Source organism: Tachypleus tridentatus, chromosome 11 (genome assembly GCF_004210375.1).
Source record: "Tachypleus tridentatus isolate NWPU-2018 chromosome 11, ASM421037v1, whole genome shotgun sequence".
NCBI classification, from domain to species: Eukaryota; Metazoa; Arthropoda; class Merostomata; order Xiphosura; family Limulidae; genus Tachypleus; species Tachypleus tridentatus.
The window spans coordinates 25,443,123-25,587,301 of NC_134835.1; the positions used below are offsets into that span (position 1 = coordinate 25,443,123).

The window sequence follows — 144,179 nt, forward strand, 5'->3', positions numbered from 1 at the left end:
GAAGTTCAGATCACGTGACTACAGCTTAAGTGATGCGTCACGTTCAGGTCATCCTGTTGAGTTTAATGATGACTTGCTGCTGGCTACACTTGATGAAGATTGTACTGTAACAGTTGAAGAACTAGTACAGAAGCTTAATTCAACCCAATGAACAGTTCACTGTCATCTGCTACAGCTTGAAAAGGTGTCAAAACTTGGAAAATGGGTCCCCCATGATTTGACAGACGCCAACCTTAGAGCAAGAGTGGATATTTAAACGTAACTGACCCGTTTTGGACAGGTTAGTGACTGGAGATAAAATAAAGGATATTTTATAAAAATGTTAAGCACAGCAGACAATGGTTCAGTGCAGGTAAACTGGATAAAGTACGGCCCAAAATGGACCTCCATCCTAGGAAAGTCTTGTTAAGCGTTTGATGGGATATTGTTGGTGTGATCCACTTTGAGTTGCTGCCACTCAATGTAACGATTACATCACTTCTATTGTCAACAGTTAGAGCGTTTGGATGTTTGACTGACAGAAAACAGGCCTGCTTTGATCAATCGTAAAGGTGTTGTGTTACACCAGGATAAAGCACGGCCCCATACAGCAAAGATCACATCTGTAAAGACTGACCAGCTGGAGTGGGAAAAACTTCCACATCCTCCTTATTCTCCAGATCTGCTTCATCTGATTATCATCTATTCCAAAGTTTGCAGAACGATCTTGATAGAAAAAAGCTTGGAACACATGAAGATGTCAAAACTACCCTCTCTACATTCTTTTCCTCCAAACCCCAAGAATTTTATAGAAGTGACATTCAGAAGTTTGTGAATCATTGGCATGAAGTAATTAATAATAATGGAACATACATTATTGATTAAATAGCATTAAAAGTGTTCAAAATCCTTTCTCTTTTTCTGAACCTAAGATCGGACATTACTTAAGGGATGACCTGATACATAATAGTCTGTTATGATCTGTTATTTCTATTTCTACTATTAGTGATTCTGAATTAACATACTCCAAATAAAGCATTTTAAAGATAATTGTAAGGTTAGCACTTCTAATTAGTTTTCAATGACTGAAGTGTGACTACTATGCGAGTGTTTAAATATTGGTTTTTCTGATAATCAAACCAACAATAAGACGTTAGTTCCATGGTAACCCTAATACGTCAAGCAAAAGAACTGAGCAGAAATCAGTCTTGTAAATGTAGTGACATAAACGAAACACCAAAAGATTTCATTATCGTACTGTAAAAAAACAACAACTCTCAGTTCATGTTATAACACCTCGAAGTTCTTGACCTGAAGAACATTCTAAGTTTTAAAAAAGTACAAACTATGCAAGTCAGAAAAATATGTATACGTAACAAGATATTCAATGACTGGTTAGATTTGGTTTGTTTTTGAATTTCGCGCGAAGCTACACGAGGGCTATCTGCGCTAGCCGTCCCTAATTTAGAAGTGTAAGACTAGAAGGAAGATAGCTAGTCAGCACCACCTACCGCCAACTCTTGAGCTATTCTTTTACCAACGAATAGTGGTATTGACCTTTGGTATTTGCGCGAAATTCAAAACAAACAAACGATAAATCGAGGGTGACGCGACATGACACGCAATGGGTTTTTTTTTTAAATCTATATTAGAGTGGAAATATACTTGGTTTAGAATTTGTGGATGTTTTTAAAGATAAAAAAATGCTCTTGTACTGCTTCCTTATAGTGTAATTTCTGGTTCTTCCACCAGGTTTCTCCGAACAGAAACTCGTATAGAATCATGAAAATCAAAATAGAAGCCTGTAGTGAACGTCTGGTTTTAAATTCAACACCAATTTCCAAACATTTTCCAATAAGAAAATATAATGATTTAAAACCTAAAGGACAATTTACACTTGGTTTGTTTGTTTGTTTTGGAATATCACACAAAGCTACTCGAGGGCTATCTGCACTAGCCGTCCCTAATTTAGCAGTGTAAGACTAGAGGGAAGGTAAGCTAGTCAGCACCACCCACCGCCAACTTTTGGGCTACTCTTTTACCAACGAATTGTGGTATTGACTGTTACATTATAACGCCCCACGGCTGAAAGGGCGAGCATGTTTGGCGCGACTGGGATGCGAACCCGCGACCCTCAGATTACGAGTCGCACGCCTTAACACGCTTGGCCATGCCGGGCCTCCTCACCACAGGTATCGAAACCCGGTTTCTGGCGTTGTAAATCTGTAGACACATCACTGTGCTGCTAGGTAGTTTTAAGTCTTAAGTTTTAATTACTCATTTCAGTGAATATCCCACTTTAGTAAGGAGAGCTAAAAACTGTTGAATTGAAAGTTTATTATCAGGTATATTTCGCAGGAGAAAATAATTTTCACGAGCTTTTGGTGGTGTTGTTTTTTTCAGATATACACTGTAATGGAAGAAACTACGGAAATGTCCATTCGAGACACACACAGGTACGACAAAAATTTAGTTTTTACAAATGGTGAATTTATTTTATTTGTTTTTTTAATTTCGCGCAAAATTACACGAGAGCTATCTGTACTAGCCGTCCCTAATTTTGTAGTGTAAGACTAGAGACAAGGCAGCTGGTCATCACCGCCCACCGCCAACTTTTGGCTTATACTTTTACCAAAGGCGAGAATGTTTGATGTGACCGGGATTCGATTCCACGACCCTCAGATTACGAGTCAAGTGCCTTAAACACCTGACCATGTCGGGCTAATGGTGAATTTAATAGTGGCAGAAAACCTTAACAGAAATTACACAAAAGAAGGAAGTCAGCTGCTCAAGGGACAGTTATCTTTTCTCCTTGAGGAGCGTTATAATGTGTCAGTCACTATTTGTTGGTTAAAGAGTAGCCCAATTGTTGTTCGTGGGTGGTTTGACTAGCTATACTTTCACTGTTAAGTTAGGGATGCCTAGCGCAGATAGCTTTGCTTGTGTAGCTACGCGCGAAATTCAAACCAAACTAAATCTTTACTTTACAGATAACACCTTATTTCCATACAGTTCACCAGTTTATCGTTGTGGCATTTATTTTAAAATATCCCATATCACCATCTACGATTTAGCTAAGTTGTTTGGTTGCCTATGAACATAATCAATTTCCTCTATAGAATTAGTTAAGTGTTTCAAGTGGCACAAGTGATGAACATGGTGACCCATTCTCCCAGTTATACAGTCTTAGTCATACTAAGACGAGTAGAATAACAAGTCATGATTAACCTCCAACTAGCATATATTCAACCATGAGTTCAGAGTGCAAAGCCAATGAACCAGTGGCCTGCAAAATGCTCATATAAGAAATTGTAAGGGCCAGATCACAACTGTAAATGTTCCATTGGCCTCATTACTGTGAATATATTTTTCAACTTCATCATTTCGTTCTAAGGAACCTTATACTGACAGAATCTATGCTCTTGTTATTACCAATCAGATAGTCTTCAGTTATCTTTGGATTAGAGACATCGTTGATTAAGCAGCAACTCCAAATTCCCACTACCACAACCATACTTCGTTATTAAGTATTACAGGGTTCTTCTTTTCGTTACTATTTAAGCTCTTGCTTATTGTAACTTGACAACTTGAAATTGGATTCGACTGCAAATACCTACCGTCTCTTGCCTCGCTTTCTATACTTGCGTGGTCTAAAACCCACGTCCATTAAGACCGCTTCCTATAACTTGTCTTTTACTATATCCTTCATAACGAGATATGTGACAAGATCTTGACTGCATCGTTTTATATTTCGTAAGAAAACGTACACTTAAATACTAAAGATGACGTTTAGAAAGTTCCTATTTCAACCATGACCACGTGAATGTTTATCAGCTCTATATTTCACGTATCTTTTTTACAAACATAAATAAAATTGCGGCAAACAGAAAATAACAAAATATTTTCCTTCCTATAATTTATAATTAATTATTCAAACAAAATACCGATTATAAGGAAGGGATTATTTAAAAATTAATTATCTTTTTTTCTCCTTTAACCATTTATAAGTAAAAATTATATTGATTTTCAAGTATATTCCTGAGGGTGATGAAATCACATCCGAAACTCGTGGTTACAGTTTTTGTAGTTTTGAAACTAAGCAGCATCTGGTATTTTTAACGCTAATGTCACAATTAATCGCTCAAGTAACTGTTATATAATGTCAGGAAACTCACCTGTATACTTTCTCTAATGGACCGGTTGTTGCCAGTGGTCAGCGCGTTAGAACTACTATTCGCATGTGGTTCGCCTTTCATTGCCTCTAAATTGTACTCGTGACGCTTTGTCTCGTGCGTGTCCAGTAATAGCAAGAGCTAAAATCCTCCATACTCTTCAACCAGAGTGTTTTCCCTCTATCATAGCACTGCACGGCCAGGTGGGTTAAAGCGTTATACTCGTAATCTGATGGTCGCGGGTTCGAATCCTCGTCGCATCAAACATGCTCGCCCTTTCAGTTCTGGAGGCGTTACATTTGTGATGGTCAATCCAACTATTCGTTGGTAAAAGAGTAGCTCAAGAGATGGCGGTGGGTGGTGACGACTAGCTGCCTTCATTCTAGTCTTACACTGCTAAATTAGGGACGGATATAGCAGATGGCCCTCGCGTAACTCTGGGCGAACTTCAAAACAACTTAACCCTCTATCAAATCAGTTGAAAGTAAGGAACGTCGATGCGCAAATAGGTCTTTAGATAGCTCTTTAAATAGGTCTTTAGACAATTCTTTAAACAGGTCTTTAGATAGCTCCTTAAATATCTTTCCAAGAGGATCAATAAATAAACAAATACTTTATTTTCAGTAATTATGTTTTCTAATTTATTGTGAAATATTTAAAATTAATATATAAAGTATTTAGTTTAAAATAAAACAAATCCAGGTGATTTTAAATGTCTATGTGTTAGGTAGAATGACTTGTGACCTAATAACTTTTAGTAGCGAAATTCAGGAAATGTTTGAGGGCATTTCGTGGTATTCATACGAGAATCTGAATAGTATTGATACTTAGGTTTGGTATTTAACCTTCATGTAAATGTTGTTAATGTTGTTTAACCTTCACATAAATGTTGTTAATTTTGTTTAACCTTAACGTAAATGTTGTTAATTTTGTTTAACCTTTATGTAAATGTTGTTAATTTTCTTTAACCTCATGTAAATGTTGTTAATTTTGTTTAACCTCAATGTAAATGTTGTTAATGTTGTTTAACCTTCATGTAAATGTTGTTAATTTTTTTAACCTCAATGTAAATGTTGTTAATGTTGTTTAACCTTGATGTAAGTGTTGTTAATTTTCTTTAACCTCAATGTAAATATCGTTAATTTTGTTTAACCTCTATGTAAATGTTGTTAATGTTGTGAAGCTATTTTCTTGAAATATCATGTAAAACTATTGTCTTGTAGCATCATGTAAAACTATTGTCTTGTAACATCATGTAAAGCTAACTCAAGACAAGCAAAACACTACAATATAACAAATAAAATTCGATTGTATACGTTTACACAAAAATTTCAACCCGTATAGTGATTCATAATCAGGTTAAAAGTAAGTTGTTTTCACAGACTTATGGATATATGATATCTGTTAATTAGATGAGGGATACAATTAAAATTTCCAAATACATCCATGCATGAAACTTCTATAAGTTATGGCTTAAACACCAAAATATTGAGCTTTTTCTGGTTGTTGTTTTCTCTAGTTAGAAAGCCACACAATGAGCTTTCTGTGTCACGCCCACCACGGTTATCGAAGTCAATTTTAGCGTTTTAAGCCTGCAGACATAGCGCTGTAGAAATACTGTTCGATCTTTAATAATTGCGATCTACGTTTCAATATATTTTACACTGAATTAAAAAAATATTGCGTTAATGATTCTTGAGACCCACCCAACTGATGAGTTGTACCGAATCAAAAGTTGCGACTTATAGAAGACAAGAGATGTATTTGAAGAGCCGTAATGGATCCAGTAAGTAAAGTAAGAGGCACAAAAAAACTCCGTGAATGAAAAACAAAGAAAGAACACTTCGGTTACTCACGCTATGAAAACAGTGAGACAAAAATATATTCAGTTAATTATACTTCCATACACAACCATGTCTGCTTTTGAATGGTATTTAACAGCAGCTTAGATATTGAGATATTCTTGGTCCGGAGTTTTTTTAAACATATTTCTGTTTATAACCTTGTCATCAGTCTGTGTCCTATAGTTTACCGGATGAAAACGAATCTGTAGCGACAAGCCGCTGGTTAAGAAAAAAACATGCACACAAAACAAACAAGAAAACATTGAACACCGTATAGGAAAACAAATGTCGGTGAATGTTCCTGTTGACAGATGTCTTCTATAGAGATCAAGGTTCGATTATTTTTAAATTAAAAAACTGTCAGTAGAAGTCGACGACCAGATACAAACAAAAATAAGCGCCGTAGCTCGTGATGACGAGAAACCTACTTGAGGTAAAAACGTATTCTCAACACGGCTAGTTCGGCCTTCTTGGACCATCTTTACGTTAACCAAGTTTGTTTGTTTGTTTTTAAATTTCGCACAAAGCTACTCGAGGGCTATCTGCGCTAGCCGTCCCTAATTTAGCAGTGTAAGACTAGAGGGAAGGCAGCTAGTCATCACCACCCACCGCCAAATCTTGGGCTACTCTTTTTACCAGCGAATAGTGGGATTGACCGTCACATTATAACGCCCCCACGGCTGGGAGGGCGAGCATGTTTGGCGCTACTGGGATGGGAACCCGCGACCCTCAGATTACGAGTCGCACGTCTTAACACGCTTGGCCATGCCGGCCCAAGTTAACCAAAGAAAGCCGCAACGTTGTTCTGTACTTTATTTTAATTAAAGTTTTAATATCCGTACCAGTAATCTTGAGAATACGTTTATAAACGTGCGGTTTCAGTAAACCTTGTAATGCACACTGTGTGTTAAAAGGAATGTGTAGCAGTGGTTTTTTTTCTTTTCCGGGGGGCTAGTGATAGAGAGAATATGTGTTCAGTTCTGCTCTTCTTTTTTTCGCAACAGTACTGGTCCCCCGCTGGTACAGCAGTACGTCTACTTATTTACAACACTTAAATCAGGGGTTCGGTGGACTCAGCAGATAGCCCGATGTGGCTTTGCTATAAGAAAACATACATACACACCAAACACTAGTGAAGGTTGTTGAGGGTGAAATAACAGTGTAGAGGTCGGGTCCTCTCGCTCTCTCAACACGATCTACTACCACCACCAGAATATTCTTCATCCTGGTATCGAGAGTATCAAAATCCGGTTGTAAACAGTATAAACTCTCAGACTTTCTACTGAGTCACTGGGGCGACTACGCTGAGACTCCTTACGTAACAATAAGAGTATTGTATATTGTGTGAATGTTAAGACTTTTTACGTAACAATAAGAGTATTGTGTATTATGTGAATATTGAGACTCCTTACGTAACAATATGAGTATTGCGTATTGTGTGAATATTGAGACTCCTTACGTAACAATAAGAGTATTGTGTATTGTGTGAATATTGAGACTCCTTACGTAACAATAAGAGTTATTGTGTATTGTGTGAATATTGAGACTCGTTACGTAACAATAAGAGTATTGTGTATTGTGTGAATATTGAGAATCCTTACGTAACAATAAGAGTATTGTGTATTGTGTGAATATTGAGACTCCTTACGTAACAATAAGAGTATTGTGTATTGTGTGAATATTGAAACTTTTTACATAACAATAAGAGTATTGTGTATTGTGTGAATATTGAGACTTTTACATAACAATAAGAGTATTGTGTATTGTGTGAATGTTAAGACTTTTTACGTAACAATAAGAGTATTGTGTGAATATTGAGACTCCTTACGTAACAATAAGAGTATTGTGTATTGTGTGAATGTTAAGACTTTTTACGTAACAATAAGAGTTATTGTGTATTGTGTGAATATTGAGACTCGTTACGTAACAATAAGAGTATTGTGTATTGTGTGAATGTTTAGACTTTTTACGCAACAATAAGAGTATTGTGTATTGTGTGAATATTGAGACTCGTTACGTAACAATAAGAGTATTGTGTGAATATTGAGACTCCTTACGTAACAATAAGAGTATTGTGTGAATATTGAGACTTTTTACGTAACAATAAGAGTATTGTGTATTGTGTGAATATTGAGACTCCTTACGTAACAATAAGAGTATTGTGTATTGTGTGAATATTGAAACGTTTTACGTAACAATAAGAGTATTGTGTATTGTGTGAATATTGAGACTGACATAACAATAAGAGTATTGTGTACGTGTGAATGTTAAGACTATTACGTGAGTATTGTGTGAATATTGAGACTCCTTACGTAACAATAAGAGTATTGTGTATTGTGTGAATGTTAAGACTTTTTACGTAACAATAAGAGTATTGTGTATTGTGTGAATATTGAGACTCGTTACGTAACAATAAGAGTATTGTGTATTGTGTGAATATTGAGACTCGTAACAATTACGTAACAATAAGAGTATTGTGTATTGTGTGAATATTTTAACTTTTTACGTAACAATAAGAGTATTGTGTATTGTGTGAATATTGAGACTCTTTGTAACAATAAGAGTATTGTGTATTGTGTGAATGAATATTTTAACAATAAGAGTATTGTGTATTGTGTGAACTTTTACGTAACAATAAGAGTATTGTGTATTGTGTGAATATTGAGACTCCTTACGTAACAATAAGAGTATTGTGTATTGTGTGAATATTGAGACTTTTTACGTAACAATAAGAGTATTGTGTATTGTGTGAATATTGAGACTCCTTACGTAACAATAAGAGTATTGTGTATTGTGTGAATATTGAGACTCTTTACGTAACAATAAGAGTATTGTGTATTGTGTGAATGTTAAGACTTTTTACGTAACAATAAGAGTTATTGTGTATTGTGTGAATATTGAGACTTTTACGTAACAATAAGAGTATTGTGTATTGTGTGAATATTGAGACTTTTACGTAACAATAAGAGTATTGTGTATTGTGTGAATATTGAGACTCCTTACGTAACAATAAGAGTATTGTGTATTGTGTGAATATTGAGACTCGTTACGTAACAATAAGAGTATTGTGTATTGTGTGAATATTGAGACTCGTTACGTAACAATAAGAGTATTGTGTATTGTGTGAATATTGAGACTCCTTACGTAACAATAAGAGTATTGTGTATTGTGTGAATATTTTAACTTTTTACGTAACAATAAGAGTATTGTGTATTGTGTGAATATTTTAACTTTTTACGTAACAATAAGAGTATTGTGTATTGTGTGAATATTTTAACTTTTTACGTAACAATAAGAGTATTGTGTATTGTGTGAATATTTTAAAGCCCTCCAAAACTTTTCTGTGGTTTCTTGAAGGTCCGCATTCTCGCTTCGAATTTGGGAATTCTTGGTGAACAAAGGGGCTGGAACTTGTTTCTTTAGGAGAACAACTGTAACGCAGTTTCAACCCGAACGATATTAGTAACCATGTTTACCCTACAACATCTTAATTTCAAATAACAACTCTTCCAGTGTGATAATGATTTATATTTGTATGTCGAAAATTGGTTTGAAAAGCAAAACATGATGACGAGAAACCCACTTGAAGTAAAAAAAAAAAAATATCTCAGGAAGGCTGGTATGGGTATTAAAAATTTTACTAAAATATCTCAGGAAGGCTGGTATGGGGATTAAAAATTTTACTAATATATCTCAGGAAGGCTGGTATGGGGATTAAAAATTTTACTAACATATCTCAGGAAGGCTGGTATGGGTATTAAAAATTTTACTAACATATCTCAGGAAGGCTGGTATGGGGATTAAAAATTTTACTAACATATCTCAGGAAGGCTGGTATGGGGATTAAAAATTTTACTAACATATCTCAGGAAGGCTGGTATGGGTATTAAAAATTTTACTAACATATCTCAGGAAGGCTGGTATGGGGATTAAAAATTTTACTAATATACCTCAGGAAGGCTGGTATGGGTATTAAAAATTTTACTAATATATCTCAGGAAGGCTGGTATGGGTATTAAACTAACATATCTCAGGAAGGCTGGTATGGGTATTAAAAATTTTACTAATATATCTCAGGAAGGCTGGTATGGGTATTAAAAATTTTACTAACATATCTCAGGAAGGCTGGTATGGGTATTAAAAATTTTACTAAAATATCTCAGGAAGGCTGGTATGGGTATTAAAAATTTTACTAACATATCTCAGGAAGGCTGGTATGGGTATTAAAAATTTTACTAACATATCTCAGGAAGGCTGGTATGGGTATTAAAAATTTTACTAAAATATCTCAGGAAGGCTGGTATGGGTATTAAAAATTTTACTAAAATATCTCAGGAAGGCTGGTATGGGTATTAAAAATTTTACTAACATATCTCAGGAAGGCTGGTATGGGTATTAAAAATTTTACTAACATATCTCAGGAAGGCTGGTATGGGTATTAAAAATTTTACTAACATATCTCAGGAAGGCTGGTATGGGTATTAAAAATTTTACTAACATATCTCAGGAAGGCTGGTATGGGTATTAAAAATTTTACTAACATATCTCAGGAAGGCTGGTATGGGTATTAAAAATTTTACTAACATATCTCAGGAAGGCTGGTATGGGTATTAAAAATTTTACTAACATATCTCAGGAAGGCTGGTATGGGTATTAAAAATTTTACTAACATATCTCAGGAAGGCTGGTATGGGTATTAAAAATTTTACTAACATATCTCAGGAAGGCTGGTATGGGTATTAAAAATTTTACTAACATATCTCAGGAAGGCTGGTATGGGTATTAAAAATTTTACTAACATATCTCAGGAAGGCTGGTATGGGTATTAAAAATTTTACTAAAATATCTCAGGAAGGCTGGTATGGGTATTAAAATTTTACTAACATATCTCAGGAAGGCTGGTATGGGTATTAAAAATTTTACTAACATATCTCAGGAAGGCTGGTATGGGTATTAAAAATTTTACTAAAATATCTCAGGAAGGCTGGTATGGGTAATACAAATTTTACTAACATATCTCAGGAAGGCTGGTATGGGTATTAAAAATTTTACTAACATATCTCAGGAAGGCTGGTATGGGGATTAAAAATTTTACTAAAATATCTCAGGAAGGCTGGTATGGGAATTAAAAATTTTACTAACATATCTCAGGAAGGCTGGTATGGGTATTAAAAATTTTACTAAAATATCTCAGGAAGGCTGGTATGGGAATTAAAAATTTTACTAACATATCTCAGGAAGGCTGGTATGGGTATTAAAAATTTTACTAACATATCTCAGGAAGGCTGGTATGGGTATTAAAAATTTTACTAACATATCTCAGGAAGGCTGGTATGGGTATTAAAAATTTTACTAACATATCTCAGGAAGGCTGGTATGGGTATTAAAAATTTTACTAAAATATCTCAGGAAGGCTGGTATGGGGATTAAAAATTTTACTAAAATATCTCAGGAAGGCTGGTATGGGTATTAAAAATTTTACTAACATATCTCAGGAAGGCTGGTATGGGGATTAAAAATTTTACTAAAATATCTCAGGAAGGCTGGTATGGGGATTAAAAATTTTACTAACATATCTCAGGAAGGCTGGTATGGGTATTAAAAATTTTACTAAAATATCTCAGGAAGGCTGGTATGGGTATTAAAAATTTTACTAAAATATCTCAGGAAGGCTGGTATGGGGATTAAAAATTTTACTAACATATCTCAGGAAGGCTGGTATGGGTAATACAAATTTTACTAACATATCTCAGGAAGGCTGGTATGGGTATTAAAAATTTTACTAACATATCTCAGGAAGGCTGGTATGGGTATTAAAAATTTTACTAACATATCTCAGGAAGGCTGGTATGGGTAATAAAAATTTTACTAACATATCACAGGAAGGCTGGTATGGGGATTAAAAATTTTACTAAAATATCTCAGGAAGGCTGGTATGGGTATAAAAATTTTACTAAAATATCTCAGGAAGGCTGGTATGGGTATTAAAAATTTTACTAATAAAGCAGTGAGCAACCTTTGTTAGCCTGAAGATGACCTAAGAAGGTCGAAACGTTGTTCTCTGGTTTATCAGTAAAAGTATTAATACCCATACAAGCTGTCCTGAGATACATTTTCACAGTATTAAATTCAGTCATCCTCTTTGGCAACTAAAATAACAAAATCTCAACTAGATCGAGCATCTTGGGATGGATTTGAAGGGTACATTTTCTTTTGTAAACATCTGCAGACCACATTCATCCATGAAGGACCACAATCTAATAAGGCCCTTTCTGGCACTAAAAAGTAATTGAAGAGCAGACTCCAAGCTGGTATGATACCAAAACGTAATCCTGACAGAATGATCAATCATTGAATAATTGACAAATTCAATGATATTATCAAAAAAGGGAATATGTAATCATGAATATGCAACAAGCTAAGTAACAAACTGAGTAACAAACTAAGCAACAAACTAAGTAACAAACTGAGTAACAAACTAAGCAACAAACTAAGTAACAAACTAATCAGCAAACTGAGTAACAAACTAAGCAACAAACTGAGTAACAAACTAATCAGCAAACTGAGTAACAAACTAAGCAACAAACAAAGTAACAAACTGAGTAACAAATTAAATAACAAACTAAGCAGCAAACTGAGTAACAAACTAAGTAACAAACTGAGTAACAAACTGAGCAACAAACTAAGTAACAAACTGAGTAACAAACTAAGCAGCAAACTGAGTAACAAACTAAGCAGCAAACTGAGTAACAAACTAAGTAACAAACTTAGTAATAAACTGAGTAACAAACTATGTAACAAACTGAGTAACAAACTAAGTAACAAACTGAGCAACAAACTAAGTAACAAACTAAGCAACAAACTAAGCAACAAACTAAGTAACAAACTGAGCAACAAACGGAGTAACAAACTAAGTAACAAACTGAGCAACAAACTGAGTAACAAACTAAGTAACAAACTGAGTAACAAACTAAGTAACAAACTGAGTAACAAACTAAGTAATAAACTGAGTAACAAATTAAGCAGCAAACTAAGCAACAAACTAAGTAACAAACTGAGTAACAAACTAAGTAACAAACTAAGTAACAAACTGAGTAACAAACTAAGTAATAAACTGATTAACAAACTAAGCAGCAAACTAAGTAACAAACTGAGTAACAAACTAAGTAACAAACTGAGTAACAAACTAAGTAACAAACTGAGTAACAAACTATGTAACAAACTAAGTAACAAACTGAGTAACAAACTAAGTAACAAACTAAGCAACAAACTAAGCAACAAACTAAGTAACAAACTGAGCAACAAACGGAGTAACAAACTAAGTAACAAACTGAGCAACAAACTGAGTAACAAACTAAGTAACAAACTGAGTAACAAACTAAGTAACAAACTGAGTAACAAACTAAGTAATAAACTGAGTAACAAATTAAGCAGCAAACTAAGCAACAAACTAAGTAACAAACTGAGTAACAAACTAAGTAACAAACTAAGTAACAAACTGAGTAACAAACTAAGTAATAAACTGATTAACAAACTAAGCAGCAAACTAAGCAACAAACTAAGTAACAAACTGAGTAACAAACTAAGTAACAAACTGAGTAACAAACTAAGTAACAAACTAAGTAACAAACTGAGTAACAAACTGAGTAACAAACTAAGTAATAAACTGATTAACAAACTAAGCAGCAAACTAAGCAACAAACTAAGTAACAAACTGAGTAACAAACTAAGTAACAAACTGAGTAACAAACTAAGTAACAAACTAAGTAACAAACTGAGTAACAAACTAAGTAATAAACTGATTAACAAACTAAGCAGCAAACTAAGCAACAAACTAAGTAACAAACTGAGTAACAAACTAAGTAACAAACTGAGTAACAAACTATGTAACAAACTAAGTAACAAACTGAGTAACAAACTAAGTAATAAACTGAGTAACAAACTAAGCAACAAACTAAGCAACAAACTAAGTAACAAACTGAGTAACAAACTAAGTAACAAACTGAGTAACAAACTAAGTAACAAACTGAGTAACAAACTATGTAACAAACTAAGTAACAAACTGAGTAACAAACTAAGCAACAAACTGAGTAACGAACTAAGTAACAAACTGAGTAACAAACTATGTAACAAACTAAGTAACAAACTGAGTAACAAACTAAGTAACAAACTGAGTAACAAACTAAGTAACAAACTAAGTAACAAACTCAGTAACACGTCTATATGAATTTAGTTTATTTCTTATTTCGTACAAAATTGTTTGAAGACTATCTGCGCCAGTAGTACCTAATTTTGAAGTGATAATCCAGAAGAAAGTCAGCCAGTTGACATCACTGCTGAACATTCTTCAATGAGTATTTATAAACAAATACTGGTATTGAGCACCACATTATAGAGTTTCTACGGTTGATATGACGAAGATGCTGGGTGAGGTAACTGAAACACACGACCAAGAGATTTTACGTCGAGTGTCCTAATCATCAGACTATGTCAGACAAGGAATTCAGAAGAATTTAATAAATGAATAAGAATATGAAAAGATTTAAAATAGGAAGCAAAGGCAGATCTGAAAAATTCAGAAAATGCAATATGACGATATTTTACATTAATAAAGATTCGATATGCATTACATGACCAAAAGTATGTGGACATCCCTTCTAATTAATGGGTTCGGTTATTTCAGCCACATCCATTGTTAACAGGTGCATAAACTCAATCGTACAGCTATACAATTTCCATAAACAAACATTGGCAGTAGAATGGGTCGTACTGAAGAGCTTAGAGACTTTCAATGTGGCACTGTCATGGGATGCCACCTTTCCAACAAGTCAGTTTGTCAAATTTCTACCCTGCTAGAGCTGCTCTGATCAACTGTAAGTGCTGTTATTGTGAAGTGGAAACGTCTAGGAGCAACAACAGCTCAGCCATGAAGCGGTAGGCCACACAAGTTCACAGAACGGGACCATAGTGTTGAAGCGTGTAGCGTGTAAAAATCGTTTGTCCACAGTTGTAGCACTCACTACCGAATTCCAAACTGCCTCTGGAAGCAACGTCACCACAAGAACTGTTCGTCGAGAGTTTTATGAAATGGGTTTCCATGGCCGAGCAGCCACACACAAGCCTAAGATCACCATACACAATGCCAAGTGTCAGCTGGAGATGTGTAAAGCACACCGTCATTGCACTCAGGAGTAGTGGAAGCGCATTCTCTGGAGTGATGAATCATGCTTCACTATCTGGCAGTCTGACGAACGAATCTGGGTTTAGCGGATGCCAGGAGAACGCTACCTGTGTAAATGCATAGTGCCAACTGTAAAGTTTTGTGGAGGAGGAATAATGGTGTGGGGCTGATTTTTATGGTTTGGGCTCTGTAGTTACAGTGAAGGGAAATCTTAATGCTACAGCATACAGTGACATTCTAGAGAATTGTGTGCTTTTAACTTTGTGGCAACAGTTTGGGGAAGGCCATTTCTTGTTTCAGCATGACAACGCCCCCGTGCACAAAGCAAAGTCCATAAAGACATGGTTTGCCGAGGTTGGTGTGGAAGAACTTGACTGGCCTGCACAGAGTCCTGACCGCAACCCCATAGAACACCTTTGGGATGAATTGGAACGGCGACTGCAAGAACTTGACTGGCCTGCACAGAGTCTTCACCTCAGCCCCACAGAACACCTTTGAGATGAATTGGAACGGCGACTGCGAGCCAAGCCTCGCCTGACATCAGTACCCGACCTCACTTATGTCCTTGTGGGTGAATAGGATAGAATCCCCGCAGCTATGTTCCAAAATCTAGTGAACAGCCTTCCCAGAAGAGTGGAGGCTGTTATAATAGCAAACGGGAGGGAACAACTCCATATTAATCCCCTTGGTTTTGGAATGAGATGCTCAAAAAGCACATATGGGTGTCCACATGCTTTTGACCATGTAGTGTATTTTGGAAGATATAAACAGAGAGTTAAGTTAATTATCCGCGTATATATTTATGACTACTTGCATTATATATAAGTATATATATCATATAATAGACATAAATTTTGAAATATTTTGATTCCCTGAGAGTTATCAACTATAACATCTAGCAGCATCCTTTAAGTGTGCCTGGTGCTTAGTGTTCCCACAATGTGAGTCCGAAAATACATTTTAGGGTTCTGTTGCCACAATCGAGAGTGACAGCCAACTTTCACTTTTCGAAGAGTGCCTTCCCTGTGGTATATTAGATTAATCTTAGGGACGTCTAACACAGACAGCTTCTGCGTAGTTTTGTGCGAGAATCCTAAAACAAGTAAACCTTTTTGTATGTCTTTATCGACCTATAATTTCATACTGTGTTTGTGTGTTAAGATCCTCGTGTTAGTTAACTTAGTGTTAACTTTATGTTCATGTTAAGCCACGAGAATATTTATTTCTGCCCTTTTATGCTATCGAAATCCGTGTTTGAGTTCGAAACATATTTGCGTGCGTTTTTCTTATAGCAAAGCCACATCGGGTTATCTGCTGTGCCCACCTAGGAGAATATAATGCTGATTTTAGTGTTGTAAATCCGTAGACTTACCGCTATTCTAGTGGGGGACAATAAACAGTAAATGTAGCTAAAATATCAAATAAAAAACATTAAAACAAGATACAAAACACCAAACAAAAACACTATGTAATACAAATAACCCTATGTAACACAAATAATTCTATGTAACACAAATAACACTATGTAACACAAATAACACTATGTAACACAAATTTTGTTCCTGGATAGTATGTGTTATTTCTTAATTACTTATGCTGTAAAAGTACAGAAAATGACGTTTATTCCCTTCAAACTTTGCTTTTGTGACCTGGATAATGAAATTTAGAAATTAATCTATTTTCTGTGTAAAAACGGGCAAATTTGCACATTTTCATTTACATAAGGTCTGAATAAAACAACATATGAATCAAGATTTACATGTATTTATACTAAAGTTATACTAAAATGTTTAGAAGTGAGTAGTTTTTCGAGATTTGAGACTGTAATGTAAATCACTTTTACGTATCAGCGCCCAAATATAGTCTCCCATCATGTTTTCGTTATACGCTACTCACGTCACAAAAGTAAAGTTTGAAGAGAAAAATAGGTCTTTTTCAATTTACTTTAGTCATAAGTAATTGGGAAATAACACTTTCTGTCCAGGAACAAGAAAAAGTAAACATTTTGTTACATAGTGTGATCAAATAAACAAATATTAAACGGATTACATAATAATAATATAATATAAAATGAAATAAACGAAGAGTGAACATATATAATAGTAAACAGACAAAGCTCAGAAACTATTGATATTATTTCCGCTGTACCAGTGGGGAACTACGTCTGTAGAAAGTTATATAAACATTGTATATATATATAAACATTGTGTATATATATAAACATTGTATATATATATAAATCTATAATAAGTTTGTTTGAATTTCGCGCAAAGCTACACGAGGGCTATCTGCGCTAGCCGTCCCTAATTTAACAGTTTAAGACTAGAGGAAAGGCAGCTAGTCATCACCACCCACAAACCAGCTCTTGGGATACTGTTTTACCAACGTATAGTAGGATTAACCGTCACATTATAACGCCACCACGGCTGAAAGAGCAAGCATGATTGGCCTTAACACATCTGGCCATGCCGGGCCTCCATGAAATGTTAAATTCAAGTGTTTTTAAAGCAGTAATCAAATTAAAAATTATAAAATTTTCATTAATAACAGCTTATTTCCACGTGATTTAATTTTGATACATTGTGTTGTCATATCTTCAACTGTCTTCGATCACAAATACTTTATATTTTGAAAATCGAACACCTCAATAAAATGGCATCCATGTTACTTGTATTTTAAATTTTACTAAATAACGTTTACTCTTTCGTAAATGGTGATGCTTAAACCCACTTTTCTCTGAAGTAATTCCATACACGCACGTTTCTCACTACAAAAAGCACAATAACTAAATGAATGAGTTGAAAACTGTCGGACAACGTTTTACCGATGGAGACGTTATCTTCCAGATAAAAATGAAATGTATATTCGTTTGTTTGGGAACGACTTAACCAGCTGGATATACCTGGTCTGGGAAATGAGTATCGTCTTAAAAAAAAACATGTTCTTGTTGTAACGAACAGTCAGATTGTATATCCTTCTTTCAGCACCACCCACGACTATAAGAGTTCAAAAATAGCGTACTTAATGGATTCCCAGTACGAGAACACTATAGTGATGGAGCTCTCTGTTGCTACGTAATGGCTACCTAATCGCATATGAAAACAATAAAAATCAGAAACACCTGACATACAATGAGCACAACCTGATATAAGTATGTTGTTGATAGTTTCAAAGCATAGCTATCAGATGTGTCCGCCATGGGAAATTGAGCCAAATATTTTAGCATTGTAAGTTTAAATTTTAAACTTTCAAATATTTCATCGCGGGACATAACGGTATAAAATAGTGTATACGTACGAAAAAATATTACTATTAAAGTTCTATAGGACTGGGGAGGTATAGTGAATTTATATCTCTAAGTTCCAAATAATTTAACTGTAAAATATATTATATTTTTCCCGACATTTAAAACAATTTAAATTATGAAGAATCTCACATTAAACACGAGCCTTACTGGAAACACGTGCCGGTTCATTTCATACACTCACTTGAGCCTTATTGGTAACACGTGCCGGTTCATTTCATACACTCACTTGAGCCTTATTGGTAACACGTACTGGTTCATTTCATACACTCACTTGAGCCTTATTGGAAACACGTGCCGGTTCATTTCATACATTCACTTGAGCCGTACTGGAAACACGTGCCGGTTCATTTCATACACTCACTTGAGCCTTATTGGAAACACGTGCCGGTTCATTTCATACATTCACTTGAGCCTTATTGGAAACACGTGCCGGTTCATTTCATACACTCACTTGAGCCGTACTGGAAACACGTGCCGGTTCATTTCATACACTCACTTGAGCCTTACTGGAAACACGTGCCGGTTCATTTCATACACTCACTTGAGCCGTACTGGAAACACGTGCCGGTTCATTTCATACATTCACTTGAGCCATAGCTGGAAACACGTGCCGGTTCATTTCATACACTCACTTGAGCCGTACTGGAAACACGTGCCGGTTCATTTCATACACTCACTTGAGCCTTATTGGAAACACGTGCCGGTTCATTTCATACACTCACTTGAGCCGTACTGGAAACACGTGCCGGTTCATTTCATACATTCACTTGAGCCTTATTGGAAACACGTGCCGGTTCATTTCATACACTCACTTGAGCCTTATTGGAAACACGTGCCGGTTCATTTCATACATTCACTTGAGCCGTACTGGAAACACGTGCCGGTTCATTTCATACACTCACTTGAGCCTTATTGGAAACACGTGCCGGTTCATTTCATACACTCACTTGAGCCTTACTGGAAACACGTGCCGGTTCATTTCATACACTCACTTGAGCCTTATTGGAAACACGTGCCGGTTCATTTCATACACTCACTTGAGCCTTACTGGAAACACGTGCCGGTTCATTTCATACACTCACTTGAGCCTTACTGGAAACACGTGCCGGTTCATTTCATACACTCACTTGAGCCGTACTGGAAACACGTGCCGGTTCATTTCATACACTCACTTGAGCCGTACTGGAAACACGTGCCGGTTCATTTCATACACTCACTTGAGTCGTACTGGAAACACGTGCCGGTTCATTTCATACATTCACTTGAGCCGTACTGGAAACACGTGCCGGTTCATTTCATACATTCACTTGAGCCGTACTGGAAACACGTGCCGGTTCATTTCATACACTCACTTGAGCCGTACTGGAAACACGTGCCGGTTCATTTCATACATTCACTTGAGCCGTACTGGAAACACGTGCCGGTTCATTTCATACACTCCCTTGAGCCTTACTGGAAACACGTGCCGGTTCATTTCATACACTCATTTGAGCCGTACTGGAAACACGTGCCGGTTCATTTCATACACTCACTTGAGCCGTACTGGAAACACGTGCCGGTTCATTTCATACACTCCCTTGAGCCTTACTGGAAACACGTGCCGGTTCATTTCATACACTCACTTGAGCCGTACTGGAAACACGTGCCGGTTCATTTCATACACTCACTTGAGCCTTACTGGAAACACGTGCCGGTTCATTTCATACACTCACTTGAGCCGTACTGGAAACACGTGCCGGTTTATTTCATACACTCACTTGAGCCTTACTGGAAACACGTGCCGGTTCATTTCATACACTCACTTGAGCCTTATTGGAAACACGTGCCGGTTTATTTCATACACTCACTTGAGCCTTATTGGAAACACGTGCCGGTTCATTTCATACACTCACTTGAGCCTTATTGGAAACACGTGCCGGTTCATTTCATACACTCACTTGAGCCTTATTGGAAACACGTGCCGGTTTATTTCATACACTCACTTGAGCCTTATTGGAAACACGTGCCGGTTCATTTCATACACTCACTTGAGCCTTATTGGAAACACGTGCCGGTTCATTTCATACACTCACTTGAGCCGTACTGGAAACACGTGCCGGTTCATTTCATACATTCACTTGAGCCGTACTGGAAACACGTGCCGGTTCATTTCATACACTCACTTGAGCCATAGCTGGAAACACGTGCCGGTTCATTTCATACACTCACTTGAGCCGTACTGGAAACACGTGCCGGTTTATTTCATACACTCACTTGAGCCTTACTGGAAACACGTGCCGGTTCATTTCATACACTCACTTGAGCCTTATTGGAAACACGTGCCGGTTTATTTCATACACTCACTTGAGCCTTATTGGAAACACGTGCCGGTTCATTTCATACACTCACTTGAGCCTTATTGGAAACACGTGCCGGTTCATTTCATACACTCACTTGAGCCTTATTGGAAACACGTGCCGGTTTATTTCATACACTCACTTGAGCCTTATTGGAAACACGTGCCGGTTCATTTCATACACTCACTTGAGCCTTATTGGAAACACGTGCCGGTTCATTTCATACACTCACTTGAGCCATAGCTGGAAACACGTGCCGGTTCATTTCATACATTCCCTTGAGCCGTACTGGAAACACGTGCCGGTTTATTTCATACACTCACTTGAGCCGTACTGGAAACACGTGCCGGTTCATTTCATACATTCACTTGAGCCGTACTGGAAACACGTGCCGGTTCATTTCATACATTCACTTGAGCCGTACTGGAAACACGTGCCGGTTCATTTCATACACTCACTTGAGCCATAGCTGGAAACACGTGCCGGTTCATTTCATACACTCACTTGAGCCTTATTGGAAACACGTGCCGGTTCATTTCATACATTCACTTGAGCCGTACTGGAAACACGTGCCGGTTCATTTCATACATTCACTTGAGCCGTACTGGAAACACGTGCCGGTTCATTTCATACACTCACTTGAGCCATAGCTGGAAACACGTGCCGGTTCATTTCATACACTCACTTGAGCCGTACTGGAAACACGTGCCGGTTCATTTCATACACTCACTTGAGCCTTATTGGAAACACGTGCCGGTTCATTTCATACACTCCCTTGAGCCGTACTGGAAACACGTGCCGGTTCATTTCATACACTCACTTGAGCCGTACTGGAAACACGTGCCGGTTCATTTCATACACTCATTGAGCACTGGAAACACGTGCCGGTTCATTTCATACACTCCCTTGAGCCGTACTGGAAACGCATGCCGGTTCATTTCATACATTCTCCGTACTGGAAACACGTGCCGGTTCATTTCATACACTCACTTGAGCCATAGCTGGAAACACGTGCCGGTTCATTTCATACACTCCCTTGAGCCGTACTGGAAACGCGTGCCGGTTCATTTCATACACTCCCTTGAGCCGTACTGGAAACGCGTGCCGGTTCATTTCATACATTCACTTGAGCCGTACTGGAAACACGTGCCGGTTCATTTCATACACTCCGCTTGAGCCATAGCTGGAAACACGTGCCGGTTCATTTCCTACACTCCCTTGAGCCGTACTGGAAACACGTGCCGGTTTATTTCATACACTCACTTGAGCCGTACTGGAAACACGTGCCGGTTCATTTCATACACTCACTTGAGCCGTACTGGAAACACGTGCCGGTTCATTTCATACACTCACTTGAGCCATAGCTGGAAACACGTGCCGGTTCATTTCCTACACTCCCTTGAGCCGTACTGGAAACACGTGCCGGTTTATTTCATACACTCACTTGAGCCGTACTGGAAACACGTGCCGGTTCATTTCATACACTCACTTGAGCCTTATTGGAAACACGTGCCGGTTCATTTCATACACTCACTTGAGCCTTATTGGAAACACGTGCCGGTTCATTTCATACACTCCCTTGAGCCGTACTGGAAACACGTGCCGGTTCATTTCATACACTCACTTGAGCCTTACTGGAAACACGTGCCGGTTCATTTCATACACTCACTTGAGCCTTATTGGAAACACGTGCCGGTTCATTTCATACACTCACTTGAGCCGTACTGGAAACGCGTGCCGGTTCATTTCATACACTCCCTTGAGCCGTACTGGAAACACGTGCCGGTTTATTTCATACACTCACTTGAGCCGTACTGGAAACACGTGCCGGTTCATTTCATACATTCACTTGAGCCATAGCTGGAAACACGTGCCGGTTCATTTCATACATTCACTTGAGCCTTACTGGAAACACGTGCCGGTTCATTTCATACACTCACTTGAGCCGTACTGGAAACACGTGCCGGTTTATTTCATACACTCACTTGAGCCTTATTGGTAACACGTGCCGGTTCATTTCATACACTCACTTGAGCCTTATTGGAAACACGTGCCGGTTCATTTCATACACTCACTTGAGCCTTACTGGAAACACGTGCCGGTTTATTTCATACACTCACTTGAGCCTTATTGGTAACACGTGCCGGTTCATTTCATACACTCACTTGAGCCTTATTGGAAACACGTGCCGGTTTATTTCATACACTCACTTGAGCCTTATTGGAAATATAAATCGATGCTTACAAAACAATTACAATGATTCAAAATGTATAGTTAATGTATTGTTAATGTATAGTTAGTGTATAGTTAATATATTGTTAATGTATTAAATGTATAGTTAGTGTATTAAGTGTATAGTTAATATATATTTAATGGATAGTTAATGTATTAAATGTATAGTTAGTGTATTAAGTGTATGGTTATATTAAATGTATAATTAATATACTCTTCAAAACAAGAAACGCAAAAGGGATATTTTTTTATTCTAAAGAGATATATATGTAATTACGTTACAAGCTCAGAGTATGTGATGTTACACGTGTTAAAGCACTGATTGTCGGACCAAAGTGACAATAAAAGTTGTGCACTTTGAAAACGGAGGAAAACATCGGATTTTTCGCCAAAACGCATGCGTGTCCAATAAATTTGTTTGAGAGATCTGCATGTTCTGCAAGTGCAACATGTGCAAAATCCCTATAAAAGTGACGGGTTCTCGGTTTCCATAGCTCAGTGTTAAGCGACCGACACGCAATACAGTTACGCCAAGACTGACTGAAGCACAACGCAACAACGCCATTGGTCGCTTGGAAGCAGGCGAATCTCGATCAGATGTTGCCAGAGCTGTGAATGTCCACCCAAGCACCATCGCAAGGCTATGAAATCGTCACCAACAACATGAATCAACTCGTGACCGTCCACTATCTGGCAGACCTCGTGTGACCACGCCCGCACAAGATCGCTACATCCAGTTACGTCACCTTCGGGATAGAACCACCACTGCGACGTATACTGCCTCAATCATACCAGGGCTGCGTAGGAGTTCCGATCAGACCGTACGCAACCGTCTACGAGATGCAGGAATCCGACCTCGACGTCCAGTCAGAGGCGTCATCCTCACCCAGCAACATCGTCAAGCACGGCTGCAGTGGACTCGGGCACATTGGGTATGGCCTCATCGACGATGGAGGCATGTTTGGTTCAGCGATGAATCACGTTTTATGCTTCGTAGGCAGGATGGAAGGACCCGTGTTTACCGTCGCCGAGGTGAACGTTTTGCAGCAAACTGTGTGCAGGAAGTTGACAGATTTGGTGGTGGCAGCGTCATGATGTGGGCTGCCATCGCCTACAATGCCAGAACAGACCTTTTGCACATTCGAGGGAATCTTACGGCTCAACGATACGTCGACGAGGTTCTTAGGCCCTATGTGCAACCCATCATGGTGATCGTCAACGACGTTTTTCAACATGACAACGCCCGTCCTCACACAGCCCGACTCACCACTGTCTTCTTGAGACACTACAACATCAACGTTCTTCCCTGGCCCTCCAGATCACCAGATTTAAACCCCATCGAACATCTTTGGGACGAGTTGGACCGACGTCTGCGACGGCGACAACCTCAACTGCAGACTCTACCTTAGCTTGCAGCAGCTTTGCAGGCTGAGTGGACAGCCATTCCACAGGATGTGATTCATCATCTCATCACTTCCATGGGCAGGAGATGCCAAGCAGTTAGTGATGCTCACGGGGGGCATACTCGTTATTGACGTTGAGTGACGTTAAACTTCAACTAGTGAGCGTGGACTTCGCCTTTGTAGACTTTGTATGTTTAGCAGTGAATGTGCAAAGTTCCACACATGTCATACGGAACTACCCGGAATAAACTTGTTAACAATTTGTCTCATATTTTGCCTTTTGCGTTATTTTTTTTGAAGAGTATATATTAAATGTATAGTGAATGTATTAAGTGTATAATTAATATATGTTTAATGGATAATTAATGTATTAAATGTATAGTGAATGTATTAAGTGTATAATTAATATATGTTTAATGGATAATTAATGTATTAAATGTATAGTTGATATATCAAGTGTATAGTTGATATATTAAGTGTATAGTTAATATATGTTTAATGGATAGTTAATGTATTAAATGTATAGTTGATATATCAAGTGTATAGTTAATATATATTTAATGGATAGTTAATGTATTAAATGTATAGTTAGTGTATTAAGTGTATAGTTAATGTATAGTTCATGTGTACCTGATTGAGCAAACTGCTTTGTTATAACACATGTAATATGAAGTCTTTTTTTTTTTTTAATCAGAAATTGAGTTTAAACCTAAAATATTTAACTAAAACACACGCTGGTAGATTTGTTAATGTTTTGTTATTACTCTAAACTCAAAATATTTAACTAGAGCTACGTTAATAGGCTGGTTTGTGTTTTGTTATTACTATTGAAACAGAATTAAACCATACGTTAATATTGAAGTTAATATCTTCGTAATTATTGTGAGGAAAAACCAACGTTCAAACTAAACTAATGAGCTCATAAACTTTATTGTGTCACAGATTACAAAGTGCGAATTGTTACAAGATCATAGATATATAACACTAGATATATATAACACTGAATAGTCAAGGTTATTATATACGTACACGTTTCTAATTACTGTGAAACTAAGAAACATATACTACAATGATACACGAAAGATAATGATATATTACATGTTCATCCTGACTTGTTCGTCTACAAGAATTATTAACATCCTATTTATACATCGAAGTACCTTTTAACGAGTTTTGGTGTTTAGAACATAGACACCTACAATAAACATTATCCAACAAGAAACGGAGACTCAATACCACTTACAACAACATTCAAATTACATAAAATGTTTAAGAACCTGCTTATAAGGAATGAGCAAAATCTGTAAACCTAAGACCCTTAAATAGAGAACACACCCACGTTTCTTATACACTACTGGTTTTAGTTATAAAAGATACGAGCACTTTATCAGTTAAGTGAGTTATTCATTACCTTCTACAAAACAGGCAATGTAGTTAACACGTAATGGGTTCATTATGGATTTAATAACAAAATAAATATAAGACAGCGTCATCTAACATTGTACTTTTATCAAATTGCTGTTTCGTCAAAGGGTGACATGCTTTATATATAGCAGGCTGAGATGTTTAAGAAACACGTTGTGAAATTATTATCCTACCCCTAAATATACGAGGTTAAATGTTTTTAAACAACGAGATTCGATTATCCTTTGAAGAACAAAATCGAAATATTTATAAAACATTGTGTGATATTTTTATTATTATAATATCTTTTATAATTGTTATCGTATCCTTTAAAAACAAGGCTAACATTTTTATAAGACACTGAGTCATGCCCTCCATAAAAGCAGGTTAAGCTGTCTCTGAAACATTGTGTTATATAGACATTTAAAAACAATGTTGAGGTGCTTGTAAAACACTGTGTGATATTACTACACACACCGTGTTTCATATTGACAGTTTTTACATGTTTTCATCTACTGAAGCAAATACTAATGTCTGGAGATGCCAGTGAATATTAACACGAACCCGAGTCTTAACAGTGATTTACAGAGAGAATTACGCGGATATTCGACATCGACAAATGTACGTAACATACAGTGTGGTGAGTAATTTAATCAGACTTCGCGGAATGTCAATAATAAACCATTGAGTGGCTTAGAAAAGCTTTAAATTTCATTATCTTATAACAACAGAGAATTTCATCTTCTGTGTGACATTAAACAATGCTAAATCCTACAGATTTGTCAAACACCTAAATAACTCGGATCAAATACTAAAAACAAATAAGTATTAGAATAAGATCAAAAGCCACAATTTACAAACTCGGTTATTTTCTTATCTTTCACACATGTGCATTATTTATTGATTTATTATCTTATCTTTCACACATGTGCATTATTTATTGATTTATTATCTTATCTTTCACACATGTTCATTATTTATTGATTTATTTTATCTTTCACACATGTGCATTATTTATTGATTTATTATCTTATCTTTCACACATGTGCATTATTTATTGATTTATTATCTTATCTTTCACACATGTGCATTATTTATTTATTAATTATCTTACCTTTTACACATGTTCATTATTTATTGATTTATTTTATCTTTCACACATGTGCATTATTTAGTGACTTATTATCTTATATTTCACACATGTGCATTATTTATTGATTTATTATCTTATCTTTCACACATGCTCATTATTTATTGATTTATTATTTTATCTTTCCTATGTGTGGTTTATTTATTAATTTATTATCTTATCTTTTCTATGTGTGAATTATTTATTGATTTATTATCTTATCTTTCCTAGGTGTGGTTTATTTATTAATTTATTATCTTACCTTTTCTATATGTGGTTTATTTATTGATTTATTATCTTACCTTTTCTATATGTGGTTTATTTATTGATTTATTATCTTACCTTTCCTATGTGTGGTTTATTTATTGATTTATTATCTTACCTTTCCTATGTGTGATTTATTTATTGATTTATTATCTTATCTTTCGTATGTATGGTTTATTTATTGATTTATTATCTTATCTTTCCTATGTATGGTTTATTTATTGATTTATTATCTTATCTTTCCTATGTTTGGTTTATTTATTGATTTATTATCTCATCTTTCCTATATGTGGTTTATTTATTGAATTATTATCTTATCTTTTCTATGTGTGAATTATTTATTGATTTATTATCTTATCTTTTCTATGTATGGTTTATTTATCAATTTATTATCTTACCTTTCCTATATGTTGTTTATTTATTGATTTATTATCTTACCTTTCCTATATGTGGTTTATTTATTGATTTATTATCTTATCTTTTATATGTGTGAATTATTTATTGATTTATTATCTTATTTTTCCTATGTATGGTTTATTTATTAATTTATTATCTTACCTTTTCTATATGTGGTTTATTTATTGATTTATTATCTTACCTTTCCTATGTGTGGTTTATTTATTGATTTATTATCTTATCTTACCTATGTGTAGTTTATTTATTGATTTATTATCTTATCTTACCTATGTGTGGTTTATTTATTGATTTATCATCTTGTCTTTCCTATGTGTGGTTTATTTATTGATTTATTATCTTATCTTTCCTATATGTGGTTTATTTATTGATTTATTATCTTACCTTTCCTATGTGAGGTTTATTTATTGATTTATTATCTTATCTCACCTATGTGTGGTTTATTTATTGATTTATTATCTTGTCTTTCTTATGTGTGGTTTATTTATTGATTTATTATCTTATCTTTCCTATATGTAGTTTATTTATTGATTTATTATCTTATCTTACCCATGTGTGGTTTATTTATTGATTTATTATCTTATCTTACCTATGTGTGTTTTATTTATTGATTTATTATCTTATCTTTCCCATATGTGGATTATCTAGTTGTGTTTCATTGAGGTAACAAGATCCCGAATTTCATTTGAATATTTATTTTATTTCTCACACCTTGAGAGACATATATGATTTGCACATATTTTCTCTTACGTGTAAAGTTCTATTTCATATTGCAACTCACGTACTGTTTTAATGGGGCACATCGTGTGACGAATTTAACAGTAACAAGTTTAAGTTTCAATATAATAATAAAGTTGACGAAAGTAATTAAAATTTTTGACAACGAAAATGTTTTTTCCGTCAACAAGGAGTAGATGTATTTAAAATTTGTTTTAACTTTTTTCAAATTGTCGGTTATTTTAAATTGTGTAAGTTTTCTCATTAATAACAAAAGTGGAAATATTGCTTCTATACACGAAAAATAAACTTTAATTTGTTCTTAAACTAAAACAAACAATACGAATATTAAAATAATTCACAGTCCTCATTTCTGAGCAATAAGTATTTTAATTATTTCAATATAAAACTAATTGTAGCAAAAGTTAATCTTCTCTTGGTACCAGTTTGTCTTTATTGGATAATTTTGATGCTAGTGTTGAAACTTGTAGCAATAAGTATTTTAATTATTTCAATATAAAACTAATTGTAGCAAAAGTCAATCTTCTCTTGGTACCAGTTTGTCTTTATTGGATAATTTTGATGCTAGTGTTGAAACTTGTTAAGACAAAAATCTTCTTGGAAAACCATTGAAAGTGGCTCATAGAGTACAAAGTAACATTACGAGAGGAAGTCATCCTGAATGAATCGTTATTTTGGAAACTCTTCTGTGTTTCATATTTCTAGATATTGTCGTTAACTGATAGTTAATTTTAACATCTTAACTTGTTTCAGAATTTCAAGAAGAGCTGCGTAAGGGCTAACTGTACTATCAGTTCCTAATTTTAACTTATAGACTAGAGAGAATGAAGGCAGCTGGTCAACAGCACCCATCGCCAACTCTTGTGTTGCTCTAATCAATTAGTGGAATTTGACTGTCACTATTAGACCTATGATTCTTAAAGTGTTGAGGAAGTTTTTTGTGTGTGTTTATTGGCAGTGGGACGACAATCGTGGATTCTTGGGTCCACTGCTTTGTGGCTAGACCACTTGTGGACACATCAAACACTTAACGACTTGCAATCTTATTGGATGAACGAAAAACTAAACTGGCCGATTCAGATGGTGAACTAGCAGCTTGGAGCTGGGTTTTGTTCCAGTAGAATCAACGGTAACAGCCATTGCTCGCGGCGGGCATTGGTCACGTGGCTCAAACTGAGTGTTTCTAGTGCCACCGTTAATGGAGGCCATGCGGCGGGATCCAAAGCGAATCGAATTTCGTGGGCAGATTATTGCAAGGAAACAGGTCTTGAAGACATGTTTAAAGTTGATGGCGTAGCTTCCGTACACCAACGGATTGACGCAGGAATTGGAAACTGCGAATATAAATAGCGAAGACTGAATCTTGGAATCCACTTTGTTTGCCGACTCCCTATCTATCTGATGCCAAAGAACCATCACAACGTAGGGCGTCCAGCACGAGAAAAATGCAGAGACGATGGTTATGGCCATTCGGAGGGTACGCGTACGAGCTCTTTCTATACGTGACATATCGGACCTTCGCAGTCGAAGACGTCCACGGAACTGTTGCTCTTGGGATAAATCTCCTGGAAGAAATAAAACTGTTTCCATATGATATCATTAAAAAAACTATTTCCTGGTATGAAATCCAACATTGTGTTATTAAAGATACCTTCGGATCAAGATAACTTCACGCGTTACAAAGCAAGTGAAATACTTAGACAGCCTTCATGTATAGTTTCACTATAATAACACTAGGTGACGCAAGTACTTCGAGTTAGGATTTTTTTTCAAGAAAATGCAATAGCACGCCAGCTAAACAAAACCAATATTGAAAAAAAAAAACAGTTTCTAGTTTTGTTTGTTGGTTGGTTTTTCGATCGCTATCTTATATTTCTTCAAAAACTGTTTCGTATTTTGATGAAAAGATATTATGTTTACTCATAATGTGTGCACATACGTACCTTATTTGACATCTCTCAGTAGAAGGTTTATTAATCTCATATTAGTCTTGCAGCTATTAAATTATTCTGGAGATATTCCGTAAAGGTTCTACTAAATTCCCTAGATGGCGCATGTTTATCTTAAGGGTTTTTTGTTTTGTTTTGTTTTTTAATTCCGCGCGAAGCTACTCGAGGGCTATCTGCGTTAGCCGTCCCTAATTTAGCAGTGTAAGACTAGAGGGAAAGCAGTTAGTCATCACCATCCACCGCCAACTCTTGGGCTACTCTTTTACCAACGAATAGGGGGATTGACCGTCACATTATAACGTCGCCACGGCTGAAAGGGCGAATATGTTTGGTGCGACCGGCATTCGAACCCGCTACCGTCAGATTACGAGTCGAACGCCTTAACACGCTTGGCCATGCCGGGCCCATAAAAAATGCGACATTTTTTTCAGTACGCATGTGCGTGTTTTCTAATAGCAAAGCCACATAGGGCTATTTGCATCTGCTGAGTCCGCCGAGGGGAACCGAACCCCTGATTTGAGCGTTGTAAATCCTTAGACTTACAGCTGTACCAGCCTGGGACTTCTTAAGAGTTATACGATAACAAAAACACACCAAAAAACAATGATGCAGTTGAATATATACATTTGTTTAAAGCATATCCAACTAGATTCTTCATGTTTCTTAGTCGAGGAACGTTTCGTAGTGAAATAAGAAAGTGACAAGAGACAGTTGAATAAAAAATTTTAAAGAGAAAAAAAAATTGAAGTTAAAAACAGTTTGATAGAACTGAGACTTGGATAATTTAGTTCATGATCGAAGTAAACTTGAATTAGCAAACCTGTTTGTTTTAATGTATTATTTTCTTCTGCGAAGTATGATTTTATCCAAGTATTTCTATATCAATTTTCATCTCTTTAGAGTTACCCTGAGAAAGAGAGGTTTCGAAAGTGCCCATCCCTTAGAGTAAGTGTGCGTGTTTTTTTCTTATTGCAAAGCCACATAAGACTATATGCTGAGTCCACCTAGGGGAATCGATCTCCTGATTTAAGTGTTGTAAATCCGTGTAGACTTGCCGCTGTACCAGCGGGAGACAGTTTAGAGTGAACCGATGTTTGTATCCCGAATGAAAGGGGGTATTATTCTTTAGGTGGTTAAGGCACTCGACTCGTAATCCAAGGGTCGCGGGTTCAAATCCCCATCGCACTAAACATGCTCGCCCTTTCACCAGTGGGGGCGTTATAATGTAACGGTCAATCCCACTATTCGCTGATTAAAAGAGTAGCCCAAGAGTTGACGGTGAGTGGTGATGACTAGCTGCCTTACCTCTAGTCTTACACTGTGAAATTAGGGACGGCTAGCGCAGATAGCCCTCGTGTAGCTTTGTGTGAATTTCAAACAAACAAACAGTTTCCCAATGTGTTTTAATATTAATTTTCTCTGAAGAACTTGGTTCATTAATTATCCACGTCGTAAACGAAGCTGTAAAAGACAACATATAATTATATACAATAATAAAAACATATTACAATATGTTAAGACATTTCTAATAACTATACACTCAACTGGCCCATATTGTATGTGTGAATTTTTTATTCAAACATAAGTTGAAACTTAAAATCAAACACTAAGTTGATTTTACTAATTATTTAAGCAATGGAAGTATTTCGAATGACATCGCAAAGTACTTGTAAAATAAGTAAAAATGTATTAATCATAACATAAATAAAACATTCTCTGGAATTTGTACTTTTTTATCACGGTCTATAAAAACTGTTTTAAAGTTTCTGATACATATTCATACATGAATTCGTATTGTCATTAAATAAAAAGTTAGTAAAGAAGTTAGAAAAACAAAAAAATTAAAAACATATTACAGCAAATGGTCTTTTTGTCTCTTTATTTAACATGTATTACGGTTTATTAAAATGTATTACCCTTTATTTAGCATGTATTACGGTTTATTTAACATGTATTACCCTTTATTTAAAACTTATTATGGTTTATTAACATGTATTACCCTTTATTTAACATGTATTACGGTTTATTAACACGTATTACTCTTATTTAACATGTATTATGGTTTATCAACATGTATTAATCTTTATTTAACATGTATTACGGTTTATTTACATGTATTATCCTTTATTTAAAATGTATTACGGTTTATCAACATGTATTACACTTTATTTAACATGTATTACGATTTATTAACATGTATTACACTTTATTTAATATATACTACCAGTCAAATATTCTGGTTTACATTTTTCTTAGAGAGGTTTTTCCAAAAAAGGCTTTTTGAATTTGTTTGGTTTGTTTTGTTTTGAATTTCGCGCAAAGTTACAAGAAGGCTATCTGCGTTAACCGTCCCTAATTTATCAGTGTAAGACTAAATGGAAGGTTACTAGTCATCACCACCCACTGCCAACTGTTGGTCTATTCTTTACCAACAAATACTACTGGGATAGACCATCACATTATATCGCTGTCATGGCTGAAAGGCCAGCATGTTTGGTGTGGCGGGGATTCGAGTCTGCGACCCTCGGATTACGAGTCGAGTGCCTTAACCACCTGGCCATGAAAAGTAGATGGAAAGCAGCTAGTGATCTCCACCCACCGCCAACTCTTGGGCTATTCTTTTACCAACAAATAGTGGGATTGACCGTCACATTATAACGCTCTCGTGGCTGAAAGGACAAGCATATTTGATGCGACGGGGTTTTGAAGTAAGAACAGAAAATTGTCATGCATGACCAGGCGGTTAAGGCACTCGACTCGTAATCCGAGTGTCGCGGGTTCGAATCCCCGTCACACCAAACATACTCGCCCTTTCAGCCATGGGGGCATTATAATGTTACGGTCAATTCCACTATTCTTTGGTAATAGAGTAGCCCAAGAGTTGGCGCTGTGTGGTGATGACTAGCTGCCTATTCTCTAGTCTTACACTGCTAAATTAGGGACAGCTAGCGCAGATAGCCCTCATGTAGCTTTGCGCGAAATTCAAAACAAACCAATCTTTCCTCATTAATGTCCCCCCCCCTCCCTGGTACAGCGGTAAGTCTACGTATTTACATCAGGAGTTCGCTTCCCCTCAGTGGACTCAGCAGATAGTCCGATGTGGCTTTGCTATAAGAAAACACACACACTCCTTGGTATCGAATGAGTACACGTGCTTATCATAAAAGATTTTATTAAATAATCCACTAGGCTTTGTAGAAAATTACATTTAAGCCAAGATGGTAACCAACTCTGGTTAAAAAAACTCAATTATTTTGTATTTTTGTTTGTTCGACAATTATGAATCGTTTTATGAAAATATTATTGATACTAAATGAATGCTTGAACATCTCGTGCTGGTTATTACCTTCACTGTCTCGGGAACGTCGGGTGATCACCCACAGAATCTTGGAATAGCAATAAATGATAATAATCAGAGGAACTCCGTAGAGGACTAGAACACAGAAGACGTTGTAGATCTGATCTTGCCAAGGATCCGAGAGAAATTCAAAAGTCACGCACTGCGTATAGTCTGGGAAGTCTGGGTGACGTTGAACTTTGAACAACACACACTAGGGAACAGAGACTTATATATTTTAATCAGTGAGAAGTACATGAACACAGAAACACAGTTAATAGAGAAGGAACAGTCGAAATGTTATGAACATTAATGAAGTTTCTGTTTCTTGACTGAACAAGGTTTGTAGGAAGAGAAGACAAGTAAATTTTGTTGTTTTTAAGTTTAGAATAAACCTTGGCAAATAGTAACGAGGACTCGAGGTTTTTATAATATATTTGTTCCATAATCCTATAATTCTTGGAGATTTGGTTACTCGTAAGAGTGTCATATCTTAGTGAGCATAAGGCTAGACTACTGATCGAATTGTGCATATATTTTTTATTATTAAACACTATAATTATAGGTGATTAGAGCGATCGACTCGCAATCTAAGGGTCGCGGGTTCGAATCGCTGTCACACCAAATATGCTGACCTCTTCAGCCGTGGGGGCGTAATAATGTGACGATCAATCCCTCTATTCGTTGCTAAAAGAGTAGCCCAAGAGTTGATGGTAGGTAGTGATGATTAGCTGTTCTCCCTCTAGTCTTATACTGCAAAATTAGGGACGGCTAGCGCAGATAGCCCTCGTGTAGCTTTGTGCGAAATTAAAAAACAATGCGCTAGCTGTACACACCGCGAATATCGAAACCTAAATTTTAGCGATATACCTCTTAAAACATACGTTGGCTGAACCACCTGGAACTTTAAACAAAACAACCTGGCGACAATCGAAAACAAAAATACTTAGGTATAGAGTTTTACTGACAGAAACTTTAAGCGGTTTGGAATCCTGCTGCAGAACGTATAGTTCTCTCAGCCTTGGGAAAGTTGTAAAGTAACGAACCATCCGACTATTCGTTAATGTAGAGAGTCACAAGAGTTAGCAATGGGTGATGTTGACTTACTACCTTCAATCTACTAAATTAAGGACGGCTACGCAAATAGCTTGAGTGACATTCAAAATGGCCCGGCATGGCCAAGCGTGTTAAGGCGTGTAATCTGAGGGTCGCGGGTTCGCATTCCCGTCGCGCCAAACATACTCGTCCTTTCAGCCGTAAAGGCGTTATAAAGTGACGGTCAATCCTCCTATTCGTTGGTAAAAGAGTAGCCCAAGATTTGGCGGTGGGTGGTGATGACTAGCTGCCTTCCCTCTTGTCTTACACTACTAAATTAGGGACGACTAGCCCAGATAGCCTTCGAGTAGCTTTGTGCGAAATTCAAAAACCAAAAACAAACAACAGACATTCAAAAACAAATAGATGCGTTTTACAAATCAAAGAGCCACTAAGACAACAACAAAAAAAAAAACAATGTTTGTATATCTATCTTGCTTAATTTAATGGAGTTTATCTCGTTTCGAAAATACTTTAATTATTCGATTTAATAACTATTCTATTGCTACCACTAGTTTTCCAGATTAAAGGACGGTCGATAAGTCCTTTGTTTCTTTAGTCCTAAAAATAACTATCATTTACATGATTAACTGGGCTGCACGTGACTTGATAGCTATTGAACTAGTCTGCAAAGGTCCACGATTTACGTCATATCACTAAAAAGTCAGAAAGCTCTTGGGTAAAGGATGTCCTAGACAAGCAAATAAACATATAGAAAATTTTGTCTTTGATACGCTTTGCTTTCAGTTTTCATAATCAACTACAATGTTAAAAGAACATAATTATAAAAAGCATGTAATTCGAACAAAGTAAACATACATAGTTTGTTTTCTCTTGGACGTCACGCACTGAAAAGTTTCATGTTCTTACTGAATTATTAGACCTATAGTTTACAAATACAATTAAAACCAGCATGTAAAGGTTTCAGACATATTTTTCCTTAAAATAAAATACAGCTAATAATACCGCAAAGTCAACAATTGTAATGTGCTGTTCTCGGTTTCATCGTTCTACGATTATCGTGGATAGCCCTCTAGTAGCTTTGCGCGAAATTAAAAAAAAACAATCCAAAGTATATTGTGTGTATATTATTGGAGTAAAGGTTTTCTTGTAGCTGTTTAATGACATCAAATCAGAAAACACTATAAGTACTGTTTAATATAATAAATAGATATCACTTTGGTGTAAGACTTTGAAAAGAAAAAGAAATGATAATAATGAAATAATATTTAATCTTAAAATTAAAATTATCACTCTAATTATACATGAAAATTTGTAAATTAATATATATTATTTTAATTACAATTTTGTAATCCTTTTTTTCTCTTAATAAGCACCCAAATATGCTCGTCCTTTCAGCTGTGAGGGAGTTAAAATGCGACAATCAATCCCACTATTCGTTGGTAAAAGATTAGACCAATAGTTGGCGGTGGGTGGTTATGACTAGCTACCTTCCCTCTAGTCTTACACTGCTAACTCGGAGACAGCTAGCGCAGATAGCCCTAGGGTAGCTTTGCGCGAAATTCAAAACAAATCAAACTAATCTCTTAACAAAACCAATCTCTCTAATGATTCAGAAATTCCGAAGAGTTAAAATGTTACAAACCGAGTTTCGTTATCCGTGGTGCCCACAGAATAGATAGTCTATTTCGTAGCTTTGTGCTTACCAACGAACAAACAAACTAAATCAGAGTGTCTTTTGTGATCGAATTGTCTTAAAAGAAAACAATCTTGTGGCTTCTCCCTAAACGTTCTTAAAAACAAACATCTTACGATTAGGTTTGTCCTTGTGTTTGTTTGAGATTAAGTTCAAACTACACAATAGACTATCTGTGTTCTGCCCACCACGGGCACCGAGTTCGCAGAGATGGCGCTGTGCCACTAGGTGGGGGGCACTCATGATTATGATGGAGTCATAAAGGACAGGTGTAAACAGTTACTTTGTGTTTTGTTTTGTTTTTGCGTTTTTGAGACTTACGTAAAACAGAAAATGATATTGGTAAGAGCAATCCTCTATATGACTATACTTTTTCTAAGACAAAAAAAACAAAAGTCATTGTTCATTTTGTTTCTTTCAGAATTGGCCCGGCATGGCCAAGCGTGTTAAAGCGTGCGAGTCGTAATCTGAGGGTCGCGGGTTGGCATCCCTATCGCGCCAAACATGCTCGCCCTTTCAGTCGTGAGAGCGTTATAATGTTACAGTCAATCCCACTATTCGTTGGTAAAAGAGTAGCCCAAGAGTTGGCGGTGATGACTAGCTGCCTTCCCTCTAGTCTTACACTGCTAAATTAAGGACGGCTAGCACAGATAGCCCTCGAGTAGCTTTGTGCGAAATTCCAAAACAAACAAACAAAATTTCAGAATATTCGTGCAAGGTACATAAGGAGCTAATAGAGAGTTCAAATTTTTAACTGATAAACTTGAGGAAGAAGGCCTAAAATACCTACCGCCAACTTTTGGTCTACTTTTGTCCAACAGAATAATGGAAAATTGACAGTAACTGGTACAGTGTACCACTCCTTCAAAGAACGAAATGAATGTTCAGCAAACACGAACTCTCAGATTCTGAGACCGAGCACACTAACACTGCCTCGCTGGTTCTACCGATCTGATTCACGGTTAGTTTATTCGATAGCAAAAGGCTTTGATCTGACTCAATACTAAAACCCATTTGACTCAAATGTTCCACTATTAAAATAGGCATCACGAAGTAAGATGGTTTACAGTATGTCATTGAGAATGTTGGATTTTCTCAACTTCGTCTGTCCAAAATGTATGAAGTCTTTACATGGAGTAGAAGAAAGGACGAGTGTGTTTGATGCGACGGGCATTCGAACACGCGGCCCTCAGATTACGAGACGAACGCCTTAACCTCCTGGCCATGCCGGGCCCCATTAACTTTTCGAAGTACTAAAAGAAATATGACAGTCAATCACTCAGTAATATCTACACAAACTCGTTAAAATCATGCGATGTGGAACAGTGTTGAACTACAAGGGAATATCGACTAAATAATAACTTGTGAAACTGGTTTGTGTCATTTTGAGTTCATTTTTACATTCAATACCTGAACAAACTCGTTAAAATCATGCCACGTCGATGTGGAACAGTGTTGAACTACAAGGGAATATCGACTAAATATTAACTTGTGAAACTGGTTTGTGTTATTTTGAGTTCATTTTTACATTAAATACCTGCACAAACTCGTTAAAATCATGCCACGTTGATATGGAACAGTGTTGAAATACAAGGGAATATCGACTAAATATTAACTTGTGAAACTGGTTTGTGTTATTTTGAGTTCATTTTTACATTCGATACCTGCACAAACTCGTTAAAATCATCCCACGTCGATGTGTAACAGTGTTGAAATACAAGGGAATACCGACTAAATAATAACTTGTGAAACTGGTTTGTGTCATTTTGAGTTCATTTTTACATTCAATACCTGCACAAACTCGCTAAAATCATGCCATGTCGATGTGGAACAGTATTGAAATACAAGGGAATATCGACTAAATATTAACTTGTGAAACTGGTTTGTGTTATTTTGAGTTCATTTTTACATTCAATACCTGCACAAACTCGCTAAAATCATGCCATGTCGATGTGGAACAGTGTTGAACTACAAGGGAATATCGACTAAATATTAACTTGTGAAACTGGTTTGTGTTATTTTGAGTTCATTTTTACATTCGATACCTGCACAAACTCGTTAAAATCATCCCACGTCGATGTGAAACAGTGTTGAACTACAAGGGAATACCGACTAAATAATAACTTGTGAAACTGGTTTGTGTCATTTTGAGTTCATTTTTACATTCAATACCTGCACAAACTCGCTAAAATCATGCCATGTCGATGTGGAACAGTGTTGAAATACAAGGGAATATCGACTAAATATTAACTTGTGAAACTGGTTTGTGTTATTTTGAGTTCATTTTTACATTCGATACCTGCACAAACTCGTTAAAATCATGCCACGTCAATGTGGAACAGTGTTGAACTACAAAGGAATATCGACTAAATATTAACTTGTGAAACTGGTTTGTGTTATTTTGAGTTCATTTTTACATTCAATACCTGCACAAACTCGTTAAAGTCATGCCACGTCGATGTGAAACAGTGTTGAACTACAAGGGAATATCGACTAAATATTAACTTGTGAAACTGGTTTGTGTTATTTTGAGTTCATTTTTACATTCAATACCTGCCCAAACTCGTTAAAATCATGCCACGTCGATGTGAAACAGTGTTGAAATACAAGGGAATACCGACTAAATATTAACTTGTGAAACTGGTTTGTGTTATTTTGAGTTTCATTTTTACATTCGATTATTGCAAATAAACTTGTGTGATCATTTTGTAGGCCAATTGAAATAATATTTAAGAAACTACAGCAGGTACACAACCATTTAAAAAAACTTGTGTGATCATTCTGTAGGCCAATTGAAATAATATTTAAGAAACTACAGCAGGTACACAACCATTTAAAGAAACTTGTGTGATCATTCTGTAGGCCAATTGAAATAATATTTAAGAAACTACAGCAGGTACACAACAATTTAAAGAAACTTGTGTGATCATTCTGTAGGCCAATTGAAATAATATTTAAGAAACTACAGCAGGTACACAACCATTTAAAAAAACTTGTGTGATCATTCTGTAGGCCAATTGAAATAATATTTAAGAAACTACAGCAGGTACACAACCATTTAAAAAAACTTGTGTGATCATTCTGTAGGCCAATTGAAATAATATTTAAGAAACTACAGCAGGTACACAACCATTTAAAGAAACTTGTGTGATCATTCTGTAGGCCAATTGAAATAATATTTAAGAAACTACAGCAGGTACACAACCATTTAAAGAAACTTGTGTGATCATTTTGTAGGCCAATTGAAATAATATTTAAGAAACTACAGCAGGTACACAACCATTTAAAGAAACTTGTGTGATCATTCTGTAGGCCAATTGAAATAATATTTAAGAAACTACAGAAGGTACACAACCATTTAAAGAAACTTGTGTGATCATTCTGTAGGCCAATTGAAATAATATTTGAGAAACTACAGCAGGTACACAACCATTTAAAGAAACTTGTGTGATCATTCTGTAGGCCAATTGAAATAATATTTGAGAAACTACAGCAGGTACACAACCATTTAAAGAAACTTCTGTGATCATTTTGTAGGCCAATTGAAATAATATTTAAGAAACTACAGCAGGTACACAACCATTTAAAGAAACTTGTGTGATCATTCTGTAGGCCAATTGAAATAATATTTAAGAAACTACAGAAGGTACACAACCATTTAAAGAAACTTGTGTGATCATTCTGTAGGCCAATTGAAATAATATTTAAGAAACTACAGCAGGTACACAACCATTTAAAGAAACTTGTGTGATCATTCTGTAGGCCAATTGAAATAATATTTAAGAAACTACAGAAGGTACACAACCATTTAAAGAAACTTGTGTGATCATTCTGTAGGCCAATTGAAATAATATTTAAGAAACTACAGCAGGTACACAACCATTTAAAGAAACTTGTGTGATCATTCTGTAGGCCAATTGAAATAATATTTAAGAAACTACAGCAGGTACACAACCATTTAAAGAAACTTGTGTGATCATTTTGTAGGCCAATTGAAATAATATTTAAGAAACTACAGCAGGTACACAACCATTTAAAGAAACTTGTGTGATCATTCTGTAGGCCAATTGAAATAATATTTAAGAAACTACAGCAGGTACACAACCATTTAAAGAAACTTGTGTGATCATTCTGTAGGCCAATTGAAATAATATTTAAGAAACTACAGAAGGTACACAACCATTTAAAGAAACTTGTGTGATCATTCTGTAGGCCAATTGAAATAATATTTAAGAAACTACAGCAGGTACACAACCATTTAAAGAAACTTGTGTGATCATTCTGTAGGCCAATTTAAATAATATTTAAGAAACTACAGCAGGTACACAACCCTTTTTATGATAAAATGTGATTAAAATCATGAACACTTCAGCTACTTACAAAACCCAGAGTTAAAATAAGGATTTGAGACAATAATTGAACAGATCTCGTTGAATGTGTCCTACAAACATATAGTTTTATATACTGGTATTATCTGGTAAATTGACAACACTTCCAAAGGTACCACTTCTTTGTTCACCACCTGTACATATATATTACCTTCATTAATCTTTGACTGAGGGTTACCTGCTAAGGAAACAAAAAATAATACAAAAGACAATGCTGAATAATGTTTTCAGCCTTTCTTTTGTCATTAAATTCCTAACGACCTGATTAAAATCTAATCGCACCAAATGCTTTGTGGAAGGTAATAACTGATTCACTTCATTATTTAAGTGCTTGTGTCTTTAAATTGAAAACGAAAGTCTGTGAAAACTTTAAATAATTCTGAGGGACGTTTTTTTTATCTTTATTTCTATCTTCCCCTTATCGAGCAGACAGTTTCCAGTTGCTATAAAAAAACAAACAAACGAAGATATACTTTACTACAGGATCTTTTATATTGGCTTTTTTGGGCAGAAATCCTAAAACAAAATGTACATTGTCGAACAGTTTCCAATTACTGTCATGATACTTACGATAATCGACTAAAACAAGTCAGGGTGGTAGATACTAACATGCCCAAACACACTGGGTCATCCCTATAGTAACAGTTACGTTATTTTGACCAAACTTTGCAACAACTGAATGTTTCTACTGTTTGTTTAGAATCAAGACCAAAGCTACGCAACGGGGCTATCTGTGCTCTGTCCATCACGGGTATCGAAACCCGGTTTCTAGCGGTGTGAGTCCGCAGGCACACCGCTGTGCCGTTGGGGTGACATGTTTCTTTTAACTTCAAACTTATCACATTTATCTACTTTAGACATAAGTCTGTTTATTTATTTGTTTTAAGCGCAAAGCTATGCAATGGGCTATTTATTAGTGCTATGCCCGTCACTGGTATCGAAACTCGTTTTTGTCGTTATTAGTCTTCAGACTTACCATTGAGGAAAACAGGTAGGCTTTAGGCACAATAATGTATGAAAAGGTATTTCCAACACAAATAAATAAAATATTATATTTAGATAAACATTTAAATACACAGTCATTTCACTTCTTGCCTTCTATCAGTGTTTACTATGTCTTATCAAATGTAATTCTTATTTCTATAAAGGTTTTTTCTAAAATTCTGGAAAAATACAGAATGCATATTTATTTATTATTCAAAGTGTAAGCCATACATCTATTAAAATTATTGATAAACTTTGCTTTCAAGCTACTATCTTTCCAAAAATATGTGCAAGTGACATTAAAAAAATGTTTTTTTAACTTTAAGAATACAATGTCTATTTTATCTATGGTTCCAGACACTCGGCCCGGCATGGCCAAGCGCGTTTAGGCATGCGCTTCGTAATCTGACAGTCGCGGGTTCGCGCCCGAGGCGCGCCAAACATGTTCGCCCTCCCAGCCGTGTGGGCGTTATAATGTGACGGTCAATCCCACTATTCGTTGGTAAAAGAGTACCCCAAGAGTTGGCGGTGGGTGGTGATGACTAGCTGCCTTCCCTCTAGTCTTACGCTGCTAAATTAGGGACGGCTAGCACAGATAGCCCTCGAGTAGCTATGTGCGAAATTCCAAAAACCAAACCAATCCAGACACTCTGTATTAAACGTAAGATGAATAGACAAAATGGTTGGATGAATACACCATATTTGTACGTATTTTTAAAAATGTACTGATTTATTCGTTTTGTCAATTGTTTTTGCCTATATAATAAAGCAATTACATTGTTTGTAAAATACAGCAAGAAGGAGAGCAGATGTTTTTTAAATACGTTTCATGATTTTTGTTACTGATTTTAATCATGTCTTTGTTACAAGATTCATAAGACTACACTTCCGTTTCCGTATATACGATTTTTTTTCAAGATATTATTAATAAACTATTTAAAAACATGTGGTTTCTAGTTCTTAAAAGGTAAGTTTTGTTTCTCAAGTTTTCTTCCACTCTAAATATTTTATGAGAAAATACAAAAATATTTTTGTATCATCTCTTGCTATCATCCCGTCAACCAACAAAATTCCTTGCACAGAACAAATTAACAGGTATATACAGAGTTTCCATAACATAGTTAGGAAAACATAGACAAGAACAATGAAAGATAAATATTATTTAAAAAGATTTATTGTTCATAAAGGTTTTCTAGCGTCGAATTACTGTTGTTGTGTTTGGTTTAACGTAAAGCCTCCAACTGATTATCTGAGCTCTGTTCACAGCTCCGGAAGAGGTCAACTGATTATTTATGACTAACACGTGAATGAACTGAACTGTGTAGTGAACAGAGTTGTTACAAACTTAATTGGCTTATTTACTCGAAAAGCGAACATCACGTAATAATATAAGGAAATGAAAAAGGCGATATTTTGTAAAGAAATACCTCTCACCAGAGGGTGCTATGTTGCAAATTGCATAACAGAGGCTGTATAACAATAGCGTAAAAATATCAGAATCTATTTGCCATTAGAGAGTAGTTACTACTGTTCTCCTAAGTAATGGCATCAACCATGATATAAACACTGATTAATTTTTTATCAAGCTTTAGTACAACCACAACTCCCACTACATCAGTCATTTGTGTGACATCATATATACAACACATTTGCACACTCACAATGTGTACACACATTACTTTTGTATAAAACTAATGAACCTATGACGTTTAAATACGAAAACTTTCATAGTGTTTCTTGTATTTCAATCCATCTATACAGCTAATGTACGAAAGCTGTTGCATTCTCATGCAATTACAAAAGGAGTAACAAGCTGTAAAGAAAAAAAAAAGCATGCAAGTTATGGGTCCATACGAACATCTGGTTCTTCGGGTGCCCTATAAACAAACTTTACAATACATGTAATGTCTCTGATACTTCCAATCACGGAAACCACTAGTCGTTTTATGATAACCATAACTAAGCTGGATAAGTAAAGTCCAGTTGGCTTTATTGTATACAGAATAGAAAAATTAAACAAGGTAGGCATGGGCTAGATGTTGGACGCGCCCCCTTGTGAGGTCGTAAAAGGAAAGTTTTATTACACCATGTCCATTCCTACCATGTTTTCTCACTTTTTTGGTGCACCAATTCCTACACTTTCATTTTATAAATATTATGCAATTCGTTAAGAAGATATTTTCGTGTTTATAGGCACGTAACAACCATCAGAAAACAAACAACTCGCCAAGAGATCGTGATGCATAGTTAATTAACTGTCACGTATTTAGTTTATCAAAATAAATAATAAAACTGGCTAATGCTATGCCCTATTGGTATTTTTCAAGCTTCTAGAAATGATGATAAGAAACGTAGACATGTCGCTATTGTTTTTAGGAATGTGCAGTTCGAAGATAAGATAACAGATTACACGTTTATCATTAATACAAACGATGTGGAAAGTTATTTAAAATGTAGTTTTAGTTTACTTGATGGAAAAGATGGCATTTTTGTGTTATTTTTCAGATTAATGAGAGGATAATGGTAGCTAAATGTTATCAAACATACAACATCCAAACGTCTATGGGTGATTATACAAGAGAAAAAATTCTTATAATTCTTAGATAACTTTAGAGGACTTTTCATTCTGCAAAATAAATTGAATTCAAACATCTACACTGATTTATCCATCTTTCAGAAAAGTTTTTTTATCATGATGTTACTTTTTAGTTACCTCGCGTAAACGTTAACGTTGCTGCAAGATATAAATATAAGACTGAGACATTTATTCTTTATAAAAAAAAAGACAAGCATACTTCCATCATATTATATAGAGTTTTCTACCAGCTGCCTCCGTATGTATTTCATGAAATTTAAGAATGACACACAGGAGTATAGGATAACATATTGTACCTGGCAACAAGTTATGAGTAAGTTCTGAACTAAGCAAGCAAGTAAAATAAGTCAACTGAAATTAAACTCAGTAAATCGTGTTCCTAATTTATGATATCTGTGTACCTAGGATTATCTGACGTCATAAAACAAAAGTTTGTTGTTGTTTTTTGCAATGATTGGACAGACTCTCTTAGTGATATTTATACTGAGCAATGATTGGACAGACTCTCTTAGTGATATTTATACTGAGCAATGATTGGACAGACTCTCTTAGTGATATTTATACTAATGGAAATAATGCAATGACTGGACGTCTTCTCTGTGACTGGTAGCTTGTTCCTAAAATCATTCCTCTCCAGACCCCATTAGTGAAACCTGTTCTAGGTTGTCTTTATGCTCAATGCTTGTTTTTAAGAATGTGTAATTCAGAGGTATGGTAACAAATCACACAGCTATCACTAATAAAAACGATGTGGGAAAAAAGCTTTTCATTTATCCTAGAATTTGCGTTACTTGTAAGTTCATTGACCGATAAAATGTCAAAAGAAGTCCTAGAAGTTACATAATAAATAAATGCGTTGACTTACAAAATGTTCAAAGAGGTCTAGAGGTTGCGTAATTGGTAAATGCGTTGACTTATAAAATGTCTAAAGAGGTCTAGAGGTTGCGTCATTGGTAAATGCGTTGACTTACAAAATGTCTAAAGAGGTCTAGAGGTTGCGTCATTGGTAAATCGGTTGACTTACAAAATGTTCAAAGAGGTCTAGAGGTTGCGTAATTGGTAAATCCGTTGGTAGATGAGTTAGTGATGTTGACCAAAGGTCAGAGAACCAATGACGTCACGTGCGAAGTAGAATCGTTTCTTCTTGACTTGTCTTATAAAATCTTCTTGTACCGGTCCATTTACTGATAATTACTCCTGAAGAAGTACTGAAATCAATGAGCGGTCAATTGGTGATTCCTTTTGACTATTTTGTCCAGATGAACTCTGTCATATAAATGACCCGGCTTTCCGTGAATTTATTTAGTTGTTGTTTTGAAGTAAGCACAAAGCTACACAATGGGCTCTCTGTGCTCTGCCCACCACGAGTATCGAAACCCGCAGACATATCGCTGAGCCACTGGAGGGCAATTTATTTAGTATACTTAAAGTACAGATATGGAAACTCTAAAATCAATTACCTCTTTATAATGAACTCATGCGGCTTCCAATATTTTAACAGCTTTGACCAACGTTTACTTCTTATAACTTGTCTCGTGTCATTCTTCCTTTCAATACCAATAGTTTGTATTCACAAAATAGAAATATAAACGATTATAAAAAACGCAAAATATTATCAGATCATCGTGGTGTTTGAACAAGTATATTGTAATTATACTACATATAGTGGTAAAAACTGTTTCAAACCATAAGGTTCTCGATTTCACCAGTATTCTTATAGCGTGAAAGATACCTTTATTATTGCTATGTCCTGAGTGATATCTCTACTTTTAAAACATTATTATGCCTTGAACTATATCGCCATCTTTACAATATTGTTATAAACTAAACTCTAGATATTGTAGAAAATGTGACCATTTTTAAAAGAATCAAAATATCTTTTTTTTTCTTAATTTCGTGCAAAGCTAGACGAGGGCTATCTGCGCTAACCGTCCCTAATTTAGTAGTATAAGACTAGAGGGAAGGTAACTAGTCATCACCACCCACCACCAACGCTTGGGCTACTCTTTTACCAACGAATTGTGGGACTGACCGTCACGGCTGAAAGGGCATGTTTGGTGCGAAAGGGATTCGAACCCGCGACCCTCAGATTACGAGTCGAACGCCTTAACCCACCTGGCCATGCAGGACCGCAAGAATCACTTGAGTAACAACATGTGGAGACTTAAATTATGACCATAAGGGGCTTAAAGAATAGAATGGAAAATATAATACAAATTTAGCTTAAAGGTCAAGTTAATTTAACTGCAGACTTAATGAGAAATGTCTGGAACACATTTACCTATCAACTAGTGAGTTTTCATAGTTGTATCATAAGACTCGTTCCAATCTTCAATAGCATTGCTTCTGATCTAATAAAGTTTAGTTCTTGTCGCGTAAGAGAACATGTGTGATCCGTCACTAGGTAACTATGTTCATAAAAGAATTTCTCAGACTGGGATGTCGTAACTATTTCTGTAGTGTCAACATGTTTCATAAGAAATATTCAAAGTTCATACTCGAATAAGTTACCTACTTCAGTGCATTTGTGTCTCTGACATTTGACCGAGCATGACCTGGTGGTTAGGGCGCTTTACTAGTATTCTGAGGGTTGCGCTATCGAATCCCGGTGTCAGGACTACTCCCATATTCAGCCTTGAAGAAAGAAGTAAAATGTTCAATGGTTAATCACTCTATTCCTTGGTAAAAAAATAGCAAGAACTGGCGGCGGATAGTATTGACTCACTGTCTTCCCGCTGGTCTACCACTGCTAAATTAGGAACATCTACCGCGGGTAGTCTTCGAGTAGCGATACACGAAATTCAACAAAACAAACAAATATATACTTGAAACTCCACATGTTCACGTGCTCGTTTGATCTCCTTGCAGCTACTAAAGACTCACCATCTTCTATTCTCGATTATTTGAATCTAGACCTGTATAATGTTACACCCAAACGTAACGTTCTGACGTGTATGTCACAAATGAATACGATGCTGATAGACTTGTATACATTATCAGTTTCTAGAATCTTTCGTTGTGCTTCTAGTAAACAACCAAGTGGTAGTGACACCAATACTAAGGAGTGTGAGTCACAACCAAGTGGTAGTAACACCAATACTAAGGAGTGTGAGTCAATTTCTGTATCGATTTACGGTGTACTTCATAATAATCGTTTTTGAATTCATTTGATGAAGGTTATTTTGGACAGGATCCGTGTTTTAATTATGACAGACATCTTCCTAATTACATCTGTGTCTTAAAATAGCATTTACACTGTTGGTGAAAAATTATATTTTGCCCATTTATAGTTGTTAGTTACTCTAACAAAATAGAGAACTCCTTGTAAGAACTTTTGTTGTATTGTTTATCCTAGTTCGTAGAATGACGTATAGTAACATCTGTTACTCTAACAAAATAAAGAACTCCTTGAAAGAACGTTTGTTGTATTGTTTATCCTAGTTCGTAGAATGACGTATAGTAACATCTGTTACTCTAACAAAATAAAAACTCCTTGTAAGAACGTTTGTTGTATTGTTTATCCTAGTTCGTAGAATGACGTATAGTAACATATGTTACTCTAACAAAATAAAGAACTCCTTGAAAGAACGTTTCTTGTATTGTTTATCCTAGTTCGTAGAATGACGTATAGTAACATCTGTTACTCTAACAAAATAAAGAACTCCTTGAAAGAACGTTTGTTGTATTGTTTATCCTACTTCGTAGAATGACGTATAGTAACATCTGTTACTCTAACAAAATAAAGAACTCCTTGAAAGAACGTTTGTTGTATTGTTTATCCTAGTTCGTAGAATGACGTATAGTAACATCTGTTACTCTAACAAAATAAAGAACTCCTTGAAAGAACGTTTGTTGTATTGTTTATCCTAGTTCGTAGAATGACGTATAGTAACATCTGTTACTCTAACAAAATAAAAAACTCCTTGTAAGAACGTTTGTTGTATTGTTTATCCTAGTTCGTAGAATGACGTATAGTAACATCTGTTACTCTAACAAAATAAAGAACTCCTTGAGAGAACGTTTGTTGTATTGTTTATCCTAGTTCGTAGAATGACGTATAGTAACATCTGTTACTCTAACAAAATAAAGAACTCCTTGAGAGAACGTTTTTTGTATTGTTTATCCTAGTTCGTAGAATGACGTATAGTAACATCTGTTACTCTAACAAAATAAAGAACTCCTTCAAAGAACGTTTGTTGTATTGTTTATCCTAGTTCGTAGAATGACGTATAGTAACATCTGTTACTCTAACAAAATAAAGAACTCCTTCAAAGAACGTTTGTTGTATTGTTTATCCTAGTTCGTAGAATGACGTATAGTAACATCTGTTACTCTAACAAAATAAAGAACTCCTTGAAAGAACGTTTGTTGTATTGTTTATCCTAGTTCGTAGAATGACGTATAGTAACATCTGTTACTCTAACAAAATAAAGAACTCCTTGAAAGAACGTTCCTTGTATTGTTTATCCTAGTTCGTAGAATGACGTACAGTAACATCTGTTACTCTAACAAAATAAAGAACTCCTTGAAAGAACGTTTCTTGTATTGTTTGTCCTTGTTCGTAGAATGACGTATAGTAACATCTGTTACTCTAACAAAATAAAGAACTCCTTCAAAGAACGTTTGTTGTATTGTTTATCCTAGTTCGTAGAATGACGTATAGTAACATATGTTACTCTACCAAAATAAAGAACTTCTTAAAAAAAGGTTTGTTTGCCAAATTTCTCATGGTATAAAATCATATCTTCCGTAAACTGTTACAGGAGAGTTTGATGACTTCCAAGTTAAACGTATCAAAGTAATTTATACCAACACTTATTGGATATTATACGATTTTCCTGGATTATCCAAACAATAAGTTTTTTGTCCTGTCCGTATCGGTAATTTGGTGTGAAGCGCAATTGTCGGACAACGGAACGTAAACCAAGGATCCTCAGATTCAAGTAAAGCAAGTTAATCTGCAGCCGACTTTTTTTTTACCATTATCAGGCAAAACCTTTTAATCATAGCCATCAGAATGAGGGTCTGATCAAAGATGGAGGAAGTTGTTAAAAAAAAAAAGTCAAGCCATTTTCAAGAAGCCTGATTTATCTGATGTCTCGTGTCATAAACTTGCAAATTGAAAGGCAGGAAAAACAAGTAACTTTTACCCATTCTACTGATATCTCACAAAAACAGAAAACAATAACTGACAATAGAAACCAATTCACGTTAAAACATTTCAACAACTGTTAGAACATCAACGAATAATTCCAACATGTTTCGAGATAAACTATTTAAACCTTGAATAATTGTTATTTCAGGTATCAGCAAGTACTTACTAAATAGGTTACCACCCTGATAAAACTATGTTGCTATGCGAGCTTCGAGACCATCTTAAAACCTATGAACCTGAATGCTGAATTACACAACAAGTTGTTTTAGTTTTATCAACAGGCTAAGCATTGGCCACATGGTTAAGGCACTCGACTCGTAATCTGAGGATCGCGGGTTCGAATCCCCGTCGCACCAAACATGTTCACTCTTTCAGCCGCGGGGGCGTTATTATGTGACGGACAATCCCCCTATTCATTGGTAAAATAGTAGCCCAAGAGTTGGTGGTGGGTGGTGATGACTAGCTACCTTCCCTCTAGTCTTACAATGCTAAATTAGGGACGGTTAGCGCAGATAGCCCTCGTAGATAGCCGCGTAAAATTCATAAAAGCAAACCAAACACGAGTCGAGCGTCGTCTACTAGCTGACTGTGTAAGTTAACTACTCAGAAAAAGCGTAATTTCGAACACTGATTCACGTCTCAGACCATCATGAAGTATCCATGGTTACCGTAATTCTATGCATTTCTTCAACCTAGTTGTGTTTATAAGTTTTCTAACAGGTTCGTACTTGTTCAAAGTTTGTAATATATTCTTTAAAATGATTTTATGATACGACATTGAGTGCTAAACCCGGAGAGTATAATAAGAAACAATCATTTATTATGTTGATAGCCCTAGTAAAAAATGTTAAAAAAATATGACAGTCTACTAAGCAACAAGTTTTTGAACTTGGGTTTTTAATAGCATGCCAATAGCCTTAAAGACTTTTATATAATTGAGGGAAAACAAAGACAATTGTAAGTTTAACAAATACCTCATTTATTAACTTCACGGTTTCGCTATTAAAAGCCTCATCAGATACGGTACAATTGTCTTTGTTGTTTTTCTTCAATTCTGTAATTATGAAATGTTCCCCCGTGGCACGGATATCTCCAGACTTACAACGCTGGAAACCGGGTTTTGATATCCATGGTGGGCAGAGCACGGATAGCCCTTAGTGTAGCTTCGTGTTTAACTACAAACAAACAATTATGAAATATCACCAAGTAACAATCATTTGACACAATTATCAGACTGGAAAAGAAACCATGAATATGTAGTGAAGTAATAGGGAAGCAACTCGACATACGCTGCTATACTTGACTCGGCGCAGCACACATTTGAGGAGAAATATAATAATCATAGTTTAATCCCTACATAAAGAACCTGGTATGGGCTGGTGGTTGTGGCATTCTACGCGCAGTTTGCTGTTGCAATATCGAAATCAGTAACCGATTTGTTCTCCCTTTCAGAGCGTTAGCCAATCTCACCTTTCGTTTGTAAATAGTAGCTTAAAAGCAAACAGATTGATCTTAGCTGGCTGTTCTCCTAGTTTATTACTTCAAAATTAAGGAAGGCTAGCGCGGGCGATCTTTGTGTAGCCCTGCATGAAGATCTGAAGTAAATAAACTTTGTTGTTGTTTTGAATGAAGTACAAAGTTACACAATGGGCTATCTGTGCTCTGCCCACCACGGGTATCGAAACCCGGTTTTTAGCCTTGTAAGTCCGCAGACATACCGCTGAGCCACTGGAGGCGAATAAACTTTGTAAAGAACAGTTATGAAACGATGATAGATCATACCATCCAAGATGTTTCACGTTTTAAAAAGTCTTCAAGTTTTCATCAATCGCCTCTCGCAACGCTCAACTAGTAATTTTAAAAGTTTAGGCTGACAAAACTTCCAATCAGCGAACAATGTAAACGGTTCTAAAATAACTCGAGTTTAACTCGAAATATAAAAAAAAACACATAAAGTAAAGCATAGGAGACCAACGTAAATCAATGTATTTGATACAACCGGAAAAGTATGTCTACAATACTTTCCTACGGTCGATACAGTAAATATATTTCACCTGCTTTAAAACATTCTCTTCCACCTTTTATTTTCATTTTACAGACGACAGGTTTTGATGGTCCGTGCGTTTCAAAAGTTCTATGAAACAAATATCGTATACCATCGGAGTCCATCTTGCAACAAAAATGATGTATCTTTAACTTGCAACAACAAATATTAAAGATTATAAAACTTTAAAACGTGTGTCATTTATAAAATCTTACGTAACGAAAACATACAAGCTTTCAATCAATGTATTTAACCCTATACAAATTAGTTTGAAATATTCAACACACACAAAAACAGGCCCGGCATGGCCAGGTGGATTAAAGCGTTCGACTAGTAATCTGAGGGTCGCGGGTTCAAAGCCCCGTCACACCAAACATGCTCGTCCTTTTAGCCGTGGGAGAGTTATAATGGTACGGTCAATCCCACTATTCGATGGTAAAAGAGTAGCTCAAGAGTTGACGGTGGGTGGTGATGACTAGCTGCCTTCCCTCTAGTCTTACACTGCTAAATTAGAGACGGCGAGCACAGATAGCCCTCGAGTAGCTTTGTGCGAAATTCCAAAACAAACAAACAAAGCTTTAGGCTAATTTTCAACTCTCTTACTTACCCGGTTACAACTTATAAGGATTGCCCGGCATGGCCAGGTGGGTTAAGGCGTGCGACTAGTAATCTGAACGAACGCGGATTCGCATCACCCTCGCACCAAACATGTTCGCCCTTTCAGCTGTGGGGGCGTTATAATTATCGGTCAATCCCACTATTCGTTGGTAAAAGGAAAGACCAAGAGTTAGAGATGGGTGGTTCCCTCTGGTCTTACACTGCTTAATTAGGGACGACTAGCACGGATAGCCCTCGAGTAGCTTTGCACGAAATTCAAACAAATATCTTATAAGGAAGATAAACTCAGCTTTTAATCCTTTCCTTCGTGGAATAACACTACCATAAGACGAATCGTTTCTGTCCAGGTAATTTGATATACCATGAAATTCGAGAACGAAAAGTTTAGCGTACGATAAAGAAAATTTCTTAGAGTAATTAACTACTTATCTTTCAAAAGATAATGCATATTGTAGAGAGAATACCGCATCGCCTCCAGCGTTTCCCGATATTACCGAATGGAAAAAAAACAACAAATCTTTACGTTTGCTTGCATTCGTTAAACCTTTTAATATTTAAAATTATACTTTAGTCACAAAGATTATTTTGCATTCTTAGCTAACTATATCAATTTAGACGTCAAACGATCTACCATGTAGACTAAAACGTTTGTCACCAAAGTACCGTATTTGGAAGTCGTACGGTGTAGTAGCAGTTTATTAATGCAAGGTGACCCAAACGTAGCCTAACCCTAATAGATCATAAATATAATTCATGCTTACATTTTTTTTTCTATCACAAGGATATTGAAGGTGCTTTATTCTAACATATTCCATTTTGATTTACATTTATGAGTTATGGGAATATATTATTACTAAGAGTTATGTTTCTTCCATACACTTTCTAGGGTTTGTTAGTTTGTTTTCGCATTTCGCACAAAGCTACACGAGAGCTATCTGCGCTAGCCGTTCCTAATTTAGCAGTGGGAGGCAGCTAGTCATCACCACCCACCGCCAAATCTTGATATCTACTATTTTACCTACGAATAATGGTATAACGACCCCACGGCTGAAAGGGCGAGCATGTTTGGTGCGACGGGGATGCGAACCCGCGACCCTCGGATTACGAGTCGAGTGCCTTGACCACCTGGCCATGCCGGGCCTCTTAAAGGTAAATATCAAAATATACGTGTATATATATGTATAGCTTGTTATACTAACTGAAAAACAAGCCGAAACAATAATAAATTAAACAAGAAATGCTGCATCAACTGAAAAGATCCCATGATACGAGCTACAATATGATATTATGGAATGAACCCTAGGTTTTGTAGGTGACTGAAAAAGTAGGATGAACATTGCTGTGGAGATACACTGTCTATCAATCTTAACTTCCATTCTCTAGCGTCAAACAAATGGGCCCCAAAACTTGGGCAAAGATATTTAAAACGACGTACTTGACGAAAATATTAAATTTAAAAAACAGATTAGACAATCACCAAGCTTTTATTTATTTTTATTTTTTAAAAAATGACGGTTCCCGTTAACGCTGTCCGTCAGATTATACAGTTAATATATCGTATACTAACTTGTAATTTTAATTTACTATTGAAGTGATAATTAAACAGTAGTGAAGTAGCACATACTAGTGAAGTAATACAAAAACAATGTTATTAAAGTTACAATTACATAACACTTAAGTGGAACCTGTAACATTGAAGTAATACTAATCAATAGTAATAATAGTGCGGTAATATTAAAGTAAAACATAAGAGATATTAAGGTAATACTAAAAATAATACACTGTTAAGATTATTAAAGCCATACTATAAAAATTTCTTCAGACGATCTGAACAGTAGACCGACAGCAAATTGTTTGTTTTGTTTTAAGAGACTAAACAAGATGGTCCTTTGATACATTTAACAGACGAACAGAACTTGAGACCAACTCGCTGTAAAAATTGCTACACTATAATAATGTGGATATTTACATACTATGGGTAAAATACTGGTGTTTTTAAATGAGGAACTACTATATAGTACGTTTTTATGGAAAGACACAAAGACACAAATACTGTATTATTGTAAATACGTGATAAAATTATTATTATATCAGTGGATTATTACATAATACAGAAAACGAACACGTTGTATAATATATTAGTATATTGTGGTTGGTGTAAACAGAACTTGTTTTTATGTTATCATTAACTTATCAATGTATGATTGCGAATTATTGTTTTATTTGGCCTATATTTCTCCTCGCATTTAGCCAAGTTCTTGGGTCGTCGTTTGACTTTATTCATTTTCCATATATGTCTTTGACAGTATCCATATAGGAAATCTGTACAGCCCAAGCTTTGACTGTAATTAAATCTTCATTCTCTTTTCCCTTTCAGTATCGTTTAACCACATTTACTGCACGTTTCAACTAATCTCTTGCTGTAACAGGTCTTGTTACTGGGAAGATGAGCTTGTACCTGTCACCAGTCAAGGTGCCATCAAATGTGATTAGACATCCAACACCACTAAATGAGACGCAGCTTATACTTATGTTGGTCCACTACTGTAGATATTGTAAACGTAACGCCGTTCTCCTCTTCTCCATTAAACAAATTATCTCTTTGATCGTTCACAAACATTTTGAATTTGGACTTAATTGTAAAAATCACTTTTGTCCAGTTTTGCTCGTGCCACTGTTTGAAGTCTGATTATTTCATGTTTTGAGTATAGTTATCTATCCTGAGCAGTAAATTTTGTGTAACTACACTCATATGAAACCACTTCATGTTGATGAGTATCTTCTGGGAAGAACATTTATATACATCTATTTTAAAATGTCATTAAAGTTGTCACAAATACTTGTACCCTCTTTATACTAATATATACGATTTCTGATGCGTCAGTTCGTCCTGTGAACAATATGAACATTTATCAAACTGCTAGTAAGAATAATATAACAGCCCCTACTCTTACAGATATTAAGCTGAGTGATTGGATGACAACCGCTTACAGGTTAAGCTGGTGCCATGAGATGTGAGATTTATACCAAGTTCATTCTCTGATTATATTATTATTAACAATTTTAATAACAACAGTTTTTCATGTTTCGTTACCACTCATTTTTCTACTAAGGCTCAGGAATCGACCACATGATGTTTCTGAAACTTACTTTATTGTAGTTGAATATATATCATGATTATCTGGCCAAGATATAAGATAGCACTAAATCAAAACTACATCTAAACTTATCGCTGGACGAAAGTAAGTTTAGTTTAACACAACTAGTCTTTATTCTTGTCACCATTCCCGGCCGGCTGATAACTCTACAGTTTCTTACATCAAGTATCCAACTACTAACTCTTCAGTTTCTTATATCAAGTTTCCAACTACCAACTCTACAGTTTCTTACATCAAGTTTCCAACTACTAACTCTACAGTTTATTATATCAAGTTTCCAATTACCAACTCTACAGTTTATTATATCAAGTTTCCAATTACCAACTCTACAGTTTATTATATCAAGTTTCCAATTACCAACTCTACAGTTTATTATATCAAGTTTCCAATTACCAACTCTTCAGTTTATTATATCAAGTTTCCAATTACCAACTCTACAGGTTATTATATCAAGTTTCCAATTACCAACACTACAGTTTATTATATCAAGTTTCCAATTACCAACTCTACAGTTTATTATATCAAGTTTCCAATTACCAACACTACAGTTTATTATATCAAGTTTCCAATTACCAACTCTACAGTTTATTATATCAAGTTTCCAATTACCAACTCTACAGTTTATTATATCAAGTTTCCAACTACTAACTTTACAGTTTCTTATATCAAGTTTCCAATTACCAACTCTACAGTTTATTATATCAAGTTTCCAATTACCAACTCTACAGTTTATTATATCAAGTTTCCAATTACCAACTCTACAGTTTATTACATCAAGTTTCCAACTTGCAACTCTGTAATTTCTTACACCAAGTTCCCTTTCTTGTCATCCAGCTTCTAATTTGACGTATTTTGTCAACATGTCTTTTAAATCAAATAAATCTATTAATCTCATTCCATGACCTCTCATTTTTAATTTGATTGAACCTTACTAATGAACGTAAAAGGTCAGAGTTCAAAACACCGTTTCACCATTGCACCTGTTGAGCGTTAAATGGACTCACAAAATATGGAGAACTGATCAAAGCTTGAGGAACAAACACACTTTTAATCATCTTCATAAAATTAATATTTTCTATTTTCTGAAAATTTTATTTCCATCTTTCTCGGACACAGAATCCCCTATTTACAATAATAATGAAACCGGATTTTATCTGTATCAACATGTTGTATTACTGCAATAAGGTTAGAAAGCAAATTTTAAATCTTCAATCACAATCAATAACAATTACAAATAAGACAAAAAAGAAATTATACTAACTAATTATTTGGGTTCAGTGATAAATTGTTTGTTTGTTTGTTTGTTTTAATTTCGCGCAAAGCTACGAGGGCTATCTGCACTAGCCGTCCCTAAGATAGCAGTGAAAGATGAGAGAGAAGGTAGCTAATCATTACCACCCACCGCCAACTCTTGAGCTATTCTTTTACCAACGAATGGTGGGATTGAATGTCACATTATAACGCCCCCACGGCTGAAAGGGCAAACATGTTTGGTGTGACGGCGATTAGAACCCGCGACCCTCGGATAACGAGTCGAGTGCCTTAACCACCGGGCCATGATGGGTCCCAGCGATAAATTATGACGTTAACAATCGGTTTTTGATATCCGTTTTCAGCACAGCATGGATAGCCCATTTTGTAGCTTTGTATTTAACTACTAAGAAACAAAACTAACATGTTTGTAGCTTCTTTTACTCTGAAAAGGCCCGGTAGAGCCAGGTGGTTGAGGCTCTCGACTCGTAATCCGAGGATAACGGGTTCAAAACCCGTTACCCCATACATGAATGCTTTTTCAGTCGTGGGGGCGTTATAATGTGACGGTTAATCCCATTATCTGTTGATAAAAGAGTAGTCTAAGAGTTGGCGATGGGTGGTGATGACAAACGGCCTTCCCTCTAGTCTTACTCTGCTAAATTAGAGACGGCTAGCGCAGATAGCTCTCGTGTACTTTTGCGCGAAGTTCAAAAAAGAAACAAACAAAACAGTTAAAAATTGTAGACGGCTATTTCTGGTAGCGCTTGTATAGCTTTGTATTAGAACAAAGCCGTGTGAAGCTATTAGATGTTTCCACGGCATTTTGCCGTCGTAAATCCGTAAACTTACCGCTGTTCCAAAGAGGGTTAGGTGCAGTGTGTACGGTGCTTTGAAGCAAACACTGTGTAAGCTTTGTACAAATATATGAAACGAGCAGCATTATATTTAACTCTCATTTGTAGAAGTAAGGAACTCACAATAAAAAGAAAATAGTTTAAGGATCAGAAAGTCACAGTAAACCACAAGCAGATGTCCAAATACGTCTCCTACGGCACCAGAGACACATCTCTGTATTTTCATGTACATATCGGTTCATACAAAATGTATTTATTTCTCTGAATACAAGTCCACGCACAACATTGTAGATTTGAACAAACTAAACACATAAAGTCAAACTATGGTCAGGAGAACATTTTTTGTATGTTAATAGTAATACAACCTCCTAAAAAACATGCATATCTTAATGGAAGTACAATTATTGAAGTTTCCATACTTAGAAACTTATGGCTGTTTTTCTCTGTCTGTGTATTAATATTCAATTGTCAGTATGCATAAAAATTAACTTTACTTTTGGACAGAACAACTTTGAATTTTCAATGTTCAGACATCCACAAAAAATAAATTAGAAAATTATTGTAGTGGATATCAAGACATGAGATGTCAAAACGAATTTGGCTTCTCTCACGTTTAGCTTAACTGATTCACGTGAAGTATCATATAACGTGCAAAGAACCAGCGAAGGGTGACGTGAAGTTTGAGATAATTGGACGATTTTGATTGGAACGGTTACATAATGGTCAGAGAGATTGTATGGTCTCAATCTAATCAGACTTCATGTGAGTTCAATATCTAGGCTACCAAGATGTATTGGAGCCTGGAACAAGTATTGAAATCCAATTTTTAGTGTTATAAACTCCCGACAGAGAAGAGTGCACGAAGGTGTTTTAAAACATTTATGGTTACTAACAGATTATACGAAACGACTCTTGGTGTTTCTTCTTGTTGATAATAAATGTAATAAATAATAATCTATAAAATTATAAAATTTAATTTTCACTTAATTAGCAAAAAAATTCATTAAAGTAGATTTTAAGACATGTTAATCAGTTAGTGGAAACAACAACACACTGTCCAAACCAGACTAGGTATATGTTATTCGTAATACATAAATATTATTGGTTACATTAAAACTTCTCCAAGACCAATAACAAGAAAGCATGCATAGCTCTATTTTTAGGCCCGGCATGGCCAAGCGTGTTAAGGCGTGCGACTCGTAATCTAAAGGTCGCGGGTTCGTATCCCCGTCGCGCCAAACATGCTCGCCCTTTCAGCCGTGGGGGCGTTATAATGTGATAGTCAATCCCACTATTCGTTGGTAAAAAAGTAGCCCAAGAGTTGGCGGTGGGTGGTGATGACTAGCTGCCTTCCCTCTAGTCTTACACTGCTAAATTAGGGACGGCTAGCGCAGATAGCCCTCGAGTAGCTTTGTGCGAAATTCAAAAACAAAAAAACAAACAAGCTCTATTTTTAATTCTGTATTCTAAAGACGGATGGTATGAGTATTAAAACTTTAATTAAAATAAAGTATGTGTTTTCTTATAGCTAAGCCACATCGAGCTATCTGCTGAGCCCACCGAGGGAATCGAACCCTTGACTTTAGTGCGGTAAATCGGTAGACTTACCGCTGTAGTAGCGTGAGGCAAAAATGATTTTGTTTTTCTTAATTTCGCGTAAAGCTACACGAGGTCTATCTGCGTTAGCCGTCTCTAATTTAGCACTGTAAGACTAGAGGGAAGGCAGCTCTGGTCATCATCACCCACCGCCAACTCTTGTGCTACTCTTTTACCAACGAATAGTAGGATTGACCCTGACATTATAACGCCAACACGGCAGAAAGTGCATGTTTGGTGCCACCGGAACTCGAACCCGCGACCCTCAGATTAGGAGTTAAACGCCTTAACCAACTTGGCCATGCCGTGACTAAAGATGAAATAACAAAAATCGCTGCATAAGTAGTCGAATCTTTTTTTAAGAAAAGCCTTTGTCTACAACTAAACGTGCAGATGTAGCTATAGTAACAAGTGGAGATGTGTACCGACTAACAACCTTAAAGGACCTGTTTAAATAGGGATCAGAGCTGATCCTTTAAAAATACAGAGAAGCTTGGGATTTTATGTAGTTATAGTAACAAGTGGAGATGTGTACCGACTAACAACCTTAAAGGACCTGTTTAAATAGTGGATCAGAACTGATCCTTTAAAAATACAGAGAAGCTTGGGATTTTATGTAGTTGTAGTAACAAGTGGAGATGTGTACCGACTAACAACCTTAAAGGACCTGTTTAAATAGTGGATCAGAACTGATCCTTTAAAATACAGAGAAGCTTGGGATTTTATGTAGTTATAGTAACAAGTGGAGATGTGTACCGACTAACAACCTTAAAGGACCTGTTTAAATAGTGGATCAGAACTGATCCTTTAAAAATACAGAGAAGCTTGGGATTTTATGTAGTTATAGTAACAAGTGGAGATGTGTACCGACTAACAACCTTAAAGGACCTGTTTAAATAGTGGATCAGAACTGATCCTTTAAAAATACAGAGAAGCTTGGGATTTTATGCTAATGTGTTGTGGGTCGGTGAGTAGAGAGAAGTGAAAACTATGTGTGGTACTAGTAAGCATTCGTAAATGTAGAGTTCATATCTGACACAGTTTGGGACTGTACATAAGTGTTTTATTCTTACTGCAAAGCTGCATCGGGCTATTTGCTGAGCCCACCGAGGAGAATCGAACCTCTGATTTTAGGGTTGTAAATCCGTAAACGTAACGCTGTATTGGTGGGGGGGGGCTACAATAAAGTACAAAACAACGTTTTGGTTTTCTTACGTCATCTTCAGGTTAATATTGTTAACTCTGTTTAACGTAAACTAGAGTTTATTATGAGACATTTCTGTAAAGGTAACTAAAATTACGACCTGTATCTTTAGAATATAACGTTATTATCTCAGTATTTTGCTATTATACTTTCGTCATGAGCTATCAGTATTATAAATTTGTAGGATATAGATAGTTCCTGATGAAGCTGTAATAGCGAAATATTGAGCTAATAACGTTATAGTCTGAAAGCTCAGGATATCGGTAGTTCCTAACGAAACTGTAATAGCGAAGATTGAGTTAATAACGTTATGTTCTGGATATATAAAGCATGCATGAGACCTCCAAACGAGCTTAAACATTAATGAATATTAAAAGCTACTATTAAAATGTTAATAATGAAGAAAAATACACGATATAATTAAAACATAAGCTAAGAGCACATTAGCAGTACGGAAGTTTTAATTTTACAAATTGCAACGTTTCGCTTCATAATACTGGGTCACCTTCACATAAAACTGTTAGTTACAATAAGTTGTTTTATCTCTTTTTAAAATTATCTAATTAGTTATTACATTCTTTAGAAAATATCGCTCCACCATATACTTTGTAATAATCCATATCAAAATTAACATCTAATTAGTTATATAACATGACTTTTATTCTTTATTTATGGTCTTATACTTCCAACAGTGTTCAAAATCCATCATTTTACACAACATGGGCCAGGTGGTTCAGGCACTCGACTCGTAATCCAAGGATCGCGGGTTCGAATCCCCGTCACATAAAAAAACATGCTCTCTCTTTTAGCCGTGGAGGCGTTATAAGGTGACAGTCAATCCCACTATTCGTTGGTAAAAGAGTAGCTCTAGAGTTGGCGGTGGGTGGTGATGACTAGCTGTCTTCCAACTAGTCTTACACTGCTATATTAGGGACGACTAGCGCAGATAGCAGTTGTGTAGCTTTGCGCGAAATTCCAAAACAAACCAAACCAATCTATTACGAACAACAATTGATTTCCAACAAAATAATTTAAATATTTTTCGTAAAAAACTATCTTCAACGGGTATTCTCATACGATAGAATAATAGTTACAGGTTAGGTATTTATTACGATTTAAAGAGTAAACTTGTTTCGTATCATTTAATACTTAGTACGTCAAATAATTTGACCAATGACAGCTAAGTTTAAAGGAAATAATTGTTTTTTTTTATTTAAAGCAAGTTGATATATTAGCTTCAAACAATAATCCAAGTTTAATATATGAACTATAGAAGATGTTTTGTTTTTTACAAGAAAGTGTGGCTCTTAAAATACTTATTTTTTTCTACATTTAACTAGTTCAAGATACCGCCGACAGAGTGCGGATTCTCCATAATTATAACTCTCTAATTTAATTTTTTTGTTGACAGAACATTTAATCTGTTGTCATGTTAATGTAGTAAGTACAATATATATTAGTTCCTAGCTGACGATGTCTGTCAGTTTAGTTCGAGTTCACTACACAAATGTAAAACGTTTATTGGATGATTTACTTACGTTGTGTATGTTTGTTTGTTTGTGAAATTCGCCCAAAGCTACACGAGAGCTATCTCCGCTAGCCATTCCTAATTTTAGTAGTGTAAGACTAGAGGGAAGGCAGCTAGTCACCACCACTCACGACCAACTCTTGGATGTAGGATTGACTGTCACATTATAACGCCCCTGGCTGAAAGAGCGAGCATGTTTCGTGCGACGGGGATTCGAACCTCCGACCCTTAGATAACGAGTCAAACGCCTCAATCCACCTGGCCGTGCCGGGTCGTACATAATAAAGAGTATTACGTACGTATGGTTATAAAAATAAGGAATATTGTGTCCGGTTGTATATCTTAAGATCATTTACTATATTTCTATATTCAGTCGATTACTTTAAACCTGTGTATAGTGATATCAATAGTGTATTAGCAATAGACTTTTGAAACTAAATAAAGCATTCCTGTAAAACTGGTACACACTGGTACATCGTTATTTCATTGGCACAAGTCTGCCATCACATTATCTTATAATGCACAGAGAAATATCTGTCAGAAACCGAGTTTCGATATCCGTTGTGAGCAGAACACAGATAGCCCATTTTGCAGCTCTGTGTTTAATTACAAAGTTAGACAATAAAAAGGTTTATTTAAATATTTATGGTACTGACCTCCAAGAAATAACAAATGGGCTTAATATTCATGGTAAAAGTACCACTATCTAGATGACACGTTTCGTTTCTATATTTCACTTCAGTTGCCAATTACAGATTTAAATTTACGAATTAATAAAAGAGAGACCTTTTTTATTACTAGTTACTGCCTAAATGACTTTTCGCATAACACCAGAACTTGTTTTCAAAGCTACAAACAGTGACAGCTAAATGCCGACCCACGATTTTATTTTGCTCTGTAAATAAGAAATCATTACGATACCTTCAAAATGTGACATTTGAAATATTAAACATCTTAAAAAACGAAATATTTTATTTACAAATAATTTGTTGTAACCAATCACGAAAATTGATTATTGACATCTAGTTTTCTGTAACTAGGGTACTCAGTAGGTGAATTAACATGTTTTCTAGTTTTCTGTAACTAGTGTACCCAGTAGGTGAATTAACTTGTTTTCTATATTTCTGTAACTAATGTACTGAGTAGGTGAATTAACATGTTTTCTAGTTTTCTGTAACTAGTGTACTCAGTAGGTGAATTAACATCTTTTCTAGTTTTCTGTAACTAGTGTACTAAGTAGGTGAATTAACATGTTTTCTAGTTTTCTGTAACTAGTGTACTCAGTAGGTAAATTAACATGTTTTATAGTTTTCTGTAACTACTGTATTGAGTAGGTGAATTAACATGTTTTCTAGTTTTCTGTAACTAGTGTACTGAGTAGGTGAATTAACATGTTTTCTAGTTTTCTGTAACTAGTGTACTGAGTAGGTGAATTAACATGTTTTCTAGTTTTCTGTAACAAGTGTACTGAGTAGTTGAATTAACATGTTTTCTAGTTTTCTGTAACTAGTGTACTGAGTAGGTGAATTAACATGTTTTCTAGTTTTCTGTAACTAGTGTACTCAGTAGGTGAATTAACATGTTTTCTAGTGTTCTGTAACAAGTGTACTCAGTAGGTGAATTAACATGTTTTTTGTTTTCTGTAACCAGTGTACTCAGTAGGTGAATTAACATGTTTAAAAGTTTTCTGTAACTAGTGTACTGAGTACGTGAATTAACATGTTTTCCAGTGTTCTGTAACTAGTGTACTCAGTAGGTGAATTAAGGTGTTTTCTAGTTTTCTGTAACTAGTATACTAAGTGGGTGGATTAACGTGTTTTCTAGTTTTCTGTAACTAGTGTACTTAGTAGGTGAATTAACATGTTTTATAGTTTTCTGTAACTAGTGTACTCAGTAGGAAAATTAACATGTTTTCTAGTTTTCTGTTACTAGTGTACTGAGTAGATGAATTAACATGTTTTATAGTTTTCAATAACTAGTGAACTGAGTAGGTAAATTAACATGTTTTCTAGTTTTCTGTAACTAGTGTACTCAGTAGGTGAATTACATGTTTTCTATTTCTCTGTAACTACTGTACTGAGTAGGTGAATTAACATGTTTTATAGTTTTCTGTAATTAGTGTACTCAGTAGGTAAATTAACATGTTTTCTATTTTTCTCTAACTAGTGTACTGAGTAAGTGAATTAACATGTTTTATAGTTTTCTGTAACTACTGTACTGAGTAGGTGAATTAACATGTTTTATAGTTTTCTGTAACTAGTGTACTGAGTAGGTGAATTAACATGTTTTCTAGTGTTCTCTAACTAGTGTACTCAGTGGGTGAATCAACATGTTTTCTAGTTTTCTGTAACTAGTGTACTGAGTAGGTGAATTAACATGTTTTCTATTTTTCTGTAACTAGTGTACTGAGTAGGTGAATTAACATGTTTTCTAGTTTTCTGTAACTACTGTACTGAGTAGGTGAATTAACATGTTTTCTAGTTTTCTGTAACAAGTGTACTGAGTAGTTGAAGTAACATGTTTTCTAGTTTTCTGTAACTAGTGTACTGAGTAGGTGAATTAACATGTTTTCTATTTTTCTGTAACTACTGTACTGAGTAGGTGAATTAACATGTTTTATAGTTTTCTGTAACTAGTGTACTCAGTAGGTGAATTAACATGTTTTCTAGTTTTCTGTAACTAGTGTACTCATTAGGTGAATTAACATGTTTTCTAGTTTTCTGTAACTAGTGTACTGAGTAGGTGAATTAACATGTTTTCTAGTTTTCTGTAACTAGTGTACCCAGCAGGTGAATTAACATGTTTTCTAGTTTTCTGTAACTAGTGTACTGAGTAGGTGAATTAACATGTTTTCTAGTTTTCTGTAACTAGTGTACCCAGCAGGTGAATTAACATGTTTTCTAGTTTTCTGTAACTAGTGTACTGAGTAGGTGAATTAACATGTTTTATAGTTTTCTGTAACTCGTGTACTGAGTAGGTGAATTAACATGTTTTCTAGTTTTCTCTAACTAGTGTACCCAGTAGATAAATTAACTTGTTTTCTATATTTCTGTAACTAGTGTACTCAGTAGGTGAATTAACATGTTTTCTAGTGTTCTGTAACAAGTGTACTCAGTAGGTGAATTAACATGTTTTATAGTTTTCTGTAACTAGTGTACTCAGTAGGTGAATTAACATGTTTTCTAGTTTTCTGTAACTACTGTACTGAGTAGGTGAATTAACATGTTTTCTAGTTTTCTGTAACAAGTGTACTGAGTAGTTGAATTAACATGTTTTCTAATTTTCTGTAACTACTGTACTGAGTAGGTGAATTAACATGTTTTCTATTTTTCTGTAACTACTGTACTGAGTATGTGAATTAGCATGTTTTCTAGTTTTCTGCAACTAGTGTACTCAGTAGGAGAATTAACATGTTTTCTATTTTTTTGTAACCAGTGTACGCAGTAGGTGAATTAACTTGTTTTCTAGTTCTTTGTAACTAGTGTACTGAGTAGGTGAATTAACATGTTTTCTAGTTTTCTCTAACTAGTGTACCCAGTAAATAAATTAACTTGTTTTCTATATTTCTGTAACAAGTGTACTCAGTAGGTGAATTAACATGTTTTCTAGTTTTCTGTAACCAGTGTACCGAGTAGGTGAATTAACATGTTTTCTATATTTCTGTAACTAGTGTACTCAGTAGGTGAATTAACATGTGTTATAGTTTTCTGTAACTAGTATACTCAGTAGGTGAATTAACATGTTTTCTTGTTTTCTGTAACTATTGTACTCAGTAAGTGAATTAACATGTTTTCTAGTTTTCTCTAACTAGTGTACCCAGTAGGTAAATTAACTTGTTTTCTATATTTCTGTAACTAGTGTACTCAGTAGGTCAATTAACATGTGTTACAGTTTTCTGTAACTAGTGTACTCAGTAGGTGAATTAACATGTTTTCTTGTTTTCTGTAACCAGTGTACTCAGTAGGTGAATTAACATGTTTTCTAGTGTTCTGTAACAAGTGTACTCAGTAGGTGAATTAACATGTTTTCTAGTTTTCTGTAACCAGTGTACTGAGTAGGTGAATTAACATGTTTTCTATATTTCTGTAACTAGTGTACTCAGTAGGTGAATCAACATGTGTTATAGTTTTCTGTAACCAGTGTACTCAGAAGGTGAATTAACATGTTTTATAGTGTTCTGTAACAAGTGTACTCAGTAGGTGAACTAACATGTGTTATAGTTTTCTGTAACCAGTGTACTCAGTAGGTGAATTAACATGTTTTATAGTGTTCTGTAACAAGTGTACTCAGTAGGTGAATTAACATGTTTTCTAGTTTTCTGTAACTAGTGTACTGAGTAGGTGAATTAACATGTTTTCTAGTTTTCTGTAACTAGTGTACTGAGTAGGTGAATTAACATGTTTTCTATTTTTCTGTAACTAGTGTACTCAGTAGGTAAATTAACATGTTTTCTATTTTTCTCTAACTAGTGTACTGAGTAGGTGAACTAACATGTTTTCTAGTTTTCTGTAACTAGTGTACTCAGTAGGTGAATTAACATGTTTTATATTTCTCTGTAACTACTGTATTGAGTAGGTGAATTAACGTGTTTTCTAGTTTTCTGTAACTAGTGTACACAGTAGGTGAATTAACATGTTTTCTATTTCTCTGTAACTACTGTACTGAGTAGGTGAATTAACATGTTTTATAGTTTTCTGTAATTAGTGTACTCAGTAGGTAAATTAACATGTTTTATATTTTTCTCTAACTAGTGTACTGAGTAGGTGAATTAACATGTTTTCTTGTTTTCTGTAACCAGTGTACTCAGTAGGTGAATTAACATGTTTTCTAGTGTTCTGTAACAAGTGTACTCAGTAGGTGAATTAACATGTTTTCTATTTTTCTGTAACTAGTGTACTGAGTAGGTGAATTAACATGTTTTCTATTTTTCTGTAACTAGTGTACTGAGTAGGTGAATTAACATGTTTTCTAGTTTTCTGTAACTAGTGTACTCGGTAGGTGAATTTACATGTTTTCTAGTTTTCTGTAACTAGTGTACTCAGTAGGTGAATTAACATGTTTTCTAGTTTTCTCTAACTAGTGTACCCAGTAGGTAAATTAACTTGTTTTCTATATTTCTGTAACTAGTGTACTCAGTAGGTGAATTAACATGTGTTACAGTTTTCTGTAACTAGTGTACTCAGTAGGTGAATTAACATGTTTTCTAGTTTTCTGTAACTAGTGTACTCAGTAGGTGAATTAACATGTTTTCTACTTTTCTGTAACTAATGTACTGAGTAGGTGAATTAACATGTTTTCTAGTTTTCTGTAACTAGTGTACTCAGTAGGTGAATTAACATCTTTTCTAGTTTTCTGTAACCAGTGTACTAAGTAGGTGAATTAACATGTTTTCTAGTTTTCTGTAACTAGTGTACCCAGCAGGTGAATTAACATGTTTTCTAGTTTTCTGTAACTAGTGTACTGAGTAGGTGAATTAACATGTTTTCTAGTTTTCTGTAACTAGTGTACTGAGTAGGTGAATTAACATGTTTTCTATTTTTCTGTAACTAGTGTACTGAGTAGGTGAATTAACATGTTTTATAGTTTTATAGTTTTCTGTAACTAGTGTACTCAGTAGGTAAATTAACATGTTTTCTTGTTTTCTGTAACCAGTGTACTCAGTAGGTGAATTAACATGTTTTATAGTGTTCTGTAACAAGTGTACTCAGTAGGTGAATTAACATGTTTTCTAGTGTTCTGTAACAAGTGTACTCAGTAGGTGAATTAACATGTTTTCTAGTTTTCTGTAACCAGTGTACTGAGTAGGTGAATTAACATGTTTTCTATATTTCTGTAACTAGTGTACTCAGTAGGTGAATCAACATGTTTTATGGTTTTCTGTAACTATTGTGTACTGAGTAGGTGAATCAACATGTTTTCTAGTTTTCTGTAACTAACATACCCAATAGGTAAATTCAGAAGATATATTTCTATCATAATGACGAGAAAACACACTTAAAATGGTTTAACAACACAAATATTATTTATAAAATAGAATGCAACAACTGCCACGACTTCTATATCGGATAAACAAGCAGACAAATGGGAACCGAACTCAAAGACCACACACACACACAAAAAGCTACACTGCACCTTTTGGAACTCGTCAAATCAAATACTCACAACATAACTACAGTCAACACCAACATATTAAGTATGGAAATTAATATACACAAACACACAGTCAAGGAAGCCCTAATTATACAAGAACTCAAACCAAAATTAAACCAATATAAAGGAACACATTATTACGTCTAGTAATTAACAGCCTGGGTACTGTTTACACGGTCGTCTCTGAGACATGCTTCCATTTTGCTAACTCTCTTTGCAAATGTGTATATTACTTAAGAAGGTAGAAACATTGTTCTGTATTTTATTGTAATGAACGTTTTAATACCCATACCAGCCATTTTTAGAATATATATTTCTCTGTTGTACTGCCAACCTAATGCCATTTTCTTTGATTGGCTGTGTGTGGAACTTGGTCATACGGTATTTCGTGATTGGATCTCGGTGAAGTCGTGGTAATATCACGTTTTACGATGGACTTTCAAAAACAGAGCACTAATAAAGCAATATTACTTTCTGAAAATGGTTATAAATAAAAATCTACTAATTTTTGCTTTACTTTCTTTCTTGTTACCATATCTAGCAGAGACTTTTCGATTTTTGAAATTTGGACAAGGAATGTTTCACGTTGTCATAGAATATTGTTTGTTTGTTTGTTCTGGTGCCATATAGATGAATCTATTATATCTTTATTGAGAATTAACGTAAGTTTACACCTGATCAAGTTAAACAACCTACAACAATCAGAACTAAAAATCGATCATATAATGAACATAGCTATGTTAACATAGTTCGAACGTTACAATTCATACGATCATTTGAATGCATTATTCGATCACTTGTGTACCATCTCTGGTAATAATATTTTCGGCCATAATCCTAGTAATATTTCATGATATTCGGCCATTGTACTAGAAATGAGATAATAACAAGTCAATGTGCTAAACTAATAATGCGAAATATTTATTGTAGTAAAGATATATAAAATGATAGAAACTAAAAGTAGTAAAAATAGTTTGATAAAATTACGTACAAAAGACAGAATGAATGACTTATTCTTTAAATTAGGCGACCTGTTTCCCTTATTGCCTTGTGATACAAGTTAAGTCACATATGTTTTTGTATAGATCAAAGCTACCCCGTAAGTTATCTACGATCTGTTTGCAGCGGATAATTTAACCTCTAATTTTAGAGTTATAAACTCCTAAAATTACCACTTACCCATCGAGGATCGGTTTGGTTTGTTTGAATATCGCGCAAAGCTACACGAGGGTTGTCTATGCTAGCCGTTTGTAATTTAGCAGTGTAAGATTAGAGGGAAAGCAGCTAGTCATCACCACCCACCGCCAACTCTTGGGCTACTCTTTTACCAATTGCCCGTCATATTATAGCGTTCCCACGACTGAAGGGGCGAGAATGTTTGGTGAGATGGGGATTCGAACCCGTGACCCTCAGATTACCAGTAATGTGTCTTAACCCCACCTGGTCATGCCGGGCCGCCCCCACCGAGGAAGTGAATAGTATAATAAACACTTGTTTTCCCTCAGTCATTCAAAACTCTATATAAGTAGTAATAAAGTGCACTGTCTTTTCAAAATGAGGTCTTTAAAAATACTCTGTCATATATATTCTTGTCTAAGAGTGACATTTTCTACACCAATATTCCCTGAAGCCTCTTGAGCAGGTGTACTAAGCCCGGTAAGTAGTTATACTGGGTATAAAGCAGTATAATATATCGGTTTACCTTCATTCACCTATTGATAATACTCGCGATTTTAGGAAATAAAGGTGTTAAACCTTGCACTTTTTAAACTCTCTAAGTGCATATTTTCAAAAATTTATAGCTCCATTCAGAAGACATTTATCATCTTGTCGTCATATATCATCATATTAGTCTCACGAACTTAGAATCTTGTTTATATCATAATTTTTGCGTCGCAGTTTTAAGATCCCTGGTGGCCAAAAACCTACCCAAATTTATGGGGGAGGGTAAAAAATGTCACAGCCAAAAACAGATTGGAGGCGCCAGACCATGTAACCATAACCCAATAATACAATCTTAAAATGTTTTCCTTCTGATTGAAAAATATACACTTATAAGTGAAGCGTGTAAAATGCCTTGTCAGGAAAATAAACATAGAAATTAAGGTGACTGGTTTGCCGGTGCATTTATAGGGACAGTTATCTTTGGATTCATGTTTGAATTAAAGCAGATCATACTAACTGGAAGCAAAGAAATGACGCTTAAAGTGGAAACAGAGTAATGAGAACGGACAAATACCGTGAGAGGTCGAAATAGATTACTTGTTTGTTTGCGCAAAGCTTCACGTGGGCTATATGCGCTAGCCGTCGCTAACTCAGCAGTTTAAGACTAGAGGGAAGGAAGCTAGTGATAACCACCCACCGCTACTCTTGAGATACTCTTTTACGAACGAATAGTGCGATTTAATGCGACATTATATCACTCCCACGGCTGAAAAGGCGAGCATGTTTGGTTTGACAGAGATTCGAACGAGTCGAGAGCCTTAACCATCTGGCTATGCCGGATTATCAGAACATATAATTATATTAGAAGAAAGCAAAATGCATGATTCTGGTAAAAATGGAAAACCATTACTGCTATATACATCTCAATACGCTAGTACAGCGGTATGTCTACAGACTTACAACGCTAAAATCAGGGGTTCATTTCCCCTCGGGGGGCTCAGCAGATGTGGCTTTGCTATAAGAAAACACACAAACACACATCTCAATATTTTCTCATGCTTCATGAACTTCAAATCTGAAAAAAGTTCCAAATAGTAAAGTCAAGCAAATTATTTCTACCAATCAGCGCCTCCTGGGACGTAATATTTTAAAATCCGGTGCGACACCTAGGATTACTGGGTTTGTCTTAAATAACCTCGAAAAATAAAGCTCACAGCTTGATTAAATGTATGACTTTTGCATGTTGTTGTAACACATATACTTACATAACTGTACTTACACTAATATATGTAGTTGTACTACATAGAGTTATGTAAGTGTATGCTGTTGTACTACATATAGTTATGTTAGTTATGTTGTTGTACTTCATATAGTTATGTTAGTGTGTGTTGTTGTACTTCATACAGTTATGTTAATAATGTTGTTGTACTACATATAGTTATGTTAGTGTATGCTGTTGTACTACATATAGTTATGTTAGTGTATGTTGTTGTACTACATATAGTTATGTTAGTGTATGCTGTTGTACTACATATAGTTATGTTAGTTATGTTGTTGTACTTCATACAGTTATGTTAATGTATGTTGTTGTACTTCATACAGTTATGTTAGTGTATGTTGTTGTACTTCATACAGTTATGTTAGTGTATGTTGTTGTACTACATATAGTTATGTTAGTGTGTGTTGTTGTACTTCATACAGTTATGTTGATGTACGTTGTTGTACTACATATAGATATGTTAGTTATGTTGTTGTACTTCATACAGTTATGTTAATGTATGTTGTTGTACTTCATACAGTTATGTTAGTGTATGTTGTTGTACTACATATAGTTATGTTAGTTATGTTGTTGTACTTCATACAGTTATGTTAATGTATGTTGTTGTACTTCATACAGTTATGTTAGTGTATGTTGTTGTACTTCATACAGTTATGTTGGTGTATGTTGTTGTACTACATATAGTTATGTTGGTGTATGTTGTTGTACTACATATAGTTATGTTAGTAATGTTGTTGTACTTCATACAGTTATGTTAGTTATGTTGTACTTCATACAGTTATGTTAATGTATGTTGTTGTACTACATATAGTTATGTTAGTGTGTGTTGTTGTACTTCATATAGTTATGTTAGTTATGTTGTTGTACTTCATACAGTTATGTTAATGTATGTTGTTGTACTTCATACAGTTATGTTGGTGTATGTTGTTGTACTTCATATAGTTATGTTAGTGTATGTTGTTGTACTTCATACAGTTATGTTAGTTATGTTATTGTACTTCATACAGTTATGTTAATGTATATTGTTGTACTTCATACAGTTATGTTAGTGTATGTTGTTGTACTACATATAGTTATGTTAGTGTGTGTTGTTGTACTTCATATAGTTATGTTAGTTATGTTGTTGTACTTCATACAGTTATGTTAATGTATGTTGTTGTACTTCATACAGTTATGTTAGTGTATGTTGTTGTACTTCATACAGTTATGTTGGTGTATGTTGTTGTACTACATATAGTTATGTTAGTGTGTGTTGTTGTACTTCATATAGTTATGTTAGTGTATGTTGTTGTACTTCATACAGTTATGTTAATGTATGTTGTTGTACTTCATACAGTTATGTTAGTGTATGTTGTTGTACTTCATACAGTTATGTTGGTGTATGTTGTTGTACTTCATACAGTTATGTTAGTATATGTTGTTGTACTTCATACAGTTATGTTAGTGTATGTTGTTGTACTTCATACAGTTATGTTGGTGTATGTTGTTGTACTTCATACAGTTATGTTAGTATATGTTGTTGTACTTCATACAGTTATGTTAGTGTATGTTGTTGTACTACATATAGTTATGTTAGTGTGTGTTGTTGTACTTCATACAGTTATGTTAGTGTATGTTGGTGTACTACATATAGTTATGTTAGTTATGTTGTTGTTTTTCATACAGTTATGTTAGTGTATGTTGTTGTACTACATATAGTTATGTTAGTTATGTTGTTGTACTACATAGAGTTTTGTTAGTTATGTTGTTGTTTTTCATACAGTTATGTTAGTGCAAACTTTTCCACTGTAGTTGTAATGCCTATCTAAAATAAGACAACGTTAAGTAACATACACAACTATATGTGCTATGCTTATTTACTAAAAACACGTTAAGTTCCTTAACTATCCACGTGTTGTCTGCATACACTGACAACGTCAAGGAAAGTAAACAGCTGTTCATGAACTTTGTTAAATAACCTGCCGTATGCGTGATGACTACATATAAATGTCCCATAAACTACCCGTACAGCTCAGAAAATAGTAACCTGAACTTTGTAACTAATAATATATATCTTGTACACAATATTAAATTCTCTGTATATTTGAATTAAGCATACCGTTGAAAGACAATATCACAATAAAAACCTTAAGTGAAAAAGTTCGTAACATTTAATAAAAACCTTAAGTAAAAAAAGTTCGTAACATTTAATAAAAACCTTAAATGTACCCTGTATTTAAAACAACAATATTACCTTACCAAAGGTATTCCTGTATTTCAAACAACAATATTACCTTACCAAAGGTATTCCTGTATTTAAAACAACAATATTACCTCACCAAAGGAATGCCTGTATTTAAAACACAAAATATTACCTCACCAAAGGTATTCCTGTATTTGAAACAACAATATTACCTGACCAAAGGAATGCCTGTATTTAAAACAATATTACCTTACCAAAGGTATTCCATATTTAAACCAACAATATTAACTTACCAAAGGTATTCCTGTGTTTGAAACAACAATATTAACTTACCAAAGATATTCCTGTATTTAAAACAATATTACCTTACCAAAGGTGTTCCTATATTTAAAACAATAATATTACCTTACCAAAGATATTCCTGTATTTAAAACAACAATATTACCTTACCAAAGATATCCCTGTATTAAAAACAACAATATTACCTTACCAAAGGTATTCCTGTATTTAAAACAACAATATTACCTTGCCAAAGGAATGCCTGTATTTAAAACAATATTACCTTACCAAAGGTATTCCTGTATTTAAAACAACAATATTACCTTACCAAAGGAATGCCTGTATTTATTAAATACCGATAACTTCTGATTGAAATAAGCTTATCAATAGATCAGAACTAGAAAATAACTTATAAAATTAGTTAAGTGATTTTATCTGATGGATAAAATCCTATGGCACCATAGTTCCAAAGTTTGTCGCTTGGGAATGCGATGAAGCTCTCTGTGCAAAGTTGCAAACATGTAAATTTCATCACCGGTTCAGCAAATTATGTGAACTGACGTTTTGTTCTGTGTTACCTAACAAACCACCAGAGGGTGTTGTTACCGAGTTATGTTATGTTATAGAGATTTTTTTAAGCTCAAAGCTACGCAATGAGCTATTCCTGAACTTCACACCATGGAGGCTCAGCATGGGCAGGTGTTTAAGACGCTTGACTCGCAATCTGAGGGTCGGGGGTTAGAATCCCCGTCGCACCAAACATGCTCACCCTTTCAGCTCTGGGAGCATTACAGTGTTACGGTCAATACCATTATCCGTTGGTAAAAGAGTAGCCCAAGAGTTGGCGGTGGTTGCTGATGACTACCTGCCTTCTCTCCAGTCTGCTTAGGAACGGCTAGAGCAGATAGCCCTGGAGTAGCTTTGTGCGAAATTCAAAAAAACAAACAAACACACACACACACCATGGGTATCGATTGTTTATTTGTTTTTTGAATTGTGAACCATTGAGCAAACACCTGTCTGCACCATTGGCTACACTGATCACGATACCTTATAATTTTACTCCTAAACATAGAATATATAACATGTCCCTCCCTCTTCTGGTGGCATTCTTGGGAACTCGTGATGACGAGAAACCCACTTGAAGTAAAAATGTACTCTCAAGATGGCTGGTGTGGGTATTAAAATTTTATTCAAATAAGATACAAAACAACATGTTTACCTCCTTAGGTCATCTTCAGGTTAACCTGAAGAATTCACAAAATTATGGTCAGAATTCTGTATTTACTAAATTATGGTCAGATTTCTGTCTTTACCTAATTATGGTCAGATTTCTGTTTTAATTAACTTATGGTCAGAATTCTGTCTTCACTTACTAATGGTCAAAAATCTATCTTGTCTAGTTATGGTCAGAATTTCATTCAATCAACGACAACACGAAGTAATCAGCTCAGACAGTGTAACTTTATGTCAGCATAACATCAGAGGTAAAGGACTACAGCGAGTGTTACTGTTATTATACATATTCTGGAAACAGAATAGTCAGTAAATACAATTATAAAATAAAACAAACTTAGTTTAGTGTTACTGTTATTATATATATCCTGGAAACAGAATAGTCAGTAAATACAATTATAAAATAAAACAAACTTAGTTTAGTGTTAATGTTATTATATATATCCTGAAAACAGAATAGTCAGTAAATACAATTATAAAATAAAACAAACTTAGTTTAGTGTTACTGTTTAGATATATACCTGGAAGTAGAACAGTCGGTTAACACAATTATAAAATAAAACAAACTTAGTTTAGTGTTACTGTTTAGATATACCTGAAAGTAGAACAGTCAGTTAACACAATTATAAAATAAAACAAACTTAGTTTAGTGTTACTGTTTAGATATATACCTGGAAGTAGAACAGTCGGTTAACACAGTTATAAAATAAAACAAACTTAGTTTAGTGTTACTGTTTAGATATATACCTGGAAGTAGAACAGTCGGTTAACACAATTATAAAATAAAACAAACTTAGTTTAGTGTTACTGTTTAGATATATACCTGGAAGTAGAACAGTCGGTTAACACAATTAGAAAATAAAACAAACTTAGTTTAGTGTTACTGTTTAGATATATACCTGGAAGTAGAACAGTCAGTTAACACAATTATAAAATAAAACAAACTTAGTTTAGTGTTACTGTTTAGATATATACCTGGAAGTAGAACAGTCGGTTAACACAGTTAGAAAATAAAACAAACTTAGTTTAGTGTTACTGTTTAGATATATACCTGGAAGTAGAACAGTCAGTTAACACAATTATAAAATAAAACAAACTTAGTTTAGTGTTACTGTTTAGATATATACCTGGAAGTAGAACAGTCGGTTAACACAGTTAGAAAATAAAACAAACTTAGTTTAGTGTTACTGTTTAGATATATACCTGGAAGTAGAACAGTCGGTTAACACAGTTATAAAATAAAACAAGCTTCATTTAATGAACTCTAATAACTAATCCTATATTTAATGTATGTGTGTATTTTACACATACAAAGTAATTCAGTGAGAAACTTACACAAGATAGCATCATGTAACCCTCATTGGCCAGTTTAGAGAATGAACAGACGGAACTAAAGATACGAAGTCAGCAAAATAAGCTGAAATATATTAGGAACGAAAATGTTCAGGGTAGGTAATAGATGTAATCTTAAGTTACACAAACAATAGTAGAAGTAATGGTCGCACGTTGTAGGAAAACCCTGATTTTACTTATTAGAGTAAAACGGTTATTACTCTAATGTAACCAGTTACACAAGTTGTGTTTGTAAATATTATATTGATAATGTAGATTGACTTAGATAAACAGGTTTCAAGAATTCCATCTGTCAGTCAGTAGTGGTGCAGAGAATAATAGAATGCCCTGCACATTCGTTGTTAGAACAACTGGTATAAATTACTAGTGTCTCAAGTCTTATACAATATAGGAAGGGCTAGCTGTTCGGTTAGGCACCGACCCCATGAGGCATCAGAATGGAAACTGAAAATGCCAGTTTTTGTCGATTTTACAGAGAAGTCTGAATAGACGTTCACCCCCAGGCCGTAATTTTGCCTCGAAGCAGCTGTGGACGTAGTTTTAATGGGGTCAATGAAAAACAATTAAAAACACCGTATACAGAGACAAGAAATTAGTGCCTTATTATAATACGAAAACGTTAACACAAAATGTTTATGAATTTTTTGTGTTTATTCTTAACTAGCCATATAGTAGCCTAATTCATCATTCTGTGTCATATAGTGAACCAACGGTTCGATTATTATATTACAGATCCTATCTTCACCTCACTAAAGGTAAAAACGGGCCCGACATGGCTAGGTGGTTAAGGCGTACGACTCGTAATCTGAGAGTCGCGGGTTCGCATCCCCGTCGCGCCAAACATGCTCGCCCTTTCAGCCGTGGGGGCGTTATAAGTTACGGTCAATCCTACTATTCGTTGGTAAAAGAGTAGCCCAACAGTTGGCGGTGGGTGGTGATGACTAGCTGTCTTCCCTCTAGTCTTACACTGCTAAATTAGGGACGGCTAGCGCAGATAGTCCTCGTGTAGCTTTGTGCGAAATTCAAAAACAAAACAAACTATACTTCCACTTATTTGTTTTGTTAAGGTATTATAGTGTTACTAGAATCTCAGCTTTCTGATATTACAGTTTATATCAATGAGAACATTGAGACAGTTTACAAGTAGGCCTAACACTTTCATCACTGGAATGCAATTTCGCCTCTTCAAGTGTCATCAACATATGTAAGTTATTTATTCCATTATTACCACACGCTGATGGACCGTTATAAGGTAATGTTCTCTCTTCAGCTGAGAAATCTGAAGAGAAAAACTAGAAAGTTAGAAATTATGGTTGAGTAGAAGTAAACCAAGTGTAGAGGCCGGAACAAGGAAGTCCATGACATGATGAATGTGAGGTCTCTAGATCTTCCAAGTGCATGTTGTTCTCATTTCTGTTTTGTAAGTGATAGCTTTTGGTTTTAGTTTCATTAATTAGAACAAGAGATGTAAGGTGAGGAAGCTGGCCTACGGGATGACTGAGAGACTCAGCAAAGATAACGCTTTTGTTTCCGAAACATCTCTGGACGTTAAGAAGTCGAATACATCAAAGTTAGGTCTCTTACGAAGGTGATATGTATACAATATAAAGGAGGTTTTTATAGTACTTTTCAACTTACCGTACAGTATCCGAAGTCCATTTAAATGTTTGAATAAAATTATGGAATTGCAGCCGGCGTTTGGTTAATACCTACAGGAATGAGGGATCACAGCTCTATAAGTTGTTAGAAAGTCATAAGAGGGAGCAGTCATCTTTCTTCTTCAGTGGAATGAAGACAACAGTACCTCCTATGGCTATCACACGTTATAATCAAAACATGTACACAAAGGCGGATACAAATCAACTTGTTCAGCGTGGTTTTGACGGTATGACAGATAAACCAGGAAGATGTAGGCATCACGAGTGACCGACCTCGTAATCATTTTGTGCTTGTTATAGTTTTCATCTATGACATTTAACACAGTATCTGTATCTTAACTTTACAAGACTTTAATATACAAAATATCAGGATTTTTTCAAGTAATGATTTTCTCATTCATTATTTTTTCTTTTCAAATGTTGACTATCCAACATGAAAAGTAATTTTAATTTTAAGATTAAAAATACTTTCATGCATCAAACAATTGTCAGATTTCACATGCGAAATCTCTACAAATTCCCAATAACCTCCATATAATTATAACACTTTTTTAAAAACGTTATATTTTTGTCTGTTATTTTTACTATTGTATCTCTGTGCGGTTTTGGTCGATTTGACCGAACAGGTAACCAACATAAAATATAAGGAAGTAGATATAAATTACGTTTATTTCGTTTTAGAATGACTACAAATTATAAAAAAAACCTAAAAATACTTTGTTTAAATAAATTATCTCATAACATTAGAGATCTATCCAGCTATATATTTTTTTCACTGATCGTTCAGCGGGGCCCGATATGGCCAAGTGGTTAGGGTGTTCGACTAGTAATCCGAGGGTCTCGGGTTCGAATCCCCATCCCACCAAGCATGCTCGCCCTTTCAGATGTGGGGACGATATAATGTGACGGTCAATCCCATTATTCGTTGGTAAAAAGAGTAACCCAAGATTTGGTAGTGAGTGGTAATGAATAGCTGCCTTCTTTCTAGTCTTACACTGCTAAAATAGGGACGGCTAGCGCAGATAGCCCTCGTGTAGCTTTGCACGAAATTCAAAACAAAACAAGTACTCATGTCGGAAGTTCTTCATACAGTGGCGACATAAACGGCATATTTTGCAATTATTATACTTAAAATTAGTATAAATTTCAAAGTAATCACTGTTAACTACAGTTTCCATCAGTATAAAAATGTATATTTTATGGTAATTTTGTTAGGTCTGAAAATGGTTTTGGCCTTCTCTCAGCAACTTACAGTAGAATCAAAGGAAGTTCCACCTTCTAAAGACTGAAAAGTCATGGGGACTTTCTGAGCTTTCAATAAGTTATTCACGCGTCAACGTAAGGAAGGATTTCTAAAATGAAAAAGGTGGGCGGGGCCAGTGTGTTTGATTCACCATATGTAGCAATACCTCAGCAACTAGAAAACACATAAGGTTCTTATTTGATATACGAACATGTCGATATCGGTAATATTCTTATTAACTATAGACATTGTATTTGGATATCACAAACATCAAATTTTAATCAAAGCTACATTTAACATACCATGTGACACACGAAAACTGATATTTAGAAATTTTGTTTCAATACTTAACTTTAGGCCAAAAACTAACTAATATAAAACGCTCAGTTTGAATTATAATCTAAAATGTGATGCTAAATGTATTGGCATATATTATAAAGCAGTATTTAAATAAATTTTAAATGCAAGTCGACAAACACGATGTCATGCCCTTTGACCCCTGACCATAGGAAAACTGGTAGCAAAAAGACAACAGAACACAGGTAAGAGAACTAACGAATTGGCAGACATGTCTTCTGGATTGTCATATTTGAGTGTTACACTAGTATGTCTTCTGGATTGTCATATTTGAGTGTCACACTAGTATGTCTTCTGGATTGTCATATTTGAGTGTTACACTAGTATGTCTTCTGGATTGTCATATTTGAGTGTCACACTAGTATGTCTTCTGGATTGTCATATTTGAGTGTTACACTAGTATGTCTTCTGGATTGTCATATTTGAGTGTCACACTAGTATGTCATCTGGATTGTCATAATTGAGTGTTACACTAGTATGTCTTCTGGATTGTCATATTTGAGTGTTACACTAGTATGTCATCTGGATTGTCATATTTGAGTGTTACACTAGTATGTCATCTGGATTGTCATATTTGAGTGTTACACTAGTATGTCTTCTGGATTGTCATATTTGAGTGTCACACTAGTATGTCTTCTGGATTGTCATATTTGAGTGTTACACTAGTATGTCTTCTGGATTGTCATATTTGAGTGTTACACTAGTATGTCATCTGGATTGTCATATTCGAGTGTCACACTAGTCTGTTATCTGGATTGTCATATTCGAGTGTCACACTAGTATGTCATCTGGATTGTCATATTCGAGTGTCACACTAGTCTGTTACCTGGATTGTCATATTCGAGTGTCACACTAGTCTGTTATCTGAATTGTCATATTCGAGTGTCACACTAGTATGTCATCTGGATTGTCATATTTGAGTGTTACACTGGTATGTCATCTGGATTGTCATATTTGAGTGTTACACTAGTATGTCATCTGGATTGTCATATTCGAGTGTCACACTAGTCTGTTATCTGGATTGTCATATTCGAGTGTCACACTAGTCTGTTATCTGAATTGTCATATTCGAGTGTCACACTAGTATGTCATCTGGATTGTCATATTTGAGTGTTACACTGGTATGTCATCATGATTGTCATATTTGAATGTTACACTAGTATGTCATCAGGATTGTCATATTTTAATATCACACTAGTATGTTATCTGAATTGTCATATTTGAGTGTTACACTGGTATGTCATCATGATTGTCATATTTGAGTGTTAAACTAGTATGTCATCTGGATTGTCATATTCGAGTGTCACACTAGTCTGTTATCTGGATTGTCATATTCGAGTGTCACACTAGTCTGTTATCTGAATTGTCATATTCGAGTGTCACACTAGTATGTCATCTGGATTGTCATATTTGAGTGTTACACTGGTATGTCATCATGATTGTCATATTTGAATGTTACACTAGTATGTCATCAGGATTGTCATATTTTAATGTCACACTAGTATGTTATCTGAATTGTCATATTTGAGTGTTACACTGGTATGTCATCATGATTGTCATATTTGAGTGTTACACTAATATGTCATCTGGATTGTCATATTCGAGTGTCACACTAGTCTGTTATCTGGATTGTCATATTCGAGTGTCACACTAGTCTGTCATCTGAATTGTCATATTCGAGTGTCACACTAGTATGTCATCTGGATTGTCATATTTGAGTGTTACACTGGTATGTCATCATGATTGTCATATTTGAATTTTACACTAGTATGTCATCAGGATTGTCATATTTTAATGTCACACTAGTATGTTATCTGAATTGTCATATTTGAGTGTTACACTGGTATGTCATCATGATTGTCATATTTGAATGTTACACTAGTATGTCATCAGGATTGTCATATTTTAATGTCACACTAGTATGTTATCTGAATTGTCATATTCGAGTGTCACACTAGTCTGTTATCTGAATTGTCATATTCGAGTGTCACACTAGTATGTTATCTGAATTGTCATATTTGAGTGTTACACTAGTATGTCATCAGGATTGTCATATTTGAGTGTTATACTGGTATGTCGTCAGGATTGTCATATATTAATGTTACATTAGTATGTCATCTGGATTGTCATATTTGAGTGTTACACTAGTATGTCATCTGAATTTCATATATTAATGTTACATTAGTGTGTCATCTGGATTGTTATATTTGAGTGTCACATTAGTATGTCATCAGGATTGTCATATTTGAGTGTTACACTAGTATGTTATCTGAATTGTCATATTTGAGTGTTACACTAGTATGTCATAAGGATTGTCATATTTGAGTGTTACACTGGTATGTCATCAGGATTGTCATATATTAATGTTACATTAGTATGTCAGCAGGATTGTCATATATGAGTGTTACACTAGTATGTTATCTAGATTGTCATATTTGAATGTCACACTAGTATGTCATCTGGATTGTCATATTCGAGTGTCACACTAGTCTGTTATCTGAATTGTCATATTCGAGTGTCACACTAGTATGTCATCTGAATTGTCATATTTGAGTGTTACACTGGTATGTCATCAGGATTGTCATATTTGAATGTTACACTAGTATGTCATCAGGATTGTCATATTTTAATGTCACACTAGTATGTTATCTGAATTGTCATATTTGAGTGTTACACTGGTATGTCATCATGATTGTCATATTTGAATGTTACACTAGTATGTCATCAGGATTGTCATATTTTAATGTCACACTAGTATGTTATCTGAATTGTCATATTCGAGTGTCACACTAGTCTGTTATCTGAATTGTCATATTCGAGTGTCACACTAGTATGTTATCTGAATTGTCATATTTGAGTGTTACACTAGTATGTCATCAGGATTATCATATTTGAGTGTTACACTGGTATGTCATCAGGATTGTCATATATTAATGTTACATTAGTATGTCATCTGGATTGTCATATTTGAGTGTTACACTAGTATGTCATCTGAATTTCATATATTAATGTTACATTAGTATGTCATCTGGATTGTTATATTTGAGTGTCACATTAGTATGTCATCAGGATTGTCATATTTGAGTGTCACACTAGTATGTTATCTGGATTGTTATATTTGAGTGTCACACTAGTATGTCATCTGGATTGTCATATTTGAGTGTCACACTAGTATGTCATCTGGATTGTCATATTTGAGTGTTACACTGGTATGTCATCATGATTGTCATATTTGAATGTTACACTAGTATGTCATCAGGATTGTCATATTTTAATGTCACACTAGTATGTTATCTGAATTGTCATATTTGAGTGTTACACTGGTATGTCATCATGATTGTCATATTTGAGTGTTAAACTAGTATGTCATCTGGATTGTCATATTCGAGTGTCACACTAGTCTGTTATCTGGATTGTCATATTCGAGTGTCACACTAGTCTGTTATCTGAATTGTCATATTCGAGTGTCACACTAGTATGTCATCTGGATTGTCATATTTGAGTGTTACACTGGTATGTCATCATGATTGTCATATTTGAATGTTACACTAGTATGTCATCAGGATTGTCATATTTTAATGTCACACTAGTATGTTATCTGAATTGTCATATTTGAGTGTTACACTGGTATGTCATCATGATTGTCATATTTGAGTGTCACACTAGTATGTTATCTGGATTGTTATATTTGAGTGTCACACTAGTATGTCATCTGGATTGTCATATTTGAGTGTCACACTAGTATGTCATCTGGATTGTCATATTTGAGTGTTACACTGGTATGTCATCATGATTGTCATATTTGAATGTTACACTAGTATGTCATCAGGATTGTCATATTTTAATGTCACACTAGTATGTTATCTAAATTGTCATATTTGAGTGTTACACTGGTATGTCATCATGATTGTCATATTTGAGTGTTAAACTAGTATGTCATCTGGATTGTCATATTCGAGTGTCACACTAGTCTGTTATCTGGATTGTCATATTCGAGTGTCACACTAGTCTGTTATCTGAATTGTCATATTCGAGTGTCACACTAGTATGTCATCTGGATTGTCATATTTGAGTGTTACACTGGTATGTCATCATGATTGTCATATTTGAATGTTACACTAGTATGTCATCAGGATTGTCATATTTTAATGTCACACTAGTATGTTATCTGAATTGTCATATTTGAGTGTTACACTGGTATGTCATCATGATTGTCATATTTGAGTGTTACACTAATATGTCATCTGGATTGTCATATTCGAGTGTCACACTAGTCTGTTATCTGGATTGTCATATTCGAGTGTCACACTAGTCTGTTATCTGAATTGTCATATTCGAGTGTCACACTAGTATGTCATCTGGATTGTCATATTTGAGTGTTACACTGGTATGTCATCATGATTGTCATATTTGAATTTTACACTAGTATGTCATCAGGATTGTCATATTTTAATGTCACACTAGTATGTTATCTGAATTGTCATATTTGAGTGTTACACTGGTATGTCATCATGATTGTCATATTTGAATGTTACACTAGTATGTCATCAGGATTGTCATATTTTAATGTCACACTAGTATGTTATCTGAATTGTCATATTCGAGTGTCACACTAGTCTGTTATCTGAATTGTCATATTCGAGTGTCACACTAGTATGTTATCTGAATTGTCATATTTGAGTGTTATACTGGTATGTCATCAGGATTGTCATATATTAATGTTACATTAGTATGTCATCTGGATTGTCATATTTGAGTGTTACACTAGTATGTCATCTGAATTTCATATATTAATGTTACATTAGTGTGTCATCTGGATTGTTATATTTGAGTGTCACATTAGTATGTCATCAGGATTGTCATATTTGAGTGTTACACTAGTATGTTATCTGAATTGTCATATTCGAGTGTCACACTAGTATGTTATCTGAATTGTCATATTTGAGTGTTACACTAGTATGTCATCAGGATTGTCATATTTGAGTGTTACACTGGTATGTCATCAGGATTGTCATATATTAATGTTACATTAGTATGTCATCAGGATTGTCATATATGAGTGTTACACTAGTATGTTATCTAGATTGTCATATTTGAATGTCACACTAGTATGTCATCTGGATTGTCATATTCGAGTGTCACACTAGTCTGTTATCTGAATTGTCATATTCGAGTGTCACACTAGTATGTCATCTGAATTGTCATATTTGAGTGTTACACTGGTATGTCATCAGGATTGTCATATTTGAATGTTACACTAGTATGTCATCAGGATTGTCATATTTTAATGTCACACTAGTATGTTATCTGAATTGTCATATTCGAGTGTCACACTAGTCTGTTATCTGAATTGTCATATTCGAGTGTCACACTAGTCTGTTATCTGAATTGTCATATTCGAGTGTCACACTAGTATGTTATCTGAATTGTCATATTTGAGTGTTACACTAGTATGTCATCAGGATTATCATATTTGAGTGTTACACTGGTATGTCATCAGGATTGTCATATATTAATGTTACATTAGTATGTCATCTGGATTGTCATATTTGAGTGTTACACTAGTATGTCATCTGAATTTCATATATTAATGTTACATTAGTATGTCATCTGGATTGTTATATTTGAGTGTCACATTAATATGTCATCAGGATTGTCATATTTGAGTGTTACACTAGTATGTTATCTGGATTGTTATATTTGAGTGTCACACTAGTATGTCATCTGGATTGTCATATTTGAGTGTTACACTAGTATGTCATCTGGATTGTCATATTTGAGTGTTACATTAGTATGTCATCTGGATTGTCATATTTTAGTGTCACATTAGTATGTCATCTGAATTGTCATATTTGAGTGTTACACTAGTATGTCATCAGGATTGTCATATTTGAGTGTTACACTGGTATGTCATCAGGATTGTCATATATTAATGTTACATTAGTATGTCATCAGGATTGTCATATATGAGTGTTACACTAGTATGTTATCTAGATTGTCATATTTGAGTGTCACACTAGTATGTCATCTGGATTGTCACATTCGAGTGTCACATTAGTATGTCATCAGGATTGTCATATTTGAGTGTTACACTAGTATGTCATCTGGATTGTCATATTTGAATGTCACACTAGTATGTCATCTGGATTGTCATATTTGAGTGTCACATTAGTATGTCATCTGGATTGTCATATTTGAGTGTCACACTAGTATGCCATCTGGATTGTCACATTCGAGTGTCACATTAGTATGTCATCAGGATTGTCATATTTGAATGTCACACTAGTATGTCATCTGGATTGTCATATTTGAGTGTCACATTAGTATGTCATCTGGATTGTCATATTTGAGTGTTACATTAGTATGTCATCTGGATTGTCATATTTGAGTGTTACACTAGTATGTTATCTGAATTGTCATATTCGAGTGTCACACTAGTATGTTATCTGAATTGTCATATTTGAGTGTTACACTAGTATGTCTTCTGGATTGTCATATTTGAGTGTCACACTAGTATGTCTTCTGGATTGTCATATTTGAGTGTTACACTAGTATGTCTTCTGGATTGTCATATTTGAGTGTTACACTAGTATGTCATCTGGATTGTCATATTTGAGTGTCACATTAGTATGTCATCTGGATTGTCATATTTGAGTGTTACACTAGTATGTCATCTGGATTGTCATATTTGAATGTCACACTAGTATGTCATCTGGATTGTCATATTTGAGTGTCACATTAGTATGTCATCTGGATTGTCATATTTGAGTGTTACACTAGTATGTCATCTGGATTGTCATATTTGAATGTCACACTAGTATGTCATCTGGATTGTCATATTTGAGTGTCACACTAGTATGTCATCTGGATTGTCACATTCGAGTGTCACATTAGTATGTCATCAGGATTGTCATATTTGAGTGTTACACTAGTATGTCATCTGGATTGTCATATTTGAATGTCACACTAGTATGTCATCTGGATTGTCATATTTGAGTGTCACATTAGTATGTCATCTGGATTGTCATATTTGAGTGTCACACTAGTATGTCATCTGGATAGTCACATTCGAGTGTCACATTAGTATGTCATCAGGATTGTCATATTTGAGTGTTACACTAGTATGTCATCTGGATTGTCATATTTGAATGTCACACTAGTATGTCATCTGGATTGTCATATTTGAGTGTCACATTAGTATGTCATCTGGATTGTCATATTTGAGTGTTACATTAGTTTGTCATCTGGATTGTCATATTTGAGTGTCACATTAGTATGTCATCAGGATTGTCATATTTGAGTGTTACACTGGTATGTCATCATGATTGTCATATTTGAGTGTTACACTGGTATGTCATCAGGATTGTCATATTTGAGTGTTACATTAGTATGTCATCTGGATTGTCATATTTGAGTGTCACATTAGTATGTTATCTGGATTGTCATATTTAAGTATCACATTAGTATGTCATCTGGATTGTCATATTTGAGTGTTACATTAGTATGTCATCTGGATTGTCATATTTGAGTGTCACATTAGTATGTCATCAGGATTGTCATATTTGAGTGTTACACTAGTATGTCATCTGGATTGTCATATTTGAGTGTCACATTAGTATGTCATCTGGATTGTCATATTTGAGTGTTACATTAGTATGTCATCTGGATTGTCATATTTAAGTGATACATTAGTATGTCATCAGGATTGTGATATTTGAGTGTTATATTAGTATGTCATCTGGATTGACATCTGGATTCATTTGGATAACTAGATAAATGTAAAATAGATTATCACAAAAATGAGACGCCTAACTCATCTTAATGATTTAGTTTTCATTTTATAACAAAACAAATTTAAAACACAAGATTTCCATACGTAACCCTGTATGGTTACTTCATAACCTTAGCTTGAACTTCAATAAAAAAATATCGTTTTCAATGAAACCAAGAATGCCACCATGGTGAACAGAGCCTAAGTATCTTTTTATGTAGCTATGTACTGAGAAAACAACAATACAATAACATACATATATATTATAATCCTAGATAAACAACATATACATGTATACTGTATATCCTAGATAAACAATTATATATATATACATATGATGTATATGCTAGATAAATAGCACATATATGTATATAGTGTAGAACCCAGATAAAGAACAACATATGTATATATTGTATATCCTAGATAAACAATAACATGCATATATATATTGTATATCCTAGATAAACAATAACATACATATATATATATATTGTATATATATATATATATATGTTTTATATTGTATTGTTTTGTTTCTCTTTTTCTCTGATTTTCTATTGTTGATTGACCAGTAATCCAAACACTTGGAAACTTATGTTTCGCGTATTGTTTAGCTTTGTGGGTCATACTAGTTAGTGACTGAGAAACTTTGTTTCTATGGCATTATTGATTGTAATATTTATGATAGCTCTCAATATTTTAAAGTAATATTAACGAGAATATAAAAGTCATATTTCGTCAGCATTACTTTAATATAATTGATTATATTAATCTTCATAATTTTAAATATATATATATATATATCTGCGTGTGTATGTTAATTTTTACAATTACGAGGTTCGTATGATATCGGTGGGATTATGGCCCAAAGTATCCTTGTAAGCGAGAGCACCGAACTGGTACGTTTTGATTATTACACGTTTTATTTATTGTGATGTTATATATGATATCTAACAATTCTAACTGATGAGATCAGCTTCGTTCGTGCATATTCATTTTATTTTTCAGTAACAGGGTAGTTCACAGTGACACGTGTGTTTAATTCAGTAACAGGGTAGTTCACAATGACTCGTGTGTTTAATTCAGTCACAGGGTAGTTCACAGTGACTCGTGTGTTTAATTCAGTCACAGGGTAGTTCACAGTGACTCGTGTGTTTAATTCAGTAACAGGGTAGTTCACAGTGACTCGTGTGTTTAATTCAGTGACAGGGTAGTTCACAGTGACTCGTGTGTTTAATTCAGTGACAGGGTAGTTCACAGTGACTCGTGTGTTTAATTCAATAACAGGGTAGTTCACAGTGACTCGTGTGTTTAATTCAGTAACAGGGTAGTTCACAGTGACTCGTGTGTTTAATTCAGTAACAGGGTAGTTCACAGTGACTCGTGTGTTTAATTCAGTAACAGGGTAGTTCACAGTGACTCGTGTGTTTAATTCAGTAACAGGGTAGTTCACAGTGACACGTGTGTTTAATTCAGTAACAGGGTAGTTCACAGTGACACGTGTGCTTAATTCAGTAACAGGGTAGTTCACACTGACTCGTGTGTTTAATTCAGTAACAGGGTAGTTCACAGTGATTCGTGTGTTTAATTCTTATATTTTTTCTCGAGTAAAGGGAAGCATGTATGATATTTAATTTGTAGGTTATTAATCTTCTGAGGGAAGTGTATACGATGTTTATTTTGTAGGTTAACTGCTTTCTGGGGTAAGTGTGATGATATATATATATTGTATGTTAATGAATTTTTGAGAGGCGTGTATATATATTGTATTTATTTTATAAGTTAAACACTTTTTGAGGGAAGCGTTTACGCTATTCATTTCGTAGGCTAAAGACTTCCTGAGGGAAGCGTGTACGGTATTTAATTTTTTAGGTTAATAACCTTCTATACTTGCTTGTTTGCACCGGGAATGAAGCTCTATATCTTGTTTGTGAAAATACCTTCAGGACAGATTAATACCCGGATACAAACCGTGATAGCCTTGGATAAAGGAGCTCAAAAGGCAGGCTTAAGGAAAACAAAAAGTTAATTTGTCAGGTTTTGAATATCAGTTTTTAAACTTTTCTTTTTGTGTTATATAAGTAAGAAGTTTTGATATACTCGCTCTAAAATGCCAGCTTTTAAACACTGTAAAACAGAATTTCATTCCAAACAAATTAACTTAAACAGTTCATTTCTAGATAACTTTAATACTGATAGAACAATTTATTTCTGAATGAATGTTTTATGATTAATATTGAAGGTAACCAAACAAATATTAGTGAAGGGCTCTGTAGTCGATTTAATATCTTACAACTTAAAATGTAATTGAAATTAACTTTCTTGAAGTTGTTTTAAATTGTTTTTTAATACCATTTATATCCTATCTACATGGAGATATGCTCAGTAAAACTCACATCACATCCACCTTAAAACTAAGTTTCTGAACACAGAATAAGTCGGATCACCACCCCTGCAGTGACGAAGTGAGTACTTCGAGGGTGAGCAACTTGTATTTTAATTATTTTTTTTTAATTTCACGCATAGCTACACGAGGACTATCTGCGTTAGCCATCCCTAATTTAGCAGTGTAAGGCTGGAGGGGAGGCAGCTAGTCATCACCACCCACCGCCAACCTTTGGGCTATTCTCTTACCAACGAATAGAGAGATTGACCATCGCAAATAACGCCCTCGCGATTGAAAGAGCGAGCATGTTTGATGTGACAGAGATTCGAATCTGCGACTCTCAGATTACGAGTTGATCGCCCTAACCATCTGATCACGTCGGGCCTAAACAGAGAGTGGGAGAAATTAGATAGGCACAGATCGATATGCAAGCAAAAAAAGATGATAGGTAAACAACTAGGAAGACAGACAGAGGAAAATTAGTGACGGATAGACATGTAAAGAAGTAAACAGACAGATAAACAACCAGATAATTTTTGGATCTAAGTTGAATTTAAAAGGTAGGTACACTGAAGTTTGAACAAGTTTTAGTGGATCTAGTTATTAAGTCAAGCACTGTTATCGATCAACGTGTCTTACACTGGTAAGTAAGCTTTTACTTTGGGCGTTGTCCTTCGATGTCGGTCACTTTAATACGCAAGACTTCAGCCGTCAACGAAAGACGGTCTTGTCTTCTTTTACTGATAACGCATAACAGTTGGCTTTGTATTAAAGTCGATTACTGCACATAAATAGCTTCATATCAATATTTCGATTTTTCACACCTTCTGTTCTTAGACATTTTGTTTCCTAAAAATATAAACGATGCAGTAACTGAGTGTTTATGCGTCTGAACCTACTTTATTACATTAGTAGGTGAGTGTATTTTATTAGGTAAGAACTGACTGGTTCGTTGTCGTTATGTATAAAGACAAACATTGGGCGATCTGTGTTCTGCCCATGTCAGTTATCGAACAAGGACTTTTAGTGTTATAAAACTGTAAACGTATCGCTGAACCACTAAAAACATATCAGATGGGAACTTACGTTTCTATTACTTCCTCAGTATCTACCGGATTTTAAATTAATCAACTTACTGACTTTTTTGTTTGATTGTTGCTGACACAGATTTCTTAAGAGTAAGGTATAAAAGCAAAACATCGTACACTTAATTTCACATGAAAAATAACTTCTACTGCATATAAAAAATACTTATTAACTTATATATATTTTTTACAGAAATATATATTTAATAAATAATAAACGTTAACAACATATGGTAAAATTAATTTCTTGAAAGTGGGAACAGTCTTACAATGAAAGGTAACTTGCAAAACACTTAAGGTCAATCTTAGATCCCGGCGTAACCAGGTGGGTTAAGGTGCTCGAGTCATAATCCGCGGGTTCGAATCGTGGTCGCACCAAACATGCTCGCTCTTTCAGCCGAATATGTCGCTGATTATGAGGTATTAAACTGCTGAAATAATCTATTCTACTCATTATAACAAAGTGAATACCTATGCTGATTATCTCTAGTATGTAATACATTCTACTAAAAGAGCTGATAATCTACAAAAGTAGTTTTTTATTATCATACGCTAATATCAATAGTTTATGATATTCAATGCTCTGATGTAATAAAGTAAGACTTTGACATTTTAGGGATATAACAATGTATTTCTCGTGGTTCTAAGATACAGCACCCCACTGACACAGCATCATGTCTGCGGACTTATAACGCTATAGAACCGAGTCTCGATACCCGTGCAAGAGACAGAACACAGACAGCCGGTTGTTTAGCTTTGTACTTGACTACAAACAGACAAATCTAAGCGATATCCTATCAGGTCAAAAACAACAGTCCACATTCACTTTAGCATTCGTTTAAGTTAAAAAATATTTTAAAGTCCAATGTGTAATTAAACAAGCGAATCCTAGACACTCGGATTTATACTCTGGCACGTTTCACAAGGCTACATCTAGCTTTATAGTTTCAAGACATTCACAAATACCTCGAGGTCATTAAATATTTTAAGCCTAAATATATTATGTTCCATATCTTTAGAATTGTATTTATCGAACATTAAAGAAAAATCCTGGAAAACTGGATTTAATATTATGAACATAAAACACAATCTCCAGATGACCTAAATATGTACGTAGATATAGAGCAAACATGATCCCAAAATGAGCACTTGTTTCCGAAACAGTTTCACGTACAATAAAATAACAGACCGTTAAATCTTGACGGTCTCGTTTCCTGCATTCTTGGAAATCTGATGACGAATTTTATTCACTTACAAACCTGTCATTTTGTAGCCATTGTATTCTTCGAGGTAAAGGTGTGAATTTATGCGCCGGTCTTTATCCAGGCTATTGCACGCGCGTGTGTGTAGTTATATCTTACTGCGAAAACAAAAAGATCCATTATGCGTGTTTGAGTGTCTGCATGTATGTTAGCATCCGCCACCCAGAACTGGTTCGAATACTGTAAGTTTTTATATGGTAACTGAAAACTGTTTGACAGTGTATACAGACTACTATTTTTTTTTTAAATAGATTGCTTCCCATAAAGCGGGATAGACATATTTACGCTTTATCATATATATAATATATCATACATCTTAGTCTTTCAATTTCAAGATACAAGTACTTAATTAGTTAAGTAAGATAATTATAACTTCCACAAATTAGCACCAAAGAAGTCATTAGGGAGCTAATAACAAGGGACAAGGAATATTGAATAGCATTGTCGTTTAAACAATTTATTTATTTCTTAACAAGTTTGGTTTAGTTTGAATTTCGCACAAAGATACATGATAGCTATCTGCGCTAGCCGTCTCTAATTTAGCAGTGTAAGACTAGAGGGTAGGCAACTAGTCATCACCACCCACCGCCAACTCTTGGGCTACTCTTTTACCAACAAATAGTGGGATTGACCGTAACATTATAACACCCCCACAGCTGAAAAGGTGAGCATGTTTGGTGCGACGGGGATTCGAACCCGCGACTCTCAGATTATGAGTCGATTGCCTTAACCACCGGGCTTTCTAAACAAGTACCCTTAGCTCGTTATACTAATTTCAAGCCGCACCACGTGGTTTCGGTCCATGTTGTCACATCCGCTCATTCTCCATTTGACAGTCATGTATCTTGTGGGCTATTTGCTGACTCCACTGATGGGAAGCTAACTCTGATTTTAGCCTTGTAAATCCGTAGACTTACCCTGTACCAGCGGAGATATCATCTATTTTGATACTAATAGTTCTACAAAGTAGTTTCTATTGCAAAATTCTAAATTTGCAAACGGCTCCGTCACAAGTCTTTCCATAATATACACTGTGTATAGGGTACGTGGACGACGATATTATAAGACACCTGTCTTCTTACCATAGTATAACTTGTTGCAGGCCTCTTTTTCCGAAAGTCCTGGCACTTCAAGTTGATTCATATTCCTCTGTTTACCAGGGGTTTTTAGGTACAAATTATACCTTATCATGAAAAGCCTAAATTTCTAATTCGGTAATATCTTTACGATCTGGTTGCCTGAATATTTTTATTTAAAAAAAAAGATAAATGATAAGTGATTAATTTTCTGAAGCATCGTACAACTTACAGCACCACTACAACATGTTAGAGTATAGTTCTGATAGGTGCCACTTCATGGAAGCTTTATATAGGTTGTGTTTAGTTTCAACACGGTTTGCTGATTTGTAGATTTCAAATAATCTCCACTTAACACACTAAACTATCTTCATTCTAACAAGAATGCCTCTTTGTGAGACAGTAACAAATCTACGGAGTCACAACGGTAAAATCCGGGGTTCGATTTCACAGTTAATAATCCAATATTGCCTTCATCTAAAGTAAGCTAACTAACTAGCAAAGACAAGAATGAAACGGCAGAAAGGTGTCTCCTCTTATGTGTCTGAAATAGACTATTTTACGATCACGTTAGGTCGTGACGTACACTGTGACTATAAAACGTGTTACCCATTAACCAAGATATTTACTGTAATTCGGCAAACCTATTGAAGAAAAGTTGATTTGAATAGTTGTTTTTTATAAATCTTTCTGAATATATTTCTTTTATTTTGAACTAAGCTGAACTGTCTAGCTATGACATATAACAAATTAAGCATGCATTCGCATGTTTTTTTACAAATGTACTATTCTTATAAATAATTTTGTTTTACGTGATTATGCATATGTGTATACATAATGATATGTTATTTTTCTATATGAAAAGATTTCTAACACTTGTTATGAATTGAAAGTCGCGGGTTCGAATCTCCATCGCATCAAACATGCTCGCCCTTTCAGCTGTGGGGGCGTTATAAGGTGACGGTCAATCTCACTATTCGTTGGTAAAAGAGTAGCCCAAGAGATGGCGGTGGGTGGTGTTGACTAGTTGCCTTCCCTCTAGTCTTACACTACTAAATTAGGGACGGCTAGCACAGCCCTCAAGTAGCTTTGTGCTTAATTCCAATCAATTATGTTGAATTATTTCAAATAATTATTTAAACAAACAAAAGTAATTAGGTTTTGTGTCAAGCAGACAATGGTTAGACAAGGGTTCTAAAATGTCTTGAAAAAATCACCCACAGCTGCGCCACTCTTGAAGTAATTCGTTTGACCAGGTTTGTAACTATCCTCTTATTCAGGGGTCACCAAACTACGGCCCTCGAGGTCATTTTGTCCGGCCCGCCAGCAACTAGCCGCTTGGAAATAAAAAGTGACATTTCATCAAATGTCCAACTGTCATAACAAAATAAATCACACCGATGATCGCTTTAAGCTGACAAACACAAGACGTTATGATAAAAAGAAACAAAGCTGTCTCGCGCATTTTTAACCAATAGGAAAATCCTTCTTTCGTCCTTGCTGCCCGTTTATTCATATCGAGGCACGTATCTATGAAAACCTTAGGATTTCGAAAACAAATACAGACTTAACCCTCGTCCTATCGACTCGTCTTGTAAATTCAGCAGCCTGGGGTTACCGTTTCAGCAAGCTCATTTCTCTGAGTTGTCGAGTTATGCGGTTTTCATAACTCGTTCTTAGGTAAGTGTCGTGACAAACGTACGTTTCAATATATTTTGTTTGTGCGTTCTTGGACCAGTACAATACTTTTCTCACAGCGTTCTGTGTTTTTCATTTTCAGATCCTGTTTTTTTTTCACCCATTGTTATGGCTGCTTTTAAAAGAAGAAAAGTTGACTCTGAGTGTCGTGAAGAATGGGGAGAAAAGCACTTCTTTGTGGAAACCAGAAAGATACTTGTGTGATATGCACAGAAAGTGTTGCCGTTTTGAAAGAGTACAATCTTCGGCGTCACTATGAAACAAAACATCTATCAACATATTTGAAATTTTCAGGAAAGTTCCGTTCTGAGAAATTTGAATCCATGAAACGTGTTTTTGAATCTCAAAAGAATTTCTTTACGAGAAAGTTTGCTAAAAATGAATCTATCACTCATACAAGTTACGAAATAGGATGGCAGAGCGAGGAAATCCTTTTACTGACGGCAACTTCATCAAAGAGCGTATGATGGAAGCAGCAAATGAGCTGTGTCCTGAAAAAACCAAGTTCTTTGAAAGTATCAGCCTTTCAACAACTTCAGTTCTACGGTGAGCAGAAGAACTTGGAGAGAACATCGCATTACAGATACGCCAAAAAGTTAGAAACTTCCTGTGGTATTCTCTGGCATTGGATGAGTCTAATGATCTCTCGGGAACGTCACAACTTCTCGTGTTCATTCGTAAAGTTAATTTTGACTTTCAGGTCACGGAAGAGTTGGCATCAGTTTGCAGCATGCACGGAAGAACAACTGGAGAAGACATTTTTATGGAAGTGCATAAAACTTTGCAAGACTATAAACTTCAGTGGAATCAGCTTAGAGGTGTAACAGTTGATGGAGAAAAAAACATGGCTGAAGTAAAGAAGGGTCTGGTGGGGCTGATCAGGAAACAGTTTGAAGATCTTCAACTCCCAAGCGCTCTGTTCATACACTGCATCATACATCAGCAAACACTCTGTGGAAAAGACTTAGATATTTCTTGCGTACTGAAACCAGTCATTTCTGTAGTGAACTTCATTCGGGGTCATGCACTTAATCATCGTCAGTTCAAGGCGTTTCTTGAAGAAATTGATTCGGATTTCTGTGACTTGTCTTATCACACGGCGGTGAGGTGGCTCAGCTGCGGTAACGTCTTGTCTCGTTTTTATAAGATGAGAAGATAAATAGATATATTTCTTATCGAGAAATATAGAGCCAATCGACTTCTGTCGGATCCAACCTGGTTGTCAAAGTTATCATTTTTGGTTGACATCACATCCCACATGAATGAATTAAACTTGAAACCTCAGGGGAAGAATAACCTTGTCTGTGATCTCTATAGAATCATTAAAGGATTTCGCAGAAAGCTGTCATTGTTTGAAGCACATTTGGTAGGAGGAAACCTCTCTCATTTTCAGTGTTTCAATGAGTTTCATGCTGAAATCACAGAAGATATCAACCTGGAGTTTTAGAAAAAGATTATTGGTGATTTAAATAAACATTTTTAGAGAGATTTTCAGATCTCGACAGAATCGAAAGTGACATTCTCCTTTTTCAGAATCCTTTTTTATTGTGTCATTGATGACGTGCCAGTGGAACTTCAGCTGGAGGTCATCAATTTCTAAGGAAATGACTTGTTGAAAGTAAAACACAGAGAGGGGCAACTTATTGAATTTTACAGCTGCATACCTGAAGATGATTTTCCAAAGCTGAAGCAGTTCGCATCTGGTATGGCATCAGTGTTCGGAACAACTTATGTCTGTGAACAAGCATTTTCAAAAATGAAGTATGTGAAGTCGGTACATCGATCAAGGTTGACTGATGAACATTTGAAAGCAATTCTAATGATTGGATGCAGCAATTCAAAACCTAACATTGAAGATATTTTGAAAGCCAAACACCAATTTCATAAATCTCACTAACTTTTTTGCGGCTTAGTGAAATTCAGATATGTACTCACTATGTGCGATATGACAATTGTTTTTGCTAATGTCACCTTCTTTGATAACCTTTTGGTAAATAAAAATGTTGGTTGTATTTCTGTTTGTTTTTTATTATATGTGTGTATTGCACGCTACTCCCACATGGCTAATGTGGCATCCTAAACTTAGTGTTAAGTCTTTTACAGAGAGCTTTCGTTCCAGCTTATGAGTATTGAACACAATGATCATGTGGCCCGTTCTTCTCATTCCCCAAGTAATCTGGCCCCTGTAAAAACAGTTAGGTGACCCCTGTTCTAGCTTATGAGTATTGAACATAATGATCACGTGGCCTATTCTTCTCATTCTCCAAGTAATTTGGCCCCCTGTGAAAAGTTTGGTGCCCCCTGTTCCAGCTTATAAGTATTGAACATAATGATCATGTGGCCCGCGTTTCTCATTCCCCAAGTAATCTGGCCCTCTGTGAAAACAGTTTGGTGCTCCTGCTCGTATTCGTTGAAATAACTTAGACAAACTCATTTATTTGTATGGTTAATTAACGTAAATTAGATACTGGACCAGCATATACTATTACTTTACTTAATCTACGTAAGTACTGTATTTTATTTGTGAAGGAATTACTAGTTCCTATTAGCTTGTTGAGAATTTTAGCGCGGAGCTGCACGAGTAGCCTTTTCTGATTTCTAACTGATAAAGAAATATTTAACGTTGAAGATCCTGAGACTGTAAAATCTGATGACATCTTGAATGTCTTGTATAATTTATTTCAGGTTTAACGTATTTTGAAAGTTTCAACGATGACAAAACCATGTTAAAACGTTGTACATTTGTTTCTATCTGATGATCACACAACCATGTTAAAACGTTGTACATTTGTTTCTATCTGATGATCACAAAACCATGTTAAAACGTTGTACATTTGTTTCTATCTGATGATCACAAAACCATGTTAAAACGTTGTACATTTGTTTCTATCCGATGATCACAAAACCATGTTAAAACGTTGTACATTTGTTTCTATCTGATATCACAAAACCATGTTAAATCGTTGTGCAGTTATTTCTATCTGATGATCACAAAACCATGTTAAAACGTTGTACATTTGTTTCTATCTGATGATCACACAACCATGTTAAAACGTTGTACATTTGTTTCTATCTGATGATGACAAAACCATGTTAAATCGTTGTGCAGTTATTTCTATCTGATGATCACAAAACCATGTTAAAACGTTGTGCATTTGTTTCTATCTGATGATCACAAAACCATATCAAAACGTTGTACATTTGTTTCTATCTGATGATCACAAAACCATGTTAAAACGTTGTACATTTGTTTCTATCTGATGATCACAAAACCATGTTAAAACGTTGTACATTTGTTTCTATCTGATGATCACAAAACCATGTTAAAACGTTGTACATTTGTTTCTATCTGATGATCACAAAACCATGTTAAAACGTTGTACATTTGTTTCTATCTGATGATCACAAAACCATGTTAAAACGTTGTACATTTGTTTCTATCTGATGATCACAAAACCATGTTAAAACGTTGTACATTTGTTTCAATCTGATGATCACAAAACCATGTTAAAACGTTGTACATTTGTTTCTATCTGATGATCACAAAACCATGTTAAAACGTTGTACATTTGTTTCTATCTGATGATCACAAAACCATGTTAAAACGTTGTACATTTGTTTCTATCTGATGCTGACAAAACCATGTTAAATCGTTGTGCAGTTATTTCTATCTGATGATCACAAAACCATGTTAAAACGTTGTGCATTTGTTTCTATCTGATGATGACAAAACCATGTTAAAACGTTGTACATTTGTTTCTATCTGATGATCACAAAACCATGTCAAAACGTTGTACATTTGTTTCTATCTGATGATCACAAAACCATGTTAAAACGTTGTACATTTGTTTCTATCTGATGATCACAAAACCATGTTAAAACGTTGTGCATTTGTTTCTATCTGATGATCACAAAACCATGTTAAAACGTTGTACATTTGTTTCTATCTGATGATCACAAAACCATGTTAAAACGTTGTACATTTGTTTCTATCTGATGATCACAAAACCATGTTAAAACGTTGTGCATTTGTTTCTATCTGATGATGACAAAACCATGTTAAAACGTTGTACATTTCTTTCTATCTGATGATGAAAAACCATGTTAAAACGTTGTGCATTTGTTTCTATTTGATGATGACAAACCATGTTAAAACGTTGTACATTTCTTTCTATCTGATGATGAAAAACCATGTTAAAACGTTGTACATTTCTTTCTATCTGATGATGAGAAAACTATTTTGAAACATTCTACGTTTATTTCCTTCTCGTGAGGACAAAACTTTGTCAAAACGTTGTATATTTGTTAATAACTAATAATGGCAAAAACCTTGATGAAAAGTTGAACGTTTTGTGTTAAACTTGTAATAAAGGTTTATTTTATAGCCTGTTCAATCCGTCTTCAAACTAACGAAAACAGGAAACCACAACAGCTAGTCAACAGCACCATCCGCCAACTCTTGGAGTAGTTTTAATTAATGCTCTTACTGCGCACTTATGTCCTCAAACGAAACCACAAACCTTTAGTCTCACAGTCCAAGTACACTAACAAGTAGGCCGTGCCAAACACATTAGTTATTGGCTGCCTGATCTCAATCTAGTCTGCTTATACCTTTCTAAGGTTTCAGTTGTTTTCTACTTGAAACTATTTTAAGTTTTAGACTGCAAGTTATTAAATACATATGTCGTTTCTCTTTTAGCGTATGACTTTGCTTCGAATCAGGTCAAGGTAAGTTTCAAGAAAGCTTACTCATCCAATTTGTCTTCGATGCAGTGAAACTTGTTTTTTAACTTACTTTGTTTTTCTTAGAAACAGTGGATATGATAAACTTTAATGCCAATAACCGCACGTTCGTTTGAAAAAAAAAAAGAATTTTAAAAAGATCGTTTAAATACGATAAAAATATTCGTCGAAATCATTAAGTCGCTTGTAAATATCTTACTACATTTATAACAGAAAAAATCATGAAATTATGAAAATTTAAAAACAGTAAGTAACTATATGAGCAATACTCCATATAATTAACAACGTATAAAAATGGTTATGATAAGAATCTGAAGACATTAAAATTACACTGCACAACAAAGTTTTTGCTTCTTGAACACTGATGGGTATTCCTTATAGATTTTTGGCTGCTGATCACGAAAATCAGATCCAAATTTGCCCATCAATAAAATAACATTGAAATCTACAGTTTTCACCAGGACATTGCTACAATGGAAAAACGATATCAGAGCAACTGGAATCCGTCAATGCTTGTTGACTACTGTTGGACACTGAAACGTGATGCACCGGACATTGAATACAAACGAAAATCAGGAGCAAAACGTTTTAATTATGTTGAACTTAATAGCGTACTAGAAACATAAACGTAATTAAATACGTTTTTGCCGGTAAACAGTTAATTGTCTATTTATCAGAGTTCCTATGTGATGAAGCAAAACCAAAACTATATTTGTGAATACCCACCAGGTACCTGTCACAATCAGCAAAATCGTTTCAGGAAGGAAAACTTTTCAAAAAATTGTTGTGCAGTGTTATCTTTTGGTTTGATTTCAAGTTACAAACTATATTCTGTGTTTCTTTAATAAGAAAAATACAGAGATGAGCGCTCATCAAAAAGATCAACGTATATCAAACAATTATTGTATCTTGTATCTTTGATTATGATTGGTTCGTTATTTAGAATTAAGCACAAAGCTACACCAATGGGCTATCTGTGCTCTGCCCACCAAGGATGTCGAAACCCGACTTCTAGTGGTATGAGTCCACAGACATGCCGCTGTGCCACTGGAAGGCTTGTATCTGTGTAAACAATATCTGTTAACTTTCTCGCCTAAACGAAGGTGTATATTTGTTTTCAGTTCATGTGAAATACGCAAGCCTGACGAGAGGGGGGTCAGGGGGGCTACAATCCCGGAGAAATATGGGATAAAGAATAATGTATTCTCATTTTCATAATATACTTAAGGGAAAATTGCAGTACTGTGGGGAATCGCTTTGTCTCCCAATATACCTTTTTATCCAAAAAAAGTAAATTCTCAACACTACCTCCCATCAGAAAATGTCTTCATACACCCATGAATGTGGCATGGATTTATAAAGACTTCAAAAAGAAGCTGGTGACATAACTGTCCCCCGACCTGCCTCTAGACGCCCCTGGATATACGTACAGGTGAAGAGATAAAAGATATTATGAAATATTCGTTTAGAAATAGCAAAATATCCAAGATTTGGCGACCAGAGGATAAGTGTTCTGTGCGAGCTAATAAAGAAATAAGGATTACAGTATCATACTTATTTTCGGAAAACAAAAAGAGAAAACAGTGAAAATAAAGTTCCCCTTAAAATTTCCTAGATTAATGTTATTCTGTTTAATATAGAAACTATTTTGATTCGTTTGTTTGTTGTTGTTTTCCAGCTTTTATGGGTGTTTTATTAAGATGCCAAATAATGAATTTTAAAATGCAGTCTTAACTTTGATTGCTCCAGTACTCGTTTCCAGTTTAAGTGTATTTGGAGTTCCGCTTTTGCTTGGCCAGATAGAAAAGGCACTCGACTGGTAATCTGAGGGTCACGGGTTCGAATCTCCCTCACACCAAGCATGCTCTCCCTTTCAGTCGTGGGGGCGTTATAATGTGTCAGTCAATCCCACAATTCGTTGGTAAAAGAGTAGCCCAAGAGTGGGCGGTGGGTGGTGATGACTAGCTGCCTTCCCTCTAGTCTTACACTGCTAGAATAGAGACGGCTAGCACAGATAACCTTCGAGTAGCTTTGCGCGAAATTCAAAACAAACCAAACCGCTTTTGTGTAATAGACAAATCTCATCTATTTCACTCGTCTACTGTGAGATGTATCACATTTGACAAATAATTTAAAAATATGTTCATTAAGTATAAAATCCAACATCTGAAAATAGTAGCATTTGAATAGTGACACGTGTACGACTGGGTTATTTTTATTTTCAAAATGATTTTATTTTTATTTCTGAACCTAAGCTAATCTACTCCATCTAAAACCCTGCTGACTAACCGTCTAGGCTTCCTTTAAGTTGTCCTAGATTTGCTCGCGAAACCTATAAATGATCAATGTTACATTCTTTTCCAACTGTTAAACGAAGTCCTATAGCATTTCTCTTGAAATGGGGTTATTAAATAAATAAGTAAAACGATACACAAATCGTTTGTTCAGAGTTGTGCTCTAGACTGATTTGAAAAATACGTTTGTCGAAGTTTTCCTAAAAGCTTTAAATTCTTGCAATATGAATCGTGGTCGGTAATACTACGTTAATTAAAATATATTAGCATATATTTCGGGTTGAAACAACAGTGGAAGCTTTCTATACAACAACGGCACGAAATTATGTTTCCATTCCATTACTGAAAAGTTTCTGTCTTCCTCTGTGATAACCTGGTAATATTTCTGTGTACAGAAATAATATTGTATTTTAAGCATTTACACAAAGATATAACAAATAATATCTTTTTCCCACTATTTAACTATGTTTTTGGTCCTAATACGATTGGCCATATTTATTTCAACTTTCATTCAATGTCTTTTAACGTTCCAAAACAGTTTTTAATATTCTTGAAAACATACAAGTACGCATAACACAAATGATAAACCATAATTTAACTTAGATTTTTCGGAAAATCAGATATCGTCGTTAAATCTATGTTTTGAGTTCACACAAAAAAGGGTTAATAAACGTGGTTTGACTAACTTAACATTACGTTTCACACAACAGAAGACAAGTTTGTTTTTTCTAATTATTTCGCTTCAAGAAATGATTACCTACATATGTTAGCTTAATTACTTCATTCTCATTAAAATGTTTCAGTTTGTGCCAGAGCATCTGAATAATCATGAACATTAAACGTTAAGAAGGGAACAAATATCTCAGACAGAGAAAATGTTTCTTAAAAAAAAAACCAAACTACTATGGTGTTCATCCTATTTCTCTCAGTTAAATAGACATGGCCCGGCATGGCCAGATGGTTAAGGCGCTCGTCTAGTAATCTATGGATCGCAGGTTCGAATCCCCGTCGCACCAAACATGCTTGTCCTTTCAGCTGTGAGGGCGTATAATGTGATGGTCAATCCCACTATTCGTTGGTAAAAGGGTAGCCAAAGAGCTGGAAGTGGGTGGTGATGACTAGCTGCCTACACTCTATTCTTACACTGCAAAATTAGGGACAGCTAGAGCAGATAGCCCTCGTGTAACTTTTCGTGAAATTCAAAACAAAACAAACCAAACTAAAGAGATATAAGTTTTTAAGGAATTATAACGCTGAACACCGGGTTTCGATAACTAAAGTATCATGTGAGACTGTAGTTACAAAACTTCAGTGATTTTATCTTCTTGAATAAGATAGATTTTAGATGAAATATAATAGGTGTAGAATAAATTTCAATACCGACTTGAAGGCTAGCGTGTAAGCAAGTGATCCGTCCGTCAAGGTCAACGAGTGTGTTCACTTCAGAGATAGGAGTTATTAGAGACACAGTGTCTACGGTACCTCTATGGGCGAACAAGTACGTATTAGATGTAGTCAGAGCATAAGGCTGGAATTGGAGAGGAGCCCTCTGGTGTTGGCAACAGAATGTGTGCAGTCGATGAAGGAAGGGTGCACTTAGAAAAATACATGTAATTCGATATTTGAATACTCTAACCTGGTGCAACTTTCTCTAATTGACACAACAACACTAACATGGCTGACACAGATGGATAGATGTTTTATCATTAATACAATAATTTTATCATCTACCCAAGACATAATACTACTAAACATGACAATGCTCGGGACATGATACTACTTACGACATTATATTACTAAACATGACACTACTCAGAACATGACAATACACAGATCATGATACTACTAGACATTACAATACTCGGAAAATGACACCACTAAACATAACACTGTTCACGGCATGATACTACTAAACATTACACTACTGAGAACAGGATAAAACTAGATATTACACTAATGAGAATATGATACTACTAGACAAGACACTACTCATAACATGAGACTACTAAACATTACACTACTCAGGACATGATACTGCTAGTTATTACAATACTCAGGGCATGATACTACTAAAGATTACAATACTGAGAACAGGATAAAACTAGATATTACACTAATGAGAATATGATACCACTACACAAGACACTACTCATAACATGAGACTACTAAACATAACACTACTGAGAACAGGATAAAACTAGATATTACACTAATGAAAATATGATACTACTACACAAGACACTACTCATAACATGAGACTACTAAACATTACACTACTCAGGACATGATACTGCTAGTTATTACAATACTCAGGGCATGATACTACTAAACATTACACTACTGAGAACAGGATAAAACTAGATATTACACTAATGAGAATATGATACTACTAGACAAGACACTACTCATACCATGAGACTACTAAACATTACACTACTCAGGACATGATACTGCTAGTTATTACAATACTCAGGGCATGATACTACTAGACATGACACTACTGAGAACAGGATAAAACTAGATATTACATTAATGAGAATATGATACTACTACACAAGACACTACTCATAACATGAGACTACTAGACATTACACTACTCAGGACATGATACTGCTAGTTATTACAATACTCAGGACATGATACTACTAGACATGACACTACTGAGAACAGGATAAAACTAGATATTACACTAATGAGAATATGATACTACTACACAAGACACTACTCATAACATGAGACTACTAGACATTACACTACTCAGGACATGATACTGCTAGTTATTACAATACTCAGGACATGATACTACTAGACATGACACTACTGAGAACAGGATAAAACTAGATATTACACTAATGAGAATATGATACTACTACACAAGACACTACTCATAACATGAGACTACTAGACATTACACTACTCAGGACATGATACTGCTAGTTATTACAATACTCAGGACATGATACTACTAGACATGACACTACTGAGAACAGGATAAAACTAGATATTACACTAATGAGAATATGATACTACTACACAAGACACTACTCATAACATGAGACTACTAGACATTACACTACTCAGGACATGATACTGCTAGTTATTACAATACTCAGGACATGATACTACTAGACATGACACTACTGAGAACAGGATAAAACTAGATATTACACTAATGAGAATATGATACTACTAGACAAGACACTACTCATAACATGAGACTACTAAACATAACACTACTCAGGACATGATACTGCTAGTTATTACAATACTCAGGACATGATACTACTAGACATGACACTAATCAGAACAGGACATTACCAGACATTACACTACTCAGGACATGATACTGCTAGTTATTACAATACTCAGGACATGATATTGCTAGTTATTACAATACTCAGGACATGATACTACTAGACATGACACTACTGAGAACAGGATAAAACTAGATATTACACTAATGAGAATATGATACTACTAGACAAGACACTACTCATAACATGAGACTACTAGACATAACACTACTGAGAACAGGATAAAACTAGATATTACACTAATGAGAATATGATACTACTACACAAGACACTACTCATAACATGAGACTACTAAACATAACACTACTCAGGACATGATACTGCTAGTTATTACAATACTCAGGACATGATACTACTAGACATGACACTAATCAGAACAGGACACTACCAGACATTACACTACTCAGGACATGATACTGCTAGTTATTACAATACTCAGGACATGATACTGCTAGATATTACAATACTCAGGACATGATACTACTAGACATGACACTAATCAGAAGAGGACACTACCAGACATTACACTACTCAGGACATGATACTGCTAGACATTACATTATTCAGAACATGAAACCAGTCAGGGCACCACATCTACTTACAGCATGACACTATTCAGAACATGTCATCACCTCAAGACATGACAGTACTTCGAGTATGATACAATCAAACATTGTACAGACTAGACACTGAGGAGACATAATTCAATCAGATACAATATCGTGAAGGTCAGAATTGCCAGTGAATATGACAATAACAGAAAGAGATAATTAACAACTTGTTATTGGAACTTATCAAGCAGACTTATCTCAAAATAATGAAGATCCTACGTAATGGAAAACCTTCCTGAGATTAGAATGTGGCTCTGATCACCAATTATCGTTCGAATAAGAAACGTAGATCTTAAGAATGGTGAACCACCAGTGAAATACTGCCTAACTAGCGAAATATAAGTGTTTTAAATGAAAGATGGTGGTTTTAAACAAACTTAAAAACATTGAATAAATGAATTAAACGAACTATGAGAAAACTAAAGTAAATATACAGCAGACGAAACACTAACGAATGAGAAAAACTCAATGATAGTCAATTGATGAAACGATATTTGTGATACGAGTAGAACATACGACGGAAAAAAAGAACTGATGTCTAAGTACAAGTCAAATGAACAATAGTATACAGCTTCATAGTGATATGAACAATAGTATACAGCTTCATAGTGATATGAACAATAGTATACAGCTTCATAGTGATATGAACAATAGTATACAGCTTCATAGTGATATGAACAATAGTACACAGCTTCATAGTGATATGAACAATAGTATACAGCTTCATAGTGATATGAACAATAGTATACAGCTTCATAGTGATATGAACAATAGTATACAGCTTCATAGTGATATGAACAATAGTATACAGCTTCAAAGTGATATGAACAATAGTATACAGCTTCAAAGTGATATGAACAATAGTATACAGCTTCATAGTGATATGAACAATAGTATACAGCTTCATAGTCAACTGAACAATAGTATACAGCTTCATAGTCAACTGAACAATAGTACACAGCTTCAAAGTTATATGAACAATAGTATACAGCTTCAAAGTCATATGAACAATAGTATACAGCTTCATAGTCAACTGAACAATAGTATACAGCTTCATAGTCAACTGAACAATAGTATACAGCTTCATAGTGATATGAACAATAGTATACAGCTTCATAGTCAACTGAACAATAGTATACAGCTTCATAGTCAACTGAACAATAGTATACAGCTTCATAGTCAACTGAACAATAGTATACAGCTTCAAAGTCAACTGAACAATAGTATACAGCTTCAAAGTCAACTGAACAATAGTATACAGCTTCAAAGTCAACTGAACAATAGTACACAGCTTCAAAGTCATATGAACAATAGTATACAGCTTCAAAGTCAACTGAACAATAGTATACAGCTTCAAAGTCATATGAACAATAGTATACAGCTTCAAAGTGATATGAACAATAGTATACAGCTTCAAAGTCATATGAACAATAGTATACAGCTTCAAAGTGATATGAACAATAGTATACAGCTTCAAAGTGATATGAACAATAGTATACAGCTTCATAGTGATATGAACAATAGTATACAGCTTCATAGTCAACTGAACAATAGTATACAGCTTCATAGTGATATGAACAATAGTATACAGCTTCATAGTCAACTGAACAATAGTATACAGCTTCATAGTCAACTGAACAATAGTATACAGCTTCATAGTCAACTGAACAATAGTATACAGCTTCAAAGTCAACTGAACAATAGTATACAGCTTCAAAGTCAACTGAACAATAGTATACAGCTTCAAAGTCAACTGAACAATAGTACACAGCTTCAAAGTCATATGAACAATAGTATACAGCTTCAAAGTCAACTGAACAATAGTATACAGCTTCAAAGTCATATGAACAATAGTATACAGCTTCAAAGTGATATGAACAATAGTATACAGCTTCAAAGTCATATGAACAATAGTATACAGCTTCAAAGTGATATGAACAATAGTATACAGCTTCAAAGTGATATGAACAATAGTATACAGCTTCATAGTGATATGAACAATAGTATACAGCTTCATAGTCAACTGAACAATAGTATACAGCTTCATAGTCAACTGAGCAATAGTATACAGCTTCAAAGTCAACTGAACAATAGTATACAGCTTCAAAGTCAACTGAACAATAGTATACAGCTTCAAAGTCAACTGAACAATAGTACACAGCTTCAAAGTCATATGAACAATAGTATACAGCTTCAAAGTCAACTGAACAATAGTATACAGCTTCAAAGTCATATGAACAATAGTATACAGCTTCAAAGTGATATGAACAATAGTATACAGCTTCAAAGTCATATGAACAATAGTATACAGCTTCAAAGTCAACTGAACAATAGTACACAGCTTCAAAGTCATATGAACAATAGTATACAGCTTCAAAGTCAACTGAACAATAGTATACAGCTTCAAAGTCATATGAACAATAGTATACAGCTTCAAAGTCATATGAACAATAGTACACAGCTTCAAAGTCATATGAACAATAGTATACAGCTTCAAAGTCAACTGAACAATAGTACACAGCTTCAAAGTCATATGAACAATAGTATACAGCTTCAAAGTCATATGAACAATAGTATACAGCTTCAAAGTCAACTGAACAATAGTATACAGCTTCAAAGTGATATGAACAATAGTATACAGCTTCAAAGTGATATGAACAATAGTATACAGCTTCAAAGTCATATGAACAATAGTATACAGCTTCAAAGTCAACTGAACAATAGTATACAGCTTCAAAGTCAACTGAACAATAGTATACAGCTTCAAAGTCAACTGAACAATAGTATACAGCTTCAAAGTGATATGAACAATAGTATACAGCTTCAAAGTGATATGAACAATAGTATACAGCTTCAAAGTCATATGAACAATAGTATACAGCTTCAAAGTCAACTGAACAATAGTATACAGCTTCAAAGTGATATGAACAATAGTATACAGCTTCAAAGTCATATGAACAATAGTATACAGCTTCAAAGTCAACTGAACAATAGTATACAGCTTCAAAGTCAACTGAACAATAGTATACAGCTTCAAAGTGATATGAACAATAGTATACAGCTTCAAAGTGATATGAACAATAGTATACAGCTTCAAAGTCATATGAACAATAGTATACAGCTTCAAAGTGATATGAACAATAGTATACAGCTTCAAAGTGATATGAACAATAGTATACAGCTTCAAAGTCAACTGAACAATAGTATACAGCTTCAAAGTGATATGAACAATAGTATACAGCTTCAAAGTGATATGAACAATAGTATACAGCTTCAAAGTCATATGAACAATAGTATACAGCTTCAAAGTCAACTGAACAATAGTATACAGCTTCAAAGTCAACTGAACAATAGTATACAGCTTCAAAGTCAACTGAACAATAGTATACAGCTTCAAAGTGATATGAACAATAGTATACAGCTTCAAAGTGATATGAACAATAGTATACAGCTTCAAAGTCATATGAACAATAGTATACAGCTTCAAAGTCAACTGAACAATAGTATACAGCTTCAAAGTGATATGAACAATAGTATACAGCTTCAAAGTCATATGAACAATAGTATACAGCTTCAAAGTCAACTGAACAATAGTATACAGCTTCAAAGTCAACTGAACAATAGTATACAGCTTCAAAGTGATATGAACAATAGTATACAGCTTCAAAGTGATATGAACAATAGTATACAGCTTCAAAGTCATATGAACAATAGTATACAGCTTCAAAGTCAACTGAACAATAGTATACAGCTTCAAAGTGATATGAACAATAGTATACAGCTTCAAAGTCATATGAACAATAGTATACAGCTTCAAAGTCATATGAACAATAGTATACAGCTTCAAAGTCAACTGAACAATAGTATACAGCTTCAAAGTGATATGAACAATAGTATACAGCTTCAAAGTGATATGAACAATAGTATACAGCTTCAAAGTCATATGAACAATAGTATACAGCTTCAAAGTCAACTGAACAATAGTATACAGCTTCAAAGTCAACTGAACAATAGTATACAGCTTCAAAGTGATATGAACAATAGTATACAGCTTCAAAGTCATATGAACAATAGTATACAGCTTCAAAGTCAACTGAACAATAGTATACAGCTTCAAAGTCATATGAACAATAGTATATCGACTATAAGTCAAATGAATAATAGCATATCGACTACAAGTCAAATGAACAATAGTGAATCGACTACAAGTCAAGTGAATAATAGCATATCGACTACAAGTCAAATGAACAATAGTATATTGACTATAAGTCGAATGAATAATAGCATATCGACTACAAGTCAAATGAACAATAGTGAATCGACTACAAGTCAAGTGAATAATAGCATATCGACTACAAGTCAAATGAACAATAGTATATTGACTATAAGTCGAATGAATAATAGCATATCGACTACAAGTCAAATGAACAATAGTGAATCGACTACAAGTCAAGTGAATAATAGCATATCGACTACAAGTCAAATGAACAATAGTATATTGACTATAAGTCGAATGAACAATAGCATATCGACTACAAGTCAAATGAACAATAGCATATCGACTACAAGTCAAATGAATAATAGCATATCGACTACAAGTCAAATGAACAATAGTGTATCGACTACAAGTCAAATGAATAATAGCATATCGACTATAAGTTGAGGGACAGATACTGAATATGAGTAGAGAGTATCAGTGGATTAAACTGACAGTTGAGGGATAGATACTGAATATGGGTAGAGTGTATCAGTGAATTAAATTTACAGTTGAGGGATAGATACTGGATATGGGTAGAATGCATGAGTGGATTAAATTCACAGTTGAGGGACAGATACTGACAATGGGTAGAGTGTATCAGTGGATTAAACTTAAGCTGAGGGATAGATACTGGATATGGGTAGAGTGTATCAGTGGATTAAACTCACAGTTGAGGGATAGATACTGGATATGGGTAGAATGTATCAGTGTATTAAACTTACAGTTGAAGGATAGATACTGGATATGGGTAGAATGTACCAGTGTATTAAACTCACAGTTGAGGGATAGATACTGGATATGGGAAGAGTGTATCAGTATTAAACTCATAGTTGAGGGATAGATACTGGATATGGGTAGAGTGTATCAGTGAATTAAACTTACAGTTGAGGGATAGATACTGGATATGGGTAGAGTGTATCAGTGAATTAAACTTACAGTTGAGGGATAGATACTGGATATGGGTAGAGTGTATCAGTAAATTAAACTTACAGCTGAGGGATATATACTGGATATGGGTAGAATGTATCAGTGGATTAAACTCACAGTTGAAAGATAGATACTGGATATGGGAAGAGTGTATCAGTATTAAACTCATAGTTGAGGGATAGATACTGGATATGGGTAGAGTGTATCAGTGGATTAAACTCACAGTTGAGGGATAGATACTGGATATGGGTAGAATGTATCAGTGTATTAAACTTACAGTTGAGGGATAAATACTGGATATGGGTAGAGTGTATCAGTGGATTAAACTCACAGTTGAGGGATAGATACTGGATACTGGTAGAGTGTATCAGTGGATTAAACTCACAGTTGAGGGATAGATACTGGATATGGGTAGAGTGTATCAGTGGATTAAACTCACAGTTGAGGGATAGATACTGGATATGGGTAGAGTGTATCAGTGGATTAAATTCACAGTTGAGGGATAGATACTGGATATGGGTAGAGTGTATCAGTGGATTAAATTCACAGTTGAGGGATAGATACTGGATATGGGTAGAATGTATCAGTGTATTAAACTTACAGTTGAGGGATAGATACTGGATATGGGTAGAGTGTATCAGTGGATTAAATTCACAGTTGAGGGATAGATACTGGATATGGGTAGAATGTATCAGTGTATTAAACTTACAGTTGAGGATAGATACTGGATATGGGTAGAGTGTATCAGTGGATTAAACTCACAGTTGAGGGATAGATACTGGATACTGGTAGAGTGTATCAGTGGATTAAACTCACAGTTGAGGGATAGATACTGGATATGGGTAGAGTGTATCAGTAAATTAAACTTACAGCTGAAAGATATATACTGGATATGGGTAGAATGTACCAGTGGATTAAACTCACAGTTGAGGGATAGATACTGGATATGGGAAGAGTGTATCAGTATTAAACTCATAGTTGAGGGATAGATACTGGATATGGGTAGAGTGTATCAGTGGATTAAACTCACAGTTGAGGGATAGATACTGGATATGGGTAGAGTGTATCAGTGGATTAAACTCACAGTTGAGGAATAGATACTTGGATATGGGTAGAGTGTATCAGTGGATTAAACTCACAGTTGAGGGATAGATACTGGATATGGGTAGAATGCATCAGTGGATTAAATTCACAGTTGAGGGACAGATACTGAATTGGGTAGAGAGTATCAGTGGATTAAACTCACAGTTGAGGGATAGATACTGGATATGGGTAGAGTGTATCAGTGGATTAAATTCACTGTTGAGAGATAGATACTGGATATGGGTAGAGTGTATCAGTGGATTAAACTCACAGTTGAGGGATAGATACTGGAGATGGGTAGAGTGTATCAGTGGATTAAAATGACAGTTGAGGGATAGATACTGCATATGGGTAGAGTGTATCAGTGGATTAAATTCACAGTTGAGGGATAGATACTGGATATGGGTAGAGTGTATCAGTGGATTAAACTCACAGTTGAGGGACAGATACTGAATATGAGTAGAGAGTATCAGTGTATTAAACTCATAGTTGAAGGATAGATACTGGATATGGGTAGAGTGTATCAGTAGATTAAACTCACAGTTGAGGGATAGATACTGGATATGGGTAGAGTGTATCAGTAGATTAAACTCACAGTTGAGGGATAGATACTGGATATGGGTAGAGTGTATCAGTGGATTAAACTGACAGTTGAGGGATAGATACTGGATATGGGTAGAGTGTATCAGTGGATTAAATTCACAGTTGAGGGATAGATACTAAATGTGGGTAGAGTGTATCAGTGGATTAAACTCACAGTTGAGGGATAGATACTGGATATGGGTAGAGTGTATCAGTGGATTAAACTCACAGTTGAGTAACAGGTACTGCATATGGGTAGAGTGTATCAGTGGATTAAACTCACAGTTGAGGGATAGATACTGGATATGGGTAGAGTGTATCAGTGGATTAAATTCACAGTTGAGGGATAGATACTGGATATGGGTAGAGTGTATCAGTGGATTAAACTCACAGTTGAGGGATAGATACTGGATATGGGTAGAATGCATCAGTGGATTAAATTCACAGTTGAGGGACAGATACTGAATATGGGTAGAGAGTATCAGTGGATTAAACTCACAGTTGAGGGATAGATACTGGATATGGGTAGAGTGTATCAGTGATTAAACTCACAGTTGAGGGATAGATACTGGATATGGGTAGAGTGTATCAGTGGATTAAACTCACAGTTGAGGGATAGATACTGGAGATGGGTAGAGTGTATCAGTGGATTAAACTTAAGCTGAGGGATAGATACTGGATATGGGTAGAGTGTATCAGTGGATTAAACTCACAGTTGAGGGATAGATACTGGATATGGGTAGAGTGTATCAGTGGATTAAACTGACAGTTGAGGGATAGATACTGGATATGGGTAGAGTGTATCAGTGGATTAAATTCACAGTTGAGGGATAGATACTAAATGTGGGTAGAGTGTATCAGTGGATTAAACTGACAGTTGAGGGATAGATACTGGATATGGGTAGAGTGTATCAGTGGATTAAACTCACAGTTGAGTAACAGGTACTGCATATGGGTAGAGTGTATCAGTGTATTAAACTTACAGTTGAGGAATAGATACTGGATATGGATAGAGTGTATCAGTGGATTAAACTCACAGTTGAGGGATAGATACTGGATACTGGTAGAGTGTATCAGTGGATTAAACTCACAGTTGAGGGATAGATACTGGATATGGGTAGAGTGTATCAGTGGATTAAACTCACAGTTGAGGGATAGATACTGGATATGGGTAGAGTGTATCAGTGGATTAAATTCACAGTTGAGGGATAGATACTGGATATGGGTAGAGTGTATCAGTGGATTAAACTCACAGTTGAGGATAGATACTGGATATGGGTAGAATGCATCAGTGGATTAAATTCACAGTTGAGGGACAGATACTGAATTGGGTAGAGAGTATCAGTGGATTAAACTCACAGTTGAGGGATAGATACTGGATATGGGTAGAGTGTATCAGTGGATTAAATTCACTGTTGAGAGATAGATACTGGATATGGGTAGAGTGTATCAGTGGATTAAACTCACAGTTGAGGGATAGATACTGGAGATGGGTAGAGTGTATCAGTGGATTAAACTTAAGCTGAGGGATAGATACTGGATATGGGTAGAGTGTATCAGTAGATTAAACTCACAGTTGAGGGATAGATACTGGATATGGGTAGAGTGTATCAGTGGATTAAACTGACAGTTGAGGGATAGATACTGGATATGGGTAGAGTGTATCAGTGGATTAAATTCACAGTTGAGGGATAGATACTAAATATGGGTAGAGTGTATCAGTGGATTAAACTGACAGTTGAGGGATAGATACTGGATATGGGTAGAGTGTATCAGTGGATTAAACTCACAGTTGAGGAACAGATACTGCATATGGGTAGAGTGTATCAGTGGATTAAACTGACAGTTGAGGGATAGATACTGGATATGGGTAGAGTGTATCAGTGGATTAAATTCACAGTTGAGGGACAGATACTGAATATGGGTAGAGAGTATCAGTGGATTAAACTGACAGTTGAGGGATAGATACTGGATATGGGTAGAGTGTATCAGTGGATTAAACTCACAGTTGAGGGATAGATACTGAATATGGGTAGAATGTATCAGTGTATTAAACTCACAGTTGAGGGATAGATACTGGATATGGGTAGAGTGTATCAGTGGATTAAACTCACAGTTGAGTCACAGGCACTGCATATGGGTAGAGTATATCAGTGGATTAAACTCACAGTTGAGTCACAGATACTGCATATGGGTAGAGTGTATCAGTGGATTAAACTCACAGTTGAGTCACAGGCACTGCATATGGGTAGAATGCATCACTGGATTAAATTCACAGTTGAGGGACAGGTACTGGATATGGGTAGAGTGTATCAGTGTATTAAACTCATAGTTGAAGGATAGATACTGTATATGGTTAGAGTGTATCAGTAGATTAAACTCACAGTTGAGGGATAGATACTAGATATGGGTAGAGTGTATCAGTAGATTAAACTCACAGTTGAGGGATAGATACTGGATATGGGTAGAGTGTATCAGTGAATTAAACTTACAGTTGAGGGACAGGTACTTATTTGGGTAGAACTTATCAGTGGATTAAACTTACAGTTGAGTCACAGGCACTGCATATGGGTAGAATGCATCACTGGATTAAATTCACAGTTGAGGGACAGGTACTGGATATGGGTAGAGTGTATCAGTGTATTAAACTCATAGTTGAAGGATAGATACTGGATATGGGTAGAGTGTATCAGTAGATTAAACTCACAGTTGAGGGATAGATACTGGATATGGGTAGAGTGTATCAGTAAATTAAACTCACAGTTGAGGGATAGATACTGGATATGGGTAGAGTGTATCAGTGAATTAAACTTTCAGTTGAGGGATAGATACTGGATATGGGTAGAGTGTATCAGTGAATTAAACTTACAGTTGAGGGATAGATACTGGATTTGGGTAGAGTGTATCAGTGGATTAAACTCACAGTTGAGGGACAGATACTGAATATGGGTGGAATGTATCAGTGGATTAAACTCACAGTTGAGGGACAGATACTGGATATGGGTAGAGTGTATCAGCGTATTAAACTCCCAGTTGAGGGATAGATACTGTATTAGGTAAATTACTTCATTTTACTAGGAACAATAATGATGAAAAGCTCAGAAGACAGGCCTGAAGAGATAAGCCCTGTGTTTGGAGAAATTTACTATTTAGAAGAGTGTAGACATCGAGAGAATAATGTAGTTGAGGTTGTTGTCATATGAGAGGTTCCAAACTATGTAATTAAGAAACAACAGACATCAGTCAATTTGGGAGCTTCCTGATGTGAAGTTACGAATGATGACGATGTAAACTTCCCTGGGGAAGAAAGTTGTACAAATAATTACATCAACTAGAATGTCAGTTTAATATAAGGAACTTTTGCCACATTTTAATGGCTTTGACTCTTTAGCTTGGCGTGATGTTTGAAGTGGATGTAACGGAGAGACAACTTCAAGCACTGGTTAATATTCATTGTTGCTGTAAAAGTGTGAAAGACTCGTGTAGAAATGTTGTCTATGAAATTTCCTTGAGCGACAATAACATTTTACTGGCTCTTCGAATATTTAAATGTTCGATTTTATTTGAAGAGCCTTATTTAAATATTCGGTTTTATTCGTGAAAGAAAAACCTTGTTTAAATAATCGGTTTTACTGAACGATCCTTGATTAAACGTTCATTGTTATTTGACAAAGGTTGTTTAACCATTCAGTCTCCCGTCACAACAAACACTGACGCTCTTTCAGTCGTGGGAGCGTCATAATGTGACGGTCAATCCCACTATTCGTTGATAAAATAGTAGTCCAAGATTTGGCGGTGGGTGTCGATGACTAGCTGCCTTCCCTCTCGTCTTTCACTGCTAAATTAGGGACGGCTAGCGCGGATAACCCTCGTGTAACTTTGCGTGAAATTCTAAAACAAGCAAACACTAAGCTTTCAAATATATTTAACTTATTTTTAATGTTAACATTACTGTTTGCACCTCGACGATTTAACAGTAAATGAAGCTTTGTGGTTTTTAATATTAACATTATTGGAAATACGGATCTAAAAAGAATATTTAAAGTTATAAATAACGTATTTCATCACTATAGCGAACAAAATGTAGGGAATATATAAACTTTACAGTAAAACAAAAGTGTGTTATACGTGTACGTGTAACATCTCTATTCATTCGCATATTCTCACGCGTATGAGATGTGACGTTAACATCTGAATATATTAACATAAGATTGCGTTAAAAAGTCTCTATCTCGTTATAACACCATATCACGCTTCTCAAAACTCATTTGATAACACCTACTCTCCCTCCAGTGGCACAGCGAAATCTCTGTAGGCTTACAACGCTAAAATCTTGGTTTCGATACCCCTGGTGGGCAGAGCACAGATTGTCAATTGTTTAGCTTTGTGCTTAACTACAAACAACTACAAGCGATATAATCTTTTTATTACACAGTTTTCATTCCATAACCGACCATTATATCATGGAAAAACTAACAGTTTATTTTATACACCGTTTTATTGGAAATTAAAAACCTATTCGATACAAGTGAGCTATTTCTTCCAATTAAAAATAAAAAGATAAAAAATGTCTTCTTGACGTTTTTCAACAGTTTAGTGAGAGTGAAATGAAAGAAACGCCAACTAGAATTAGGATACATGCTACACTTACTTTAAACTTACCGAAAATTAAAGGTAGTTTTAGGTTTAGTGTATTTAGAGGAGAACCAACCTGTGGAAGACTGCACATGATACGCCAACTAGAATTAGGATACATGCTACACTTAATTTAAATTAACCGAAAATTAAAGGTAGTTTTAGGTTTAGTGTATTTAGAGGAGAACCAACCTGTGGAATACTGCACATGATACTTATCAGCCATGCGAATGTTAACATGATTTTACTTCGTCTGTGGGCGTCGTTCACTTTCAATGGATGCAAAATAGCAAAATATCTGTCCAGACTAATGCAGACCAGAACCATTGATGAAAGGTAAGGACCGAAAGCTCTGAGGAACTGCATGATTTTACACGCTGCGTCTCCAGCCACCCATTTCATGGTGATCCTCCATCCAATCTCCAGGGGGATCATGATGAAAGTCACGATGAGATCCGCAATAGCCAGATGGAGAACCATCAACTTGATCCTGGACTTTCTCTGTCGAGTACGGAGCAGAGTGACGAAAACCGAAACGTTCCCAACCGCGGCCACAACCAGCAACAAGCTATAAGCTACGATTTCGCCGGCGATTTCTTCATTGAACAGCAAGTGTTCTGGCAAACCAAGAGTTTCGTTCGTTTTGTTCAACGTTTCGTTCTGAGTGAATTCGGTCGTGACATTCATTTCTTCCATTTTTACCACTACGGACGTGTTGACTAGCGCTTGCATGATTCGTGACAACAGGTGTGACCGGTCACTTAGACAAGAGCGTCTTGATAGAACATTATCACCTTAAATCAAAATCTGGTTGTCTCATACTTTTCTCAAGCTATATTCCTTTCCAATATTTGTTTTGTTCTCTTTTTTCCTTTCAGTAGTTTTATCATTACTGTGTTTTCTATTTCTAATGATATCGAATTATATTTCGTTTCATAAATAAAAGTACCTTTAACATTTACATTTTGAGCCGATAAAAACGCTGGCGGTTCCTCAAACTGATGTGCAAACTGAGAGCGGCGTGTGCTAAACCTGTACTTTCTGTCCTCCAATCGCTATAAGTGAGAGAAATGTCCTACTGGATGAGGTAGCAGGATTACGATTAGAACCGATGCTCATCGATAGGGGGCGACTCTATCCACCAAAGTTGTCACGAATAGCTGAAAAAAAAACAGTGCCCTAAGAGCACATTATATACATATATATACATGCGTAAAATGCATAAAGATATGTAAATATTAGCTAAATATGCTATAGAAATTCACATATATCACACATATCAATCATCGCGTAAATTCATTGAAAAATAAATGAATTTAAAGGACAAATTTTCCAAAAACTCCCTGTGCCTTTTTTTCGTGTTTTTGATATTTCAAAATTATACGAAACGTTTTCACCACATGTCATGGTAGAAATGATTTTGTTTTTACCGTCTCATTTATTTACATTTCACGAAAAAAATTCTACTGTCTTTTCTTCGGTTCATGCATTTACTGTGATTGGCTACTTGCAGTTAAAAGTTTTAATAAAAAAGGACGGTTTTTATTATTGGCTACTGGGTACTAAATTTTCAATGAAGCGGATTTGGTCGGTAATGTAAAGCGTATTTCTTGCTCAAAATTGGGATTTCGTATGATAATCTAAAAGGCTAGTTTTTCTATTCTTTATGAACAATAATTTCATAAACGCTAAATAAAAGGAAGAAGAAAAGCAAATTTATCTCCAAGGAAATAATACAACATAGTTTAACATTAAAATCATGATAAAACAAAATGGCGGCCATAACACTTGCACCTTTAAAATCACCTCTAAAATGTCTGAATATCGACAACGATTATTTCCCAGTATTGGCTGAGCAAAACTAAAGCATATTGTACTTATAAAGCAGCTTAAATCGTTATTTAAGTGTTTATGAAGCGAATCAACTTTTTACTACTTCAACGAATTTTTAATCCAAGTAAGTAAGTAAGCAAGCGACTTTTCCAGACAAGCGTACAGGAAAAAAAATGGCGAATCTTATCACTCTATTTCTAAAACATGATTCCTTTTTTGGACCGAAAAGGATACTAGTGTGTTTGTGTTCATATATACGTATAATACAATGTTATTTAGTGCATATAAGTAGATTTGAGAGTGGGTAGACAAAATTCGTGATGAGTAATAAAATCGAATCAGGTATATGTGCGCCCCAAGCGTGGTGTTGCTAGCGCACAAAAATATAGTTAATGATAAAGGAAAGAAACGTGTAAGATAACAACATTTTTAATTTTATAGAGTCAAGTGTGAATTGATATATAAGTAACCAAGGTAGCTATAGCAACAGAGAAAGTTTTAAGCTATATAAAAAAATACAAAACTGAGTTACTTCAAATTTTGGGCATTTTATCCTTACTTTGGCTCAGACTAAAATAATTACAGCGATTTGCTTAAGAAGGCATAATATTTTTTTTAATTTCAATAATTCAGTTTTCGTTGTTTTGATTCTCTTGTTTCAATAATTTTAGCAGCATTAAACCTTTCTTTATGACCATAGTATGATAGATTACAGAAGTATCGATTCCTACTTATCTTTATAAAATTTTAAAATATTTTTTTATATTTGTTAGAAATGAAAACAATTTGTCTAAATAGTCAAAGGTAACATCTAGAATTTCATTTATCTTTGTAAAATGTAATATCTTTAAACAGCATCGTAAAGTTGTAACTTTACCAAACATTTGATAATGTAGTGTAGTTGTAGTCTTAAAAAAAAAAGCGCTTTATTCAAGTCATATAAAAGATAGCAAAAAATCGAAGCTGTTTGCTGATTACCAGTAATAGTTTTGAGGAAAGCTTTTCTTTATTTTATCTTTCTGTTTCTTAACATCATGCTATATCGCTACTTTTTTCAAGGTAAAATATACCGTTAATAAAAGGCGCGAAAGAAACTGAGATCACAACGTAACTCACTTACTCTAAATAATTCCAAACACGTAACGCTTTCTTCTGGTTTCAACAAAATATATTTTGAACAATGCAGCGAAATTTCTACACGTCACTTACAAAAGCAAAGACAGCGTCTGGCTTGAATGACCACATGCAAATTAAACACTGTTCACGAGAAGAATGTTGCGTAAAGTAGTTTACATACTAAAAAAAAAAAAAAACTTTCCATAGCTGAGCTCTGAATGTCTGTCCATCTCTGTACGTGATGCAACTGATGTTCATTTATTATCTGACTAGTACTGCTTACAGAACGGTTAAACCTAAATTAAGAATTCTAAGCCAGAGGTTATCAAAAATTAAAAAACAACACATATAAAGTTATAATTTTAATTATTTGTTTATGTGTTGAATTTCTCGCAAAGCTACACGAGAGCATAGCCGTTCATAATTTAGCAGCAGCTAATCAACACTACCCACTGCTTACTCTTGGGCTATTTTATACCCACAAATAGCGGGTTTGACAGTGACATTATTACGGCTGCACGTCTGAAAGGGTAATAATGTTTAATACGACCGGAATTCGACCCCCACGACCCACAGAATGCGAATCGAGCGCTCTAAGCACATAGCCAAAAATACCATCTTAATACAACATTATTATTAAAGTTTTAACATAATCAAAATACTATTTATATTCTTTATGAACTCAGGTTACAATAATTAACACTATTTTTGTTTTAAACGTATTTGCATGAAATGAATTACCATAACAAAAATAAATATTTTTATTAGAATAAATCGATAACGAACACATTTCTCCTTATCGCACTATTTCTCCTTTCCATTAAGGTCCAATAATTTTGTTTTTAATAACTTCTCTTAATTATCTATCCGCGAATTTTATTTATGTTTCAAGCCAAGTAATTAAGGTATGTGTTAAAATGCCAAAATAATATTTATTAGTTAACATTTATTCACATTAAAATTTTTAAACACTAACATTAGTAATAGTAAGCCTATTTGTAGTCTAATTTAAGCGTTAGGTTTAACACACGTTTGTAACGTAAGGCTTAGCTAAAATACTATTTGGTAAGTTTTATTTTTCTTTTGGCTACAATTCAGTGTCATAAAACTTCTGAATTGAACATATTTTAGTGTTAAACCACCAAAGTTATGAAAAATAAAGAATAACAAAAGCAAACCTTTCTCACAAATCAACATGAATATTGACCATTCAGCCTCAATACCGTACTTGGCCGAAGGACAATCAACTGTTAGTTTTTTCACAGTAATACAGTTGTTGAGTATTACCAAATAAAAGAAGTGTGAAAGCATTGAGAGCAGAGTGACAAAGGAAAAATTCTATAAGAATATTATGGGATGTTCTTGATATAAAGAAAAGATTAATTTGATCAAAAACTAAGTGGTCAAAGATCTGGCAACGATCTAGTATAATGGAAACAGACTAAAATCCAAAAACAAAGCAACACAAAACATAATCTACTATTATTTTCGATTTACTTGCAGAATGAAGCAATCTGAGTAAAGTCTTTCACTGAAGAATTTCGTTCCATATAATTAGATTCAAAAATTGTTTTCAAAATTCAATTTAGAGCTTAAAGTTAGAGTAAATTATCTTCTCTCAAATAGGTTTAAAACTTGTTGAAAGTTGTTTTAAAAGCTTTTCAGCGCTGAACAAAAAAAAAAATGGAATTCGATAATAAATCTCTTAAAATCACCACTCGAACATGCATTTAAAGAACGTGACAAACTCTGGAGAAAACTAAAGTCAAAAGACATTATTGAGAAAGTATAATAAAAATTCACGTTACAGAGAGATGCTGAGATCCTGCTTTTACGTCACAACATAGCTTTCAAAAATTAAATTGTGACTTAACTGAATGTTATCACTGTGAAAAATGTAACTTTGTCTTCTGTAAATCTCCAATAAGAAACTATTTGTTTGTTCTAGAATTTTCACGCGGCTGTCTGCCCAAAACCATCTTTCATTTACAAACTTGACAGGCAGAGAAAACAGTTGGTCAAAAACTAATTAATCAAAAGTGTGATAACTGAAAATCCTTGCTAGTTTTTGTGTTTATTTTGCTTTTGTGAAGTTTAGCAAGAAACAACACAATGGGCTATCTATGTTTTGCCCACTAAGTGTATCGAAACCCAAATTCTAGCGTTGTAAGTCAGCAGGCACACTGCTGTGGCACTGGGGGGAATTTTTGTGACTCAAAATGTTTTGGCTTGGGTTGTTTTTAATTTCGTTCAAAGCTACACACTACTGATTTAGCCGTCCATAATTTAGGAGTTATAGTAGACTAGAAATTAAGCAGCTAGTCAACACTATCTGCCGCCAACCCTTGGGATATTCTTTTATCATCGAATAGTGGGATTGTCCTTTATATAATACCGACCCACGACTGAAAGGAGCAAGTTTATTCGATGATGAAGATTTGAACCCGAGACCCGCAGATTAGAGTTCAGGGCTCCAACCACCGGGCCATGGTGGACTTTTTCTTAGAACAAAAACCACATTGAATTATCTTTTATATCCACTGCGGAAAATCGATCCACGGATTTTAGTATTGTAAAACTTACTGGTCTCTCACTGGAGGTCTTTAAAATGTTATTAATACAAATAATTAATATTGAAATTTTCTATCTTTTTCCTTATAGCTAGAAAATAAAAATAAACAATCTTCCAAGTTTTGAATTGGTAATGCACGAACTAGTAGCAAGTTTCTACTGTTTATTATGAACTAGTGACAGGTTTAGACTATTTAACATGAACTAGCAGGAGGTTCACACTATTTAACATGAGCTAGTAATAGGTTTACACTATTTGACAGAAACTAGCAGCAGGTTCACACTATTTAACATGAGCTAGTAATAGGTTTACACTATTTGACAGAAACTAGCAGCAGGTTCACACTATTTAACATGAGCTAGTAACAGGTTTACACTATTTGACAGAAACTAGCAGCAGGTTCACACTATTTAACATGAGCTAGTAACAGGTTTACACTATTCTTACAGCAAGTTAGTAAATTTTTCCCGTTCTAAAATTAATGTATTTAATGTTCAATTATCATTTTTTTAAAAGTCGCTTAAGACACAGCCTGTCTTATCAATTTGTATTCCGCTGGGACAGCGGTAAGTCTTCGGATTTACAACGTTAAATCAGTGGTTCGATTCCTTTCGGTGGATATAGCAGATAGCCCAGTGTGACTTTGCTATAAGAAAACACACACACTTATCAACTTACACATCATGTTTCAGGCAGAACAGTCCTCTGTGACCTTCCCGGTCGTAAAATGAACTGTCCGTTGGGTCTGTGTTAAATTTCACTCATTTATTGGGTTTATTCATTATTTTTGCTCTTGTTGTTGTTGAATTTCGCGCAAGCTACACGAGGGCTATCTGCGCTAGCCGTCCGTAATTTAACAGTGTAAGACTAGAGGGAAGGCAGCTAGTCATCACCACCCACCGCCAAATCTTGGGCTACTCTTTTACCAACGAATATTGGCATTGAACGTACATTGTAACGCCCCCACGGCTGAAAGGGCGAACAAGTTTGGAGCGACCGAGATTCAAACCCACGACCCTCGGATTACGAGTCGAACGCCTCACCTGGCCATGCCGGGCCCCGTTATTTCTGCTTCTAAGTTTTAACAGTAAGTTCTACATAAGCTGTGAGAAACATTTTCCTATTTATTGTCTGTTTAACTACAAGAATTGAGCAGCCATTCATAATTTAATGTTAATTCTATTTAGAATAAAATCTGTTTATCTCAAACGACCGTTTTAATACTAAAAACGAAAACACAATGTACCCTAAAGTTATTTATAAAATAATATTTTAATACCTGTATTTTGTGTATGGTTATAAGGACGTTTTATTCTTTTCTCTCTTCCTGTGTTTGTTATACGTGTATAATAAAGATACTATAAATTATAAGATATATTTAAAGTTTACATCCAAAATTAAGATGGCTGAACTGTACTCATTGGTACTATAGTATCATATGTAGAGCAAATAAATTGTGTTGTCACTTTAAAAAAGTGCTGATAAAGTTTATAAAAAACGACTTTACTTTATTTGTATCTATAAGTCAAGAATGAGCTCCTATTTAATTATACTGGGTCATGTAACCATTACCGTTTGGTCTGGGAAGAAATATACTTCCTGTCTAACTCCACAATAACAAGAATTAATACAGAGGGCCAATGGTAAAAATGTAGAACATTACGTGATAGGTAACAATGAACTGTGCTATTAATTATCACAAAATCTTTCAGAACTTTCAATTTAATATTATTATTTGTTGTCGTTGAACGCAAAGGTGCGAAATACGCTTGCTGGTGCTCTGCACACCAAGATATCGAAACCATATTTTCTGCGTGAAAAGCCTTCAGAGTTATCCCTGAACCACCGGAAGGGGTGGAAACTTTCAAAACAATATTAAGTGACCAATGAAATACTTTGACGTTTCAAACTTAAGGTCCTCGTTTTGCAGTAATATAGAAAGTTTATAACGACAACCAGTTGAATGATATTTTATGAGTTTTGTTTTGAATTTCGCGCAAAGCTACACGAGTGCTATCTGCGCTAGCCGTCCCTGATTTAGCAGTGTAAAACTAGAGGGAAGGCAGCTAGTCATCACCACCCACCGCCAACTCTTGGGCTGCTCTTTTACCAGCGAATAGTGGAACTGACCATCACATAATAACGCCCCCACGGCTGAAAGGGCGAACATGTTTGGTGTGACGGGGAATCGAGCCCGCGACCCTCAGGTTACGAGTCGATCGCTGTAATCACCTGACTATGCTGGACTCTAACACCAGATAAATTTAAACCATGGGTCTTATCTTTGGAGGTAAATAGGTAATATGTATCATGAGAACTAACGATGAATAAACTAACTACTCTGTTATCACTTGACAACAGTATTATTCAAATGTACGTGTGCCTGTAAACTTATTTTCTGTATCTACGTCTATGACTGTAGGAATTCTGACTGTGCAAACCCTTCCTATATGGAATGTGTTATCCTTTTTAAAGTTTGAAAGGGTGTGACTACTTGGCGTCTACTGGCTAGATGACAACTTTATTCACTTTACAGACTGATAATAACCAGCTTGTTAAACTAGTTATTTTTACTCTTAATGAATTGTCACCTTCTGAAACTGTCTCGCCAATCGGGTGGGGTTTAACAGCTTTCCCAGATATGCAGAATTTTTATTCCGACAGTTGTCAAGGGAACCCGGTCGAAAACCAGAAACTCAACTTCCGACGGTTAGAAAACAATAATAAAGTTAAATCTATAGAATGCAATTTAAATAACTTGCTCAAAATGTTCTCGTTTTTAGTTCACATGCAGTTAAACCTTTAACAAGATCCAAAGTGGAATTTAAACACCAAATTAATGAGTAATATTTGGAATTGTTTGTTTATTTTTTATTTTCGCGCAAAGCTACACGAGGACTATCTGCGCTAGCCGTTCCTAATTTGGCAGTGTAAGACTAGAAAGAACACAGCTAGTCATCACCACCCGCCGCCAACTCTTGGGCTACTCGTTTACCAATGAATAATGGGAATGATCGCAACATTATAACGCCCCCACAGCTAAAAGGGTGAAATGTGAGGGGGACTCGAACCTGCGACCCTCGGATTACGAGTTGAGCACTCTAACCATTTCGCCATGTCGGACCTAATTTTTAAAATATCGAAACCTCAGCTAAAGAACAGGTTAATCTGATAGAACTTTCAGCTGATCATTCATTTATTTACTGCTGGGAGCAAGCTACAAACGGACTATTTTTGCTCCGCCCTCTAAGAGTATTACAAAACCTCAGGGGTACCATTAAGCCACTCCTTTGAGGGGGTGTGACAAATGTCTGCAATGGTAACCTCAGACATCTCTACCAAACGTAATGCACGTCGAAACTTCTGGAACGATATAAAGATAAATTATTCGGCAAAAAAATATGCATTACTGTGCTCGACGAAAATCGTGGTATTAATTATTTTAGTGATAACTGTTTTACTATAAAATAACAACAATTTAATATTTTCAAAGCTTACAATTCTTATTACAACCACTCATATCGTAATTTCATTTGTATGTCATATGTATATACATATCGTAACGGCACTTCGTTGGAAACTCGAATTTAGTTTATATATACCTAGCAATGACTCTTTATATCTTAAGCATGTATAAAAGTATTGATTATGACTCGTAAATAAGATTTGGGGGTCACTTTAGCATTAGTTATGGCAGTTTAGAACTTTATTAGTTAGAGGGTCAGTTATTACCCTATTAAGTAATGTTGGTTTTATTTATACTTTAAATATTGCATAGCCGAAATATGTATTTTCGTTATCATATTCAACTGTTTTCTCTCTCTAACGAACTCAAATATCGTATGCAATTACGTTCATTAACCTGATAACATTCAAGAAATAACTTGATTATTACGTGTGATATATACAGTAGATGGTTTACTTAAACCATTTCAACAACACTAGATCAGCGTGTTCTGTGTCCTAACGTTTTAATTGTAAGGTTATATGGAGAATTACACATGGTTTGTCTCTAAATCATTCAGTATATTCCATATCTAAATATGCTTCATTTATCTACTAACATATAAAGATGCAAGAAATTGAGATTTTTTTTATATACTTTAAAACCAAAATACGTAGTTGTGGGTCTTACTTCCTATTTCTAAGTCTTACTACTTCGTATGTTTTAAAACTAACTCGTAGTTGTGGGTCTTACTTCCTATTTCTAAGTCTTACTACTTCGTATGTTTTAAAACTAACTAGTAGTTGTGGGTCTTACTTCTTATTTGTGAGTCTTATTACTTCGTATGTTTTAAAACTAACTAGTAGTTGTGAGTCTTACTTCTTATTTGTGAGTCTTACTACTTCGTATGTTTTAAAACTAACCACTCTATATACATTTCAGAGTTTCGTATACTTTGCCGTGTTCGTACAAGGATTCTCCTATTTACCAATATATATATGTCAAATACTTAATATCAATTTGTACGTTCGAGTTTTATATAATTCAAATTTCTACGTATTTATTAGGTATCATTGCAATTGTTTTCTGTTCAGTCAAGTACAAAAGCAGTTTTTGCTCACAAAGTTTAACAATGTTTTAACAGGATAACAATGTCGATTGTTTTAACAGGTAATAATTCTTATACCAATCTTTTCTTGTACAAAAAATCAATTTCTTGTAAATAATAATTTTGTTTAATCTTGAAATTTTATCACAAAAGTGAAGTTACCGTTTGTGTTGCGAACTGTCAAACATTTCTGTATATATAAACACTAATTCTTACTTCATCTGTTCAGTATTATTGAAGTTTAGGTAAAAATGTTGTTAAAGTCCAAACGGTATGGCTTAACCCTACACACACACACACAGGATACTGTTGATTTATACACACACACAGCATACGGCTAACTTCTGCATACGTGCGGGGTATGGTTGATTTCTAAACACACACACAGGGTAAGTTGACAGTGAGGTGGCACATGAATATTAGAAATTCTACCTTTAAAAGAATATTATTACTGTTATTCAATATTTCCCTCTACCTCTAAAAAGAATGTTTTTACTGTTCTTCAGTGTTTCACTCTACCTCTAAAAAGAATGTTATTACTTTTATTCATAGTTTTACTCTACCTCTAAAAAGAATGTTATTACTGTTATTCTTCAGTGTTTCACTCTACCTCTAAAAAGAATGTTATTACTGTTCTTCAGTGTTTTACTCAACCTCTAGTAAGAATGTTTTTACTGTTATTTAATATTAAACTCTACCTCTAAAACGAATGTTTTTACTGTTATTGAATGTTTCACTCTACCTCTAAAAAGAATATTATTACTCTTATTGATTGTTTCACTCCACATCTAAAAAGAATGTTATTACTTATTGATTGTTTCACTCTACCTCTAAAAGAATATTATTACTCTTATTCAGTGTTTCACTCTACCTCTAAAAAGAATATTACTCTTAGTCAGTGTTTCACTCTACCTCTAAAAAGAATATTATTACTCTTATTGATTGTTTCACTCTACCTCTAAAAAGAATGTTATTACTGTTTTTCAGTGTTTCACTCTACCTCTAAAAGAATATTATTACTCTTATTCAGTGTTTCACTCTACCTCTAAAAAGAATATTACTCTTAGTCAGTGTTTCACTCTACCTCTAAAAAGAATATTATTACTCTTATTCAGTGTTTCACTCTACCTTTAAAAAGAATGTTATTACTGTTCTTCAGTGTTTCACTCTACCTCTAATAAGAATGTTTTTACTGTTATTTAATATTTCACTCTACCTCTAAAAAGAATGTTTTTACTCTTTTTGATTGTTTCACTTTACATCTGAAAAGAATGTTATTACTTATTGATTGTTTCACTCTACCTCTAAAGAGAGTATTATTACTCTCATTCAGTGTGTTACTCTACCTCTAAAAATAATATTATTACTCTTATTGATTGTTTCACTCTACCTCTAAAAAGAATGTTATTATTGTTCTTAAGCGTTTCACCCTACCTCTAATAAGAATGTTTTTACTGTTATTTAATATTTCACTCTACCTCTAAAAAGAATGTTTTTACTGTTATTGAATGTTTCACTCTACCTGTAAAAAGAATGTTTTTACTGTTATTGAATGTTTCACTGTATCTCTAAAAAGAATATTATTACTCTTATTAATTGTTTCACTTTACCTCTAAAAAAAGTGTTATTACTTATTGATTGTTTCACTCTACCTTTAAAAAGAATGTTATTACTGTTTTTCAGTGTTTCACTCTACCTCTAAAAAGAATATTATAACTCTTATTAATTGTTTCACTCTAACTTTGAAAAGAATGTTATTACGTATTGATTGTTTTACTCTACCACTAAAAGAATGTTATTACTCCTATTGATTGTTTTACTCTACCTCTAAAAAGAATGTTATTACTGTTCTTCAGTGTTTCACTCTACCTTTAAAAGGATATTATTACTCTTATTGTTTGTTTCATTTTACCTCTAAAAAGAATGTTATTACTTATTGATTGTTTCACTCTACCTCTAAAAAGAATGTTATTACTGTACTTCAGTGTTTTACTCTAACTCTAGATTTAGATTATTAAGGTAAAATGTACGTTATTATTATTAATAATTTTTTCTTCTGTTGTTCTTGCTGATTTTATTTATATTAAACATTTTACGAAAATGAATTGAAATAAAATAAACAAAATATGTTCACTTTATTTTTATTTTTATTGTTTTGAGATTGTTTTCAAAATTACAAATTCACCTGAACCTTGGATAACATGGGCCTTAGAGCAGGATAATTGTATTCTAGTAAACTACTTTAATAGCTTAAAGTCTTCCGGTGGCACAGCGGCAAGTCTGTGGACTCGCATCGCTAAAATTCGAGTTTCGATACCCATTTTGGGCAGAGCACATAGAGCCCATTGTATAGCTTTGTGCTTAATTCAAATCAATCAGAGAATAGCTTAAATTGTCCCGACCTTCTTCTAAGCGGCAGGTCTATTGGCTTACGACGATAAAGTCGAGTCTTCGTTAAATGTACTGAGCAGAGCACAGGAAGTCCATTATACGATTAACTACAGCCGAGTCAAGTTTTAAATTTCTAAGAAAAACTGTATTATTTAACATTATAACTCGATCTGTGGCTCTTCGAATTGAAGATCTTATGAAAAGAACTTTTCCAACAAAGAGATTCAGTTTCAGGTTAGTTAAGCATCCGATGCAAATTAATACCATGTTTCGCACGTTCAGAGAACGCGAGACCTTTTGATGTCCTCGATATACGAGTTAGCTACTTTTTATTGTGTCTTCACATCGATTCTCACAGGCTTACCTTTCATACGGATTAAACGCTTGAAATATCAAGTTTTAAAATAAAAGCTATTGCAATTTGTTCATGGTATTAAAACGTAAGTTTATTTGTCACCAATAATTTGAAGCTCTCCTGGGTGTGATATTATTACCTAAAGGGTAGAATGATATCTATTGGTATTTTGACCGTTTTAGAAAATGTCTCTAATTTTTTGAATTCCTGTAAAGAAAACATGTAACGTTTCATACTTAAGTATACATTAAAAAATTCACATATATTAGTATTTAAATCATGGAAACAACTCGAGGACAAGTCTCTAACAAGACAAGTACATTTCTCATAAATTAAACGCCAAACATAAAAGTTGTATAGGCAGAATATTAAAATTAGTTGACCAAGTAACGTTGCATTATATACACCTACAATTTCAGAACAACGAGGGTCTGGTTTGTTTTGAATTTCGCGCAAAGCTACACGAGGGCTGTTTGCGCTAGCCGTCCCTAACTTAGCAGTGTAGGACTATAGTGAAGGCAGCTAGTCATCACCACCCACCGCCAACTCTTGGGCTACTCTTTTATCAACAAATAGTGGGATTGACCGTAACTTTATAACGCCTCCACGGCTGACAGGGCGAGCATGATTGGTGAGACGGAGATTTGAACACACGACCCTCGGTTTACGAGTCGAATGCCTTAACCCACCTAGCCATGCCGAGCCACTAATGAGAGACAGTAAATAATTCTAAAATGAAAAATAAAAACACTGAGAGCCAGGTCTTATCATTCAAATATTCATCTATCTTCACTTTAAATGAACCGTATTTATCACTTCTGACAGCAGACATCCTATTAGTTGAAGATGGTATTTTGATCCTTCTTATAATTAAGTACAACAGAAAAAAATTGTTATATATCAACACTATAAATTTCCTTAGTGATCTTAAAATCTCAGTTAGATCCCAGTTGTAAACACTTCAACTTGTCAATCTTAAAACCTCAGTTAGATCCCAGTTGTGAACACTTCAACTTGCCAATCTTAAAACCTCTGTTAGATCCCAGTCATAAACACTTTATCCTGCCAGTCTTAAAACCAAAGTTAGATCCCAGTCATAAACACTTTATCCTGCCAATCTTAGAACCTCAGTTAGATCCCAGTCATAAACACTTCAACCTGCCAATCTTAAAACCTCAGTTAGATCCCAGTCATAAACACTTCAACCTGCCAATCTTAAAACCTTAGTTAGATCCCAGTCATAAACACTTTATCCTGCCAATCTTTAAACCTTAGTTAGATCCCAGTCATAAACACTTTATCCTGCTAATCTTAAAATTTCAGTTAGATCCCAGTCATAAATACTACAACCTGCCAATCTTAAAACCTCAGTTAGATCCCAGTCATAAACACTTGATCCTGCCAATCTTAAAACCTCAGTTAGGTCCCAGTCATAAACACTTTATCCTGCCAATCTTAAAACCTCAGTTAGATCCCAGTCATAAACACTTCAACCTGCCAATCTTAAAACTTCAGTTAGATCCCAGTCATAAACACTTCAACCTGCCAATCTTAAAACTTCAGTTAGATCCCAGTCATAAACACTTCAACCTGCCAATCTTAAAACTTCAGTTAGATCCCAGTCATAAATACTTCAACCTGCCAATCCTAAAACCTCAGTTAGATCCCAGTCATAAATACTTCAACCTGCCAATCTTTAAACCTCAATTAGATCCTAGTCATAAACACTTTATCCTGCCAATCTTAAAACCTCAGTTAGATTCTAATAGTAAACATTTCGACCCAGTATTAAACACCTCTGTCAGATTCCAACCGTAAACACTTTTATATTATTTGTTTCTGTGAAGTTTTGATCAGGTTTTATTGTGGATTTATAAATTTTATTTCAGTATTATTTAATCATATGAATTAATGTTTCAAACAGCATAAGAACAATGTCACTTTCATTAGACACTGTATAATACTGCAATCCAATCTTTAATAGACTCTCTCCGGCTCGTGACAAGTTCGAAGCTGATCAAACGACATACACTTCTGCAGCCATCATTTGTGTTATGTTGTTCACATAACTTCAAATATTCAGTAAATTTTATAAACTGGACTTTAAAAATAACTCAACGTTTTAGAGAACCAGAAAAGAAAACAGTGGAGGATAAACTACATGTTATAATTTGTATAAAACAATAATTGTAGGTTATTAAGTTTCCTTTCATTGCTTTTTATAGAATCCCATAAAGTCTATGATTTACAGTATGATAAAATATAATCCAGAGGGCGAGCAAGAAATACTATTTGGATCAATCTCCATTTTAAGCTACAATAACTGAAGAAAACTATGTTATGTTGTTACAGATTTACTTGTTTTGTGGGCAACAGATTATAAAATGTCATAATTGCTTTATTAGTTGATTTGGCCATTTGTCTTGGTCAATCTTTACTATTGGTTTGGCCAGGCATGGCAAGGTGGGTTAAGGCGTTCAATCCGTAATCTGAGGGCCGCGAGTTCGAATCCCCGTCCCACCAAACATGCTCGCCCTTTCAGCTGTGAGGGCGTTAAAATGTGACGGTCAATACCACTATTCGTCGGTAAAAGAGTGGCCCAAGAGTTGGCGGTGGGTGGTGATAACTAGCTGCCTTACCCTTCAGTTTTACACTGCTAAATTAGGGACGGCTAGGGCAGCTAGCGCTCGTGTAGATTTGCGCGAAATTCAAAACAAACCAAACTATTTGTTTTCAGCGGAAGCTTAAAAACACATTAATATAATCCATAATAATGTAAAAATAAACCTGATATTCATGCATTGTGATCGTTCTTATAAACAGTAACGCACAATGAGTTTTCCTAATTTAGTCATGCCATGTTTCTTGGGCTAGATTTGTTCGCTGTTGAGTGTTGAATAAAGATACTAGGGAGGGAGGGAAGTTAGTGAACACTATCCACTATCAACTATCGTAATATTCATTATTAAAGAATAGTGAGATTGAATGTCGCATTATAACGCTTCCATGGCCGAAAAGAGGAACAGGGATGAAGTGTATTAACATCAGATTTTGGCAAAACCATAAAAACATTTGAATTTATTATTTTAAAAACGTTTAACAGGAAGGCACTGATTAGTTTACACAGCAGTGTGAAAAAATGACATCAAATCAATATTTTGTAATTTTGTATGTCATAATTAGTTTTGCAGACTTTTATCCATCATCCAGTGGCTTAATGTCGACCTACAATGTTAGGAACCGAGTTTCGATACCCGTAAAGGGCAGAGAGCACATATAACTTCTTGTGTAGCTTTGTGCTTAACTTCAAACAAAATAAAAAACTACCCAAAGAGGAATTATAATTATAAATAAATATTATAAAAAGTAATTGTTGGGCCTAATAACCCCTTTGCCGATGTCAACATTAGATGGTTTGCAGTTTTCTTACTTTCTAGGAAAAAAAAATAAAAAATTTTTTTTGATCAAAAGAAATAAGCATGGTAAATTATAGATTTATATTCTCAGGTCAGTGGTTTATTTAATATTCTTAAACACCCGTTTATATACGACTTCTTTCGTATCATATCAACTGTATATTTTTTTTCATACTCGAGTTTTCTGACGTCATTAATAAGCTAATTAAGACTCCAGAAAATGTAGTTCAATTAAACTTAAACTAATGAGCATTCCTGAACTCAAGTAAACAAGGTTCGAAACAATAGTGTCTTCCAATCACAAACTCACAATGCCTTTTAAACACAAGTTAATAATATCTTCCAAACACAAGTTAATAAAGTTTTTCTAACACACCTTAATAACGTCTTTCAAACACAATTTAATGTCTTCCAAACACAAGTTAATAATATCTTCCAATCACAAACTTACAATGCCTTTTAAACACGAGTTAATAATACCTTCCAAACATAAGTCAGTAATAATTTATAACACAAGCTAATAATGTTGTTTAAGCATAAACTAATAACGTCTTCCAAACACTAGCTAACGATGTCTTCCAAAACAAACTAATAAGATGTCTCTGCTAAAGCTAATAAGGTTTCACAAATACAACCTAATAATGTATCTCAAAACGGCTGGTATGGGTATTAACACTTATTGATAAGGAGAGAACAACGTTTCGGCCTTCCTAGGTCATCTTCAGGTAAACCTGTTCTCTTCTATCAAGAAGTGTTAATACCCATACCAGCCGTTCTGAGATATATTAACCATCCGACTAGAAGATAATGGAGAGGTATACAATGGTATAATAAAAGCAGATGGTAGCTTTTAGAAATTTTCCTTAAAAAATGGATGCGAAAAGGCAGTTACTATTAAACAAAGTTTTGATTCTAGTGATATTTAGTATAAATAGTTTTGTTTATTGTTTCTAACAGTATTTTTTAACAATAAGGGTAAAATACCTGCCAAATACAAGAGTTGTAATTATTTTCAAAGTCCCAAACCTCTTATTGCCTGTATTCCACGTGGTAAATATTTATTCCCAAGTGTTAACCTGCTACTGAGAATAGAGGATAGCTTTGCATCACTCGAGTCTGTAATAATGGCGTAGAAAATAAATGAACCACGAAACAAACGTATAGTTCTGTCAGAAACTATATAAGGAGTCTTCAGTTCTAAATAAATCACAGACCGAAGAAGCTAGTTTCAGTTTAATCTCAGTATTTTTCATCGAATGATCTGGAATTGAAGTTGTGAAAGGATTGATTTTGAACTTCATCAATGAGGATAAGTTAAGGCTTATCCAATTACCTATTAGTGAATCGACAAACAAGGATTTATAAACATATATATATTTTTAGGAGGGCATGCTACACGTTCCGACAGAACATTGTTAAATCTATTAAATAATATTAAATATATACAACAATACAATTCGCCTTTAAGCCGAATGGTGTGGTATATAACAAAAGACATCATATCTTACCACGTTATCCAAACCTGGGTATTATTGAAACTCTCTGTGGTGACGGTAATGCAACACAAAATCTCAAAATTGGCTGTTTCACATGGGGATCTGATTCACCTTTCAAATATCTTCCCATTAACGGTGACTCGTAATCCGAGGGTCGCGGGTTCGCATCCCCGTCGCGCCAAACATGCTCGCCCTTTCAACCGTGGGGGCGTTATAAAGTTACGGTCAATCCCACTATTCGTTGGTAAAAGAGTAGCCCAAGAGTTGGCGGTGGGTGGTGATGACTAGCTGCCTTCCCTCTAGTCTTACACTGCTAAATTAGGGACGGTTAGCACAGATATCCCTCGAGTAGCTTTGTGCGAAATTCAAAAACAAACAAACGTTTTAACGGTGCATAGTAAAATATACAACCACCCCTCCCTCGCGCACACAATGACGTCAACATACCTCCCTACTCCTAATTTAATTTTTGTATAGTTTAAAGATATTTTAAAAGTTTCTCAAGCACGTGAACTCGTTACTATTTTTCGTTACACTGGTTACACCAGCCTGAGAATGTATTTATTTATAATTTGTAATAAAATCGTTATGGTTTAAATTTCTGAAAATATGAAGAAAACTAACATAATTTATACATATACTAAATCTGTTACATTACATTAATCAAAGGTATGTAGGGGTGCGATTTAAATTGATAAAGCTTGTTATTAGCTATTATAGATTCATAAAACATACTGCACTGACTCAGAATATCTTAGAAAAGAAAAATAGGTAAAGAAAACGAACAAATCTTCCTTATGATCCGGTATCTGTAATTCTTCGTTCGTAGCTGGTTTGTTTTTTGGATTTCGCGCAAAACTGCTCGTGGACTATCTGCGCTAGCCGTCCCTAATCTTGTAGTGTAAGACTATAGGGAAGGCAGCTAGTCATCACCACCCACCGCCAACTCTTGCGCTACTCTTTTACTAAAGAATAGTGGGATTGACCGTCATATTATAACGCAGCCACGACTGAAAGGGTGAGCATGTTTGGTGTAACAGAGATTCGAACTCGCGACCCTCGGATCACGAGGCGAGTGCCTGAACCACCTGGCCATGCCGGACGGACCTGAGTAAACCCTGAAAGAAATACACCTCCAATTTTTAAACAAACAAATGAAGTACAAAAAGTGTAGTTACCTACTTGTTACTTTATTGTTTTCGTAAGATCTATACTCTTGAATCTTTAAATAATATCGTGAGTAGTTTAATTAAATAAAAGACGCAAAGCTGAAGAGATCTGAGAACAAATATTACTGAATATTTCACGAAAATGTTACAATCTTTAAAATTAAATATTAAATATATCGAAGATAAATCATTTCCTGCAAAATGTATGAAACAAACTCACGGAATATCACTTGAAAAAAGTAAACAATTGTTTATATATGATGAAGGTTTCTGATCTCTATATCCACAAAACCAATCACCAGAAGGCCCGGCATGGCCAAGTGTGTTAAGGCGTTCGACTCGTAGTTCGAGGGTCGTGGGTTCGAATGCCGGTCGCACAAAACATGCTCGCCATTTCAGCCGTGGGGGCGTTATAATGTGACGGCCAATCTTACTATTCGTTGGTAAAAGAGTAACCCAAGAGTTGGCGATGGGTGGTGATGACTAGTTGCCTTCCCTCTAGTCTTACACTGCTAAATTTGGGACGGTTAGCATAGATAGTCCACGAGTAGCTTTGAGCGAAATTCAAAACAAACAAACAAACAAAACCAATCAGCAGAGGTTTCAAGTGCATTTTTTAAATAATTAAAAGTAAGTTATATAAATAAATACTATCATTTGTTTTTGTGTCTGTGAAAAGATAAAGGATGATAATAATATGTAGCCGATTTCATGTGTTTTTGTGTCTGTGAAAAGATAAAGGATGATAATAATATGTAGCCGGTTTCGTGTGTTTTTAACGATGGTCTAAGTTCTAATTTGCTTACCTTCTCACAAGAATGTCTCTTTACGTACGTAGAGTCGCGAATTGAAATCACGCTGTAGTTAAAAAATAGAACACTTTCAGTTTCGTCTTGAATATTAGAATATGTTTCTCCATGGCTGGATAAAGTTATAAACTTTAAAGTTTTAAAGTGACGTCTGGTCTTATTCCTCTTATTGTCGTGGATGACAAGAAATGTATTTGTCCTTATTGATATGTCATAAATATGCAGGTGTATATAAACAGTGGATGTATTAGTGTTATTGATATGTCATAAACACATCTTTATATAAACAGTGGATGTATTAGTGTTATTGATATGTCATAAACACATCTTTATATAAACATTGGATGTATTTGTGTTATTGATATGTCATAAACACACATCTTTGTATAAACAGTGGATGTATTTGTGTTATTGATATGTCATAAACACACATCTTTATATAAACATTGGATGTATTTGTGTTATTGATATATTATAAACACATCTTTATATAAACATTGGATGTATTTGTGTTATTAATATGTTATAAACACACATCTTTATATAAACAATAGATGTATTTGTGTTATTGATATGTCATAAACACACATCTTTGTATAAACAGTGGATGTATTTGTGTTATTGATATGTCATAAACACACATCTTTGTATAAACAGTGGATGTATTTGTGTTATTGATATGTCATAAACACACATCTTTGTATAAACAGTGGATGTATTAGTGTTATTGATATGTCATAAACACATCTTTATATAAACATTGGATGTATTTGTGTTATTGATATGTCATAAACACACATCTTTGTATAAACAGTGGATGTATTTGTGTTATTGATATGTCATAAACACACATCTTTATATAAACATTGGATGTATTTGTGTTATTGATATGTTATAAACACATCTTTATATAAACATTGGATGTATTTGTGTTATTGATATGTTATAAACACACATCTTTATATAAACAATAGATGTATTTGTGTTATTGATATGTTATAAACACACATCTTTGTATAAACAGTGGATGTATTTGTGTTATTGATATGTCATAAACACACATCTTTGTATAAACAGTGGATGTATTTGTGTTATTGATATGTTATAAACACATCTTTATATAAACATTGGATGTATTTGTGTTATTGATATGTTATAAACACACATCTTTGTATAAACAGTGGATGTATTTGTGTTATTGATATGTTATAAACACACATCTTTGTATAAACAGTGGATGTATTTGTGTTATTGATATGTCATAAACACACATCTTTATATAAACATTGGATGTATTTGTGTTATTGATATGTTATAAACACATCTTTATATAAACATTGGATGTATTTGTGTTATTGATATGTTATAAACATATCTTTGTATAAACATTGGATGTATTTGTGTTATTGATATGTTATAAACACACATCTTTATATAAACAATAGATGTATTTGTGTTATTGATATGTTATAAACACACATCTTTGTATAAACAGTGGATGTATTAGTGTTATTTATATGTTATAAACACACATCTTTGTATAAACAGTGGATGTATTTGTGTTATTGATATGTTATAAACACATCTTTATATAAACATTGGATGTATTTGTGCTACTGATATGTTATAAACACACATCTTTGTATAAACAGTGGATGTATTTGTGTTATTGATATGTTATAAACACACATCTTTATATAAACATTGGATGTATTTGTGTTATTGATATGTTATAAACACACATCTTTGTATAAACAGTGGATGTATTAGTGTTATTGATATGTTATAAACACACATCTTTGTATAAACAGTGGATGTATTAGTGTTATTGATATGTTATAAACACACATCTTTGTATAAACAATGGATGTATTTATTCTTATTATTAAAAGCGGATGTAAAGAAACTAGATTATCTGATCAACATAACATTAATAAAAATAGTCAAATTCATCTGATTACCGATTTTAAAACTTTGATTTTATATTATGGAAAATAGATTCAGATACAGCTGAAATTAGCTTAGTAGCGATTTTTAATATAGCACGAAGTCAAGCATAGGAAGGTGCTCAGAGAAAGTGAGGCCAACTCCGAAACTTTTTTGTTTTTTTTCCCTTAACAGATACCGTCCTAAAATATAAATCCAAAACGTCCTCACCTCAAGTGTGTGTAGGTGCCACTGAGTCAGTTTGTTTTCTAGTTTTCCCATATTTTCGTAATTCAGTTTGCTACAATTATAACTAAAGTGTAGACTTGATCTTTTATCTAAACTCACGAGAAGTTAACTGAAATTTCCTTAAAGTACGCTTAAGTTGTGTCTCAAATTTGACCAATAACAGATTAATACTAGTTGAGTTATAGGGTTGCCTTCAGTTTGACCCTCTACCTGCGTTCTCCAAACCTTTACCACTTAGGGCATTGAAGACACCCAAACTTTGTATTAAGTTTTATCAAAACCAGATCACAACTTTATGAGTTGTGCTGTTCACATTCACATATACAAAAAAAGAAAAACAACACCCTAACCGTCAAGTTGTGGCAAATCAGTGATTTCGAATATCATAGCATGTTAAGACACAGAACAGTTATAGTAGCTGTTACTAAAATGACTTCGTTTCAAAACAAGCTAGCAACAATTAAAAATTATGATCGTTCTCTTGTTCTGTGTCACTTCAACACTGATATGTTCTATTGAAAAATATGAAGTACACGTGCTACATTATATAGACCAGTACTTTCATTTGCTAGAAGAATGATGACGTCATTATATATATATGATTGTCAATTTCACATACGTGATTAATGTGAAACTTTGGTGAGGAATCGTCGAACTGTAAGAAACGAAACCTTTTCACCCATACAAGGGCCATTTTAATCACCGGTTTATCTACTAGCCATTAAGAATCCGCAAAGGCGAAACGTTGGTTGAAATAAAAGTTCTTTTATAACTACCTGATGAGTAAAGGTCGTTTTGGTTTTTCTCTTCTAAACTTAATTATCAAAATGTGTATTTCCCTCCCGTACAAATACTGAAAAACAACAGAAAAGTTATCATAACAAATTTGGTTTAAATAGCGCTGTTTTTTGCACGTGCTACAAATCCAGTTGAAAATTGTTCTGTATCCTTATTGAACTTTTCTTGTGCGTGCAGTCAAGACATTTATGTTGTTGCTATAACAACGCACCTGTTCGTGTTTCTTAAGTATTAAAGACAAGTGTGAAACTGGCTGTTTTAGCTGGTATTATTTCGCATCACTTTATTACTGTTTTACGCCATATAATAATATTTGGTTTGTGATATTCATGGACCGTTATTAGAATAAATGTACTTATGATGCTATAAGAGCTTTGTCAATAGTTTTTGAGTAGTTTATCACACTTAATGTGATTCAAACCATTAGAGTCATTGTTCATGAAAATGGAATGGATGATACACCCCTTTCATTTTAGGTGGGGATATGGTTCATACAATCACCCCCCCCACCTACACTTTGGTCTGTTGAATTGGTTTATTGCATCACAGGTCTACAAATTGTGTGTTTGTTCTTGTGATTCTCGTGTTTTTACCAATCGAATTACATAATTAGGCCTAGATGTAGGCTTTTTCAGTAGCCGAAATGTACATCTTTAATATAGGCGTGCTTCTAAGCTTTTCGATCTAACCGATAGTTCGTAAGTATCAGTCAGTAGGCCTAAGTATACATGCAAGTTTCGTGGCAACAAGATTACTCTGTGACTGCATGTTTACAGCTTTCAGGTTCACGTAATCAGAGATTATCAATTTGCAAATTGAACAGTCCACGTAAGTGGTTGCAAAAATCATCCCCCCATCGAGTGTAAAAAATCTACGCTCCTGTAAACAATGCATAAACCAATACTGTCTCTACTGTATCCTAGCTGGCTTGGTGAGTTCTAGTATTAAACAACAAAATTAGATTCGGTATTGGATATCTCAGGTGTAGTGCAACTGAAATATTACCAATCTCGGATTAAAACCAGGTTGAAACCCAGGGCCTCACACTAACTAGGGGTCATCATGCTATGATTATAAATGTATTGCACTCAAAAGGTTTATCTCGAGGGTGCCTCTATATATTAGAAAGCCAAGGGTCAATGAAACCCTTAATCCAGTCATGAATATTATAATATATTATTTGTTTATTTCACTCAAAAATTCTATAATCTATTAATAAAAGCCTACGACACATAGAAACGAATAATAATAATGTAGATATTTTAAACTTATTTCCAAAAATGTCATTTAATGTCTTAAAAACAATGTTTATGGAGTAGGATTGTATATTCATTAGTGTAATGTTGCAACTATCGAGCACCAGTCATAAGTTTTATAACTTACTTTGAATCTTTGACTAAAATCCACCAAAGAAGCCAGTTTTAAGTAATAATAATTTGAATGCTGAATATTAAGATGGCGTGTTAAACCGATTTTCAACTAAGGAAACAAGAACCCGATACAGTTGAATAAACCCTTCGTTACATTCTGTATAAAGATCAGTTCTCTCGCATCTAAACTATTCAGTTCTTTTGTTTTCACAACGTTATCCAACCAATAGATTTGAAAGATAAAAGAAATCAAATAATGAGGATGGCACCTAACACTGACACAGTGCAAACTGTCATCAGTAGAAGAATGGATTTATGTTTGATACCTCTGTCAATTGTATGACGTCATAAGATGGGTTACGTTAGTAACATACACAGGATTTGTGAACCTTTCAGTAGGTTTCACATAAAGACATCTTGTTAACCACTTCATGACCTTCATGCTCCATCATAGTTCTTGTGATATCCTAAACCAGGACAATGTCTGATGGAAATATATTCCGGAAGGTGAGTCAATTTGTCTCTAATATTTCTGCCCTCAGGATTGTTGGTTTGTTTTTCGAATTTTGCACAAAGCTACACGAGGGCTATCTGCGCTAACCGTCTCTAATTTAGCAGTGTAAGACTAGAGGGCAGGCAGCTAGTCATCATCACCCACTTGGGCTACTCTTTTACCAACGAATAGTGGGATTGATCGTCACTTTATCACTTTATAACGCCCTCACGGCTGAAAGGACGAGCATGTTTTGTGCGACGAGGTTTCGAACCCGCAACCCTCAGATTACGAGTCGAACGCCTTAACTCACCTGGCCATGCCGGGCCTCTGCCCTCAGGAAGCCATAAGGCTTGAACGTTCACTGTATTGATTCTTTTAATTATTATAACGAAGCTGCTACCAAAATGATTAGACTCAGCGATGTTGCACTGAACGTAATCTTTATCTCTGGCTCTACTAACACAAATTCCTCGATCGCTGACAGAGACACTTGACACTTGTGCGGAGAGTACTGGTCGTTCTGATGATCGCCTAAATTTCATATAACGTGTGTAGTGGTATGAGAGTAACTTCGGAGCTTTGAACCTGTTGAACCTATAGTCACGTTCGTAGTGTTATCGATTGGTAACTAATAATCATGTGAAACAGACTTGTAACCTTGTCCTCAACCTTTCCATTACAGCTCAACTCAACGTGTGCTTATATGTGACTTGTTTGTCTCTTGGTGTGTTTGTATGTGACTTGTTTGTCTCTTGGTGTGTTTAATATATCATTGGTCTGTATAGTTAAAAAATGTCGAACTGGATGTGCTTCATTAGACCATTTAAAATAATAATTCTAATGGTACTAACAACAACGATTCAGTAAAATCATCTGAATAAGTACCTCCATTTACGTTCTTTTTTTTTTAATTAAAAGTGTTCCGAAATGGTTGGATTTGTTCTGGTGGATGAATCTTAAACTTGTAAATGTATTTTCGGTAAATTTCAATAACATGTGTTGATAATAAAAATAAAGCTATTGATAAACTTTCAACAATTTGTGTAAATAGCGAGAATAATGTGTTTTCTGTAAATATTTAACAATATGTGTCAGTAATAAAAATAAGGCCCTGACATGGCCAGGTGGTTAAGGCACTCAACTCGTAAGCTGAGGGTCGAGGGTTGGAATCCCCATAACATCAAACATACTCGCCCTTTCAGCCGTGGGGGCATTATAGTGTGACGGTCAATCTCACTATTCTTAGTAAAAGATTTGGCGGGAGAGTGGTGATGACTAGCTTCCTTCACTGTATCTTACACTACTAAATTATGAACGGCTAGCAAAGATAGCCCTTGAGTAGCTTTGCGCGAAATTAAAAAAAAATAACAAATAACAATAGTCATTTGGAAGGCCATTAGACCTGCAGACTTTTCTGGAATTATCTGGCAGTTCTACATCAACGTACTCGTACATGACATTCAATAATGTTTATCATCCATGAGAAAAAAATATTTTATCGAAATTTTAGTTGTTCACAACAACAAAAATCATCTCGAAGCCACCAATAAAGATGGTAATATATTTATTAAGATATGAAGAACCAGAGCTCAAAGATCGACTCTTTTTATCAACTGATTTACATATTAACATTGCTTTAAAAACTCTTCCTCATCTGGTGGTACAGTGCTAAGTTTACTGGCTTGCATCGATGAAATCCAATTCCCGCTGCAGCCAGGTAGAAAGTCAAAGTGGCTTTGATCTAAGATAAACGTTTAAAAATCGTGTTTCTAATAATACCTTTAAAGCAGTAATCTGATAAGAAGTGATAAAACGTAACTTCCAATAAGCTTGCTGATAATTATAGTTGTGAAACGAGTGTTAAATAAGATTCTTTGTTTTGAAGCTAAAACCGTTTTCAGGGCAAAATATTTGGCATAACATCAGGAAAAGTTGTCAGTGCTGATGTACAACAGTTAATGTATTTAACCAACTCGTAAAGGTGAACATGGAAGGTAGAAACAGCTTACAACAGTTTAAACAGAGAGAGAAAAAGAAAGGTTTGGAGGAGTTTCCTTCCACCTCTCTCTGTCTCTAAAATGTAACACATGGCGCACAGAGAGAAAAAGAAAGGTTTGGAGGAGTTCCCTTCCACCTCTCTCTGTCTCTGAAATGTAACACATGGCGCACAGAGAGAAAAAGAAAGGATTGGAGGAGTTCCCTTTCACTTCTCTCTGTCTCTAAAATGTAACACATGGCGCACAGAGAGAAACAGAAAGGTTTGGAGAAGTTCCCTTCCACCTCTCTCTGTCTCTGAAATATAACACATGGCGCACAGAGAGAGAAAAAGAAAGGTTTGGAGGAGTTTTCTTCCACCTCTCTCTGTCTCTGAAATGTAACACATGGCGCACAGAGAGAAAAAGAAAGGTTTGGAGGAGTTCCCTTCCACCTCTCTCTGTCTCTAAAATGTAACACATGGCGCACAGAGAGAAAAAGAAAGGTTTGGAGGAGTTCCCTTCCACCTCTCTCTGTCTCTAAAATGTAACACATGGCGCACAGAGAGAAAAAGAAAGGTTTGGAGGAGTTCCCTTCCACCTCTCTCTGTCTCTGAAATGTAACACATGGCGCACAGAGAGAAAAAGAAAGGTTTGGAGGAGTTTCCTTCCACCTCTCTCTGTCTCTAAAATGTAACACATGGCGCACA

The 144,179-nt window shown here is 34.9% G+C and overlaps 1 protein-coding gene across 2 annotated transcripts; it reads right to left on the bottom strand.

Annotated features, from left to right (window-relative positions):
* Positions 1-28,161: 28,161 nt before the first annotated feature.
* On the bottom strand, positions 28,162-117,998 carry LOC143231771 (adipokinetic hormone/corazonin-related peptide receptor variant I-like). Of its 2 annotated transcripts, none has more exons than XM_076466413.1 (3): positions 117,140-117,998; positions 33,699-33,903; positions 28,162-29,983 (listed from the first exon to the last, which is right to left on the bottom strand). In XM_076466413.1, the coding sequence occupies exons 1-3, from the start codon at positions 117,677-117,679 to the stop codon at positions 29,466-29,468; spliced, it is 1,263 nt and encodes a 420-aa protein (XP_076322528.1). In that variant the 5' UTR covers positions 117,680-117,998; the 3' UTR covers positions 28,162-29,465. The 2 variants fall into 2 exon arrangements, with proteins under 2 accessions (XP_076322528.1, XP_076322530.1); XM_076466415.1 differs by having other exon boundaries at positions 28,165-29,968.
* Positions 117,999-144,179: the final 26,181 nt, after the last annotated feature.

Bases quoted from the DNA above. Each gene is read 5' to 3' on its own strand.
- LOC143231771 (XM_076466413.1), bottom strand. From the start codon at position 117,679: ATGCAAGCGCTAGTCAACACGTCCGTAGTGGTAAAAATGGAAGAAATG. The intron at 33,904-117,139 runs GTTGGTTCTCCT...TCTGTTCCCTAG, and splicing joins TCATGTGCAGTATTCCACAG to TGTGTGTTGTTCAAAGTTCA. The intron at 29,984-33,698 runs GTAATAACCAGC...ATATGGAAACAG, and splicing joins ACGTTCCCGAGACAGTGAAG to TTTTATTTCTTCCAGGAGAT.